The sequence below is a fragment of the Eretmochelys imbricata genome, chromosome 2, assembly GCF_965152235.1.
Source record: "Eretmochelys imbricata isolate rEreImb1 chromosome 2, rEreImb1.hap1, whole genome shotgun sequence".
Lineage (NCBI taxonomy): Eukaryota > Metazoa > Chordata > Testudines > Cheloniidae > Eretmochelys > Eretmochelys imbricata.
Genome location: NC_135573.1, coordinates 261,845,802 through 261,988,192, shown reverse-complemented (window position 1 = coordinate 261,988,192; position 142,391 = coordinate 261,845,802). Strand labels below are relative to the sequence as shown.

General features: G+C 47.5%; 3 protein-coding genes across 8 annotated transcripts; 1 reads left to right on the top strand and 2 right to left on the bottom strand.

Annotated features, from left to right (window-relative positions):
* Positions 1 to 29,700: 29,700 nt before the first annotated feature.
* Positions 29,701 to 44,236, bottom strand: C2H1orf35 (chromosome 2 C1orf35 homolog). Its single transcript, XM_077808466.1, has 9 exons — positions 43,972 to 44,236; positions 42,095 to 42,272; positions 40,583 to 40,733; positions 39,943 to 39,988; positions 37,818 to 37,900; positions 37,007 to 37,079; positions 35,634 to 35,713; positions 34,794 to 34,934; positions 29,701 to 30,968 (listed from the first exon to the last, which is right to left on the bottom strand). The coding sequence occupies exons 2-9, from the start codon at positions 42,186 to 42,188 to the stop codon at positions 30,659 to 30,661; spliced, it is 978 nt and encodes a 325-aa protein (XP_077664592.1). The 5' UTR covers positions 42,189 to 42,272; positions 43,972 to 44,236; the 3' UTR covers positions 29,701 to 30,658.
* Positions 44,237 to 58,811: 14,575 nt separating this feature from the next.
* Positions 58,812 to 67,233, bottom strand: MRPL55 (mitochondrial ribosomal protein L55). 3 transcript variants are annotated; one of them, XM_077808463.1, is made up of 5 exons: positions 67,139 to 67,233; positions 64,224 to 64,317; positions 63,822 to 64,018; positions 60,897 to 61,098; positions 58,812 to 59,089 (listed from the first exon to the last, which is right to left on the bottom strand). In XM_077808463.1, the coding sequence occupies exons 3-5, from the start codon at positions 63,845 to 63,847 to the stop codon at positions 58,940 to 58,942; spliced, it is 378 nt and encodes a 125-aa protein (XP_077664589.1). In that variant the 5' UTR covers positions 63,848 to 64,018; positions 64,224 to 64,317; positions 67,139 to 67,233; the 3' UTR covers positions 58,812 to 58,939. The 3 variants fall into 3 exon arrangements, with proteins under 3 accessions (XP_077664589.1, XP_077664590.1, XP_077664591.1); XM_077808464.1 differs by lacking the exon at positions 67,139 to 67,233 and adding an exon at positions 66,784 to 66,900; XM_077808465.1 differs by lacking the exon at positions 64,224 to 64,317 and having other exon boundaries at positions 67,063 to 67,146.
* Positions 67,234 to 67,349: 116 nt separating this feature from the next.
* On the top strand, positions 67,350 to 115,581 carry GUK1 (guanylate kinase 1). 4 transcript variants are annotated; one of them, XR_013344978.1, is made up of 9 exons: positions 67,350 to 67,471; positions 94,349 to 94,462; positions 98,884 to 98,925; positions 100,512 to 100,608; positions 109,430 to 109,568; positions 111,081 to 111,165; positions 112,042 to 112,174; positions 113,980 to 114,065; positions 115,407 to 115,455. XR_013344978.1 is itself a non-coding variant. In XM_077808459.1 (8 exons), exons 1-8 carry the CDS (start codon positions 67,435 to 67,437, stop codon positions 115,440 to 115,442), a joined length of 636 nt encoding a protein of 211 aa, XP_077664585.1. In that variant the 5' UTR covers positions 67,350 to 67,434; the 3' UTR covers positions 115,443 to 115,581. The 4 variants fall into 4 exon arrangements, 3 of the variants coding, with proteins under 3 accessions (XP_077664585.1, XP_077664587.1, XP_077664586.1); XM_077808459.1 differs by lacking the exon at positions 112,042 to 112,174 and having other exon boundaries at positions 115,407 to 115,581; XM_077808460.1 differs by lacking the exons at positions 67,350 to 67,471; positions 112,042 to 112,174 and adding an exon at positions 94,195 to 94,222 and having other exon boundaries at positions 115,407 to 115,581.
* Positions 115,582 to 142,391: the final 26,810 nt, after the last annotated feature.

Genomic DNA, 142,391 nt, shown 5'->3' with positions numbered 1-142,391 from the left:
TCAGGCTCTATCCGCAGTCCTTGTTATGATGGTGGAGAGCTGCACAGATTTTCAACGGGTGTAAATCCACATAACGCCACTAAAGTCTATGGAGCTACAGTGGATTTCCACCAGCTGAGGATCTGGCCCAGTGTTATCTTTCCCACCCTTCTAAAGTAGGGGTCTAGTCACAACTCACTCCCTCAGTTCCATCAGTAATAAAGAGGTGCACCCCCCCAGCCCCCATTAAATAATACTGAAGCCCCTGCGAGATGTTTCTAGCACACAGCGGTGGCTGTGGGCGCATGCTATGGGCATGCAGAAGGCAGGCCTTTTAAGTGTGATTTGGCGTTTTGGTTAGAGCAGTAGGGGCTGCCCTCAGCCCCGAGGAAATAGGCCTGACGGGTGGGTGCCACGTGTGCAGTGAGCGACCGCTGAACTCTAAACACCCTGCAACTGTGGGAGGGATGCGGCTGAGAAGCGGGGCAGGATGGGGTGCCGGGCTGTGCGTGGGTCATAGTGGTGGCTTCAGGCTGGCTCCTTTGTGCATTCAGGCTCCAGGCCTTGCACACTAGGAAGTGCCCCTCATGCCCAGTGAGCAGGAGCACAGGGCTCAAGGCTGGCCAGCCAGTTATTCCCACTCTCTCTGAATTCCTAAGTAACGTGGTCCCTTACTGGAGGAAGGAGGACGATCCCTCCTGCTGCATGATGGGGTGTGGACCTGAGGCCAATTACATCCTAAACCTTCCCTGGACAGTCATGCCCTCTGTTGAGGACAGGATGCGTGTGGGGTCTGGGGTCTGTACTGAGGGAGCTAATCCCATTCTGTTCCCTAGCCCTTATAGTACCATAAGCCAAATAGTGCTGCCCAGGGGCCCTACTGGGGTTTGAAAATCCAGAGGCTGCCTCGGTCCCTGGAAAGGAAGGAAATTTGTTCCCATTGCAGGCACTTCCCCTGCCAAACTTGTGCAGCAGCACCAGGCAATGCACGGCCCCATTTCTCCCTGGCACCTGGGATCCCACCCTGCGGCTGGGAGGAGATCACAGGGAGTAACTGCATCAATACAAGGGAACCTCAGTTGGGTTAAGGTGCTGCTGTATGGGCTCAGACTGGGTGAGATTCACCCCCCAGCATGAGGCCTCCCCCCCGCTCCAGCCCCGGCACGCTGCAGAGCTGGTCGTCACACCAGCTAGTGCAGGTGAGGAAGGGTACCTTAGGACAGTTCATGGGGAGGGACTGGGGATGCGCATTTGTGCAGAGCAAATCCCTTGTGCAGCCAGCGAGGAGGAGTTAGGGGGGTGTGGGGAAGAGGGCAGCCCCCCATCCTAGCCATGGGCTGGGGAGGGGGTGGATACCTCTCCATCCACATGCAACCCAAATTCATTCCGTCCATCCATCCTCCCTATCCAATGTAATCCATCCACCCATCTACATGGCCCTCCTCCCCACAGCCGCTACAAACTCCAGCATTACGCAAGCGGAGGGAATTTCACCCACACCACAGCAGAGCACCCGTCTGCTTCCCTGTGCTACGGTGACCCCGGCACGTTTACACGCAGCGGAGGCTGAAAACGGAGAACCTGCTGCCGTGCTGACTGATTGCTGTGCATTGGGATGCTCTGTCCCTTCCTTCCCCTTGTCGCACGGGAAGTCCCAAGCATCGATCAAACCACCAGTTTAATAGGACTTGCAAAACCAAGAGGCCAAAGCTGTAACGGGACACTGGACCTGAGGAGCCCACACAAGGTTCGGGATGCACTTGAAAGGGAAAAAGCAAATTATGGAGTCAGGAGATATTTCACAGCTGTTCAGTGTATTCATGAATGTTCTCCAGGGCGTAGTAGGTGTGGGGTGTGGGAAGAGAGCCAAATAATCTCGCCACGGCCTCAAAGCCAGAGCTGACGCACGACTGGCGTAGCAGACCGGCTGGATTTCACAAAGGCAGAGCTGTGCTCGGGGGAGGACTAAGGGAACGGCTCAGGGCACGGAAGCGGATTGTGGAAACTGCAATCAAGCAGGTGGGGTGTTCTCCCAGCATTGTGGTGGGGAGAGGCAACTTGGTAAACTGACAGAGTGAAAAGAGCAACCTGGAAACAGGGGAAGGTTGGGAACCAGGGGGCCTGGATTGCAAACGACCTCCGGGAACGTTCTGTCCCTGCTGGGGGTGCAGAAACTGAGGGCTGCAGAGGGTTTGGCTAGAGCGTAGCCTTTAAGAAACCATTTGACGTGTGGACAGTGCCTAGCCCAGCAGGGTCCAGAGCCCCAACTGGGCCTCTGGGCTTCCCTGCAGCACAAACAGGGATCATTCCGGGGAAGTCCCAGGGCCTGTGTGGTGCAGGAGGGCAGACAAGATGACCAGAGTGGTCCCTGCTGGCCTTAGACTCTACGAACCTATAAAACGAATAATGATACTAATATGTGATGACCTAGACAAGGGTGGAAAGTTTTGGGACACCCCTTCATCACCTGGGTCGTGATCGTTGGGACTCGCGTGGCGCCTCGCAGTCCGAGGACTCCTTGGTACTTGGAATTACAGCTGGACTTCAGAGGCTCCCGCCGAGATGACGATCAGCGTGCTAGGTGCTGCACACACACACAGCCCCTGCTCCAAAGAGCTGGCAATCTAAGTAGACAAGACAGACAAAAGAAGGATTATTTAGCTCCATTTTACAGAAGGGGAACTTAAGGAAAGAGAGAGACACTCAAGGTCACACAGGAATAGACCCCAGAGCCTTCACCACAAGACCATTCTTTCTTTGCTAAGGGCTTTACAGCTGCTCCTTTATAACATCTCAAGGTCAACCCCTCCCCTTCACATCCCCGCCCTCAGAATCCTGATTATCTGAAATTTGGGCATGTCCCCAGAGTGCCAAATTCATACAGGAATGAATGTCATTTACCTAAAACGCCAGTTATTTGGGTGCCCCACTGCACTTTCAAATAGCTAAGGTTTACCCAAGGAGCGATCGTATCATCCAGCAGTGAAAAGCAACCAGCTCTGGGGAGGAACACGGCCACCATTTTAACAGCACAGGCTAGCATTAGGCCATAGCTTAGTAAGGGAAGTGAAGAGGAGCCACCATGCCCAGTTTAACATGGCAGCAGTAGCACAGAGGGGAGTTCGGCGAAGACCTTTGGGTGAACGCCCCGATTCCTGTTAAAAAGCGCAATCGAGTCTCTGCCGACCGCAAGGCGACAGGATCTCTGTTTTGTCTGAGCCGATGACCAACATGGGAAGCAGCGCGGTCGTGCCGGTGAAAGAGCTGTGGCATTTTTTTCCAGCTGTGATTACAACAAAATGGGTGACACAATATGTCTCCTGGGAAGAGTTTGCTTCCCTTTTTGCTCTTGGGGGGCAGTATGGCTTCGTGGGTAGCGCACCTGACAGGGACTCAGGAGACCTGGGTTCTCTTCCTAGCTCTGCCACTGGCCTGCTGGATGACCGTGGGTAAGTCACTTCCCCCTGCTGTGTGCCTCAGTTTCCCCATATGTAAAATGGGGATGATGATCCGTCTTCCTTTTGCAAAGCACTTTGGCATGTAGGGATTAAAGTGGTGAGAGCTAGGTATTATTAACAAGAGCTATAGAAAGAGGGTTCAGCAGAGAGGCAAGAGGGGCTAGAGAAGAGGACAGAGCAGGACAGCTAGATTCTCCCATGGGAGTTGGGCGCCTAACTTCCTTCAACTCCTTTCAAAATTCCCAAGCCAGGATCCCGCTGTGCTGCTGTGGGACCATGGGGGAGTCACTCCATCTGTCTGGGTCGTGGTATATGCTCCCTCGGTGGAGCAGGGCGAATGAAACAGCATCAACCACAGCTGCGTTCGGTCCTGACAGCTTCGCTCTGAGCTGTGTGTTCATCGAGGCCTCGGAGAGCCTCGGACAACAGGCAACGGAGACGAGGAGCAGCACGAATTATTCCCAGTATCAGCAAAAAGGGCTCCGGGGGGCTGAGCCTCTGCTGGTGTAAATGATGACAGCTCTACTGAGTCCAATGGAGCTGGGAAGTTTTATACCAGTGGGGAATCTGCCCCGTTGACTGCAGAGGGGCTGGGACATGTTACACCAGTGGGGATCTGCCCCGTTGACTACAGTGGAGCTGGGACATGTTACACCAGTGGGGATCTGCCCCGTTGACTACAGTGGAGCTGGGACATGTTACACCAGCCGAGGGTCTTTCCCTTCGGATATAAGGGAAGCTCGCAGCAGACACACACACACTATCAGCTCGACTGGGAGGGTACAAGGCAAAGATTGTCGCAGCCGGTCTGTGGAAATGATGCCCACGGCCGAGGCCAGAGTTACACAAACCACGACCCTGTAATGGAAGGCGCGTCAGTGCAGCGGGAGGCCGTGCCAATAGCTCGGATTTTATAGCTGTTTACAAGGTGCAGCCAGGAGCTCTTCAAGGCTGAGACATAACACAAGCCAGCCCGCAGCCATATGCCCAAGGCATCCGCCTCCCCCGCAGTACAATCACTGGGACGGAGGACTTAGGCCCAGGTGCTCGTATACGTATTTCATAGAATCATAGAATATCAGGGTTAGAAGGGACCTCAGGAGGTCATCTAGTCCAACCCCCTGCTCGAAGCAGGACCGATCCCCAATTAAATCATCCCAGCCAGGGCTTTGTCAAGCCAGGCCTTAAAAACTTCTAAGGAAGGAGATTCTACCACCTCCCTAGGTAACGCATTCCAGTGCTTCACCACCCTCCTAGTGAAAAAGTTTTTCCTAATATCCAACCTAAACCTTCCCCACTGCAACTTGAGACCATTACTCCTTGTTCTGTCATCTGTTACCACTGAGAACAGTCTAGATCCATCCTCTTTGGAACCCCCTTTCAGGTAGTTGAAAGCAGCTATCAAATCCCCCCTCATTCTTCTCTTCTGCAGACTAAACATCCCCAGTTCCCTCAGCCTCTCCTCATAAGTCATGTGTTCCAGTCCCCTAATCATTTTTGTTGCCCTCTGCTGGACTCTTTCCAATTTTTCCACATCCTTCTTGTAGTGTGGGGCCCAAAACTGGACACAGTACCCCAGATGAGGCCTCACCAGTGTCGAATAGAGGGGAATGATCACGTCCCTCAATCTGCTGGCAATGCCCCTACTTATACCTCCCAAAATGCCATTGGCCTTCTTGGCTACAAGGGCCCACTGTTGACTCATATCCAGCTTCTCGTCCACTGTAACCCCTAGGTCCTTTTCTGCAGAACTGCTGCCGAGCCATTCGGTCCCTAGTCTGTAGCGGTGCATGGGATTCTTCCGTCCTAAGTGCAGGACTCTGCACTTGTCCTTGTTGAACCTCATCAGATTTCTTTTGGCCCAATCCTCCAATTTGTCTAGGTCCTTCTGTATCCTATCCCTGCCCTCCAGCGTTTCTACCTCTCCTCCCAGTTTAGTGTCATCTGCAAACTTGCTGAGGGTGCAATCCACACCATCCTCCAGATCATTTATGAAGATATTGAACAAAACCGGCCCCAGGACCAACCCTGGGGGCACTCCGCTTGATACCGGCTGCCAACTACACATGGAGCCATTGATCACTACCCGGTTTGGTTTCAGTGGAAGTTGGGAGCCTAAATCCTTGTGGGGATCTGGCTTTAGCACTTTGTTCCCAAGTCAGCCCGTGATCGCCAGGTGTCTGGGAGCCGCGGATTTGGCTTACAGAACTGGGTTCTCATTTCTTTTTCCGGGCCTTTTTCCCGTCTCGGATGGTGCAGAGCTGCAGGGACGCTTGGAAAGGAACAAACCACCATGCTCTGTTATTCTCTATCCAGGCACTTTCCTGGCACTCGGCATGGCAATTCTGCAGCACTTTAGGCACATGGCTGTGATGGCAGGGTCTCTGCCTGCTCCGTGTATGTCCCGCATTTGGAAAAACCAGTCGCTGAATCAATCTGTTCATAGCAGACAATTTGAACAGCCCTGACCACTTACAAGGCTGTGGCCAGATGACTCAGCAGGAACCACAGACAAGTGGAGCCGGCTTGGGTTTTTCCTTTGCACCAGAAATCAAACCACGTTAACACAAGCAAAACCCCTGGCCTGGGACTCAGCTCATTCCTGGGAGCCGGGCTGTGGGTCCCTGTCTTCTCAAAGGCAGCCTCAGCCCTCTGCCTCCCACAAGCAGCCCATTATAGCCCTTCCCCTGACCATCCGTGCAAGCAGAGGTTGAGCTGAGGTGAACCCCTTGTGCACCACAGTAGCACCGCCTGCATGCATAGCCCCATCCAGCCATAAATGCCCTGCGTGGACAAGGGAAAGCTTGTTCAACAGGACACGCCTGATACCGTACACTGCTTCCTAAAATCAGGCTCAGAAGGACCCACGAGGGAGAGCGAGTCCCATAGCCAGGGACTTGCTACGGAAAAAACTCCCAGGATAAGCCACTGGGGACCTAGCAGCAGCTCAGCTGATCTCTGCCCAGACGCCCGCTGGTGGGAATTCTACGCAGGTTCCCGCCTCTGCCTAAATGGCCACCCAACCACCGACTGCTGGCTGTAACCCCACATGGCTCTGCAGAGCACTGGGGGGCCTGGCCCTGCTTGCCTCTTCCTCCTGTTGACTCAGTGGGGCCAGGCTCAGGAGGCAAGCGAGCAGGTTTGGGGCCTGAGGGCTCAGCAGCATTTCTTCAGTAGCGTGCACCTCAGAAATGACCTCGGGTCCCATGGCTCTTGCTGACAAACACACTCAGAGAGGTCTCTCCACAGGCACCCAGTTTGCTGAAGGCCAATACCTGGAAATCAGGAGGGCAGAGGAACAAATAGTTGAACTCTGTCTCTCCGTGGCTGGCCCTGAGCCTTGGGATAATTCACTCAGGGGCCTCTCTAGCTCTTCCCTCCGCTGCCACAAACCAGTGGGTGAGCTCCAGGTGAACTCACTGGCTAAGAGCCAGCCCGGCATCCTCAAACGTCGGCTTTGGGTGTCTCAGGGATCGTTCCCAGCCAGGTGAAGTCTAGCCAGGCGCGCCTCAGAACAGCAGCCGCGGGGTCCACCCTAAAGGCTGGTTTAAGCCACCGAGTGGCTGCAGATCAAACATTTGCCATCACGTGCACCAGGAGGAATGGGCACGTTTCTCAAGACGTTATTCCGAGTGTGCTGCAATGGTGATAAATGAGAACGACTTGGGCAACCTCCTATTGCTCACAGGCTAGTTCTTTAGCTCATGCAGTAAAGCCCAGTGCTGACAAATTGTGGATTCAAATCCTGCTGACGATCCCTAGGGCAAGGGGGGTGTTTATACCTGCCTAAGTTCGTTTTGTCACTAGCAACAAAATTTTAGGGATCCTTAATTCCAAGGGACTTGCCCCAGACCTTCCAGAGGATCTGTACCACTTGATCAAGAAAGCTTTTGCTGTTCGTAAACATCTTGAGAGAAACAGAAAGGATAAAGATGCCAAATTTCGTCTATTCTGATTGAGAGCAGAATTCACAGGCTGGCTCGTTACTACAAGACCAAGAGAGTACTCCCACCCAGCTGGAAGTACGAGTGATTCATGGCTTCTGCTCTGGTCGCGTAAGAGTTCACTCTTCTTTTTACTGAAAGAATAAAGTCACATTAAAGACCAACCAAAAAAAGAAGAAGGATTATTACGAAGTGCCCTTCAGTTTGCAGTAACAGAGAGACGAGAGCGGTTATTTAACAGGATATTGTCTATTGATAAGTGTTTTTACATGCCCAGCAGTGTAGTATCTGGTCACCAGCAATGGTGTAGGAGCATTGGGCCAAATCTTGACGTCTTTATGCCATGATTTCAAATGGCATTTTGCCGGAGTCCTGGTGACTAAGTATTAAACTGAGTAGAGATTTCAGGACTCAGCCTCGTAGTTCAAGAGCATGGTGTCTTCCCCAGGGCTGTCAAAAGAAACACTCCATGCATATGAAAAATTCCACAGCTGGGTTACCGAGAGCACTTCTGATTGTTCCACAGTTGAATTCCTTTTCTGCTGTAGCTGCCGTTTGTTTGTCTATTGTCTCCACTTCACTCAGCCTGGCCAGCTTGGTTTCTTTTTGATTTCTATTAAGTGAGCTGTAGCTCACGAAAGCTTATGCTCAAATAAATTGATTAGTCTCTAAGGTGCTACAAGTCCTCCTTTTCTTTTTGTGAATACAGACTAACACGGCTGTTACTCTGAAACCTATGTATAGTCAGTTTCTCTTGCGCATTCTCACGCACTACTAAGCCAATGCTGTTGTGTTAGGATTTCCAAGACAGCAGGGGAAGGTTTAACTCTTCAGTCTGTGCCACTCACCAAAACAAAAACACAGACAGACCTGGTTTTGTTGAAAATCCTGACATTTCCATGCGGATTGTCAATTAGGTTTCATAAGACGGTATTTAAAATACTCCATTTTGGCATAGTCCCTTTAAACTGGAAGCGGATGGAGCTTGTTGTATTTGATATGGGCGATGGTATGAGGCCATGCAGAACCAGATTCTGAGCTGTGGCCAAGGAAAACTCTGTGCAGCTCAGTGGGAGAGGTAGTGGCTTTAAGCTACTTCTGTGCTCCTCTGGTCTGGACTGATCTGAGTTAGGTCTTTCCCAGGCACAAACTAGGGTATCCTCGGGGCTGCTCTAAATTGCACCGGTTGCCATTAACAGCTGGGGATCTTCGAGACATGGGGATAGCCCAGCCATGCCTCCTTTTTCCCCAGCCACTGTCCCTGTATGGCTGCAGTGGAGGGTATCAGAGCAGCTACACTGGCTCTGTGTCCCTAGAGGATCCCCTTACACGTGAGTGATCTGGATGTGGCTGGTTACACCAGCTCTAGGGCAGCTTTGTGCCAAGGGAGTAGTGCAGAGCTCCCTTAACGCAGCCCTGGCTCTAGCCCACAGGCCCTAGTCCAACAGTATTTGCCAAATACTATTCAACAAAACACTCAAGCACGTCCCTATTCAGCAAAGCCCGCTGGCTTACATGCTAAATTAGGCACATGCTTAAAGTGAAGGGTGTGCTTAAGTGCTTTCCTGAATCAGTGACAATGGGCTTTATTTTGGCTTTGTCACACATGCACAAACCACTCCCATGGGTTAGGAACCTGATTGTCATTTGAAAACGTTCAAGGAATAGCTCCAGCAAACAAACAGCAGCCCAAGGCATATAGACATTCAGGCTTCCAAGCTAGTTACACAAGTATCCTGGGCCCAAATCCTCCATGGGAGTGTGATGGGATCCACTCTCTGCTGGTGGCGCCTTCTCCAGGCCAACCTAGGGATTAGTTCTGCCAGGCATTGCACTCTCCTCTGGTGCTATCTTCACCCATCCTGTCTCACCCTGCGGCCCCTCTCGCTCCAGGAACTGCAGCCTCCTCTTCGTGACTCGGCCCTCCGGCTAGATCTCCATATGTATTCCCCTTCCAGAGGTAGCAAAGTCCGTCTTGACCACAGGGCTCAGGCAGTCTTCCTGCTCACTGCCTCACCAATGCCACTTCAGCAGCAGCGGGCAGGGGGACCTGGGCTTGCCCTCCACTCCGGTTCTAGCTCAGGGGCCCTCTAGTCAGCAGCCAAGGCCTGCACTGTCCTACCTTGCTGCTTTCCCCTGAGCCTTCTCCTACCTTTCAAGATTCACCAACTTCCCACTATGCTCCTCTAATGGAGCAACTGCAGCCTACTTCTGGGCAGCTTCCTTCGGTTACCTGTTCCTCCTTACCTGGGCACTGTCAGCAGTTAGGGCCCCGCCCTGCCTGGCTTTTCCTCCAGCTGCAGCCTGGGCAGTTAATAGGCCTACCTGGCCACCTTAACCCCTGCCTGTCCTGCGTGAGGTGGACACCCCAATCACAGGAGTGAAATGCCTAATTACCTTCAAGGCGCTGGGACCTAGTTGCCTTATCCATTGACTGTGTATTAGACCCAGTCAAGCAGGCCGGTTTTGAAGCTTTGTGACTGTGAAAACCCAGGAAATCCATCTGGTTGCCCAAGTAATTGCCAAACACTCATCATTGACCCCAGCCCAGTATTCATAGAATCATAGAATATCAGGGTTGGAAGGGACCTCAGGAGGTCATCTAGTCCAACCCCCTGCTCAAAAGCAGGACCCATCCACAATTAAATCATCCCAGCCAGGGCTTTGTCAAGCCTGACCTTAAAAACTTCTAAGGAAGGAGATTCCACCACCTCCCTAGGCAACGCATTCCAGTGTTTCACCACCCTCCTAGTGAAAAAGTTTTTCCTAATATCCAACCTAAACCTCCCCCACTGCAACTTGAGACCATTACTCCTTGTCCTGTCATCTTCTACCACCGAGAATAGTCTAGAACCATCCTCTCTGGAACCACCTCTCAGGTAGTTGAAAGCAGCTATCAAATCCCCCCTCATTCTTCTCTTCCGCAGACTAAGACTTCTTCATCCAGCAAGACACAAAACATACTCCCTGTTTTAAGAAAAGACAATATCATCATTATCTTGAAGCTTAAAAGAAACAGCGACTGCCGTATTAAGAAGGATTGTGCTTCTATTCCTTCAACACTGTGATCAGCTGGATTTTCAGTACCCAGCTCCGTTGCGTACAAGGGAGCTGACTTGCCAGATACCCTTCCCTTTAACACTGCCACTGCCCTGCTGACTTCCGGCTTTGTAGCAGGAGCAGTGCTATGTATTCAGAGGTAATTATAGCAGTGAGCAGGTACTTATGGCAGTGAGCAATGCATGGCACGAGCAGGCAGCAGGTGGGGTAGAAAAGTTCCTGTTTGTGCCAGGGAAAGTGAGAGCTGTTGAACGGGGCAGAATCCTCTGATGAATCTATTTTGGATGGCTCCAGGCAGCTCTGCAATGCTGTGTGTGGTGCTCAGACGCTCCAGTGACAGCAGCTACATTCAAAACAGGCTGAGCCTGAGAAAAGAGGGCAGTGAAACCCTGGGAAGTGGGCTAGCTGAGTTCTAGGCCCATCTCTGCCATTTGTTTTCTGTGTGGCCGTGGTCAAGCCACGTAATTGCTCCGTGCCTCAGTTTTCCCCACTGTTAAATGGGGTACGGGTGCTGCTGCAGGAAAGTCGCTTGGGACACTTTGCTTTTCAAAAGCATCTTTTTCAGCTATTGCACACCCAGCAGGGGCAAATTCAGCCCTGGAATGAAGTCAGCCCAAACCAGGGCTGGATCCGAGCAGCACAAGCGTCTTCACATAACAGAGCCAAAACCAAGTCACTCCCTAGCAACCAGACCTTTGGATCGAGCTCCACGAAGCTGCAGCAAATGCCATCCCGAGGCAGGTAGAAGGGTAGGAAGACCAAAAATCTCAGCTCAACCCCGCCACTGGCTGACCCCGTCTTTCCCTGACACAGCAAGAGAGCTCCCCCTCCTGGCCTCCCAAGTCACTTGCAATGGTTGCTGCCTCTCTCAAGGGGTTGTCAGTTGTAACAGCAGCGAGAAGATCATTGTCTTTAAGGCACTTGGCTGAGCAAAGATTTGAGTCTGAGTCCCGCTCGCCTGAGGGCTGTCCGGTCCAAGCACTGAGTCCCAGCTCTAGCGCCCCCGTTTCCCATGGCATTTCTACACATACTGCTTTTATTCTCTAAAGAGCAAAGGACACAACAGTCCCTGGGGAGTCGGGGAGGGGGAGGGGAATCATTGTTGCAGTAATTGGAATTGCCCGAAGAATAAATGAGCCGCATGTTAAAGTAGCCCAAAGAGATGGGCAGAAGATAGGGTGACCGGATGTCCAGGTATTATCCAGACCATCCCAATATTAGGGGCTTTGTCTTATAGATGCAACTCTATCCTCCCACCCCTGGAAAAAAAAAAAGTCCTGATTTTTCACACTTGCTAGCTGGTCCGCCTAGCAGAAAGGTTCTTATAAACATGGCCAGTGCCATGGAAATGTGACTCATCCGGCCTATCATGGAGAGGTATTTCAATTGTAGAAAATCTTTCTAGAGGCAGTGGGAGAAGGGATGACACTGTGGAGTGAAGTACAGGCTTTCTTAGAAGGCCAATGGATCAGCTGCAGGTCTGCAGGGCTCTCGCCCCGGCCCCCAATCAGTGGGGAATGGGAGGGGATCCAGACCTCACTGATTTAAATGGCATGTTCCAGTGCTCAGGATCAGGCCCCTAAATTGGCCTGATCCAGTTCCCATCTAAGTCAAGAGGTGTAATTCCCACTGATTCCAGTGGAGCTCGATCAAGCCCTAAGCCACCTGAGGTCCGATTCTGCTGCGTCTTGGGGCTTTGTGTGGGCTGGAGGATGCACGGCCTGCTCCCTTGGTTCATTGTAGGCATCCCCACCCCACCCCAGTTCTAGGTCCCAGCCTCCCTCTCTTTAAATCACCAACTGCACTTTGCATCAAGGCCCAGTGGCATTTTGGAGGCAGGCCTTTTCAGAGCTGAGGGCCATTTGTCAACATTGCCCTGGCTTCCCCTTCTCATGTCAGCCGGACAGTGAGTTCAGCGTTTCTCCTTTATTCCCGACAGCCAATAATTATCTCCATTTCCTTTTTCTCTTTATCAAAAGAGGCCATTCTTCAGCCAAAAGGGATTACCTGAAACTGTACATCATCTGCTGACATCATTCATGGCGGGGGAAATCTACCCCTCCGGGCAAACAGCCATCACAAGGCTTAGGCACCCGGCAAGTCCTCCTCCAGCCCAGAGTGGTGCATAGCCCCTGCCCAGGGGTGGTTCTCACCCGGTGTGCATGAAGGCTCCCACACAGCTGGCATCCAGGGCCTATGCCAGGGAGGGTTTTTTTCCAAACGAGCTTCTCGTGGGTGTGCTGCATGCATTCTGGCCACGCTGAAACTCTGTGATTCATTGAGCAACCGTGCCGCTTCCTGTTCCCTCGCCCCAAAATAGGGGCCTAAAAATAGATCCTCTTTATACATCTGGAGGAGAACTGAGTTGGAAAAGCCAGACATAAAGTGGCCTTTTATTGTTGCGCTGTTGGAACTGGTCAGCCCAGGGCCGATACTACTGTGCTGGAAATGAACAGCGTCTGCTAAACGTGTTTCTCCTGGTAAATTAATGAAACTACAGGCTACCTGCAAACCAAAAAATAATCCAGCCAAAGTACAATGTTATGGAATGGCTTGTCTGTATGGGCTCTACTGCCCTCTACTGGATAGACTCAGAACTGTTCAACTGTGTGGCACAATCTCTACATTACAAGCAGCGAATGGGGATTCTCCTTTAGCTCATGTGGTAAAAGCCTGTGATTTTGGAGTTGGGCTCTAAGGAGACTGGGTGTGCTGGGCATCAGTGTGAACAGCTCAACAAAAGCCTCTCGTCAATCTGCAGCCGCAGTGGAAATAAAGCGATCCAAGTGTAGGCTGCGTAAAGAATGAGACATAATAATACTGTACCAGCAGGTTATAAAGAAATGAGCCAGGCTTGCCTGCAGGGTGTTCTGTTCTGGCCACCGTGTCTCAGAAAGACTAGAGGAGAAATCCAGGAGTTTCAGAGCTGGAAAATGAAAATGGCTAGCAGTCTGGATAAACTTCCATAGGCATGAAGAGAGGCTGAAAGGATTGGGGCTGTTTAATTCTGAGAGGAGACAGATAGAGAGGCCTGATGATAAAGGTTTACAAAATAAGGAATGACACAGAGAAGGCAAAGCAGATGCTACTAATCACCCCTTGCTATCGGTTATGAACAAGGGAACATTCAGAACAATTGGAAGCCTGCTCATTTCAAATAATAAAGGAAAATCCATTTTTTGCTCAAGGCACAATGTGCCTGTGGAACTCATTGCCACTGGTTATCACTGAGTCCGAAAGCTCAGTAGGATTGAAGCATTTCTATGAATAATATGAACATTCAGAGGACTTTTTCAGAGGAAGTTTAGATGGGCTATAAACCCTCCTGCTTCAGGGCATAAGCCAAGCTCTAAATATCAGAGGTCAGGAAGTAACACTCCATTAGGGCAATTTATCCCTGGCCTGCCTCCTGAAGGCTTTCCTGCACCTTCCTTTGAAGCAGCGGGTGCTGGCTATTGTTGGAAACAGAATCCAGGGTGGGATAAAGCCCAGGTCTGATCTGCTATGGCAGTTCTTCTGTTCCTAGGGAGTTTTTTTCTAGCTCCAGGTGCAGAGATCTCTGTTGGAGCTGACGGCTCTGGGTTCTAGGCCTGGTGTAATTGGTTACTGTTCTGCAACACAGGGGTTTGTTTCACAATGCAGCCGGGGAAAGGCGGGGTGGGAGGCGTCTGGTGTATGCAAAGGTTAGGGCAACGTTGAATCACTGCTGGAAAGGCCTTTGTCTTAGGAGGATCCTGTCAGGGTTGTTTCCTGACCTTTGAGCCATGGAACATACCTGTGCCTGATTTATACCATTAACAGAGATTTCGAAGGCTAATGAAGTCATCTCCACTTCCTCTCGCCTCTTGATTGAGACCAACGCTCCTGCTTAGACCTGTCTCCACAGCAGTAATTAAAGGCTTTATTGAGCTGAGGGAGGGAGGGAACCATGGGGAAAAGGAAGGCAGTTCATCCTCAGGGTGTTTCCTGAGTGAAAGGGACAAGGGGGGAGGGGAACGGTCAGCTGGATTAGCAGGGACCCACTGGTAAATCGGAAGAATCAGGGGCTCTTTCAAAAAGGTTTCCCTTTTCCAGAGGCTTCTAGGTGCTGCTGCAGCACTAACTAACAGTAACAAATATTTTTATTAATTATATCTGTCTGAGGAACACCTTGAGCCCACCCCAGCCCCTCTTGGATTTCAGCTGTCCTTCCCCTGCTGCTAGGTCAGCAGAGACCACATGAGTAGGGCCCTTCGTTTTTCTTTTCTTTAATTTCCCCAGGAATGAATCAGTGTTTATTACCACAACAACAAAAACAGGTGAAAATCAGTGCAAAACATTATTTACACTTTTTCTGGGTAAATATCGGGTTTATTCTAGTGGACGGAAAGATGCCGGGGGGAGAAGAGTATTCCCTAGATTCATGCTTTGAATCCCGTTCGTCCATGTGGCTTGCTGCGGAACTAAAACAGAGCTCAAAACACAACGCCACCTCTGAGTTTAAGAAAACAAGATATCTCTAATGCCCAAATCAAACTTTTCATCTGAATGAACAGGTTACAATCTACTGTTGTAGACTTAGAACTATTAGCCTACAAATATTTACATTTAATAATTGGGGCCACGCCATTTGCAGTGCATACAACTAACTTCATCCTTTTCTCCTGGTTTTGTTTCGTTAAAACTTTCAAATACTTCCTTGTGTTCTGAACCATATTCGGACACAGATTTTCTTTTTCTTCCCATTTTAGCGTGTCAAATCTTTAAACCATTATCTGCTAACAGCTTGAAATGTGTCCGTGGTGGGCGTGAGAGTCATCAGCGCGTTCAGATGGGCGTGCACTTCAGCGCTGGCGTGCGCGTTTGTTTATTGTGTGTAGCTTCTAGACTAAAACATGTTATTGGTTGTACATTTGAATGATACAAAAGTAGGGTGAAAATCGGAAAAAACTGAATAACCCTTTTTGTAAAACCTGCACATTTTTCGGTAAAAATCAGTTTAATCTGGAAATGAAGGGGCTAGCATGGGAGGAAGGTGTCCCAACCAACCCGGGCCATCATTCCAGCTCACCGCATTGGCAAGGTCAGGCTTGACAAAGCCCTGGCTGGGATGATTTAGTTGGGGATTAGGTCCTGCTTTGAGCAGGGGGTTGGACTAGACGACCTCCCTCTTCCAACCCTAATATTCTCTGATTCTCTGATTCTAAGGTTCCCCATAGGAAAACTTGATCCTGGTAGGGAAGCCCCCAGCCATGGGGCTCCTGCTCTGGGGCTCCTCACATGGGCATGATACAGTCACAGGATTCCCCATACAGGACCTGGAAATGGGGTGCTTCTGGCATCTGAGGGCATCTTCTGGGTGCTGATGGGCCAGGACCACTGCTAACCAATACTGTCTCATTGTTTCCTCATCCTGCCCCATTGGTCTGGCTCCATCTGTTGTCTTTTGTCATAGACTTAGATTATAAACTCTTTGGAGCCCTTCTGTTTGTTTTGTGTTTGTACAGCACCTGGCACAATGGGGTTCCCAGATGCTATGATAATACAAATCATCATCATCTAAGGTGGGTGCTGGGACTACAGTCGCAGGGGATGAACAATCAAAGCTTCAGATAAATGTCTAGCAATTCAGGAGCCCGATTCACCCTGGGTTACTCTGGTTTTGTGCCAGCGTAACCCCATTGATTTAAATGGAGTTACACCAGTGTAAATCCAGAGCAACACAAGGAATACTTGATCTGGAATTGCTGCTGAGCAAGTCAGCCTGAAGACCTTCAGGCTCTGGTTTGGGTTCTAGCTGACTGGCAAACCCTAAATGCCTCATGATGTCATCTGTCAGGTGTCAGGCAAGGGACTTTGGTCCACAGGGGAAAGTCTGGCCCTTAGGGGCTGCCAGCATTGGCACTGATGTAGCTATGCTGGGGCAAACCTCTCCTGTGGTCATGCTGTACTGGTGTAAAGTGGGCCTTGCACCAATGTAATGTACTCCAGTCATTTACCAGAATGAGCTGAGCCACCATGAACCCCATCTCACATGCATGCAGCGCATCTGCTTTCCAGGGCCATGCAGCTGCGTCAGTGCAAACTTCCCCAAGGGAATCAGACCTTGCATGTCCAAACTGGCCACTGGCAGCCCCAGAGTCCTGAAGGTGCAAAGATGGTGGACTAACCACCTCTGCTCCAATGCTGTGGTCGGCTTGGCCACGCCCCAGAACTGGGGGCAGACCATGATAGAATTTGAGGCACCCCATTGGGAGAGTGCATCGGCAAATGTATGCTTGTGGGCCTGATTCTCCTTTGCCTGGGTCTCAGGCCTGATTCTCCTTTGCCCTGTACCTTGGGCCAGTGCCCAGTGGCTGTGAAACACGCCCAGATCTGAAGGGTAGCAGGCTGCACTAGATTTGCTGCACCGTAAATGACAACAGAAGTGGCAGGGCAGCTCTGGATCAGGCCCCCTGGCTTTCCTTTTGCCGTAGCTGGAAAGCAAAGATGCCAGATTGGCTGCAGCTGTCAGATTTCAAAGCCGCTTTTTTACGGTGCTGAAATTTCACAGTGGCTTTCCTACAACTCCTAGCCCAAGCTTTCTGGCCTGCGCTTATGGCCCAGGCCTAGAACCCAATGGATCATAAAGCTTCATTTCCCATAGTTAAGCACCAGTTAACACATATGTGACAGGTCCCTCACTGCTCTGCACTTTATTACGTGTGTGGGGTGGGGACAAGCAAATCCTCTTTTATTCAGTCGTTACTTTAGCTTCAAGGGGACATTATTTTCCTCCCTACTTCCTTTCTCACTTGCAGCATGAAATCAAGATTAAAAACATGACCCAGGGCCTACAGAGAAGGGGCGCTCGCCTAAAAAACACCCCCACACTTTTACAGCCCTTCAAGTGTCCATCATAAAGCAATTGTGGGCTTTAAAAACAGCTCCCCTTGTAAAAAAGCAGCATCCCCACCCAGACCTGTCATTTCACTCCAGCAGCAAAGAACCACCTGGCCTCAGCCCCTGGAAGTAGGTAGCAATCATTGGGATAAAAATGGGTTTATTCCTCCCTGTAAACCCATCTTGTCATTTTCAGCAGGGAGTGAAATTGACCAGTGATTTTCCTAATTAACCAGAGGTGCCAACTCTCCCTCAGCAGAGACACCTGTTCCTCCTCTTTTCTTATTGTCATGACACTTCCTCCTTCTTGCCCACCATTTGAAAAGAGCTCAAACTGAGCTGAAAGAGGAACCAGACTGGACCAAAGGGCTAGATCCATCCAGTCGCAAATTTACTTCTGACTTGAAGGGGAGCAGGATGGGGCCCTTGCTGAGCAGAATGAGGGAAGGTGACTGGGTGCTGAATCAACATGCAGGGGCCATCGGCCTGCTGCAGCTGCAGAGAAAATGATTAACACCTGGCAAAGGGGCAGGTGTCGCTGTACTGCCAGGCAGGGGCTCAGAGGGTGGATTCAGAGATTGCCACCCACAGCAGAGGCATATTTGAGACAGATAGGAGAACAGACAGGGTAGATGAGATGAGTATGGATGTAGACACAGCAGCATACTAGGAACTGAGAGAGATGTTAGCTGAGGGGGTCAAGGATGAAGCAATCTGTGCATAAATCCTTTAGGTGCCTACGTTTCTGACAGTAAAGTCACCTAACGAACAGAATGTTGGGAATCATTAAGAAAGGGATAGATAATAAGACAGAAAATATCATATTGCCTGTATATAAATCCATGGTACTCCCATATCTTGAATACTGCGTGCAGATGTGGTCGCCCCATCCCATAAAAGATATATTGGAATTGGAAAAGGTTCAGAAAAGGGCAACAAAAATGGTTAGGGGTATGGAACAGCTGCCATGTGAGGAGAGATTAATAAGACTGGGACTTTTCAGCTTGGAAAAGAGACGACTAAGGGGCAATATGATAGAGGTCTGTAAAATCATGACTGGTGTGGAGAAAGTGCATAAGGAAGTGTTATTTACTCCTTCTCCTAACACAAGAACTAGGGGTCACCAAATGAAATTAATAGGCAGCAGGTTTAAAACAAACAAAAGGAAGTATTTCTTCACACAACGCACAGTCAATCTGTGGAACTCTTTGCCAGAGGATGTTATGAAAGCCAGGATGGGCAGGGATGGTGTCCCGAGCCTCTGTTTGCTGGAAGCTGGGAATGGGTGACAGGGGATGGATCACTTGATGATCACCTGTTCTGTTCATTCCCTCTGGGGCACCTGGCATTGGCCACTGTCAGAAGACAGGGTACTAGGCTAGATGGACCTTTGGTCTGACCCAGTATGGCCGTTCTTATGTTATGTTCTAACATTTGGCCAATGGGCATGGGCAAAGCTGGCCACAGCCTGACAGCGCTGAGCAGTTCAATGTGAGCCTCAGACTAGGGAGTTTGGGAGGAAATAGAGTCTTTGGGTTAAATTCAGACCTAATATAAACAGATCCAACTCCATGTCAGTCAGGGAGTCCAGACACTTCCACCTGTCTGGATGAGATCCCTTGTTTTTAAAAGTCTATCTGCTCCTGGTGCGTATTTGCCACTTGAAGTTATTCATAGATTCATAGATTCATAGATTCATAGATATTTAGGTCAGAAGGGACCATTATGATCATCTAGTCTGACCTCCTGCACAACGCAGGCCACAGAATTTCACCCACCACTCCTACAAAAAAAAACCTCACACCTATATCTGTGCTATTGAAGTCCTCAAATTGTAGTTTAAAGACCTCAAGGAGCAGAGAATCCTCCAGCAAGTGACCCGTGCCCCATGCTACAGAGGAAGGCGAAAAACCTCCAGGGCCTCTTCCAATCTGCCCTGGAGGAAAATTCCTTCCCGACCCCAAATATGGCGATCAGCTAAACCCTGAGCATATGGGCAAGATTCATCAGCCAGATACTACAGAAAATTCTTTCCCAGGTAACTTGGATCTTACCCCATCTAAAACCCATCACAGGCCATTGGGCCTATTTACCATGAATATTTAATTACCAAAACCATGTTATCCCATCATACCATCTCCTCCATAAACTTATCGAGTTTAATCTTAAAGCAAGATAGATCTTTTGCCCCCACTACTTCCCTCGGAAGGCTATTCCAAAACTTCACTCCTCTGATGGTTAGAAACCTTCGTCTAATTTCTAATCTAAATTTCCTAGTGGCCAGTTTATATCCATTTGTTCTTGTGTCCACATTGGTACTGAGTTTAAATAATTCCTCTCCCTCTCTGGTATTTATCCCTCTGATATATTTATAGAGAGCAATCATATCTCCCCTCAGCCTTCTTTTAGTTAGGCTAAACAAGCCAAGCTCCCTGAGTCTCCTTTCATAAGACAAGTTTTCCATTCCTCGGATCATCCTAGTAGCCCTTCTCTGTACCTGTTCCAGTTTGAATTCATCCTTCTTAAACATGGGAGACCAGAACTGCACACAGTACTCCAGGTGAGGTCTCACCAGTGCCTTATATAACGGTACTAAAACCTCCTTATCCCTACTGGAAATACCTCTCCTGATGCATCCCAAGACGACATTAGCTTTTTTCACAGCCATATCACATTGGCAGCTCATAGTCATCCTATGATCAACCAATACTCCAAGGTCCTTTTCCTCCTCCGTTACTTCTAGTTGATGCGTCCCTAGCTTATAACTAAAATTCTTGTTATTAATCCCTAAATGCATGACCTTACACTTCTCACTATTAAATTTCATCCTATTCCTATTACTCCAGTTTACAAGGTCATCCAGATCCTCCTGTAGGGTATCCCTGTCCTTCTCTAAATTAGCAATACCTCCCAGCTTTGTATCATCTGCAAACTTTAGTAGCACACTCCCACTTTTTGTGCCCAGGTCAGTAATAAAAAGATTAAATAAGATTGGTCCCAAAACCGATCCCTGAGGAACTCCACTGGTAACCTCCCTCCAACTTGACAGTTCACCTTTCAGTAGGACCCGTTGTAGTCTCCCCTTTAACCAATTCCCTATCCACCTTTCAATATTCCTATTGATGCCCATCTTATCCAATTTAACTAATAATTCCCCATGTGGCACCGTATCAAACGCCTTACTAAAATCTAAGTAAATTAGATCCACTGCGTTTCCTTTATCTAAAAAATCTGTTACTTTCTCAAAGAAGGAGATCAGGTTGGTTTGGCACGATCTACCTTTTGTAAAACCATGTTGTATTTTGTCCCATTTACCATTGACTTCAATGTCCTTAACTACCTTCTCCTTCAAAATTTTTTCCAAGACCTTGCATACTACAGATGTCAAACTAACCGGCCTATAATTACTTGGATCACTTTTTTTCCCTTTCTTAAAAATAGGAACTATGTTAGCAATCCTCCAATCATACGGTACAACCCCTGAGTTTACAGATTCATTAAAAATTCTTGCTAATGGGCTTGCAATTTCTTGTGCCAATTCTTTTAATATTCTTGGATGAAGATTATCTGGGCCCCCCGATTTAGTCCCATTAAGCTGTTTGAGTTTCGCTTCTACCTCAGATATGGTGATGTCTACCTCCATATCCTCATTCCCATTTATCATGCTACCATTATCCCTAAGATCCTCTTTAGTCTTATTAAAGACTGAGGCAAAGTATTTGTTTAGATATTGGGCCATGCCTAGATTATCCTTGACCTCCACTCCATCCTCAGTTTTTAGCGGTCCCACTTCTTCTTTCTTTGTTTTCTTCCTATTTATATGACTATAGAACCTTTTACTATTGGTTTTAATTCCCTTTGCAAGGTCCAACTCTACTTGACTTTTAGCCTGTCTCACTTTATCCCTACATATTCTGACCTCAATAAGGTAGCTTGCCTTACTGATCCCTCCCTTCTTCCACTCCCTATATGCTTTCTGCTTTTTCTTAATTGCCTCTCTAAGATGCTTGCTCATCCAGCTTGGTCTACAACTCCTGCCTATGAATTTTTTCCCCTTTCTTGGGATGCAGGCTTCCGATAGCTTCTGCAGCTTTAATTTAAAATAATCCCAGGCCTCCTCTACCTTTAAACCCATAAATTCTTCAGTCCAATCCACTTCCCTAACTAATTTCCTTAAATTTTGAAAGTCAGCCCTTTTGAAATCAAAAACCTTAGTTGCAGATTTATTTTTGTTAATCCTTCCATTCAGTTTGAACTGAATTAGCTCATGATCACTTGAGCCAAGATTATCCCCTACAACCATTTCCTCTATGAGGTCCTCATTACTCACCAAGACCAAATCTAAAATAGCATCCCCTCTAGTCGGTTCGGCAACTACTTGCTGAAGGAATCCATCAGCTATCGCATCTAGGAAAATCTGAGCCCTATTATTATTACTAGCACTCGTCCTCCAGTCTATATCTGGGAAGTTAAAGTCTCCCATGATCACACAGTTTCCATTAGTATTTACTTTATTAAAAACATTAAAAAGGGCTCTATCCATATCCAAATTAGATCCCGGCGGTCTATAGCACACCCCAAGCACTATCCCAGGGGAGGCTCTAATAGTTTTCTTCCCCAATTTAATTTTTGCCCAGACAGACTCAGTCATATCCATTTCATCGCTTCTTATTTCTTTACATTCTATCTCATCATTGATATACAGTGCTACTCCACCACCTTTACCTTTATTTCGGTCTTTCCTAAACAGCACATACCCTTCAATACCTGTAGCCCAGTCATGACTACTATTCCACCAGGTCTCTGTTATACCTATAATATCTGGTTTCACTTCCTGCACCAGTAACTCTAGTTCCTCCATTATTATTCTCCTTAGTGACATCGTATTTGGTTACTGTAAAAATTATAGTGATGTCCCATTAATCAATTAAGAGGGTGCATAAACAGATAGATAGAGCAGAGTAGCTAACTAGGTATCAGGAGACCAGGATTTGAATCCTGGCTCTGCCAAAGACTTATTGCATGGCCTTGGGTAAATCACTTCACCTCACCACCTTATTTCCCTCATCTGTAAGTGGAAATGGCATGGCAGAAGTACTAGATGGTGCTATTACACATGGTCTTAAAGTCCTTAGTGCGCGAGCAAGCTTTCAGTCCATGGAAGAAAAATTGTATTGTTTTGTTATGAAGTAGTCCTTTGAGAGAAGCTCTCTGCGTTTGCTCTCTGCTTTATTCTCTATAACTGGTGGCAATTCTTTGGCCAGAGTAGCTTCCTGGGGCACTGGTGTGTGGGCTGAGATTTCTGCTGGAAGGGATTTCCTGCATGCTGTTTGTGACCGTCTCTGTGCCAGGACTGGCATATATGTGTACCTAAAACAAGTTCAACTTAGTGTATACTCGAACTCCATGCCACTGATTTTTCCTCCCCTAGGAAGCCAATCTGAAAACCCTCAAAATTCTGCTACTGCGCCACAGATGGGTGCTGCTGGTGTTAGTGATGGGATGCGGTGGTCGGACAAAGGGGCAAGCAGGACTAATGAGAGCTACTTCCCAAGGGCTTCGTGAGGCTTAACTCATTCATTTTTGGGAAGTCCTTGGAAAACCTCCCACGGAAGGCATTGAAACGAGGCCAAATATTGCTACTAATAGAGAAAACAGATGCTAGAACAATCATCTCTAAGTGTAGGGCCAGACCCTTAGCTAGTGTAAATCGGCTTCACTCCAACCCAGATCTTCAGCTGGTGTAAACCAGCACAGCTCCACTGAAGCCAGTGGGGCCAGATTCTCAGCTGATGTAAACCAGCACAGCTCCATTCTAGCCAATGGGCCTGGATCCTCAGCTGGTGTAAATCAGCATAGATCTACTCAGGGCAATGGGGCCAGATCCTCAGCTGGTGTAAATCAGCATTGCTCCATGTGCTTCAATGTAGCGCTACTGATTTCAATAGTTACAGCATTTTACGTCCGCTGAGGGTTTGCCCCCAGATCACCTGGGTTCCTGTTTGAAGCTCTCTGGCTAATGCCCCTCATTGCTGGACTCTCTGAGCACCTGGTGTGGGTCAGGCTGTTGTCCCGGGCGGGCAGTGAGGTTTTTTTCTTTTATGTGCCAATGAGTTTTTTATGCCTGGAGCCCTGGTTCCTGCCTCCCATTAACCACAGCCCCATTTTCACACACGTGTCACCGCGCAGATGGGAAGTACTCTCCTTTACACCAGCGTAGTTAGAGCTAAGCGGCGTTGCGGGGTGGCCAGGCGGGTTGCCCTGGGGCTGCACCTTAGCCAGAACATGGGTATAAGTGTTACAGGAGTGAAACTGGCACCCATTTGCCATTCAGTAGGCCCGAGTCCCTACCCTGGGCTAGCCCAGCATTGCACACCATGAGGGGAAGTTGGTTGATAAGTTCACGGAGCACAGGTCCATCAATGGCTATTAGCCAGGATGGGCAGGGATGGTGTCCCTAGCCTCTATTTTCTTGAAGCTGGGAATGAGCAACAGGGGATGGATCACTTGAGGATTCCCTGTTCTGTTCATTCCCTCTCGGGCACCTGGCACTGGCCACTGCTGGAAGATGGGATACTGGGCTAGATGGACCTTTGGTCCGACCCAGGAGGGCTGTTCTTATGTTCTTATGGCTTTAAGTCACCTTCATGGTCTTTAGATTCTGGGGCCAGCTGGGGATCAGTCTGAGGCCTGCTCTAATCACAGCTGTTTGCCTTTACTCCAAGGGGCAGTTTTGGAAGCTGGGGAAAGCTAGAGCACAGAGACAGCCTGCCCACGCACCTTTTCCCTTGGGAATGTCTCCTGTGCTCAGGGCCTGGAGGCCGTGGCTTAGAAGCTGCTGTATGGCTTTAGACCATCCCCGGATTCCCCTTCTGTCAAGGGAAGCTCCAGCCAGCCAGTGATGCTGGATTTCGGTTTCTCTGTGCCACCAGAGCGGGGCCCAGTAGCCGTGCCCAGGAGTGCTGCTTCCACCCCCAGGGGCAGAACAGAGGTGATATGAAACATTACACTCCAACGTGAGAGTGTAAAATAAAGGAATGGGGCCTGTCTCCATCTTACACTCCCTGTGCTGGCCACGCCACCTACTTGGTTTCCCTTGGCACCAGGGTTGCCATGAGACAAGGGAGGACGCCTGGCATGAGGACAGCAGTGTAGCTGAGTGCGGGATTGGCCCCCACTGACTTCGACTGCAATCCTTGCTTGCTATAAATTGAGTTAGGCTCATGGCAACAAATATGCCTGAATTTCTAGATGTTTGCTCCTTATTGTGTTTAAATCCCACATTAAAACTGATTTATCCCATGGGATAGAAACACCTGGGACTGGAACAGGGCTCCCCATTGCTGCTGTGCTTCTCTGACAGCCCCGTGGCTCAAGCACTGAACTTGGGGGTCAGGAGATGGGGCTCCAATCCCAGCTGTGCTGCTAGCCAGCTGTGCGCCTTTGGGCATGTCACTTCTGTGCCTCTGTCCCCCATTTTGGGGGTGATGATAATGACTGTCCCTTGCGAAGCATGGTGAGATCTATAGATGGGGAACGCTATAAAGGAGCGAAATGTTGGACTTTCAGCACCGTTATCAAGCCACGTCTGACAGTGCTGCTGCCAGGCAGGCTTGGGCACTTTGTGTAGGAACTGAGGAGACGGCCCCTTGCCAGCATCCAGACTAAAGAGCTTGGCAGGCCACAAAAGAGGTGACTAGAGACACTTTGTATAGAGCTAATTCCACACCACACTTGCTCCCAGACCAGTGCTTTAATGGGTAGGTCCCTCCTAGCCATAAGGAACGGCACACCTGATCACCTCGTTGCTTCCATCAAAGTCAGTCAGTTCTGCACAGCTGATTGCCCGCTACAGCTCCTAACCATTTTTTAAATTGCCCTTTGTCTTAAGTCTTCCCCTGAAAGAAAGCGCCACAGTGCTCCAGGAAAGATACTCTGGGCCAGAACCTCAGCTGGTGTAAATTGGCATCGTCCAATTTGATGGACTTTGGTGGAGTTCTGCTGATTGACACCATCTGAGAGACTCAGCCCATGTCTCGCCCTGACGGGTGCCCCCGGCGGATTCTGATGTACGCCGAAGGGAGAGAAGTTGACAGGCATGCCCTGCGCACAGAACAGGCCCTGCCTCCTGCCATCACAAAACAGTGGCGTGGGACTCCAACCGTGCACGAGAAGGCTGTTTCTAAGGTAAGCTGGTCCTACAGACAGGAGAAGACCCAACGGCCGGAAGCTGAAGCCAGACATATTCAAACTGGAAATAAGGCACCAACTTAACTAACCACGGGAACAAACTCCCAAGGGCAGTGGTGCATTCTCCAGCTCTTGCTGCCTTCAGATCAAGATGGGCTGCCTTCCCGGAAGGTGGGTGTGACTAAAGCACAAGTTAGCCTGCTCAGTATCGGGGTAACTGGATGAGACACTGCGGCCCGTTACACATATAAGACGAGATGCTCATCTAAAAGCTTTAAATACTAAGACCGTGACTAGTTCTCTCTGTACAACCGGCAGCCAGTGCAGTGAGCGGCCCTGAAACGCCCCCCTCCCCCTCTCCTGCCTTATAACCAACTTCTTCTCATTCCCTTACACCCCAACATACAGACACCGACCATCCTGCCTCTGTGGGAGAGCACAGACCTAGTCTGGTTGGGTTACACATGCAGGGGCTGCTAGCAGAGGGGAAACGAGGAGTGGCAGGGCCACCTACAGGCAATGTGTACACACAGCTAGCCTAGGTAAGAGTATTTTGCCCTGCTGAGGGGCCGGCTGATATGCAGCTGTGGCAGTAGCCAAAAGGAGGGCACCACTGAGGGTGGCAAACCAGTCTGCGCCTTTCCAAGCACTGGGCTGCGAATACCTAATCACTGGTGCCAGCGGTTCAAGTCCCAGCAAGGTCAAGGCAACTCTGTGGTGTGTTCAAGGTAGGTAAATTGAGCAGCATGCAGTTTTCAGTGTTCAAGCCCTTGGGAGGAGACCTGGAGCCAGTGTGGACCTTATTCATCCCAGGCACTTTTTGTAGCTTGATCCCAATGTCTCCTCCCTGTTCTGCTCTGCAGTGCCCTCTGTGCTCCACCCTAGAGGTGGGTGCATTTCAGGTGCCTTCTAGTTTGCTTAGGAGAGCAAACGCTCCGAAGTCGGGCACTGGCTGGGCCTCCGCTCAGGCACTGACAGGCAATACAACACAGTCTGTCTCAGCCACGCAACCGGCACGTCAGTTAAGGCCATTGGCTCCCCACTGCTATTTCACCACGTGTGTGAGCTGTTGTCCCGCATCACTGTGCATATCCCAGCAGGGCCTATGGGCCCCAGTCTGAGCATAGAGCCCTGCTCTGCTAGGTGCTGTACAGAAACGGGGTGAGAGAGAGGCCCTGCCGCACGAGAGAACAGTCCAAACAGACAAGGCAGGCAGAGGGCAAGAGGGGGATTGTGATGGGGAGCCACAGTTGCCAATGGGGTGCAGGGCTAATGAATCCTGGGCCCTGGGAATCCCTACACAGCCAGAGACAGACAGACACACACACCCCACTGCCATTCACAGGCTCCTTTCTTTGTGGTCTCAGCCGAGGCCAATGCCCGAATAAGCCACATGGCCCCTGCAGGGTTCAGCCCTACTTGTCGCCCAGCCCTTTCCCTAGGCCACTGATGAAGTGCGGAGCGGCCAGGTCCTGCAAGCCCCAGAGGGGCCAGCGGCTGGCATCGGGCTCCCCCTGCCCCGGCTTCCTGCCCTTGCCGGCTGGGCCAGGCTCCCACGCGAAGCCCCTTCCCTGCTGGGAGGAGGCCTATTAATCAGATGGAAAACACTGGAGCCAGACTGGTAGGGCCCAGCGTGGCCTTTCCTCCCCCTCCCCTTCCCACCCAACAATGGGATTCATTTGCAACACCGCCCTCAGCAGCCCCCACCCCACTGCCCTGAAAAGGGGTCGCCTTCTTTAATTGACCTCCTCCTATTGTTACAGCAACAGGCGCCTCCCCTGCCCACCCCCCTCCCCAGGCTCAAACTGCCTGGATTGCACAACAAGCCTGGAGGCCAAGGGGGAATCGGGGGGGAGACACTGGTGGGGGAAGCAGGGAGCCAGATTTATCCCACAAGTCAGCTGGCCCCGCCAAACTCAAACGCTCCCTGGTGTACTGAGAGTGAGCCAGCCCCACGTTTGGGCCGGTAATACCAACCGCTAGGAAAGGTTAAAAGCATAGAAGGGTGGCAGCGTTCCTCTCTCCCAGCGGGAAATGCATCCTCTTCCCTGGATTAGCGCCCTATTCTGCTGACATCGACCAGAGGGCTTGCTATGGTGCCAGCTGCCAGGACTGCTCATTGATGCAGCAGCTCCCCGGAGCACCTGGACTGGGGGGTTCGCTGCTGCCTTCAGTGGGAACAAGACTGAATCGGGGCGGGGTGGGAGGGGGAGAAAGAGCGCCCATGCTAAGATCCCTGCCTGGCCTCTCTAAAGCAGGGTTTCATATGTAACAGTGGCACCCAGCTCTTAGATAGCAGTCGGTCTCAATATGCTTTACAAAGGAGGTCAGTGCCATTATCCCATTTTACAGGTGGGGAAACCAAGGCACAGGGCTGTGACATGACTTGCCTGAGGTCACCCATGAGGGCAGTGGCCAAGCAGGGAATAGAACCCAGGTCTGCCAAGTCCCAGTCTCGTGAGCTACCCCCTAGACTTCCCTCCGGTTCCATTCAGGGCCAAAGGGAAAGTGCCGGCCCCACATTTAACTGATAAAATGTAGGAGTTAGAGAGACAGAGTTACTAGAGGCTCTAGTCCAGGGGTTCTCAAACTGGGGGTTGGGACCCCTCAGGTGATCACGAGGTTATTACATGATGGGTCATGAGCTGTCAGCCTCCACCCCAAACCCTGCTTTGCACTCAGCATTTATAATGGTGTTAAATATATAAAAAAGTGGTTTTAATTTCTAGGGCGGGGTCACACTCAGAGGCTTGCTTTGTGAAAGGGGGCACCAGTACAAAAGTTTGAAAACCATTGCTCTAGTCCATGCCCCAGGGGTCCGTACAGGATGGGGCCTGCCTGTATAAAGCAGGGCTTGGGCCTATGGCTAGCGCTAAAAAGCCCAGCCTGGGGCCTCCAGCCCCCGCGGGGGGGAGGCTATTGTGCAGCATCTTCTCCAGAGCTCTTCACCAATATCCAGCCCCAATTCCCGCTGTCTTTGGCAACCTGGCAAGACTAAACATCAGAGCTGGGTTCCCACCTCTGCCGCTGACTTGCTGTGTGACCTTGGCCAAGTCTCCTCTGGGCTACCAAGACAATCAAGGCAGCAGCTGCCCAGGCTGGTTACCAGGGCTGGGTCCCATTTACTGCAGCAGGGAACAGCCGTCGTCGAACCAGCTCCTCGGAGCTGCTCACAGCAACAGGACTAGAGCGAGGCACATTGCAGCAGTCCAGCGTGAAGCAGCTTTGTTGATTCCTCCCTTCCCAATTTCCCACTGATTTACCCCATTGACCCTTCTCTCCCATCCCATCTGTAGTCCTGCCAGCCGAGAGCTAGGATTCACTCCCCTCTTCTCAGCAAGCACACACGTACACAGGAGCCCATCGAGCAAGGGGAAGGAACAGCTAGGACACTGGCTCCTGGTGCTGGAGGAACCAGTTCCTCGGGGGGAGCAGCCATCCAGAGGCCAGGAGGTTTTGGAAGCTAGATTTGCACCTGGCAGCTCCCAGGCCGATGCTGCCACATCAGTTCCATTCAGAGGATTGCCTATCCTTTAGTGGCAGAGCATGCCACAGCGATGGCTCCGCAGCCGGACGTCCCTTATTTGCACCCATGGCAAGGGCAGCTGCCATGCAAGTTTTCCCCGCCCGTATGACGCAGCCAGCAGGGGCATTCACTGTTGGTCTCCCTGCCTAGACTGACACCCCAGAGGCCGCCTGCACTGATGGTTCCGTGACTCAGCCCATTTCCCACCCTGCCCTGGTTTCCTAGCAGATGATGGTGTCAGCAATACAGTGACCAACTTACACATTCGGGGCAGATGCTCCAACCACCTCTGGAGAATCCCAACCCCAGCCCACTAACAGGCACAAACAAAGTTATCGAGGGCCAGGGACATCTGTCTACCGCAGGCATGAGGGCCCCTGGGCTCAGCTCTGGAGAGCACGGGCAGAATTGCTGCAGGGGCAAACCGGCCTGGCTTTGGAAGTCAGTGGAGTTGTGCCAATATACAAACAGCAGAGACTTTAACCCCACAGGACTACATAGCAGCTATTCTGATCTCACTTCACAATCAGGGACGTTGGGGCACGGTTACCAGCTGTTTGTCCAAATACAAGTTTAAGTCTCCTAAACTTCAAGTTATTTCATTCCTGGGGGTGGGGGGAAGTTTACAAAACTTCCTGTGTAAGTACATTTAAAAAAACGGGGAAAATTTAAAAGAAAAGTGTCAGATTAAAAAAAATTTAAAAAACCAACAAAACCCTTCAGCACAGTAAAAACACACAAGGATAGCAACGTCTTTTAGGCTATTAAAGCAGAAACTGTTCATCTCCAGCTGCCTGGTTTTCAGGGACACTCTGTTTACTTGCTACGTCACCCTCTGCTTGAAACGGACTAGATCCATTGTCCGTTTTTGTTGGACATCATGTTCCAGGCTGCTTTAACCTTGCTGGTTCTCATGCACTAACACAGCGGGTTGAAGACATTCACCTCAGGCAATAGTCAAAACCCAAACAAGATCTCTCTTCTATTACATTCTCTCCCCAACCTTTTCAGTAAAATTCTGGTTCAACAGGAGGTTCTGTAGTTGACATTGGTTTTCTAAAATATCTAACTCTGGGCACACAAGTACTTGACAGCGACCTGACAAACATTTCCAAACAAAGGCCTCCATTCTGCAAGAGGTTCGCTTCCCCAGCATACAGTTATCCCCCTGCAGACATACAGGAGGGATCTGTGCACCTGGCTTTAAACCCTTTGTGGGCACAAGACACAGCGAGGCAGGGCAAGCTCAGCAGAATCAGAGAAATAGGCCAGTGGAGCAGCTCTGGCCAAGCTAAGGGCTAGACTCCTCTAAAAAGCTTTACCAGTGTAACTGCAATTATACTGGCATAAGAAAGTGCATATGCTGGTATAAATGTGTCTACACTAGGCATCTATGCTAGGGCATCAGTAGCATAGACAAGGGTATAAAAAAACCATCCCCACCAACCTCTGGGCCAGATCTTCAGCTGGTGTGAACTGGTACAGTTCAATGCACTCTCAATCCAGTGACTTCACAGCTGCACTGATTGGTACCAGCTGAGGATCTGATCCTGTAACTTCAGTTTGGACAGCATCCCTTTAAACCAAGGCCCTAGCAGTTCCAGACTCTCCTGCACTTCCCTGCAGCTCAATCATCTGAGTCAGTGTCGTGGCGGCCGCTTGGCGCGGCGGTCTGGGGGGGACTCTCTGCCGTTTCCCTTGCCCCTGGAGGTTGAGTGCCGGCTGTGGCGGTCCCTGCTGCCACTCCTGTCGTTCCTGTGGGCTGGGAGATGTCGGCGAGGGGGGCTCCCTCCCATGCCCTCGCTGCTGGAGGAGTCCATGTCGTGCCGCCGCCTGCCGGGCTGCTTCTGTGCCTCTGGGCCCGGTGATGAATGGCTGTCACGCCAGCCGTCTGCAAGCCGCCGGGAGGATGATGAATGGTCCTTGGAGGGTGGGGCTTCCCTCCTCCTCCTGCAACAGAGAAGATGGGTCAGAGCCTGCGGGTGCAAACCCCGCGGCCCCCGAGAGGGGAAGAGAACAGACCCTCGGAGCAGGAATGGAGAGACAAGTGATAAGGGACCAGTCCCTGTATGCTCTAGCCTGGCTGAAAGGATGATGCAGGCAATGCTGAGATACTGTTCTGCACAGGGGAATATAGCCCAGGGAAGAATCCTACCCTGTCTGCATCTTCCCCTTCCCTTGGGCACGATCCCGCCCCCAGTCTTGGGGCTGGGCTACGGGGGACCCAATTCCAGGACAACGAGAACAAAGTTCTTCCAAACTAGGGGCCAGGTTCTGCTTTCAGTTACACCCAGCTAACCCTGCTGCCATGCCCAGTGTCAATGCAGTTAACCCTGGATTTACGCCTCTGACAGAGATCAGAGTCTGGCCCTAGAAAAATTCATTCAGGGGGGAGTTATTCTCCTGCAAAACTGTTCACGCTCGCTGTTCTGTTAAAGCCAGTTCATTTCAGTCCATGGCCAGGCCTCCAGGCTGGAGTGACAGCAGTGCATTTGTAATCAACTGTAGGTCACAAGGGCTGCTGGATGCATAGGGAACACCCAGGGAAATCTCCCTGATCTGCACAATGCTCATCAGCATGCCCTATGGTTTGCATACAAAGCACAGAGCCCCTCAGCTGAGATTTAACAGCTGCTGCTATGGAGAGGCCGCCTATTCCTGGGACTTCATTTCTTTTGCCGCAATATACTCCAGGACGTTTACTGCTATTAACACGTGGGGTTAGCGTAAGCCATCACCACTAGCTACACTGGCAGATCCCCTGGGGAAGGGTGTGCTGCACTGCCTTGAAATACCCCGTGCTCCCTCACCCAGACATTGGCCAGGGCTCTCCATGCCACTGGTACAAGCCAGCAAGGTGCCCCTGGTGACCTGGTTTTGAAAAAGGCAGCATGGGGGCTCGAGTCAGACCACTGGTGAAGGGACAATCTCCACGTCACCACATTCACGGCATGGGTAAGGGGTGTTAAATGACCCCAATGAGCCAGCAGGAGAAGAGACAGACTGCTGGCGGTCCCCTCTGGACACGGCCAGTTACTCTGTAGTCTACACGGGAAGGAATATTAAAAAAAAAAAAAAAAAAAAAAAAAAAAAAGCAGCTGGGTTGGTAGGTTTGTTTCTGGGATTCCACGGACATGTCCCTTATACAGAGTGCGGCAGCTCTTGGCTCACAGCGCCCTCGTGTGTTAAGTATTTGCAAATGCGTCAAAAAAAAAAACGTGAATGCACTAAAATGTAACCTTCACACGCCAGGTAAGCATGGGCCAAATGAGAAAAGCCCTTGGGACCCCCTAGTTCTGATCTCACACAGGTGTTACACCTGGGTAATGCCATGATCCTCAACTGAGTTACTCCTGGATTACACTGGTACAAGCGAGAGGAGAATGTAGGCTTGTTTATGCTAAGAACTATCCGCACTGACTCCCGTATACTGTGTGTGTGGATTGTGGTGAAGGCTAAGGCAGTGGGTCTCAAACTTTTGTCCTGGTGACCCCTTTCACACAGCAAGCCTCTGAGTGTCACCCCCCCTTATAAATTAAAAACACTTCTTTAAAAAAAAATATATATTTAACACTATTATAAATGCTTGGAGGTGAAGCGGGTTTTGGGATGGAGGCAGACAGCTCGTGACCCTCTCCCCCACATGGACAAACCTCACGACCCCCAGTTTGAGAACCCCTGGGCTAGCGAGTCCTAGTCCTGAGCCAACACCCCATTGTGTGAGGAGCTGTACAAAAGCAGAACAAGACGACAATCCCTGCCACCAAAAGATCTTACAAACTATTCTGTAAGATATTAATATTGAAACAAAATGTTCTAACCGTGGCTTCTTTCCTGCCATATGGGGTAAAGGTTTCAAACAGTGCGTAGAGAAATACTTAAAAAAAAAATTAAGAGCAGGATCTTGTTTTTAAATGAGCAAATAGCTAAATACTACCTAGACCCCGCAATTATACTGTAAGTTACAGTCAGACCAAAGTCTCTGTCTATCCTTGATCCAACATCCTGTAGCCATGGTTCTCAGTTCAGCACTGGAGAGATGCAGGCTGGTTTGTAGCATAGTACTACAGCAAGAATCCATTCTAACACCACTGATTAAAATCAAAGAGGTGTTCTGCCCTGGACTCTGAGTCTGAGATGTGGCACGCTCGGTCGAATGGTCCAAGGAGCAGCGTGCTATAGACTGCATGGAGAGAGAAGTCATTTAGCGCTTAATGGATGGACGATTTGTACTGGTGCTTGGTTGGGGGCACAGCTAGTACGGAAGTTAATCTAAAGCTGCTACACGGAGGGCTGGGGAAGAGGATGACGCACTGAGATTGGCAAGAGGCCCAGAAAATACCTACCCGCCACAACAGAAGAGCGCTCAGCAGGTTACTCCATTGAATGTTTGCATTTCAATCCCCACTGGAGAGGGCCGGGGGGCTGGCTCGGTACGATGTGCCAATCCACAGCACCAATGCCCCCCCCGAGCCTTTTTACTACCCAGGGAGCTAGCAGAGAAACTCTCAGGTGGTGGGGTCCAGCCACACCTGGAGCAGCTGCCGCACGTGGGCTCACGGCATTGTACAGGTGTGGCACAAATCAAGGTGCTACCTGACCCAATGCTGCTAATGTCAGAGTCTTCACAACAAGTGTCCTACCCTGGGGAGCAAATCCAACGACCGTGCGTCGAGCCCCAGCTTTATGCAACACCCCCTAATGCAACACCCCCTTCCCCGCCTCCACCCACGACCAATCTGTGAAGCTAGGTTACAAGAAGAAAATGAAGTGAGCTGTAGCTCACAAAAGCTTATGCTCAAATAAATTGGTTAGTCTCTAAGGTGCCACAAGTCCTCCTTTTCTTTTTGCAGATACAGACTAACGCGGCTGCTACTCTGAAAGAAGAAAATGGTTTCCCTCCCGCCCCCCACTCCCATGACACACACACTGACCTCCCTTGTCTGGGGAAAGGAGAGAGCACAATGCAGCAGACACACTTGCCACACAAAGGCTGCGGCAGGGAGGCTTTCCAGGCTGCTTGTTTTCTACGCACTTTCTAGCAACACAGCTGTGTCGTTACATGCCAAGAGCTCTCCCTCTGACAAACAAAATCCACCCCCAATGGGAGGCAATAGCTTTGTCAGCAGGAGAGCACTCCGGCCGACAAAGAACTGTTCACACCGGTGCTTCTCGTCGGCAAAACTTTTGTTGTTCGGGGGCTGTGTGGGGGGGTGTGTTTCACACCTCTGAACTACAAAAGTTTTACCGATGAAAGTGCAGGGTAGTCAATGTCTGAGTTTGTGAGCTCCAGGGTCAGGAAGGGGCTCAACACAGGAGTAACTGAGTGAAATTCTCCAGCCACACAGAACGTCAGAAAGTTGGTCTTGGTGTTATAACACTGGACTCGGACGACATGATTTCAATTCCCAGGTCTAATATCAACTTCCTCTGTGATCTGGAGCTCTGTGCCTCAGTTTTGCCATCTACAAAATGGGGCTATAATACCTAACACACTTCATGGAGCTATAATATCTAACACACTCACAGGTTATACAGGAGATCAGACAAGAAGATCTAATGGTCCCTTCTGGCCTTGGAGCCTACGACTGCCCTTGTGTTTGTACAGTGCCTAGCAAAGTGGGGTCCTGATCCCTGACTGGGGTCTTTAGTTGGTGTTGGCCCTGCTTTGAGCAGGGGGTTGGACTGGATGACCTCCTGAGGTCTCTTCCACCCCTAATCTTCTATGATTTTAGACACTGCCATGAAAGAGAAAGATAGCAGCAGCTCTGGTACCTTTCCCCATGATCTGGAGAGGGGGAGGAGGTGGTGGTGGCTGCTTCTTTCTTGTGATGTTTCTCCTTTTCCTTCTCTTTCTTGTGTTTTTTCTTCTTTTTCTTCTTCTTCTCCTTTTTGGATTTCTTGCTGCTCTCGGGCCTGCACGGTTAAAGAAACAGGGAGACATGCTAACGGCACCAGCGCTTCTTTGAAAGCGCAGCTGCATTCGCTGTCCAGGGGCAAGTTGCCAGGTCTCAGCCCAGTGCCTGCCCTCAGTGGCTCACTGCTGTGGATCACTCCATGAAAGTTTTGCAAGAACGGATTAAGCCCTGAGCTGCTCACCAGCTGCTGCAGCTATCTAATAATCTAGCTGTGTGACTGGTTGATTCACTCACACGGTATTGTTTCTTCCACACGATTGGTTAGCCCAGTGATTCTCAACCTGCGGGCCGTTTGCGGCCCAATCAGTGCCCAGTTGCAGCCCGTGTGACATGCTCAGGGGCATACAGGTAGCATTTATAGTGTGCGGATGCGGCCCACATAACACAGAAGCTGCAGGTGTGGCCCACCATGGTAAATAGACTGAGAACCACTGGGTTAGCCTCATCTTTATGAAACCACTTCTGCGCGGAAGGAAGTTAGTTTGGGATTAAACGAATCCGAGCTGCTAGCTGCAACTTTGCAGATGTCCACATGCAAAAGGCTTCGCTGGCAGGGAGCTCTGTGAAATCAAAGCGGGTGCAGACGCAGTCAGAGGGGAATCTGATTGACAGAGACACCCGGCTGTGGGTGAACAGCGTCTCATGATAGCCCACCGCAGCTCCCGCTGTGCGTCAAGCATAAGTGGGTTGCTCTTACCATGCCTCTTCCGCCTTTTCTTCCTTGCCCACCTTTCTCTTCGCCCCTGAGGCCTCCGGACTGTTTGCCGCTCTCTGATGCTAGATTTTCACAAGACAAAATGATGCACGAGACTGTCAGGCTGAGCGTGCCCATGGTTAACAACACAGAGCAGGTCCCACTGTATTACTGAGCAATACCAAGATTAAACAAGGTGGCAACGTAGCCGGGGGGGGGGGGGGGGGCAGGGCTGGCAGCATGGAGCTCCTTCGTTCTCACTCCGACGCCAATTCCCTGCTATGTGGCGCTGTCCACTGCACATAAAGGTTACACCCTGCGAGTTAGGTCACAGCCATGACAGCGTTGGAGCGACAGCTGGTGCTGACCGGCAGTGCCTCCCTGCAGGAGGGCAAAGTGGCGCCATCTTAGACTCTTGCTCTAGGGATCTTCTCTCTCGCCCTCAAGCTCCTCCCAGCCACGACCTCAGCTTCTCCTTGCATTTCTACTCCCCCCCCCGCATCTATTACCCTCCAGCTCTCACGTCTATCTACCCATGGGGCGGTTAGGGTTACTACACCAACTCGGCCGCAAGAGCAAACCCCCAATGCTCACAAGAAGGGATTTGATATTGTAGCTCCCGCTTCTCAGCCACAGAACTGGGCTGACCCCAAGCCAAACTCTCCTGAAAGTTGGGGGATGTGTCCGTATCGAGGGATTTGCCCTGTTACAAAGACAGGTGCTGGCTGCGAACTTTAGAGTTAGTCTGAAATGCTCCCAGAGTTCAAGAAGGTCAGGGGCCCAGAAAGCCAATTCAGGCTTATTTCTGTTATCCAGGTAATAAAGCTATATCCCTCCTGCCCAAAATCCTGCTCCCATGACATCAGTGACAAAATTCCAGATCCATTTGAACAGATGGAGAAAGGACGGTCTCTAGTAAAAGCCCTGGCCAGGGGCTGAGGACAGTTGGGTTCAATTCCTGCTCTGCCACAAACTTCCTGTGAGAGCTTGGGCAACTCACTTACTCTCTGTGCCTCAGTTCTCCCATGTATAAAACAGGGCCAATACTTCTGTAGCACACAGGGGTGCTATCAGGATAAAATCCACTAGTGATCAGGAGGCACTCAGATACTAGCGAGGAGGGCCACGTCAGCACCTACACAGACATGCGAGTAGGATTAACCCCTTAAAAAAAAAACAAAAAAACACACACCCCAATGCAGCCCTCACAATTTGCACGAGCAATGGGGAATGTGAAACTAACCCCAGAAAGTTACACTCTGGGAGTTTCGCTTGGACGGTAAAAATTAGGGTAGACGCAGCAGGGATCAAGCCTCTCCTATGCTCTGCAAAGCACCTAGCATGCAGAATGACGAGCACAGGGTGGAAAGACTTACAGTAAAAACAGAAAGCCCCAGTTTGGCAGCCTCTTTGTCCTCTTTGGAGAGCATCATTCTGCCAGCACCACCACTGGGGGGAAAATAAAAAGTAAAGATACACACACATACACGAGCGTACTGCAGGATTTTCTCTAGTCACCATGAGGGATGAGCCAATGACACTTTTGGAGCAATGCCTACTGGTTAAAGCAGGGGACTGGCAGTCAAGAATTCCTGAGATCTGTTCCCGCTCGGCTACTGAGTGACTGCGTCATCTTGGGAGAGTCATTTAACTTCTGTGCTGCCTCAGTTTCCTCTTGGGGCATGAGGATTCATCAGTGTTTGGAAAGGCCTTTGAAAACTCTCTGATGAATGCACTAGACCGGGGCACAGTATTACTGTTATTACTGTTAGCTTTTTTGACTACTGCTGTGCACTGAGCAGATGCAGAGAACTATCCACGATGGTTCCAAGATCTCTTTCTTGAGTGATAACAGCTAATTTAGACCCCATCATGTTTACGTATAGTTGGAATTATTTTTTCCTCGTGTGTATTACTTTGCACTTATAAACACTGAATTTCATCTGCCATTTTGTTGCCCAGTCACCCAGTTGTGGGAGAGCCCTTTAACTCTTCACAGTCTGCTTTGGACTTAACCATCTTGAGTAATTTCGTATCATCTGAACATTTTGCCACCTCGCAGTTTATCCCCTTTTCCACATCGTTTGTGGTTTTGGGGTCACCAGATTTCCTGCTTTAGCCACCAGAGGTTCTAAAGAGCAGGGAAAAGCACTGGAATTCTTATGCTAGTGGAAAATAGCCCCATACCTGGAACTCCCCAGCCCCAAGACACGGTCTGTATCCTTCTCATCGCGCTCTGCTCCGTCACGCTTACAGACCTCAGCGAGATCCTAGGAAGGAACAGGTTAGAAGGAGCAGTAAGTCCATGGACTTGACCAGTTAACCACATCCATGTATTAGAAGAACTGGGGGTGCTGAATTCTTCAATACTGTATTTTCCATAGTCAGGAGCACCCCTTGTGGAGCACTCAGGTGACCTGTATGTCCCCAGACTGAATGGAAATAGGAACAAGCTTTCAGTTGACTAAACCATGAGGCCCCACCATCACCACCCCATTTCTATGGCCCTTTTCAAGCAGCAGATCTCAATGCACTTTGCAAAGACAGGCCCCGATCCTGTAATGGACAGCAACAGGGCTGACCAAAACGGTCTCGTTGAAGTTAATGCACAAGTGCAGCAAATCCACCCCATTCTGCCAGTGGGATGATTGGGACCATAGGCACAGATCCCAGTGGGGTTCAATCAGGTATGTTCAGAAAGGGCAACTCACACTGACTTATCTGTGCCACATGGAAATTCAGCCTCCCAGGGCATTTTCAGTAGGAGCCCCCCCTCTTTTCCCTTCCCTGTAGGGCACCAGCCGATCGTCACTCTCAGCCCAGGAAGTGGTTATGTTCCAGCACTACTGTTTGTACCTTGTACACAGCTTGTCAAGAGCTGGGGAAGCCTCTGAGATCCAAGGGGCTGCGTGTAACACTGGTACTCTGCTAAGCCTACAAAACTGCTGTGGGACAAGCAATCATCCGAGGGAGCAGCTGACTGAGCATGGTCTGGAGGAAACAGCACTAGAGTGGGAGTCAGGACACCTGGGTTCTATTCCTGGCTCTGCCTCTGACCTTCCAGGCAAGTCTGTGCCTCTCCTATCCTCTGCCTGTCTTGTCAGTTTAGACTATAAGCACTTCAAGGCCGGGTCTGCCTCTCCATGTGTTTGTACAGTGCCTACTGCAGAGGAGTCCTGGCCTCAGTAGGGGCCACTATACAATATTTTTCTATAAATAAATAAGGTCCTGATTGCACAGCCTCTGAGCACTATAGCAGTAGAGTGATTCATGGGCAGTTTACAGAGAGAGGTAAATTCTGCCTAATACATTTCCAGTGAATCCCTCACTTCCATCTTTTTACGTCTTATTCGTCATTAATGTTGCATAGAGGCAGAATTTGAAAGTTAGCAAGTCCCAGTGCAGCGTATATTCACAGCAGTGTATGCTCATTCCCACTTAAGTGCCAGTAATGACAGCCAGACTGTGGGGAGGAGGGAGGAGGAGAGAAAAAGAGTTTTAAGGTGTCATCTGGCCGGCAAAACCAATAGAGCTACAAATAATCGCTCCCCAGTGGCGTGTACACCGTTCAATTTTAGCTCTGCCAGATCCCAAGACCCAGAACTTTAAAAATCACCTCATTCTGGTTACCATCTTGCTAACAACTTCCTAGTTCTGACCTGAGTCCAGCAGCGGATGTCTCTAGAACCAGCTACCCCAACTGAAGCAGCTTTGTACAAAGCACAACTCAACTAAAGCTCAGGAGACACTGGCTATTTAAGTCATGTCAGACTAAGGGCTTGTCTATAGCAGGGAAATTAATTTGGATTACGGTAGGGTGTGAATTTAAAGCTGAATAGCTATACCTGATTAACGCCCTAGGTGGATGCTCTTATTCTGGAATAATCCTTGTCTGTTCAAAGTAACACACTCTTTTTCCAGAGTACGAGTGTCCATAGAGGGAGTTAATCAGGAATAGCTGTTCCAGACTATGTAGACAAGCCCTTAGATTGGGCAAGGAAGCACGATGGTAATCAGAGTGATGTGATTTTTTTTTTAAAAAATAAGAACTGATATTTCATGACCCAGCAGGGCTGGGAACATTTTGGAAGCAGCAGTAGAAATGCTTTATGGACCAAGTGAACTTTCTCAGAGCCCCAGTCATGAATCCAGGCTCCGAAATAAAGTATTAAATGTCAGTAGGCTCATGAGTCAAACCCAGATAACTTGGTATGGAGAGGGCCTGTGGCCCTGCTGGAGCGCCACTTCCCGCTCCCTCCCCTGAATCTCTCGCACAAAGACCCCACCTCTCACACTCAGATGCCTACCGTACCTCTTTGCTCAGGCCCGTGGGCTGTTTCTTCACATTCTTGTAGCCCCTGGAAGAAATAAAATCCAGATGAGTTACAAAAGCAAGCGATGGCTGAATCACCCGTTCCGGGAGAGGGGCTGGGAGAAAGGGAGCGAGACACCAAGACTGCTTCTCCATCAGCTGAATTGTTTGAAGATCACCAGGTCACTAGACACAGAGTTCCTATTGCCACAAGACTGCAGGGGGGCTCAGGAAGTTGGGACATTTATCTAGTCGAACCTGTTTGGTGCTCACAAATGCATTTTTATGTGGTTCTCAGACACCACGGCAATGGGCACCCTAGAAATATCAGACAGAGCTGGTTGCCTACAGTCCCACAACACTAGATGAATTATTTGCATTATGACAGTCCCCAGAGGCCCTAACCAAGATCACGGCCCCACTGCTGCACAAACACACACAGTAAGAGATCAAAGAACTTATTAGCTAGGTAGCCACAACAGAGAAATGGTGGAAGAGGAAGTAGAGGTGACTTGCCCAGCTGTACCTGCAGATTTCAGATCAGATGAACCAAACTTCAAGGTGTCTTTTAAACTGTGGTTCTCAATATGTCATAGGCCTTGGAGAGGTCACCCGTTAGACCCACTTGCCACAGACTTACAGAGCCGCCATCATGGCCTCCTGCTCGGCCAGCCGGACTGCAGCCAGCTCGGCTTCTCGGGAGATCTGCACGTCGCCTTGCTTCCCCTTTGCATACCAGGTGAGGTCTTTGCCCTTCTGCCACCTGCCCACTGGAGCCATCAGGGAGTTGCCTGCCATTTAGAACAAGAGAAGCCTTCAAGAGACCTAAAGTGTTAGGCCAGTATGAAACATCACTTCTAAAACAATGCAACCGGACTAACGATAGATCACGCAGGGCCCAACACATAGGGCACAGTACTGGGAGTCAGGACACCCAGGTCTTCCACTGACCTGGGGGGGGTGACTGCGGACAAGGCACTTCCCCGTCCATTCCTCAGTTTATCCATCTGTAAAATGGGACTACTGATCCTGAACTCCTCTGTAAAGTGCTTTGAGATCTACAGGTGAAAAGTTCTATGTAATATCTAAGCGTTATTCTTGACAAGGTCCATGGTGTGATTCAAGGGCTCCTGTATAAGTCTAGGGGCTGATTATTTATTCTGAGGTGAAAAGACAGCATTTGGGCCAATTTGTCCCAGCCATTCAGCTTCCACTAATAGCAAACAATAACGTCTTACATTTCTATAGCACTTTTCATCCTCAGGGATCCAAAAGGGCTTTGTAACTCTATATGCATCGCTGTACTGAAATGCGGCCACCTCTGGGGTGCATGGTGGCAGCCAAACAGCACACAGCACAATGTACAACTTGGGGAGGGAGGGTGGCCAGACCCCAGGGCAAACCACAAAGCCTACAAAAGTGCCATTTAATGAACATACAGGGTGAACAGGACCTCAGGTTTTTATATCACAACAAATCCCAAAGTGATTTAGCAGCAGTACTGACTGTATGAATAGGGTTCACTTTGCCCAGCAGTGAAATTCAGCTACCTCTAGGTTGCTTGCTAAGGGAAGTGGTAAATTCTCCATCAAGTAGTTTCTATAAATGGAGATTGGCCATCTTTTTAGAAACAAGCTGCTTTAATTCCAACCCAAATAATTGGGTTTCCCACAGGAATCACTTGGTGAGGTTACATAGGAGGCCAAATTAGATGGTCAGAATGGTCCCTTCTGGCCTTAAAAATCAATGAAACACAGTAGTGTTTAAGACCACCACCATGACAGCTCTTAGGACATAAAGCAAAGAGCAACACCATCTCCATGTTTATAATATTAACACCAATATTCCCGTGTGTCCAGTTCCTAGTTACCACATGGACATGACATAAAATAACTGTCATAGCTGGTCCCCCAGCGTCGGCAGCCTCAGCAGAGAGACCAAATCCTCCTGTTGGCTCCAGAAGTGGTGCTCTCAGGTTGGGATCGGTGCTCATGGGGGAATGGCAGCAGGGAAGGTGAAAGCATGGTGTCCATGCCGTGTGCGTCCTGTAGGTATACCAAGGACATCAGCCTCCAGCGCTGCCTGTCAGGCACCTTTCACAAGAGCTGAATTCACACAAGACACTTTATGCAATGACAAGATAAACTCTTACCGAGGTAATTTTCCCTCTGTTTATCCGTCTTCACATCCTCCCAGTTGAACTGGTCCTGCCCCCCCCTCACTCCTCCCCTGGAGGAGCCGAACATGGTGCGGGAAGAAACAGCCTGCGGAGCTGGAAGTGAAATCGATCACCACGAGGTGCACAGATCTCTGCCCTGAGTCGTCCAGATCTAATAAACAGAGCAGGACAATCCCGAGGGTTACAGACCACATCCGACAGCCAACCAGCTTCCGCCAGACCCACATCATGTCTTCCCCCTCTGGCGTGTGAGCCATGATGGGACGGTGGCAAAGGACTGATTTTCCTAGGGGGGCACTGACTGCTAGAATCTGCACTAATTCCTGCAGCTGGCACAGGGTGCTGTGAATGGCAGCTTCCCGTGTTAGCCTGCCCCCACAATACCTCTGTGGGGATTCACCACCCCCCCGAGACAGACAGTGGCATTTCAGCTGGAGGTGCCTGCTCTCGTCTGGCTGGGGTTCTACAGAGGATCAAATGAGAGTGCATCCTTTGGGCACCCCCACTTTTTGGCCCTGGGAGGGAGAGGCTAAGGCTGTTTTCTGCCAGCATGATCTTCCCACTGGCGAGCCTTCCTCCACCCCTGGGTTTACACTGGCAGACAGAGGTGGAAAGCTGAGCTAAATCCATTCCACTGTCCACGCAAAGTACTTGGTGGCACCTTCCTAGCCCTAGAGAAGAGCAAGAATAGGTGTCCTGGGGCAGATTCCTTCTGCCATCCATGCCCTTTGCAGGCTATCCCAAGGCATGTGGAGCAAAAGAGGACACAGGTCACATCTAGCAGAACACAGGAGTTGCACGCCAAGGGAGACTCTCAGTTCTTTAGGGCACCATCCTGACAGAGGCAGTGCAGTGCTTCAGAGGAAGGCAAAACACCCCCATAGTGCCCTGGCAGATTTTTCACTATTGTATATGAGGAGGAGAAGCTCTTCCTGACCCCCGTGGCAATCAGCTTGTGCCCTGAAGCTACCCCATATCTTAGCATGTAGAACTATTGGTATTTTTATACTGTGCCATGAACACGAACACACACACATACTATTTTGCAGACTCCCGGAAACACGAGTTCCTCCCAGAAGAGGCCTCCCAGGAGACAGAAGCAACACAACCTGCTTTCCCCACAGTAACAAGGAACAAGCCTCTGTGACACAGAGTTCCTCTAGGTTTTCCATCTCTTTCCATGCAATGACCAGCCCCAAAGTCTCCCTCCCAAGCAACATGCCCCCGGGGAGGGTGCGGAGAAACCTGGCTCTAAATTACCCCTTCCTTTACATTTCCCAGGATATCCAGGTCTTTCTTTCAGAGTAGCAGCCGTGTTAGTCTGTATTCACAAAAAAATAAACGGAGGACTCGTGGCACCTTGGAGACTAACAAATCTATCTGAGTGGAAGCTTTCGTGAGCCACAGCTCACTTCAGCGGATGCATACTTTCTTTGCATCTCTGCTTTAGGCCCAAACACGGCAAGCTCACGCACTCTCAGCCACACCGAGCTACAGGATGGGGGTCGAGGGGGGGGGGGCTGTTTTAGGGATGTTTATTTTTGCAGAGCATGTTGTCAGCACAGCCATCGACCATAGCAGGGATCGACAGATGTTATAACAGCTCCTGGACGTCGCCCGGCCCTTTTTTTTTTTACATCCAGCTACCGCGTGCAAACATTCCTTATGAGGCAGGAAACCAAATCCTCTCCCTTAGGCCTTTAGACAGGGCTCATAAGGCTGGTGCCTGCTTTCTGCAGGCAGCAGAGTTCCTTTCACCAGGATTTTAAACCCAACCACACACGGCTCTAATGCCGGATCCCAACCCCCGCTCCAAGCCACCCCCCCCCTCCAAGCCAATGCCTCATTACCGGAAGACGCGGCGTGCAGCATTCAAAGGCGAGCGGGCTCAGTGCCCACTTCATGCTCCGCCGGCCCGGCTGGGCCCCTGGCTCCACGCCTCCAGTGCCTCGGTCCCTGCAGCGGGGCCCTCCCTTGCAATACCCCACGGCACTGCAAGCAAAGGGAACCCCCCAGGTGCCTCCCCCTCGGGGCGGGGCTGAGCCGCTTCCAGCCCGCGGCAAGGCGGCAGAACGCGGGTCAGCCTCGCGCCGGACCCGCCCCCGGGGCAGCGACTGGCGAGGAGCAGGAGCGGGGCTACCAGCGTGCCTAGGGAGCTACCACTGCGATGGGCAGCCGCGCGCGGGGGGGGCGGGGGAGAGCGCAAGCTGTACCAAGTGGCTGCAGGGGCGGGGGTGCGCAGGCAGCAACTCGGCGCCTTCGGGTGGAGAAGGGAGCCCGCAGCGCTTGCCCCCGTCCGGGCGGGGAGGCCGCGCGAGCCTGCAGGGGCTGTGTGCGCGCGCGCAAGTGACTTCGTGCCTCTGGAGTCCAAGGGGGCTGCTCCGTGGGCAAAGGCAGCCGCGCGTGTGTGGGTGGGTGGGTGTGTAAGGAGCTGAGTGTAAATTTACACCCCCCGGGGAGTTTCAGCCCCTGCATTTGCAAGGTGTTGACCCAAAGCGGTGACAGCTCTGAGTCCCCCCTGGACAAGTCAGCGTTGTTATTAACCACCGCTCCCCTTTGCCGGGCTGTTGTGAGGATTACACGATGTTGGTAAAGCTCTGAGAAAATGCAAAACGCAACGGATTAATTGATTTACGATGGAAGACCCTCATAAAATAAACCAGATTAGTAGGAGGTAGCTGTGTAAGTGTGTATCCACAAAAACAACACGGAGTCCTGTGGCACCCAACTCCTTGGTTTTTGCAGATTAATTGGAAAGGCCCTATAAAATATGAATATATAAGACCCTATACAAATAAACCAGATGCATATAAAAGGCCCTATGAAACATATGTTAATATATAAGACTATAAAATAAACTGGATGTATACGAAAGGCCGTATGAAATATATAATGTATGAATATAAGATCCTATAAAATAAACTAGATGCATATGTATGGCCCTATGTGATATACAATATGAGACCCTATTAAATAAACTAGGTGCATATAAATGGCCCTATGAAATATACAGTATATGGGACCCTATGAAATAAACCAGAGAGTTACATATGCAAGATAATTCACTTTTGAAAATTTTAGATTTAGGATTTTTGTTTAAAGATTTATATATATACAAAATGTGTCAGAGTATGATGAGAACAACTCTGGGTGGGTTTCAAAAGGGGGAGAACCCCCCACCTGTTCTAAATCCCCAAAACGCCAGGCAGGTCAAAATAATTGAGTTTATATTGACGAAGTGAGGAAGCTTTCGGTAGGTCAGAAGGCCTTTCCCAAGATGGAGAAGTGTAATATGTTTGAACTAACCAGTCCTTCTCAAGCACACTTAGTTGAGATGACTGGTTTCTATAAGACTGGGGAGTAAGGCTATGACTACACGGTACTTTTGCTGGTAAAACTTTTGTCAGTCAAGGGTGTGAAAAAAACACTTGCTTGACTGACAAAAGTTTTACTGATGAAAAGCACCCAGTGTGGACAGTGCTTTGTTGGTGGGAGATGCTCTCCCGCAGACAAAGCTACTGCCGCTCGTTGGGGGTGGTTTTAATTTGCTGGCAGGAGAGCTCTCTCCTGCCGGAAAAGAGCAGCTACACAGGAGACCTTACAGCGGCACAGCTGTGCCGTTGTGCGGTATGCAGTGTAGACACAGCCTAAGAAAGAGCTTCCACATACTCTCTGATATTCTTCCAAGGGAAAGTTGCCTAATGCTTACAGAAGAGGCTGAGCATCAGGACTCTTCTATTCCTGGTTCAGTGTGGTCAAAGGCATGTCCCTTAGGCTGGGATTTTCAAAGGAGCCTAAGGGAATTAGGTGCTTAATCCCTACTGAGTCAGAGCCTTAAATGCCCTATACCTCACTTTTCCTAACAGCTAAAATAAGGAGAATAATATAGGTAGGAATAAGAACAGGAGTACTTGTGGCACCTTAGAAACTAACAAATTTATTAGAGCATAAGCTTTTGTGGGCTACGGCCCACTTCATCGGATGCATAGAATGGAACATATAGTAAGATAGATAGATAGATATACACATACATACATACATACAGATAAGTTGGAAGTTACCATACAAACTGTGAGAGGCTAATTAGTTAAGACGAGTTATTATCAGGAGGAGAAAAAACACGGCTGCTACTCTGAAACCTGTCATAGGCAGGAATGGTTATAAGATGTTATTCCTTAGTGTTTGTAAAACATTTTGATAGCCTCAGGGGAGAAGGGTTTCAGAGGGGTAGCCGTGTTAGTCTGTATCAGAAAAACCAACGAGGAGTCCTTATGGCACCTTAGAGACTAACAAATGTATTTGGGCATAAGCTTTCGTGGGCTATAGATGTGCTTGTTATTGGTTGCTAATAATAAAAACATTTTTTTAGAACACTTGTCATCCATAGATCTCAAAGCCCTTTACAAAGGAGGTCAGTGTCATGAGTTCTAGACCAGTGCACTATCCATTTGACCACACTGCCTCCCTACAGCCATTGGGCTGTGAAGGCACATTACTGAATGCTTGTTGGAACATCAGGGTCTTTACTAATTCCACACTTCTCATCTCATCCTCGTCCCTGGGAGTCTGATGTAGCTCCCTGATCAAATCAGTGAAAAGATTCCTATATTTATTTATTTCACCATCCGAACAAAAGCCATTTGTGACCAGGGTCCCAAGGGAGCCAACTGAGGTCACTCAATTAGGATGAACTGCAAAGAATGGGGCAGGCTAAGCCCCAGTTTATGAACGCCCAGCCAGCCAGTTAGCTGTAAAATCCCTCTTGGTGTCTGTTCTCTGCTTGCTTTACCTGTAAAGGGTTAACAAGCCCACAGGTAAAAGAAAAGTAGTGGGCACCTGACCAAGAGAGTCAATGGGAAGGCTAGAACTTTTAAATTTGGGAAAAAAACTTTCCCTTTGTCTGTTGTTCTCTGGAGAAGGAGATACAGAGGAGCAATGCTGTAAGGCTTGAACCAGGTATGAAAATTCATCTTCCATACCTAGAAGAAATTATTTGGATAGGGAATGTTTAGACAGTAACAATCAGGTTTATTTTTTATTTTGGCTTGTGGATCTCCTCTGTGCTTTTGTTTGCTTGTAACATGGAATGGCCCTAATTACCATTCACAAACTTTCTAACATTCTTTAAAGGTTGACTCTCGGTTATTTGACCTGCAAGCTGCTTAACCCTTTCTGGCCATGTGTCAAACTTGTAGAAGAGCCGTTGCAATTATATAACAGTGGTAGTAACAGTGGTTTGCATGGTCATATTTTAATCAGACAACATCACACCATTGCTTCAAGCTTCTGTCTGTAACTGATCATCATAATATCATTGATTTTGTTTTAATTCTTAGTTTTACAGTAATGGTAAAAGGGTCATGAAAATTGTTACATTTGAAAAAGGACTGACCAACCAGAAAAGACTGAGATATGTTAATCTGGGCCCTTAAATTCCTAGATTTGTTTCTTAAACATGTACCTCCAGTAGGTAATATGGCCCAGATCCTTAATGGTATTTAGGCACCTAATCCCCATTTATTAATTGGGAGTTACGTGCCTAAACACCTTTAAGGATCTGGGCCTATGTTCTTTAACCAGGAATTTTCATAAGAACAGCCATACTGGGTCAAACCAATGGTCCACCTAGCCCAGGTCCTGTCACTGACAGTGGCCAGGGCAATTTCAAGTAATCCATCCCCTGTCGCCCAGTTCCAGCTCTCTGGCAGTCAAAGGTTTAGAGACACCCAGAGCACGGGGTTGCAACCCCTGACTATCTTGGCTAATAGCCATTGATGGACCGATCCTCCATGAACTTATCTCACTCTTTTTTGAACCCAGTTATATTTTTGGCCCTCACAACCACCCCCAGAAATGAGTTTCCCAGGCTGACTATGCATTGTGTGAAGAAATACTTTAACCGCTGTCTATTAATTTCATCAGGTGGACCCTAGTTCTTGCATTATGAGAAGAGGTAAGTAACTCTTCCTGATTCACATTCTCCACCCCATTTATGACTGTACAGCCCTCTGTCATATCCCCCCTTAGTTGTCTCTTTTCTAAGATGCACTGTCCCAGTCTTCATAATCTCTCCCCTTTCAATCAGTTATAACTAAAGCAAAGATTATGTCACAGAATCCGTGAGTTACAAAGACCTCCATAACATTTTCCGCTTTAGCCCCGGTGGGGCCCCTGCAGCTCCCTGCTGCCATGGGTGGCAGGGGACCCCGCAACTCCCAGCCACTGTGGGTGGCGGGGGAGACCCTGCTGCTCCCAGCTGCCGGGGCCAGCAGGGGGACCTCGGAGCTCTCAGCTGCTGTGGGTGGCAGGGAGACCCCCGCAGCTTTGAGCTACCATGGGTGGTGGGGTGACCTCACAGCTTCAAGATGCTAAGAGGGCAGGCTGGTGGGTGCTGGACTCTCCTCACTCCCCATTTTGTCACAGTTATTTTTAGTAAAAGTCAGGGACAGGTCACAGGCCTCCATGAATTTTTGTTTATTGCCTGTGACCTGTCCCTGGTTTTTACTAAAAATAACTGTAACAAAATCAGGTTTCAGAGTAACAGCCGTGTTAGTCTGTATTCGCAAAAAGAAAAGGAGTACTTGTGGCACCTTAGAGACTAACCAATTTATTTGAGCATGAACTTTCGTGAGCTACAGCTCACTTCATCGGATGCATACTGTAGAAACTGCAGAAGACATTATATACACAGAGACCATGAAACAATACCTCCTCCCACCCCACTCTCCTGCTGGTAATAGCTTATCTAAAGTGATCATCAAGTTGGGCCAAGATTAGAGACCACTTCTGGGTTGGTGTGATGGGGTGCCCACCCCACACAGGACTTGAAGGGGTTAAAACGGCCAGGCCAATTAACTCCATAGGCTGCACCAGGAAGAGGAGGCAGGGAGCAGGGAACTAACTGGAAACAGGCTCAGATGGGGAGGAACAGGTGGGGGGGGGTCTGTATAAAGCCGGGTAGCTGGCAACAGAAGAAAGGTGCAGGGAAGTAGGCTGCAGTCACTCCCTAAGTGGAGGGAGTTGGGAGGCTAGCAAACCCAGAGAGGGGAGGAAGCCAGGAAGGTAGGAGAAGGCTCAGGGGAATAGCAGCAAGGAATAGGAGTGTGACCAGAGGGCCTGTCAAGGTTCCTTCCCCACTCTGAACTCTAGGGTACAGATGTGGGGACCTGCATGAAAACCTCCTACGCTTACTTTTACCAGCTTAGGTTAAAACTTCCCCAAGGTATAAACTATTTTACCCTTTGCCCTTGGACTTCCACTGCCACCACCAAACATTTATCTGGGTTTATTTTTATTAGGAAAGCATCATTTGGAAACGTCTTTCCCCCCCAAAATCCTCCCAACCCTTGCACCCCACTTCCTGGGGAAGGTTTGGTAAAAATCCTCACCAATTTGCATAGGTGACCACAGACCCAAAACCTTGGATCTTAAGAACAATGAAAAAGCATTCAGTTTTCTTACAAGAAGACTTTTAATAGAAGTAAAAAAGAATCACCTCTGTAAAATCAGGAGGGTAAATACCTTACAGGGTAATTAGATTCAAAACATAGAGAATCCCTCTAGACAAAACCTTAAGTTACAAAAAAGACACACAGACAGGAATATTCATTCTATTCAGCTCAGCTTAATTTTCTCAGCCATTTAAAGAAATCATAATCTAACGCATATCTAGCTAGATTACTTACTAAGTTCTAAGACTCCATTCCTGTTCTGTCCCTGGCAAAAGCGTCATACAGATAGACCCAGACCCTTTGTTTCTCTCCCTCCTCCCAGCTTTTGAAAGTATCTTGTCTCCTCATTGGTCATTTTGGTCAGGTGCCAGCGAGGTTACCTTTAGTTTCTTAACCCTTTACAGGTGAAAGGATTTTTCCTCTGGCCAGGAGGATTTTAAAGGTGATTACCCTTCCCTTTATATTTATGACAGGGCCCCTGAGCTGGCATTTGGAGTAGAGGGCTGGCCCAGGTTCCCCTACCAGTCACAGGGAACATGGTGCAGTTGACACAGTAAATGGAAGACTGCCATTTCCTATGGAGGGACTTTCATACCCTGCAAAGGGGGAATATGTATTGTGACCTGGCCAGAGGGATGAGTCATGAAGAGGAGCCTGCGGTTCCTGGAATAAGAGGGGTCTGCCGCGTGAGAGGATGGGAGAGATGCTGACATCGGAGAGCGCAACGCTCTTCCAGAGCTAATCCCCAGGACAAGGTGCCACCAACAGTGAGTGGACCCTGTGACAGGTGGTGTTGACTAGGTGTGGAAAGAACTTCATCCAGCATTGCTCAGCCTCATGTACCATGTCCAAAAGTGAGGGAGTGGGAGAGAAGTTAAAGGGAAGGGGAAAATAGGATACCTCCCCCCCACCACACACACACACACATTTAAAAAGCGCTTGTGAAAATTACAAGGAAGCCAAAGGGTTAAATGGCAAAGGCACCAAACTCGTTTCTGGGCTGATCTTAACATAGGCCATTAATCTCAGTTTAAAGTCTATTTGCATTAAATGCCATCCCAAAGGAATGCAAGGTCTGTGTTTTGTCAGAGATAATTAGATCTACAGTCTTAACCTTGTGCAGCGACAGCCCCCATGGCTCCACACCTGCACACACCGTGTGCATCATATTATTTATCCTTTATTCAGCACCGCAATCTTTACAGATATTAAAGCTCAAACCCTGCTCCAGGGACCTTACAGTTGAAGCCCCCAGTCCTACAAACACACACACCTTTCACTTTCCTCAGCCCCATTGAAATCAATGAGAGGACTACCATGTGAGTCAAGTTAAACATGTGTGTAAGCTTTTGCTTGATCCTCTCCTCACTTTAACACGAGGAGCAGCAACTGACTAAGGGAGGAAGGTAGGAGATGGCTGAGCAAGCGCTGCAGTATGAAAAATCATAAGATTGATTGTCATAGATGCAGCATATCTATCTCCATGTCAATTTTAGTTTTGCTGCTTATCTGCTGAACAGTTTACTATTGCTGTATGTTTTGTGGGATGGATAGGAGGAGAGGGCTTCTCTCTAAATACTCCTGCTGCTAATAGCTCATCTTAACTAATTAGCCTCTTACAGTTTGTATGGCAACTTCCACCTTCTCTGTATGTATATATATATATCTTCTTACTATATGTTCCATTCTATGCATCTGATGAAGTGGGCTGTAGCCCACGAAAGCTTACGCTCTAGAATCATAGAATCATAGAATATCAGGGTTGGAAGGGACCCCAGAAGGTCATCTAGTCCAACCCCCTGCTCGAAGCAGGACCAATTCCCAGTTAAATCATCCCAGCCAGGGCTTTGTCAAGCCTGACCTTAAAAACCTCTAAGGAAGGAGATTCTACCACCTCCCTAGGTAACGCATTCCAGTGTTTCACCACCCTCTTAGTGAAAAAGTTTTTCCTAATATCCAATCTAAACCTCCCCCACTGCAACTTGAGACCATTACTCCTCGTTCTGTCATCTGCTACCATTGAGAACAGTCTAGAGCCATCCTCTTTGGAACCCCCTTTCAGGTAGTTGAAAGCAGCTATCAAATCCCCCCTCATTCTTCTCTTCTGCAGGCTAAACAATCCCAGCTCCCTCAGCCTCTCCTCATAAGTCATGTGTTCTAGACCCCTAATCATTTTTGTTGCCCTTCGCTGGACTCTCTCCAATTTATGCACATCCTTCTTGTAGTGTGGGGCCCAAAACTGGACACAGTACTCCAGATGAGGCCTCACCAATGTCGAATAGAGGGGAACGATCACGTCCCTCGATCTGCTCGCTATGCCCCTACTTATACATCCCAAAATGCCATTGGCCTTCTTGGCAACAAGGGCACACTGCTGACTCATATCCAGCTTCTCGTCCACTGTCACCCCTAGGTCCTTTTCCGCAGAACTGCTGCCTAGCCATTCGGTCCGTAGTCTGTAGCGGTGCATTGGATTCTTCCATCCTAAGTACAGGACCCTGCACTTATCCTTATTGAACCTCATCAGATTTCTTTTGGCCCAATCCTCCAATTTGTCTAGGTCCTTCTATATCCTATCCCTCCCCTCCAGCGTATCTACCACTCCTCCCAGTTTAGTATCATCCGCAAATCTAATAAATTTGTTAGTCTCTAAGGTGCCACAAGTACTCCTGTTCTCTAAATACTGGTTTGGGAGACCTGGGTTCAAGTCCCAGCTCTTATTTTTGCAGAAGTGCTTATGTTATATTCTTGCCTATCACCACAGTTATCAGAGTAGCATCCTTAAAGTGTGTATTGAGAACTCTTTATTATTTAAATCAAAACTATTTTGTGAATCCATCTTCCAGCTATGAACCGTACCCCTCCCTGCCCACACACTCTCGGTATTTGATCTTTACTATGTTGTCCCCATTTGAGCTTCTGGCAAATGTTACCATTGTCCAGCCCTTGGTATACCACAAGTCCCGCGGGCTTGGAGTCCGTGAAATGCTGTGCTTTCTTAGCTGCCATTGAAGTCAATGGAAACTGTGGGTCCTTCTCACTTCTCAGAATCAGGCTCATTATTTCTCAGTGTAAGCAGGGTCTGAATGAATGCTTCCCTGACAGCTAGCTGGGAGGGGAAAGAGACTATGAGTGTTTTATGTAAATACAGTTTGCTCCTGCTCTGTTTACAGCTGGGCCCAAAGGTGGGAGGGGAGAGTCCCTAGGTCCCCACCAGCAGCTGGATACGGTACCAGTGCTCAGGTAGGCTAGAGCACTCCAGTGCCAGGTGGGGCTCAGCAGGACTCCAGGGCAGACCCCTTTTGAGGAGCTGCTCCCATGCAGCCAAGTGTGATGGGCTCAGTGGCACAGGATCGGGCTCTTTCCAACGAGGGTGGGAGAGAGGAAGCTATGGTAGCCTGTCTGTCCTATGCACTGTATTACAGACTGGGGCAATCAGCTCCTGATCTCCCTGGCTCCTGGCCCTGCTGGGGAACGATGGGTCTGTGCTGGCCTTTCACTTGCCCTGGGACCCCTTGGCCAGCTGGGAGCTGGTGGAGAGCAGAAGCAGCAGGAGGCTGTGGGCTTGGAGCTGGACCTGCCTGGCTGCTGGGTGAAGCCATCCCATTACACAGGTCGCCTGGCCCGAGCCCAGCTCACCCTGCTTTGGGGCCCACCAGCGACAGCTCCGAATTGCCAGCCAAGGAGGGCACCAGGCAGCTGGGCTCCAGAGGAAGTGCAGCAGGTCACTGGTGGGGGGACATACTCAACGAGCAAGGAGGTCAGCTCCCTGGGGAGAGCCAGAGCATGCATCCCAGCAGGAAGGGGGCCCTGGCCTGTCGCTGACTCACGGGCACAAACCGTCAACACCAGCTGAGGCCCCGGCCTGGACCTGCTGCAATGCCCCTCCCCCGACCTGAATCTAGTCCCAGCCCAGACCTGTGGGGGAGGGGTGTCTATCCTGCAGCCCCAGCCCCAGAGCTGCCGTGGTGGTGAGAGGTGATTCTCCCCACCAGCCCAGCTGCTGCTGCTGGAAGAGCGAGCTGTGGGGAGTCCTCTCTCTGCCGTAGCCCCAGAGAACCCTCCTGCACCCGAAACCCCTCATTCCCAGCCCCACCCCAGAGCCCGCACCACCTGCACCCAACCCTCTGCCCCAGCCCTGAGCCTCCTGCCACACTCTGAACCGCTCAGCCTCACCCCCATGAACTTTGGTATGTGCACCACTATGGAGGCGATAAGAAAAGGAGGACTTGTGGCACCTTAGAGACTAACCAATTTGAGCATAAGCTTTCGTGAGCTACAGCTCCCTTCATCAGATGCATTCAGTGGAAAATACAGTGGGGAGATTTATATACACAGAGAACTGAAACAATGGGTGTTACCATACACACTGTAACCAGAGTGATCAGGTAAGGTGAACTATTACCAACAGGAGAGCCGGGGGGCGGGGGGGGGGGAAACCTTTTGTAGTGATAATCAAGGTGGGCCATTTCCAGGAGTTAACAAGAATGTCTGAGGAACGGGGGGGGGGGGGGGGGGAGAGGAGAATAAACATAGGGAAATAGTTTTACTTTGTGTAATGACCCATCCACTCCCAGTCTCTATTCAAGCCTAAGTTAACTGTATCCAGTTTGCAAATTAATTCCAATTCAGCAGTCTCTCGTTGGAGTCTGTTTTTGAAGTTTTTTTGTTGAAGCATTGCCACTTTTAGGTCTGGATCAAGTAACCAGAGAGATTGAAGTGTTCTCCAGCTGATTTTTGAATGTTATAATTCTTGATGTCTGATTTGTGTCCATTTATTCTTTTACGTGGAGACTGTCCAGTTTGGCCAATGTACATGGCAGAGGGGCATTGCTGGCACATGATGGCATATATCACATTGGTAGATGTGCAGGTGAACGAGCCCCTGATAGTGTGGCTGATGTGATTAGGCCCTGTGATGGTGTCCCCTGAATAGGTATGTGGACACAGTTGGCAACGGGCTTTGTTGCAAGGATAGGTTCCTGGGTTAGTGGTTCTGTTGTGTGGTGTGTGATTGCTGGTGAGTATTTGCTTCAGGTTAGGGGGCTGTCTGTAAGCAAGGACTGGCCTGTCTCCCAAGATCTGAGAGAGTGATGCCTCCTCCTTCAGGATAGGTTGTAGATCCTTGATGATGCGTTGGAGAGGTTTTAGTTGGGGGCTGAAGGTGACGGCTAGTGGCATTCTGTTATTTTCTTTGTTGGGCCTGTCCTGTAGTAGGTGACTTCTGGGTACTCTTCTGGCTCTGTCAATCTGTTTCTTCACTTCAGCAGGTGGCTATTGTAGTTGTAAGAATGCTCGATAGAGATCTTGTAGGTGTTTGTCTCTGTCTGAGGGGTTGAAGCAAATGCGGTTGTATTGTAGAGCTTGGCTGTAGACAATGGGTCGTGTGGTGTGGTCTGGATGAAAGCTGGAGGCATGTAGGTAAGTATAGCGGTCAGTAGGTTTCTGGTATAGGGTGGTGTTTGTGACCATCGCTTACTAGCACTGTAGTGTCCAGGAAGTGGATCTCTTATGTGGACTGGTCAAGGCTGAGGTTGATGGTGGGATGGAAATTGTTGAAATCATGGTGGAATTCCTCAAGGGCTTCTTTTCCATGGGTCCAGATGATGATGATGTCATCAATGTAGCGCAAGTAGAGTAGGAGCATTAGGGGACGAGAGCTGTGGAAGCATTGTTCTAATTCAGCCATAAAAATGTTGGCATACTGTGGGGCCATGCGGGTACCCATAGCAGTGCCGCTGATTTGAAGGTATACATTGTCCCCAAATGTGCAATAGTTACGGGTGAGGACAAAGACAAAGTTCAGCCACCAGGTTTGCCGTGACATTATCGGAGATACTGTTCCCGACGGCTTGTAGTCCATCTTTGTGTGGAATGTTGGCGTAGAGGGCTTCTACATCCATAGTGGCCAGGATGATGTTTTCAGGAAGATCACCGATGGACTGTAGTTTCCTCAGGAAGTCAGTTGTGTCTCGGTGATAGCTGGGAATGCTGGTAGCGTAGGGCCTGAGGAGGGAGTCTACATAGCCAGACAATCCTGCTGTCAGGGTGCCACTGCCTGAGATGATAGGGCGTCCAGGATTTCCAGATTTATGGATCTTGGGTAGCAGATAGAATACCCTGGTCAGGGTTCCAGGGGTGTGTCTGTGTGGATTTGGTCTTGATGTGTCACACATCACCTCCAAAGTGGTCCTCATAACAAAATTCATTCCACACATGGGTGGGAAAATTTAGAGGGAACACTGCTGAGGATGTGAGGAAAATTCCCAAACCTGAGCCATTCTTTTTACGTGACAAATCTGAGGAACTGTTCCACACTGAGGTGTCCGAGGAGGTTTTGGAACAAATTGATAATCTAAACAGCAATAAGTCACCAGGATCAGATGGTATTCACCCAAGTGTTCTGAAGGAACTCAAATGTGAAACTGCAGAACTACTAACTGTAGTTTGTAACCTATCATTTAAACCAGTTTCTGTATCAAACGGCTGGAGGATAGTTAACATGATGCCAATTTTTAAAAAAGGCTCCAGAGGTGATCCCGGCAATTACAGGCTGGTAGGCCTGACTTCAGTCCTGGGCAAACTGGTTGAAATGATAGTAAAGAACAAAATTGTCAGACTCAGAGGAACATAATTTGTTGGGAAAAAGTCATCATAGTTTTTGTAAAGGGAAATCATGCCTCACCAATCTACTAGAATTCTTTGAGGGGGTCAACAAGTATGTGGACAAGGGGGATCCAGTGGATAGAGTGTACTTAAATTTTCAGAAACCCTTCACAAGGTCCCTCACCAAAAGCTCTTAAGCAAAGTAAGATGTCATGGGATAAGAGGAAAGGTCCTTTCATGGATTGGTAACTGGTTAAAAGATAGGAAACAAAGGGTAGGTATAAATGGTAAGTTTTCAGAATGGAGAGAAGTAAATAGTGGTTTCCCCCAGGGGCCTGTACTGGAATATTTAACTGGAAAAATGATCTGGAAAAAAGTGTAAACAGTGAGGTGGCAAAATTTGCAGATGATTCAAAACTAAAGATAGTTAAGTCCAAAGCAGACTGCGAAGAGTTACAAAAGGATCTCTCAAAACTTGGTGACTGAGCAATAAAATGGCAGATGAAATTCAATGTTGATAAATGCAAAGTAATGCACATTGGAAAACATAATCCCAACTATACATATAAAATGATGGGGTCTAAATTAGCTGTTACCACTCAAGGAAGAGATCTTGGAGTCATTGTGGATAGTTCAAAAAAGCTAACAGAATGTTGGGAATAATTAAGAAAGGGATAGATAAGAAAATATATTGCCTCTATATAAATCCATGGTACGCCCACGTCTTGAATACTGTGTGCAGATATGGTTGCCCCATCTCAAACAAGGTATATTGGAATTGGAAAAGGTTTAGAAAAAGGCAACAAAAATGATTAGGGGTATGGAACATCTTTCTTATGAGGAAAGATTAATAAGATTGGGACTTTTCAGCTTTGAAAAGAGACTACTAAGGGGGGGGAATATGATAGATGTCTATAAAATCATGACTGGTGTGGAAAGTGTGAATAGGGAAGTGTTATTTACTCCTTCTCATAACACAAGAGCTAGGGGTCACCAAATGAAAATAATAGGCAGCAGGTTTAAAACAAACAAAAGGAAGTATTTCTTCACACAATGCACAGTCAACCTGTGGAACTCTTTGCCAGAGGATGTTGTGAAGGCCAAGACTATAATGGGGTTCAAAAAAGAACTAGATAAATTCATGGGGGATAGACATGGACATCAATGGTTATTAGCCAGAATGGACAGGGATGGCGTCCCTAGCCTCTGTTTGCCAGGGGCTGGGAGTGGGTGACGGGGAATGGATCACTTGAGGACTGCTTGTTCTGTTCGTTCCCTCTGGGGCATCTGGCATTGGCCACTGTTGGAAGACAGGATACAGGACTAGATGGACCTTTGATCTGACCCAGTATGGCCATTCATATGTTCATACAAACATAAGACTGTAAGAGACCTCGAGAGGTCATCTAGTCCAGTCCCCTGCACTCATGGCAGGACTAAGTATTATCCAGACCATGAGATGATCATGGTTGAGGTATTTTGATGAGTCAGAATGGAGGATCTTGCACGGCCAGTGCCCACAATGTATCTGATTAGTGGATAAACAGAAACTTCAGTCTCCAGGACTGTCAATCCAGTAGCTTTCACCAACACTAAACAACGCATACATATGTGGTTGCTGGTGAGTATTTGCTTCACTCATACATATACTTATATATACTCACCAGGAACCACATACCACACAACAGAACCACTAACCCAGGAACCTATCCTTGCAACAAAGCCCGTTGCCAACTGGGCCCACATATCTATGCAGGGGACACCATCACAGGGCCTAACAACATCAGCCACACTATCAGAGGCTTGTTCTCCTGCACATCTACCAATGTGATATATGCCACCATGTGCCAGCAATGCCCCTCTGCCATGTACATTGGTCAAACTGGACAGTCTCTACGTAAAAGAATAAATGGACACAAAATCAGATGTCAAGAACTATAACATTCATAAACCAGTCGGAGAACACTTCAATCTCTCTGGTCACACGATTACAGACATGAAAGTTGCAATATTACAACAAAAAAACTTCAAAACCACACTCCAGCGAGAGACTGTTGAATTGGAATTCATTTGCAAATTGGATACAATTAACTTAGCCTTGAATAGAGACTGGGAGTGGCTAAGTCATTGTGCAAGGTAACCTATTTCCCCTTGTTTTTTCCTACCCCCCACCCCGACGTTCTTGTTAAACCCTGGATTTGTGCTGGAAATAACCCACCTTGATTATCATACACATTGTAAGGAGAGTGATCACTTTAGATAAGCTATTACCAACAGGAGAGTGGGTTTGTGGGGGGGGGGAGAAAACCTGGATTTGTGCTGGAATGGCCCAACTTGATTATCATACACATTGTAAGGAGAGCGATCACCTTAGATAAGCTATTACCAGCAGGAGAGTGGGGTGGGGGGAGAGAAAATGTTTTGTAGTGGTAAACACCCATTTTTTCATGCTGTGTGTATAAAAAGATCTTCTATACTTTCCACAATATGCATCCGATGAAGTGAGCTGTAGCTCATGAAAGCTTATGCTCAAATAAAGTGGTTAGTCTCTAAGGTGCCACAAGTACTCCTTTTCTTTTTGCGAATACAGACTAACATGGCTGTTACTCTGATACATATAAAAGAAACAGATGCACAGAAGAGAAAGAATCTTTACTCAGCTATGAACTTTCTCGTTATAACAGTAAGTTACAATCTCCTTCTCTGCAGGCCCAGGTTGCCAAATCTTCCCTTTACACTTCCACAGATCCTCAGAACAAACTCATTTCTTCTTCCAAAATTTTCTGTAATCGTCCAAATTAAACTCATCATCCAACACTTCCTCCTGTTTGCTCTTAAGCCTTCTGGGATCGCGTTTCCGTAACCTCGCTCTTCTTTCGGCCTCAGAAAGAGTGTTGATGTCTACAGGCATCTGGAGGGCAACAAAAATTAATAATCAGACAAAGGCATTTTATTCAAATGCCTCACTGTTCAAAAGGAGAGAGATGGGATATTGTTGTGCAGAGGAGTTTGCCACAAAATAAAAATCCCAATAGAGGTTAATCAAATAGGAATCATTTTATTGATCACGATTCTCTTACTGACTGCTGGGGTTTCACTGGTTTGGGGGCAGATGCAGAAGTTATTCTGCATTCATCTGTTATCCTGAGGATGTATGATGTAGTAGCGAAAGGTCAGCAGAACACAAACATCTAACCTTCCAAACAGGGGTTGACTGGGCAATGGCAAAAGTAATGTGGCATGTAGAGGTTGCAGTTATTAGTACTGTGCAAAATAAGCTGAAAAAAATAGTAAGTGGAGGAGGGATTGGGTTTCTTTTCAATTAGGAAGATTGCATTTTTAAGTGGATTTATTACTGGAGAAAAGTGTTGGGAAAACAGCTCTGTGGAATGTAGTCCCTGTGCTTATCCACACTAGAGATATAGCACTGGCTTCCTCTCACCCCACCAGCCATGGTGCATCAACCCCAACTTGAATGGACCATGTCTAGGCATGCAACCATCATTCAATTTGACTCATTCAGTACTAGGCCAATAAGAACCATTTGTGGTGGTGGGTTTTGTGCTGTGGACACCTACCCACTGGGAGCTGACCCAAGACCCACTAAACTCGTACGTAAGATCCATCAGATGGCAATGACTTTCAGTTACGGGACTGGTTTTATGCTGGTGATCTCAAGGTGAAAGGCATTTTATCCCATTATTAATCCCCATAGCCATCCAGACTCTGACCCACCTGCTCTTGTATTCAAGTGACTTTCCAAGGGGTAAAGGGGTTTGGTTCCTGGAATCACCACATTCCCCCCCAAAAGGCCTGTATCTCAAAGACCTGTCTTTGGCCAGAGGAGGCTGAGATCAGCAGGAAGGAGGGAGTCAGGGGTTGCCTGAGAAATGCCTGGAGCATGAGGTGGCTTCTGAACTATAACCACACACTGCACCCAGACAGGACATCCATTACATTTCTAGGGTAGGGGGGATTTCAGCCCCATATTCTTATAAAGGGGTGAGGGGAAATTAAAAAATTCTGAAGATTAGCCCCCTCCATCTTCTATAATCCATCTGAAGGGAAGGCGGGGAAGGGAGCCCACTTCATCATTCAGGCCAACACCTGGAGCAATGTTAATAGGCTCTAAAGGGAGATGCACTCTGCCCTCAATGAGCAGGGATTAATGAATGTAACTGGGCCATCTGAGGGTGGAAGCGTCTGGGGAAGCAAACTAGGAAGAAACTGGGATAGAGCTGAACACAACTTTCCAAAAATCCAATGCGATTACTAATTAGTACTACTTCTACAGCTTCACAAAGTGTCTATGATGTAGGAACACTGGAACAGCCACCCCAACAGTATCTAATGATCCATCTAGCCTTATGTCCTGTTAAATAGATGACCATTAAAAATACTGGTGGCTCTGCCTCCTTGGAGGAACTTAATTGAACCTCATGTTTCAGGATAAGGAGACAACTCTGCCCCCGGACAAATGCATTTGGAGGTTTATCACCTTTCTCTACAGCATCAAAGTGGTCCATCCAGCCTAATACCCTGACCACAATGGTCTGATCCAATATGGCAAATCCTATGTACTCATCAGTGACCGATACAGGATGCGTCAGAGGAAATTGTAACTCCACCCCTCTCGTTACGCACCTACTTGGGCAATACTCAATACAACCTCCATCCCAGCAGTTCTATTAAAAATTAGATTTTGCTCAATTTCTTACTGTAATGATCCGCCTTGGCTCCTTATAGCGGATGTGAATAGCAGATCCATCAGGCCTGACCAAGAGCACGGGGTAGGACCTGCCGTACGTCTGCCTCTGAATGCGGGCAATGGACGTCCTGTTGGAGTTATATTGGCTGAGGGATGTATGCAGATGGCAAGCAATGGGGAGTAACCTGTGCATGGCATCCTGACGCAACAAACTAAGAGGAATTAAAACAGGGCAGGGTTAGTTATTCTTCCCCTCCATTCCACAGGGATGCAGAGGAAAAGATAGTCAAGTTCAGTAGACCAACATACATGACTAGGGCCCAACCAAATTCAGAGTCCATTTTGGTCAATTGCACGGCCAGAAGGTTTAAAATTGGTCAATTTCACTATTTCAGCTGTTTAGATCTGAAATTTCAGGGCCTTGTAACTAGGGGGGTCCCTACCCAAAAGATGATCGGGGGGAGGGGAGGGTGTCAGGGGATTGCCACCCTCACTTCTGTGATGCCTTCACAGCTGGGCAGCAGCCCTGGAGCTTCCTACAGCAGGGGGAAGAGGCTCCCGGAGTTGGAGGTGAATCTGATCTCCCTGTGCTGCTGGGAGTGCCCTGCCGGGGGCTCCTAGCTGCTAGCCCCAGCCAGTGGCGGATAAACGCATGGGCACTCCGGGGGCAGAAGCCCCACAGCCAGGCACCCTGAGGGGCAGAAGCCTTAAGCTTGGCTCTGTACAACCCTCACTTCTGCGCTGCCACTGGAGGTAGGTCTGTTCTCCCCACCAAGAGCGGCCATGCAGGGGAAGGACGAGTCCTGTCCTTCCCCAGCTCAGCCCGGACTAGCAGCTAGGAGCTCCCAGCAGCATGGGAAGATCAGATTTCACAGGGAAGGGCTTATTTCTTGTTCCTTGACATGTTTTTCATAGCTGTGAAACTGGTAGGGCCTTATACATGACACCATGTCACAGAACATGGACTAGAGACGGAAGAGATTTATAGTCCTCCAGCCAGGCTACTTTTAAATGTCCCAAGCAAAGAAGCTTCCACCACAACCCTGGTAATATTAACGATGATGAGCATTTACATAACATTTACCTTCAAAGTGGTTTACAAATATTAAGTAATTATATTAACAACAACGATATTTTTGCTTATACAACAATTGTACACAGGACCTAAGGCATTTTTCAAAGGAAAGCAAATGCTTAATGGAGAAAACAACAATCAAGGAAATTGAACCACACAGTATTTAAGTGGCTTGGGAGGATTAGAACTCCAGGCCAGGATTAGAACTCAAGTTCTGTGCACAGATGAACAGGCCAAGCCCCTCTTTCATATCCCACAATCAGACAGATCTCATCTGCAAATCCTTGGTCCTGTAGTACAGCCTGGCATTTTAACGAACCGTTTTTCTTTCTTCAAATAAATAAGTCATTTGTTGATGATCGGCCTCCAGGACAGATTGCACTAGGCTAATTTATATCATGTGACTAGAATTCACAGGGCCTTGGATCACCAATCTTCACAGAAAAGCAAAGTGGAATAGTGTAAACAGCAAAAATAGGAGAGTACAGACAGGCAAGGAAAATGGTTAGAGCCATGGAAAATCTTCCTCATTAAAAGGAAGTGTAAAGATCAGGACTTTTTCGTTTAGAGAGAAGAGGAGCATGAGGGGCACAATAGATTTGGTTTCACTGGTCCTGGTCATGGAACTCTTAACTCAAGTGAACAATACCACTGTGACATTCTCCAGAGTGCAATCTGGACTGCTGTGTTCCCTTAGTTCTCCAGCCTGGCATGCCTTTTATACCGTTTTGCTGATGAACAGCAGCCCCTGTAGGCTCTCCTCACTCTCAGCCACCAGCATGCAAAGTCACCCCCAGCTGAATACATGAATGCTATACCCAGCCATCCATGAATTACATACAGGAGGACACCATGCATACCCTTCAGCCCCAACCTTGCTCCCCAAAAATGTGCATCTTATACTGTTCAGGACCCTCCTGGCCAGTATAAGCTCATAGATAGATATTCATTACCCATTGTTGGAGTGAAGACTAGGCACTAGGCTTGTTGACCTAAGATTCTCAAAAACAATGAGGAGTCCTTGTGGCACCTTGGCGACTAACAAATTTATTTGGGCATAAGCTTTCGTGGGCTAAAACCCACTTCATCAGATGCAGAGAGTGAAAATACAATACACCCAAACCCCCTCTCCCACCCGAGCCCAGCCATGAGGGTCCCCCCAGCCCACACCCCATCTCCCTCCTTCCCAGAGCCCAGCCATCTGTCCCCTTACCACCCAGGGTTCCAGAAAGAGAAACAGCCTGTTGCTGGTTCCCAGCCAGGCTTGTGTGGAGTTTTCTGAGCGCTACTGTCTCCTTCCCTCAAGGCATACAGGAAATTACAGTTGCTCGGAACCCTCTACTCTCTCTCCCTTCCCCGCCCCATGTCTTCTATGTGCAAACTGGGCTCTGCCAGGTCCAGTGGCCTCTAGTTGCGGCCAGCAGCACTGCAATCCATTTCTTTGGGGTAAGGAAATTATGTGCAAAACCCATTAATTTCTGCAAAATTCGGCATTGCACAATGGCGCAGAATTCCCCCAGGAGTAACATGTCAACCGGATAATAATATTCAGCAGATTATGAGTTTTCAAATGATACCTCACAAGGCATACTTTGTACAAAATATAACAAATGGTGAACATGGGGTACAGGGTGTCAACGCCTGATTTCACTGGGGCAATCTGGGCAATAAGGGCTGGAGGATCAGATCCTGTCTTAACGAGAATAACGACAAACTTTATTCTTGGTCATAAAGGGTCTGATCTTTTGAGGTACTGAGTACCTACTGAAGAGATAGCCCATTTATTCAATCAAAATTAACACCAGGACCAACATCAGCCAGCCCTTTAGCCAAGTCACAGTATTTGAATGTAAAGCTTACCCCAGAGTCCTGCTTACTGCTGACATCCTGCTCTTAGGTAAAACCACAGAAGTCCAAGGAACCAGTTCAACGAGGGCTGTGCCTGGAATACTGGATTTAATTGCTGCATGAAACTATTCCATAAAGTTCCTCAAGGTAAATGATCCAATCTTACACCACAGCTCTGCACCATACACGTTCTTCTCTTTGTAGGTAACCTAATGACCAAATGGACCAAAAAGAGATGGATCAAGCAAAGCAGCCTTTTCTTGTGACTTTAATCAAATCTCTTCTGAAATTGCCCATTTTTTTAAAAAAAAAAAAAAAAACCTTGAAATTCTGAGGTAGCTAATTAGCATTTTGGAAAGTGCTTTAAAATGACAAATTAGTGTAAAGGAGGATTCTGAGAACTGATGATTTCACCTTCTTTCTCTGCAAAATTATAGCATATGGCGGCTCAAATCAGGCCAATCTGTGCTTTGCGTTCTTTGATCGTTCCAGGTAGAAATGGTGCAACCTGCATTAAAGCAGAAACAGAAGGAAGATATCCAATGTATGACATTTAATTTTCTGCAGCAACATTTCTCATAGTCACTAGCAAGTTCACTTAATTCTTCATCAGATTTTATTATTAAGTCTTAGGAAAATAAGGTAATTCCCATACACATGTCATCTGGAAACTGGCTAATGTCTAGAAGCCACTGGAGTTGCTTTGCCAAAGGAGAAGGAACTGTTTTCTGACGGCTGACAGATGAGTCACACTGGGACTCTGCAATGGAGCAAACCCATCTGGCTCTGCCTCTCTGATCCCCCAAACCTCCCTCTCCTCTTCTGATCCTGCTCTCCTCCTCTGATGGTGGTTCCCAACAACTCCCATATGCCAAGGATGAGTACAGAGCTCAGAGCTCTGTGTGGCAACACAATACTGGCAGCTGAGAGGAGAGAATGAATGGCAGGAGGAAATTGCTTTGGCAGGGAGGGATCTTTGATGGTGGAGGGATATCATGTGTCTGGTGACGGGAAAAGGAGAGGTACCCAAAACATGTACTGTTCCCTTCAGTATCCCAAGGGTTAACACTCTGCTCCATATTTCAGTCTAACTGCACCTGCAGGGTTCCTGATGATCCTGTTATACACCAGGTCTGTCATGTGGGATTACGGGTATAATCACAGGAGGGGAGCAGTATAGCCAGCACACATTTCATACAGCTGGCTGCACCCCTGAATGCATAGGGTAGGCTGCAGTGTGGCCCGAACACCTCACACATTCATATCTACCCTTGAATAGGAAGAGGTTATTTCCCCCCTTTACTACAGTGGGCCAAATTCAAACCTGGTTGAACTCTTTAATGGGGCGACACCAGGAATGAATTTGGCCCAGTATTTTCCACATATAAAATCCTTTAGCCATTCTGTGCCATCTCTGGTTACAATATCGAGGGTGCTGTGTGAATTTTAGACACAAATTAACCAAAACCTGGCCACATTGCAAGCTGGGATCTCTGCGTAGGAGCCTCCTTCCTATAACCTTCCATGACTAGTCTGTGTAGCAGGGTCATGATTAGGCTCACATGCAACAACTTAAGACTGCAATCACTTTTCACTTGTCTGACTCTAAAAGCTCCCTAATGCTCCCATGTAACGGAGTTATAGCCTGCGTCTGCCTCCCCTGCCCCTGCTCTGCACGTAGGACTCACACATGCTAAACACATTACTATGTGTTATTTGTGTTGTGGCAACACCTGAATGTTTCAGACAGGATCAAGCCCCCATCTCAATAGGGTGCTGTACAAACACCTATCCGATTAAGATCTGATACATCCTGTGCTGGGGTCTCCCCTCTTGCACTTGCAAGGACAGATTAATTGATTGAGGTGTTATAGCTAGAACTCCTATGATCCTAAAGCATCCCAACAGTGGGAACCCAGGAAAATAAAACCTCAAGGTCTGAGAAAAAAAGAAGTAGGGAGAAGCAGGGACAGAGTGATGGGCAGGGTGACAGGCAGGGTGTTGGGCACATATGGTGTAGCAGGGCAATAGGCAGTGACAAGAGCAGGGTGACAGGCAGTTATAGGGGCAGCCAGAGCAGGGTAACAGGGATGTGGGGGAGGGCTATGAGGATAACAGGTGCCCCAGGGGGCATGGCAGGAGAGGGGATGTAGGAGGTGGGTCACCCAGGGAACATGGAGGCAATAGGGCCAGGGTCAGAGAAGTAGCAGGATTATGGGGCATAGAGAGAGCTAAGGCAGCAGGTGCAGGGGGCGGGCCATGGAGCACAGGGTGGGCTGAGATAGCTGCATGCAGAAGGGGGCTGAGGTAGCAGGTACAGGGGGCATAGGGCCCTGGGGGGCAGGGGGTGATGTGGCAGGGGAGGGGGGGAATGGCTGTGGAGCACAGAGGAGGCTGAGGTACTGGGTGCAAGAGGGGGACAAGCTGAGGTAGCAGGTGCAGGGGGCATAGGGCCCTGGGGGTGATGTAGCAGGGTAGTGGGGTGAGGAGACAGGCTGTGGAGCAGAGAGGGGGCTAAGGTAGCAGGTCAGAAGGCACAGGGCCCTGGGGCACAGGATGCAAGATAGCAGGGGAGAGTGGGGGAAAAACAAGTCAGAGGGCACAGAGAGGGCTGAGGTAGCAAGTTAGGGGGCACATGGCCCTGGGGTGCAGGGGGTGGGGGGAACAGGCCTGGGGGCACAGAGGGGGCTGAAGTAGCAGGTCAGGGGGCACCTCAGCCCCCCCGTGGCCCCCAACCTGCTCGCTCCCCCCCCCCCAGGGCCCCGTGCCCCCCGGCCTGCTCCCCCCCTCCCCCCAGGGCCACGTGACCCCAGCCTGCTCCCCACCTCCCCCGCGCCCCAGGGCCCCCCGCCACGGGGGGGGGTGGGGGCGCTGAGGTCCTGGGCGCAAGGGTGGTGGGGGGGGAGCTGAGGCAGCAGGTGCAGGGGCCGCAGCGGGGCGGCGGTATCCCGGCGCGGGGGGGCACAACCCTTACCCCATTGTGAGGCTGCCCGGGAACCCCAGGGACGAGGCCTGCGGTCTGGGGGGGCGAGGTCCCGCGCCCCAGCCAGGAGACGCCCGCGCCCCAGCCCCGCGCCGTCACGCCCCCGCCCTCACGGCTGCCCCCTGCCTAAGGGCTTGGCCCCGAGGCCCGCTTCCCGCCACCGTTCCCTGGCCGGCCTGGCAGCGCCCCCCGCGGGCACACGAGCGGCCCCTTCCCTCGGCCGGGCCCGCCCCCAGCCGCGCTCGCTGCCGCCGGCGCCCCGCTCCGCACCGCGGCCCGGCCCCTCGGGCGGCGCCCTCCCCGCACGCGGCCCTCGGCGAGGCTCGCGCCCCCTCACGTGACTCACGCCCGGGCTCGGAGAAGTCTCCTGCGCGAGGCCTCCCACCCCAACAACCGCCGCGCGCACGCGTGCCCTTCCCCGACCCGCCCGCCGCCGCCGTCAGCACGCGGCGCCGACCCGCCCATGAAGCAACGCGCCGTCTCCAGAGACGCGGAGCGCGCCGCCAGCCCGCCCACGTGGGGGGGGGGGAGAGAGAGAGAGAGAGAGAGAGGGGCGGGGTCGCGCGCGCGGTGACGCGTGCAGAGGGTTCGCGGGGGTTTCCCCCTAGCAGCAGACTCCCCTGCCCGGACCCGGCTTCTCCCATGAGTTGGCGCCGCCTGTGCGCCGTGGCAGCGGCGGGTGAGTTCAGGGGAGAGGGCCCCGGTTCCTCCTTCCCAGCGCCCCCCATGCAGCCCCCGCCTACCTCCCCCCCAACCCCCGCCTTCCTCCTCCTCTACAGCCCCAGCCCCCCCGCCCCCGCCTTCCTCCCCCAGCTCCCTTCCCCAACCCCCACCTTCCTCCTCCTCTACAGCCCCAGCCCCCGCCTTCCTCCCCCCAGCTCCCTTCCCCAACCCCCGCCTTCCTCCCTCCTCTACAGCCCCAGCCCCCCGCCCCCGCCTTCCTCCCCCCAGCTCCCTTCCCCCAGCCCCCGCCTTCCTCCCCCCTCTACAGCCCCAGCCCCCGCCTTCCTCCCCCCAGCTCCCTTCCCCAACCCCCGCCTTCCTCCTCCTCTACAGCCCCAGCCCCCCGCCCCCGCCTTCCTCCCCCCAGCTCCCTTCCCCCCGCCCCCGCCTTCCTCCTCCTCTACAGCCCCCGCCTTCCTCCCCCCAGCTCCCTTCCCCCAACCCCCGCCTTCCTCCCCCCTCTACAGCCCCAGCCCTCCCGCCCCGCCTTCCTCCCCCCAGCTCCCTTCCCCCAGCCCCCCCGCCCCCGCCTTCCTCCCCCCAGCTCCCTTCCCCAACCCCCACCTTCCTCCCCCCTCTACAGCTCCAGCCCTCGCCTTCCTCCCCCCTCTGCAGCCCCAGCCCCCGCCTTCCTCCCCCCTCTGCAGCCCCAGCGCCCGCCTTCCTCCCCCCAGCTCCCTTCCCCAGCCCCCGCCTTCCTCCCCCCTCTACAGCCCCAGCCCTCCCGCCCCGCCTTCCTCCCCCCAGCTCCCTTCCCCCAACCCCCGCCTTCCTCCCCCCTCTACAGCCCCAGCCCCCGCCTTCCTCCCCCCAGCTCCCTTCCCCCAGCCCCCGCCTTCCTCCCCCCTCTACAGCCCCAGCCCCCGCCTTCCTCCCCCCAGCTCCCTTCCCCAACCCCCACCTTCTTCCCCCCTCTACAGCTCCAGCCCCCGCCTTCCTCCCCCCAGCTCCCTTCCCCCAGCCCCTGCCTTTCTCCCCCCTCTACAGCCCCAGCCCCCGCCTTCCTCCCCCTAGCTCCCTTCCCCCAACCCCCACCTTCCTCCCCCCTCTACAACCCCAGCCCTCCTGCCCCGCCTTCCTCCCCCTCTACAGCCCCAGCCCCCCTGCCCCGCCTTCCTCCCCCCAGCTCCCTTCCCCCAGCCCCCGCCTTCCTCCCTGACAGCCCCAGCCCCCGACTTCCTCCCCCCAGCTCCCTTCCCCCAGCCCCCGCCTTCCTCCCTGACAGCCCCAGCCCCCGCCTTCCTCCCCCCAGCTCCCTTCCCCCAGCCCCCGCCTTCCTCCCTGACAGCCCCAGCCCCCGCCTTCCTCCCCCCAGCTCCCTTCCCCCAGCCCCCGCCTTCCTCCCTGACAGCCCCAGCCCCCGCCTTCCTCCCCCCAGCTCCCTTCCCCCAGCCCCCGCCTTCCTCCTCCTCTACAGCCCCAGCCCCCCGCCCCCGCCTTCCTCCCCCCAGCTCCCTTCCCCCAGCCCCCGCCTTCCTCCTCCTCTACAGCCCCAGCCCCCCCGCCCCCGCTGTCCTCTCCCCAGCTACCTTCCCCAACCCCCACCTTCCTCCCCCCTCTACAGCCCCAGCTCCCCCACAGCTCCCTTCCCCCGCCTTCCTCCTTCCCTACAGCCCCAGCTCCCTTCCCCCAGCCCCTGCAATACAGCCCCATCCCTCATGCTCCCCTCCCCAGTACAGCCCAGCCCCTATGTGCATCCCGCAAAACAGTCCCATCCCTAGTGCTTCCCCCCAGCTCCCCTTCCCACAGCCCCCATACCACCACCACCACTTCCTCCTCCTCATGTTCCTATTTAGCTCCAGAAGGTGTTCCTGGCTTTATTGATTTTGTTCTGGATGTCCTGGTTTGTTCTACTGACCTCTGGTGTCTGTGCCTTGTTGTGGTGTGACAGCTTGTGTGCTCTAATGATCCCCAGAGTCTGTGTCGGTGGGGGCTTTTTGCTCCTGGTAGGTTCAACCATGCCGAATTGGTCTGTGGGGGAGGGCTGGACCAAAAAAATAAAACAACACCCTGGTCCTCCAGGTTGGGGATTAGGCAAAGGGCTAACAACCCTGTCCCCATAAAAAACAAAATATGTTTCGGAAACAGCACCAGAGAAATCGACCATTACAGTGTGTGACGGCCTTCAGGAGTGAATGACCTGTATGACTGCCGGTGGTGAAAGCTGAAAGGAAGCCACTGGCATGAAGACTGAAGTGCTCAACACCAAGACAAAAAACAAACTTGTTTTTTGGAATGTGCAGACAATGTATGAAACAGGGAAGCTAGCTCAGGTCACAGCAGAGATGAGACGCTACAGCTTACACATCCTGGGTGTCAGTGAGAGCAGATGGTCGGGCTCAGAAAGATTAACAGCCTTGTGAGAAACTTTGCTGTTTTCTGGATGGGATGATGGACAACACCATGAGAGTGTTGCCATCCTTTTGAAGAAGGGAGTGAAGCATTCCCTGCTTGAATGGAAATCCATCAGCAGCAGACTTATGAGAGCCAGACTGAAAGGAAACATAATAATATCTCTCTGATTCAGTGCTATGCTCTGACAAATGACAGTGACGAAGAAGTAAAGGACAAATTCTACCTTACACTAGAGGTGGAGTTAGAGAGAGTACCACGCCATAACCTAATTATCATCATGGGAGACCTGAATGCCAATGTGGGTAAGGACAGCACAAACGATGACAGAGCAATGGGAAGACATGGGTGTGGCACCATGAATGCAAATGGAGAAAGGCTTATTGATTTCTGTAATATGAACAACCTAGTCATCGGTGGAGCCCTATTTGAACATGGTGAAAGTCACAAACTGATGTGGTGGTCTCCAAATGGCAGAGATAAGAATCAGATTGACCATATCGCAAAAAGAAAAGGAGTACTTGTGGCACCTTAGAGACTAACCAATTTATTTGAGCATAAGCTTTCGTGAACTACAGCTCACTTCATCGGATGCATACTGTGGGAAGCACAGAAGATATTTTTTATACACACAAACCATGAAAAAATGGGTGTTTACCACTACAAAAGGTTTTCTCTCCCCCTGCCCCACTCTCCTGCTGGTAATAGCTTATCTAAAGTGATCACTCTCCTTACAGTGTGTATGATAATCAAGTTGGGCCATTTCCAGCGCAAATCTAGGGTTTAACAAGAACATCTGAGGGGGGGGGGGGTAGGAAAAAACAAGGGGAAATAGGTTACCTTGCATAATGACTTAGCCACTCCCAGTCTCTATTCAAGCCTAAGTTAATTGTGTCCAATTTGCAAATGAATTCCAATTCAACAGTCTCTCGCTGGAGTCTGGTTTTGAAGTTTTTTTGTTGTAATATCGCAACTTTCATGTCTGTAATCACGTGACCAGAGAGATTGAAGTGTTCTCCGACTGGTTTATGAATGTTATAATTCTTGACATCTGATTTGTGTCCATTTATTCTTTTACATAGAGACTGTCCAGTTTGACCAATGTACATGGCAGAGGGGCATTGCTGGCACATGATGGCATATATCACGTTGGTAGATGTGCAGGTGAACGAGCCTCTGATAGTGTGGCTGATGTTATTAGGCCCTGTGATGGTGTCCCCTGAATAGATATGTGGGCGCAGTTGGCAACGGGCTTTGTTGCAAGGATAGGTTCCTGGGTTAGTGGTTCTGTTGTGTGATGTGCGATTGCTGGTGAGTATTTGCTTCAGGTTGGGGGGCTGTCTGTAGGCAAAGACTGGCCTGTCTCCCAAGATTTGTGAGAGTGTTGCGTCATCCTTCAGGATAGGTTGTAGATCCTTAATAATGCGTTGGAGGGGTTTTAGTTGGGGGCTGAAGGTGACGGCTAGTGGCGTTCTGTTATTTTCTTTGTTAGGCCTGTCCTGTAGTAGGTGACTTCTGGGAATTCTTCTAGCTCTATCAAACTGTTTCTTCACTTCCGCAGATGGGTACTGTAGTTGTAAGAATGCTTGATAGAGATCTTGTAGGTGTTTGTCTCTGTCTGAGGGGTTGGAGCAAATGCGGTTGTATCGCAGAGCTTGGCTGTAGACAATGGAACGTGTGGTGTGGTCAGGGTAAAAGCTGGAGGCATGTAGGTAGGAATAGCGGTCAGTAGGTTTCCAGTATAGGGTGGTGTTTGTGACCATCGTTTATTAGTACTGTAGTGTCCAGGAAGTGGATCTCTTATGTGGACTGGACCAGGCTGAGGTTGATGGTGGGAGGGAAATTGTTGAAATCATGGTGGAATTCCTCAAGGGCTTCTTTTCCATGGGTCCAGATGATGAAGATGTCATCAATGTAGCGCAAGTAGAGTAGGGGTGTTAGGGGACGAGAGCTGAGGAAGCGTTGTTCTAAGTCAGCCATAAAAATGTTGGCATACTGTGGAGCCATGCGGGTACCCATAGCAGTGCCGCTGATTTGAAGGTATACGTTGTCCCCAAATGTAAAATAGTTATGGGTAAGGACAAAGTCATAAAGTTCAGCCACCAGGTTGGCCGTTATATTATCGGGGATAGTGTTCTTGACGGCTTGTAGTCCATCTTTGTGTGGAATGTTGGTGTAGAGGGCTTCTACATCCATAGTGGCCAGGATGGTGTTATCAGGAAGATCACTGATGGATTGTAGTTTCCTCAGGAAGTCAGTGGTGTCTCGAAGATAGCTGGGAGTGCTGGTAGTGTAGGGCCTGAGGAGGGAGTCTACATAGCCAGACAATCCTGCTGTCAGGGTGCCAATGCCTGAGATGATGGGGCCCCCAGGATTTCCAGGTTTATGGATCTTGGGTAGTAGACAGAATATCCCTGGTCGGGGTTCTAGGGGTGTGTCTGTGCGGTTTTGATCTTGTGTTTACCAGCAGGAGAGTGGTGTGGGGGGAGAGAGAACCTTTTGTAGTGGTAAACACCCATTTTTTCATGGTTTGTGTGTATAAAAAGATCGTCTGTACTTTCCGCAGTATGCATCCGATGAAGTGAGCTGTAGCTCACGAAAGCTTATGCTCAAATAAATTGGTTAGTCTCTAAGGTGCCACAAGTACTCCTTTTCTTTTTGCGAATACAGACTAACACGGCTGTTACTCTGAAAATTGACCATATCATGATCAATGGCAAATGACAACGCTCACTGGCAGATGTGAAAGTGAGAAGGGGTGCAGCTGTTGGCAGCGACAACCACCTTGTGACAGCCTCCATGAAGCTAAAACTGAGAACTGTGAGTCCACCAAACAAGGGACATAGATGTTATGATATTGAGAAGCTAAAGTCCCTTGAAATACAGAAAGCCTTGGTTCTGCAGTTAAAGAACAGGTTCCAAGCACTTGCAGACCTTGACGAAGAGGAGGGGAGTGCAGATGAGATCAACAAGAAGTGGGACAAAGGAACAGCAATGTATGAACAGAGCTGTGAAGCCTGTCTAGGCTACAGGCAGAAGAAAAGGAAGAAGTGAATCACACCCAGCACATGGAACGCCATGGAAACCAGACGAGCCTTGAAGAAAAAAGTTTTTAGACACAAAATCCCAGAAGCTAAAGGACAAATACCATGAGCCATATAGCAAGGCACACTGGGAGGTCAAATGCCTTGCGAGAGTGGACAAACAGCATTATATTGATAATCTGGCAACACAAGCAGAGGATGCAGCTGCTCATGGTGAACAAGAAACCATCTATAAAATGATGCAGCTTATCAGTGGTAAACAGCAGACACCAACAAGCACTCTTATCAGGAACAAACAAGGACACCTACTAACAACCGAAAAAGAACAAGAAATGCGCTGGACATAGCATTTCAAAGAATTGCTGAAGCCATCTAAAGAGGAAGCAAACATCCAGGAGGCAGAATAAGATCTTGATATCAACACAGACACCCCACTAAGGAAGAGATCATTCAAGCCATCAAATCCTTATAAAACAGGAAAGCTCGTGGCAAGGATAACTTGAATGCAGAATTGTTCAAGGTAAATCCTAAAGTAGCAGCATCTATCCTGGCCCCTCTATTTACATCAATCTGGGAAAGGGGAAAAGTGCCAGAGAAGTGGACCAATGGGGTTATAGTGAAGATACCAAAGAAAGGAACTCTGTGATTGTAATAACTGGCATGGTATCACACTTTGCTTGGCACACATAAAAGTATTGTGTAAGATCATAGTTCAGCGTATATCAGAGGCAGTTGATAGTGTTCTCAAAAAAGAGCAAGCTGGTTTTCGGAAAGGGCATGGATGCACAGACCAGATCATAATAGAACAGTGCTTAGAATGGCAATGGCAACTCTACATAAATTTCATAGACTTTGAGAAGGCTTTTGATAGCATTCACAGAACCAGCCTATGGCGTATTCTGCAGGCATATAGAATTCCTTTCCGCATAATCAATGTCATCAGAAGCTTCTATTTCAACTTTATATGCAGTGTTGATCACAGTGAGCTCAGTTTTGAAGTCAAAACAGGAGTATGTCGGCGTGTGTCATGTCTGCAATCCTCTTCAACATTGCCATTGACTTGGTAATGAGGCGTACAACAGAAGACCTGCCAAGAGGCATTAAATGGACACTCTTCTCATCCCTTGAAGATCTGGACTTTGCAGATGATGCCGGTCTCCTATCACATACCCAGCGCCATATGCAAGAAAAAACAACTCAACTCAATGCACTCAGCCAGCAAATTGGACTGAAAATCATTTGTAATAAGACAGATCGCAGATCTTACCTCGCCATTACCAGTGTGGATAGAGGATTATGTTCTCACCAGTGTAGAAACATTCACATACTTGCACAGCACCATCAGCCAGGATGGTGGAACAAGCCAGGACACCCGGAACAAAATCAATAAAATCCCATAACTCTCCTCCCTCAATATAGGCCTCTCCCCAGGGCTCCCCTCAGCCCCAATACTTCCCCTCCCACAATACAGCCCCATTCCCAGATCCCTTCCCTGAGCCCCTGTTTGCCTCCCCAAATACAGCCCAATCCCAACGCTCCCCCCAGCCCTGTACCTCTCGTCTCCCAATAGCCCATTCCCAGTGCTCCCCCCCCCCCCCCCACAGCTCCCCTTCCCACAGCCTCCTTCTGGCCCTAGCTGTCCCTCCCATCCCCCAATACAGATCCATCTGTAATACTCCCTCTCCTGCACAGGTTCCCCTCCCACAGCCCCCCCCCCCCCGCCTCCCTCTCCCCAGCATTTGCCCCTAGCTTCCTGACCCCTGCACCCTCACTCCCACAGTCCCCCGTATTTTCCTCCAACAGTACAGCCCCATCCTCCGTGCTTCTCCCCGAGCTTCCTGCTTGAGCTCCCTTTCCACATGCACTCCAGCTCCTCTCAGCCCCCTGCCCCTTTTCCACAGGCTCCCCCTCTCCCTGCCTCTCCTTTCCTATCCCATCCTCTGGCTGCAGGGAGAACTATCTCTCACATTTGTCATAGTACAGGCTATGACATTTTAAATATCTCTGACAGTTTCTGCCCCAAAGCCCTTTGCATGCTGGGCGTGCGTGATGCCAAACTCAGTGTGGGGCTAGTCGCCACCACAGCCCTCTACTTGGTATGGCAATTTCCTACTGTGCTGATGCACTTTTGACACCTGAGCAATAGTGTTGAAGTGAAGGAGAATCCCCTATGCTCCAACCCTCAAAATGCAAAAAGAAAAGGAGTACTTGTGGCACCTTAGAGACTAACCAATTTATTTGAGCATGAGCTTTCATCTGATGAAGTGAGCTGTAGCTCACGAAAGCTCATGCTCAAATAAATTGGTTAGTCTCTAAGGTGCCACAAGTACTCCTTTTCTTTTTGCGAATACAGACTAACACGGCTGTTACTCTGAAACCTCAAAATGCAGTCTCCCCTAGAAGGGAAATTTGGTCTCTGTTTAGCTGTACGTAGAAAAAACACCCAATAATACAGCTCAGGGAGTGAAAAGCAGCAGCATGTCTAATTAAAACTGTAGGGAGAGGCAAAATGGAAATGCCCATCTGGAATCATGATGGTAGGATCACAGTCTTGCACTTACAAAAACTGCCCTGGATTCTTTTAATGACTCCAGGAGGTCAGGGACTTGGCTTTGCACCAAGTCCTGTATGTTGTTAGCAGGGTCATCGGTTGCAGCATAAGGAGCCCAAAATCCCTGGCCCGGCAAGCTCTGTGTCCCCTCTGAGTGAGAATTCCTTTTTACAGGGTTATACAGAACTAGCTTATAGTTTTTGTGTTGCATTCATGTTCAGAATAGAAATGAAACCACTTAAACGTCTTGGGCCACTGAAGAAACTTTCCTTCACATTCTTGCCATTCATGTGAGGAAATTTTCTTGGACCCAGCACATCCTTAACCAGTACAACCCATGAGACTGAACTGTAATGTGCACCTGGGGCCCCCACTGAGTTAATGATCTCTGCATTCAAGAACAGAGTTTGTGACTTGCGTAATAGTTTACCAGATAAGCAGGGCCGGCTCCAGGCGCCAGCTTTCCAAGCAGGTGCTTGGGGCGGCAATTAGAATGCGGCGGCAGCCCGTGTCCCACGGCGGCAATTCGGCGGCAGCTCCTTGGGGCGGTAAAATTGCTAGAGCTGCCCCTGCAGATAAGACATTTTAATATAACCCAATGTATCTGCCACCAACGCATGCTTTAAAGATGAGTCCCTTGGCACTGACTTGTGCTTTAGAGGAAACCAATGTATTTCCTAGTGGGGTTGTAAACCTTTTTATCCTTTTGCAGCAAACATTAAACCCTGTGTCATGTTAAACTCTTCATGTGTTTCTCTGTTTGAATAAATTGCAAAAAATGTCGGGGACTTAATATAGGGATGAAACAGATGTCCTGACTCTGTCTGTGACATTGAGGGGAGGAAGGTTGTATTGTTGTGGGACTGGGGGGTGAGTGGCTGAGTAATATTGTTCCAGTTTATTTCTATTGGAGAAAGTAGGCTGCTTATATTGAGGGTTTTTTTAGAGCTCACCCCTTTGGTTTTGACCCATTTAGGAACTGGCTTCGTTGGCAGGAGGTCTAGAGAGTAAATGATCTTCTAATTTTGAAGGGATTTTGAATTATTGCAGAGGAAGATGACTTTTTCCCCCTCCTCAACTGTGGTTTTGTGCAGGATTGATTGGTTTAGCGATGGGATGGTAGAGAGTATGTTAAACATTCAATCCCGTGAAGGGAGAGACTCATTAAATGGGTTGGGATTATCTCGGTGGAGTTTTGACTGTCCCTCCTTTCATTTTTGTGGGGCGAGGAGTGGGGAGCTGTATATTGGATTGCATTGTTGCCATGCCAACCTGCTCTGAAAGTCCTTCTGGGTATGTCTACACTGCAATAAGGCCTGAGCCCATGTAAGTGGATTCTGACTTGGGCTGCAAGGCTATAAAATTGCAAAGTAGATGTTCGGGCTCTGGCTGGAGCCTGCCGGAGCTTGAGCCCAAATGTCTACAATTTTATAGCCCCGCAGCCCGAGCCCTACGAGCCTGAGTCAGCTGATGTGGGCCAGCTGCGTGTGTCTTACTGCAGTGTAGACATACCCTCGGTGTCTAGTTGCTGCAACTCTTCTGCCCCTTGGGGCTCTTGTGTCATTACTTTATGGATGCCTGGAACAGGTTTCTAGTACTTTTCCGTTTTTTTTCAACACTCTGTGGAAGACTGGCCTTTTCTCCCTATCCGTACCTCTTTGTTTTTCTCTCCCTCTGCCATTACTTAACTCTGGGCTTGTCTGTGCTTAAAACACTGCAGCTGAAGACACTACCCTGATGGGAGGGATTCTCCCATGGGCATAGGTACTCCTCCTTTCTGAGAGGTGGTAGCAAGGTCAACAGGAGAATTCTCCCATCGACTTGAGTGCTATCTACGCCAGGGGTTAGGTTGCTTTAACTGCTTCACTCCAGGGTATTGATTTTTCGCACCCCCTCTCTTAGTGACCGTAGACAGACCTATTTTTCTAGCAGAGACAAAGCCTTGGTTATAAAAGGGTCCCAATATACAGTGTTTTGTAAATAGCACTGAGTTCCCTGCATATGCACAGGGGACTTATGGTATTTATATGGCACATCAAATCCTGGCCCTTCCCATCCTAGTCTCTCTCTCCCTCCCTCCTTGTTAATCCTCAGCATCCAGTGTAGATTTCTCTTGCACTTGTTAGTGCTCTTTGCCTCTAATGCCTTTTCTCGTAATGTATTCCACAAACCCATTTCCCTGCTGTCAGTGGAGATGATTTTCCATCTCCTTCTCCCCTGAACTGACAAAATTCAGGAGCGTGCCCTTATGAAACAGTGTTCCATAATGCTTAAATTGGTTTACTAGTGAATTATATTCAGTAAGTAAGAGAGAAACCATTTGTGAACCGGTTTAAATAACTGGTTTAAGGAAGTTAAACAGCAGCTACTAAACTAGATGCTTTAAAATCAGCAGGTTCAGGTAACTTAAATCCAGGAGTTTTAAAAGAACTGGCCATGGAGCTCTCTGCACTGTTAATGTTGATTCTCAATAAATCTCAGAACACTGGGTAATTCTAGAGCACTAGAAGAAAGTGAATGTGTCAGTATTTAAACAGTAAACAGGACGATCCAGGTAATTATAGACTTATCAGACTGACATCAATCGTCGGCAAGATAGTGGAATGGCTGATACAGGACTTGATTGATAAAGAATTAAAGGAGGGTAGTATAATTAATGCCAATCATCATGGGTTTATGGACAATAGATCCTGTCAGACTAACTTAATATCTTTTTTAAAAGAGATTACTAGTTTGTTGATTAAGTATATTACATAAATACTATTACCTTTGACTTCTGTAAGACATTTGACTTGGTACCATGCTGCAGTTTAGTTCAAGGAGAAGTATACAAAATCAACTTGGCATGCATTAAACAGATGAAAAACTGGCTGGCTGATGGGTCTCAAAATGTAATTGTAATTGGGGAATCCTCATTAACCAGGTGTGTTTCTAGTGCGGTCCTGCAGGTATAAATTATTGGCCCTATGCCAGAGGTTCTCCAACTGTGGTCCGCGAGCTCCATTCATGTGGTCCGCGGATAGTTCCTTCTAAGGTGAGCACCTGGGCGGCTGCACATGAGAGAATGAAGGGCTGCCCACCTAATTAGTGGAGCCGCGCAGGCGTGGCTCCACTAATTAGGTGCTTGGACCCTGGAGAAGATACACATGTAAAGTGAGGTGGTGACTTTGGGGAGGATAGGGGGTAGGTGGGAGGGGGCAGTGGGGTAGGTGGGGGTGCAGGGCTGTAGTGGCCAGAGAAAGAGGCGACTTTCTCCAGCTTCAGCGCTGCGGCTGCCAGGGAGAGAACCCCTTTCTTCCAAGCCCAGCTCGGAGGCTGCGATGGAGGGGAAGAGAGGAAGAGACACCCCCTTTGCCCTGCCCAGCCCAGCCCAGCCCAGCTCAGCTCAGCTCAGGGGAGAGACTAAAATATGAGTTGTGTGCTTTTATTTGTAGAACAAAAACACATTTATTATTTCGGGGTTTTTTTATATATAGCACTTTTATCCAAAGTGCTTTACAATAGTTAGCTAGCGATACAAACAACCTTTGGAAAGATCGTTAAGTGGTCCGCCACAACCCTCAGCAATTGTCAAGTGGTCCACGAAAAAAAGTTTGAGAACCTCTGCACTATGCTATTTAGCATTTTTATCAATGACCTGGAAGAAAACACAAGCATTACTGATGAAGTTTGTAGATGATACAAAAATCAGGGGAATGGTAAACAATGAAGAGGATAGATCACTGCTACAGGACAATCTGGACCTCTTTGTAAACTGGGTGCAAGCAAACAATATGCATTGTAATATGGCTAAATATATACATCTAGGAACAAAGAATGTTGACCATACAGGATGGGGGACTCTATTCTGCGAAGCAGTAACTATGAAGAGGACTTGGGGGGTCATGCTAATGGAGCAGACTGCGTAGGGAGCTTGTGGAAGCTCTTCACTGAAAGGTTTCAAAAGGAGTCTGGATTGCCATGTCCTGGGTGGTTAGATGCAACAAATCCTGCATCTTGGTGTGGGGCGGGGGTTAGAATAATGACCCTTGCAGTCCCTTCTAACCTTACGGTTCTATGATTCTGTGTTGGATAATCAGTAAAACATGAGTTCTTAGTGCGATGCTGTGGCCAACAGGGCTAATGAGATCCTTGGATGCATAAACAGAGGAGTATCAAGTAGGAGTAGAAAGGATATATTACCTTTGTATCTGGCACTGGTGTGACAACTGCTGGAATACTGTGTACTGTTCTGGTTTCCACACGTCAAGAAGGATGTTCACAAATTGGAGAGCATTCAAAGAAGAACCATAAGAATTAATAAAGTATTAGAAAACATGCCTTATAGGGGTAGGTTCCAGGAGTACAATCCCTTTAGTTTAACAAAGAGTAGATTAAGGGGGTGATTTATAACAGTTTATAAGTATCAAATTTGTTCCCCAAGTAGGTAATTGAGGGATCTTCAGTCTAGCCAAAGAGGTCTAACACAATCCAATGGCTGGAAGTTGAAGCTAGATAAATTCAGACTAGAAATAAGGTGTACATTTTTGACAAGATAATTAACCATTGGAACAATTTACTAATGGTTATGCTGGAGTCTCCATTGCTGGAAATTTTTAAATCAAGATTGGATGTTTTTCCAAGATAGGTGCTCTATTTCAAACAGGAAATAATTCAGGGCAAACATAATACCTGTCTTTAAAAAGGGGAACAAAAAAGACCTGGGGAATTATAGACTAGTCAGACTAACTTCAATATATGGAAAGATACTGGAGCAAATTATTAAACAATCAATTTGTAAGCACCTGGAGGATAATAGGGTTATAAGGAATAGACAGATCCATGCTGACAAGAACAAATCATGCCAAACCAATTTTAATTTCTTTCTTTGATAGGATTACTGACCTAATGGGGGGTGGAAGCTGATGATGTGATATACCTTGGTTTTAGTAAGGCTTTTCACAGTTCTTCATGACATTCTCATAAGCAAACTAGGAAAATGTGGTTTATATGAAATTACTATAAGGTGAGTGCACAACTAGTTGAAAGACTGTACTCAAAGAGTAGTTATCAGTGGTTTGGTAGGGTATCACTGTCATTTTGTATCAATGACATTAGGAGGGTATTTGGTATCAATGTCAAATTGGGAGGGTGTATTTAGTGGGGTCCCGCAGGGGTCAGTCATGGATGCAGTACTATTCAATATTTTCATTAAAAACTTGGATAATGGAGGGGAGAGTATGTTTATAAAATTTTCAGAAGACACTAAGCTGGGAGGGGTTGCAGACACTTAGGAGGACAGGTGTAACATTCAGAGTGACCTTGAGAAATTGGAGAATTGGTCTGAAATCAACAAGATGAAATTCAATAGACACATGCACAGTACCTTTGCTTAGGAAGGACAAATCAAATGCACAGCTACAAAATGGGGGATAAAAGTCTAGGTGGTAGTACAGCTGAAAAGGATCCGGGGATTATAGTGGACCACAACTTTGAATCTGTGTCGTCAGTGTAAAGCAGCTACAAAAGAGGCTTATATGATTCTGTGGCATATTAACAGGAGAGTGGTATGTAAGACACAGGAGGTAATTATCCTGCTCTTCTCAGTACTGGTGAGGCCCCAGCTGGAGTGCTGTGTCCAACTCTGGGCACCACAATTTAGCAAGGATGTGGACAAACTGGAGAGTATCCAGCATAGAGCAACAAAAATAAAACATTGAAAAAGCTTGATCTGTGAGGAAAGATTAAAAAACTGGGTGTACGTTCAGAGAGAAAACCGGATGTGTGTTCTTGAGAAAAGAAGACTGAGGGGGGACCTGATAACAGTCTTCCAACATGGTAAGGGTTGTTATAAAGAGAATGATAATCAGTTGTTCTCCATGCCCACTGAAGGTAGGAAAAGAAGCAATGGGCTTAATCTGCAGCAAGGGAGAAGAAGTAGGTTGGATATTAGCTACTGTTACAGTTAGAAAGTTTTTCCTGAGATCTGGAATAGGTTTCCAAGGGAGGTCATGGAGTCCCCATCACTGGAAGCTTTTAAAAAGAAGTTGGACAAATGCCTCTCAGGGATGGCCTAGGCTTACTTGGTCCTATCACAGCACAGGGGGCTGGACTTTGTGACCACTCGAGGTCCCTTCTGAACCCTACATTTCTATGGTTCTTTGATGTATGCCCTGTATTATACGGGAAGCCAGACTTGATCACAATGGTCCCATCTTGCTTTATAATCTATGAATTTATAAAATTGTGTCCACAGAATGGTTTTCACTGGTTGAAATAAATTGATTTCAGAACTGATTTTAGTTGAACCCCTGCAGGTTTTGTATGTAATGACTACAGACCTGAACTGTGAACTGGAATTATAATTCCTCGATGATTTCCTCTGTAACCTTGGGCAAGTCAGTCAACCTTTGTCACAGCTTTCCACATCTGTGAAAGGGAAATAATAATGCCTGCTGCACATAGGTGTTCTGAGGATTAATGAGCATTTGTTTATAAGTATCTTTGAAGATGAAATATCTAATATTAGTGCCAAGTAATATTACTGTGATGTGGAATTTTAAAGTTGCAATTGGACATTTAATCAAGCTTTTATCTTGTCTTTTGTGTTGAGAGGAAGGAATTTCCCCCCCTATTGATTTACTTAAGCCCAGCATAGAAACCATTGAAGCAGAAAATATCTAATTGCAGAGCCCAGCAGGGAGTACAGTTAGGAATGCAGGCCACCCTCCATTTGTAGCTATTTATGTGTCTGTATCCTTTGTGAATCACACCATATGGTAACATGGGGCAAATAGCCTCTCTTTATTTCCTAATTTAAATTTTGTGTGGCTGGATATGAGGTGATCCAATTAAAAAGTATGTGATGATAGGGATTCAGATAACTTCTTCTTCTGTTGAGCTTTGCAAAGCCTTTCTACTAAATTATTTCCATATAGATAGACAGCGGAAGCCTTTGTTTCCTTTCGGCTTGTTGCCAGCAGGCTATCCTGAGGCCTATTGATGTTAAAACCACTTGGATTAGAGGTACAGGAAAATAATTTATATTGAAAACAAAACACAAGCTTACTGTGCAGGGTTTCTCAACCAGCCTGCCCTTCCCACATTGCTATATGGGAAGGGTGTCCTGTTCTAGAATAATGACAGGTTTCAGAGTAACAGCCGTGTTAGTCTGTATTCGCAAAAAGAAAAGGAGTACTTGTGGCAACTTAGAGACTAACCAATTTATTTGAGCATAAGCTTTCGTGAGCTACAGCTCACTTCATCGGATGCTTACTGTGGAAAATACAGAAGATGTTTGTTTTTATACACACAAATCATGAAAAAATGGATGTTTATCACTACAAAGGGTTTTCTCTCCCCCCACCCCACTCTCCTGCTGGTAATAGCTTATGTAAAGTGATCACTTTACATAAGCTATTACCAGCAGGAGAATGGGGTGGGGGGAGAGAAAACCCTTTGTAGTGATAAACATCCATTTTTTCATGATTTGTGTGTATAAAAACAAACATCTTCTGTATTTTCCACAGTATGTATCCGATGAAGTGAGCTGTAGCTCACGAAAGCTTATGCTCAAATAAATTGGTTAGTCTCTAAGGTGCCCCAAGACCTCCTTTTCTTTTTACTTTAGGACTGAGTTCTTTGGCAAAGATTGAAAATTATACAGGTCCACGCGCTGCTACTGGACCGGGTCCGAGAAGGTACTGCCAGGCTGAGAGAACGCGTGATAGGCTGAAAGTTCATTATCTTGTGACCCATAAGGCTAGCAGTGAATACTGTACATCTATTGAAAGCTGGTGTTTTAAACTTTCATGTGATATGAAGTAGTGGTTTCTGCCTCCAGCTGATCATGGGGTAGCAGCCAATCACTAAACTCATGTCATGGTTGCAATGAGAGACTGTGGAGTGGAAAGCAAAAAGTTAATCAAATCACTGGTCTTACAGTCCAATAATCTCCCAGTATGGGATGGCTTAGAAACATTTATTTTTTGAGACTAGTCAAAAATAAATCTCTTTAGGATCAGCAGACACCTGCAGATATTGGTCGTGGAGCAGAGATCAGAAATAGATATTTTTTGGTATCTGACTGGGAAAGAAAAAGAGGAGTGCACAATTCTAGAGGAACAGCAGAATGAGGAGTTTGAGTCCAACAAGAACCTAAGCCAATAAGGTTCAGGCCGTAGAAGTATTTAGCTTGAACTTCTTTATACTTTTAAAGTATTAATTATATGGGTTAAACTACAAGGTTGCTGACTGGATAGATTGGTAAAAATGCTTCTAAAATTGAGCTAGGGATAAATTAAAGTAATTGATATTGTGATATTCACGCTCCCCAGTAAAAACCTCTGTGCTGCCCAGAGAGTTGGCGCTCCTTTTTATTCACTCCAGTCTGAGGACTTTGAGCAGGGCTTCCCGCTATCTTAACACAGGTTGATTCTTTAATGGTGCTCACAGCCATTCTATTATGGATATTTTTCCTTTGCTGTTTGGAGAATTCCAAGAATTGATTGTCTGTGTTTTATAACGTCTATACCATCCATACAGCTCATGAGAGCACTTTATAATACCAGAAAGAAAGAAGCAAGGAAGCGCTCTGTGAGTGTGCAGCTGTATGTGTATATAACTTTATATGTCAACGATTTTTCCTTTTAGTGAATACATTTTCCAGCAAACTTTCATTGCTACCACACCGAGGAATTTTCGACATAAATAATGCCAAAAATTATATCTGTAACTGATGATTTAAAAAAAACAAAACTTGTTTGATTTAGTTTTTGCTTTTCTGGAACATAAGAAACTAAAACCTCTGTAAGAAGTTTGTGGCATTGTGCTTTTAAGAAGTTGCTGGGACATAATACACCAAATTCCAACCCAGAATGAATTTTTAGTCATGTTTATAAAAATCCTGATGCTGGAGGTTTATTCTTGAGTAGCTGACTCAGTGGCATTGCACAGGTCCTTTAACTTTATCATCACAGGTTCCAAAAAATCATTGTATCTGGAGGGAGTGATTTAATCAATTAGCATTGTGCCTAGTGAGGTCTTGAAAATACTCTCTTGGCTTTCAAGTGGGCCGAGAAAAGTGGAGCTCTAGAATAGGTTGATTCCTTTGGGGGATAGAATTGAATGTATACCAGTTTAGATTACTTCCTTGTCTCTTATGCCTGTTCACCATGAAAATTTCACACAGGCCATTCTGCTGTCAGAATGCTAATTAAACACAAGTCTTGGCAGGTGAGCTGGCCGCAGCAATTCTGTTTCCCGAGCGCATGGTGTCAATTGCACATTGCTGTCTACAGTTGTTCTGCAGCATGCCCCACCCTAAACAGCCTTCCTCTGTACAACAGCAGGTTATGATGCTTTACTGTTCATTTAAGTGATTGCACTGGGCCGGAAGGACACCATGTTATGCTCTGATGTCTTTGAAGCCCAAAAATGCTGTGTGTGTATATTGCAAAGTATTATTAATTTTTACCATATTACTTAAAACTTCAACTAGATTAGCTTTCAGAGCTTTGAAGGCCCTACCAGTTGTCCCATGCTTTAGAAGGGTGGGGATGTAGTGCTTATAAAGAACGTGCTAAAAATAGGAAATGAGATTAAAGGTGTCTAATCCAACAAACCTCTCTTGAGGCTATAGAAAAACTGTCCTCTGATCTTCTTTTCTGCTCCTAAAATGGCTTCATTACCTTCTCTCTTCAAGCCTTTGCTAATCAGTACTAGTTTTGCTGAACTTTTTCTGTTCTCTGGCTTACCTGCTGTGGTGCACTTCCCCCATGAAAATCAATGGAATATTAGAGTACCCCAGTGGAAGTCTGCTTGGATGTATGTGAAATATTCATCAGTCATCTAGGAGACATTTATTTATGCTACTGGTTAACATACTTGCTAGCAGGGAAAGAACAGTCATGTGCCAGGCACATGTCTCCAAAATACCAACAGCAGTGAAGGACTCAGCTGTATACTCTGTCACGCTGTCTGAAGTGGCTCACAACTATGAGTGCCAATCTCAGATCAGACTGTCAGAAAATGGGGCAGACACTCCAAATTGGCTGTATATTCTATAATTGGATTTCACCAAGCCAGCAATAAATGTGCACTCCTGGATCACTACATTAGTCTTCCCACAGAGTCACAAACAGTCCCCTTAGGATCTCCAGTCTACTGTGCCACCCAGACAAACTGGACTTCGTATTGTTGATCGCTACAACATCACATTAGGTTACTCCCAACCCCAAAGGGTCAGTCACTTACCCCAGATCAATGGATTCTCTTGATCTCACACTGAAGACAATGCTGGCAACCAATTTCTCTAATAAACTAACTGAAGATTTATTAGCTAAGGAAAAGAAATAAATTATTGAGAGGTTAAAGCAGGTAAAATACATTAACAGGTGAGTCAAAGTTTGTAAGTTCAAAATGATAGTGGAGATGTAGTGATCTTCTAGTTTTCCATAAGTCTGTCAGGGTTACCCAAAATAACTTTGGGGATCTCTGTCTTGCATCTGGAGCGCTCCCCTGTGAGTGTTCAGAGATGCAGGGTCATTCCCTTTAAACCAGCATAGATCCTGCTCACAGAAGACCATCTGAACAGCATCTTCACCTACTTGGGTTTTGATGAATAGCACCTGCAGATTGTGTCTGAATTTCCATTGTCGAACATAATGACCCATGCTTTGAAGTTAGCAATTTTTAATATTTCAAAGGCTCCAATCTCTTGTGATGGGTAAACGTAAGGTAAACACAGTGTGAGGCCTGAAGAGCCACTATCAGACCTCACACAAAAGAACTAGAAAACTCCAGCAGCTGTGAGTGTCTTGGAGAACTTGGATTTGCCCTCTCTGAGGTAAAATCTACGCTCTGGTGTCAGACTGCCACCTTCATGCCGTTCAGTTTCTCAGCAGGGTTGGTGACCAAACAAAGCCTGTGGTTTCGCAGCAGTGCACTTCGTGGAGGCCATCTTCCACAAATGGTACAGTAAATGCTATTTTTGGCAAACACTGGCCCAGCAGTGACCATTGCCAAGTGGCAGTGACCTAACAAATGTTCAGTAGCAACCACCCACATTGACTGCCTCAGCTATCTAATCTTATGGAAGGAATTGCTTCATTATTTGCAATTCACATATCACTTCTTCCTCCACCACCCCAACCTCTCTTTTTAGTCTGCACAGGCCTGCTGTGATGGTTGCCAGCAAAGGTGGAGAAGTGGGAACAAATTGGGGCGGAAATCCCTGTTTCTGCTTCATTTATCTTTTCTCTTTTGAAACCAGACTCCAGTAGTGATGTTCAGCAGCATGGGTTGTGAATCAGACCTGCAATGACCTCCAGGGTAGTTGGCAGTCCTTCACAATGTATAAAATAGCATCCTTTAAAAATGTGTATATTAACATAGGCGTGACCCTTTTTACATTCTGATTCCCGAAGAGAAGGGTTAGTGTTAGAAAACGTTCAATGACTATCCAGATTCAGAATTAGTTGGGATGGGGTGTTTTGTGTGTAGTAGTTAGAGAACTCCTGGATTATATGTTCCTGTCTCTCCCACTGGCTAGTTGTGTGACCTTGGGCCATGCACTTAATCTTTTTGGCCCAGATCCACAAAGGTATTTAGGCTCCTAACTTCCATTGATTTCTTTTATCTATCTATAAATTCATCTAATATTTGCCTCCTATTGATGGCATGAGATTTAATATTTATAAAGCACTTTAGATACTTTCCTGAAAGACACTCTCCAGATGGACATACTGTTCTTATGCAATGATTTCCTAAAGGAAGCTATAGGTAACTGTTGCCCAAGTGCATCCTATCTGGTTGGTTCTCAGATTTACTCTTATTTCCTGCACCTCTCATAAATGTCAGATATCTTGAGTGTTGTTCATAACTCATGACTTTCATTAAAAAACACAGCCTGCAATTCAATCAGCAAAACAGTTCTGAGTCACTAAAACTGTCCTTTAATGTAATCTTACACATTTTATCACTCTCTTTATTAAAAAAAAATCCTACCCTGCTCCATAGGATTTTTCTTTTTTCATTCAAATGCAAACATCTTTTTAAATCTCAGATGGGATCCATTTAATTATCAGGGCACATTTCTGGCTCTTCTACATAGCCACTCGGTGAGAAACTGAGCGGCTTCTGCATTAAAGTTATAGCCCTTCCCTATCAAAAGGCAGTGATGGAGGCTGTAAACAAAATGATATGTCCAATAAAAAGCAATGGCTTCAATGTCTTGTTCTGCAACACCCAGTTGGAGATGCGAGTCTGATGTGTCCATACCAATAAAAAGCAGCTGTGTGTGTTGCTTTCAGAGTTGCTGGGGTGGGGAAACAAGAAATGTAAGTATCCTTCACTCCCTCTAACTTAGTCATCTTTGCTCAAAAGAAGGAGAGAGAAAGGAGGTGCATCTTCCCCCCAGTATTGAAAGGTTCAACTGCCTCGTAGGTACCATGAACCAGAAATGCCTGCCTGGCCTTCTTGACTATCAAAAGGCCCAGCTTTGCCCTACCCCACTGGCAAACCTTTCTGCTTCTCCTTGACATCTCTGCAAAGCAGCTACACCCTTTCCTATTAATGAAGCTGTGGCATGTTGAAAATTTGGGAACGATGTAAAATGGATTCATTTTCATATTAAAATAAATAACACCTTGGATAGTGTACTGATTGGACAGGTCATGGTAGAGGGCAGTGAGTGGGGGTGGCTTTGGGGAATCCCAGATATATAACTTGAGGGACCTGCTGCATAGTTTAATAAACTGTACAGTACAGATGACCCTGGGTATTGTCATCTGAATGCATTGTTGTTTGAAATAGCACCTCTGAGTTTGGGCAGGTAATGACACCTCCACCCCAAACCCAGATCTGCCTTCTAAATAGCTAAAATGCTCAAATACAACGGTGAATGGGCATAGCAAAAAGAAATGGTTACCCATCTTCTTGTTGTGTTCTCATACTGCTTCCGGCTACATCCGTGCACGTGTGATTGCCTGATCATTGCTGTCCACCAAGTCACTGGAAGACATTTGTGCTCAGGCAGCTGGCATTCCAGGACCTGCTTTCTATTTGGAAGCTCTCTGCTGCAGTCACAGAGGGGGCCAGTGATGTAGTTCCACTTGATCATTGCATCTCTAGACCAGCCAGCTCCAATGCAGAGTCGATTAAGGTGACATCATGTAGCCCTGGGCTGATCTGCACTGAGTGGTAGGGGCTCAACTGGTGGGAGCTGGAGCGCACATGCTACAGGGTTGTTCTCCACTCAGTTGCCATAAATGAACCCTTGTGTGTGTCAGTGACAATGTTAGGGGTTTAATGGTGGCAAGAAAACTTTGTCATGACTTCGGTCGACTCAGCATCAGTGTTGCATCATATAGCAGATGTTGTGGATCTGTGCATTGCCTTGTGTGCTTGCCTCTACTAGCAACATCCCGGCATATATCAGGAGGAGCAATGCCCGGGAGGGTACCTGTGTTCCTTCAGTACTTTGGTGCATTCTAAGTTCCTGTTGCGTTGGCGCCTTCTCAGATTTTATGCAAATACCCAACATGCATTGACCTCTAGTTGGATATCAAATTCCCCCGTCAACCCTAACATTAGTACCCAATAATGCCGGAAGCTCACGCTGATAGAGTTCCTCATAAGGCCAGTTTTGTTAGATTTTTTTTTTTAAACGTGGCGTTTTTTGGGTAGAATAGTTTGTTCTTTTACGTAAAGAACTGTTAGTCCACTTTGTAGCACCAGACTGTGCTAGCTACAGCCCTGTGTGAACGCATTTCTCCAGCCAGTGTAGACTGGGCTATAGGCATAGGCCCTGTTCAATATGATTGGTTTGCAAGCATATTTATGGTGACCTTTATAAAACTTGCAATGGAACACAGGCAGCAGAAACAGCAGCTAGAGGAGACTGGTATGATTACACAAAGGTGAAACTAGAAATGGTGAGTGACGTGAAACATTTAAAAATCAGTCGTGGCACAGTGAGAGTCCAGGTAATGACTCAAACTAGGTTACAAAAATAACCCCATCTATCTGCAGGACTGAGCTGGACATGGAATCTAGCATATGCCCATACAGCACTAAGCAGTGGATCTATACTGTATTCTTGTGTATTGGTAGATCCTGAGTCTGTGTTATACCAGTATAAAATTAAACTCAGCGGAGCTGCGGGTGTAAATCCAGAATGTGACTGAGATCAGGATCTGGCCAAGTTCAGCTGCAATCACTGCGCTATCTATGGACAAAGATATAGATAAAATGAAGATCTGATTACTAAATTTTCCTCCAACTGTCTTTTTACAGCTATGCCCAAGAGCTCAGCATATAGAATGCAGTCAAAGTTGACCCAAATTTCCTTCTTTTAACTTGAATTAAATAGCAAACCCTTTCCCTATTGTACTTGTTTCTAGAGATGATCATGTCTTTGCTGCTAAGATGTTTCTTTTTATGGATGTGTAATATTTCAGATCAGTTACATATAAACAGTCACTTAAGTTGGTCCTTTGTATTTCTTAAAAACCAGAGTATGCTTTGATGTGGAAGGCTTATGCTGGCATTTACCAGAGTGTTACCCGGGCTTGCCTGGAGATTTAGCAATAAGAATAGTAGGAGAGTGGGAGAAACCACAGGAGGAGATTAAAGATCAGCGGAGAGTTTTCATTGGCTCTTTTAAGATGGAGAATCTGTAATTAAGGATTTAGATGGTTCACAAATAGCTCAGCTTACTGCCTGCTCACTCACATTATCAGTTTGCTGCTGTTACAAAGAGCTGGATTTTATACTTCGATTGAAAGGGCATAAAAGTAAAAGGTAAGGCATGCAATTGGGGAATGCTGCGAATATGCCAGTGCTATTGAAGTAACCACGATTATCTCTGTCTCCTTTCCGGATCAGTTTTGAATAGAGTGCAGTTCCTGTAACAAATGTTGTTTGCTTTAAATTTCCCTTTCCTGTTAGTGGCTGTTAACGGATAGGAAAAGAAATGCGAGCAGAGAAAAGAAAATGTAAAAGAGGAGACAGCAAGAATAAAAAGTATCCAAGCACTCCCGACTGGCATATACAAGTAGGAGACTAAAGAGTTCTATGTTTCAGGCAGCCTAAGGAATTCTTGTTAGCAGGCAGATACTGTGGTGAACAGTGAATTATTAACGCCTAGATAAGCGGCAAAGAGCCACGTTGGCATTTGAGTGTCAGGGCGTGTTGGGGTTGATTTAATTATGCCCACGGGAGAGCTTTCTTCCTTCGGCGTAGAGCGGCTACTTGGGAGACCTTACTGCTCCGCAGCTGCAATGGTACAACTGTGCCATTGTAAGGTCTATAGTGTAGATGTGGCCTTAGTTGTTATTCAGCTTTTGGAGAGCTGGAGAAAAAGCTGCCTTATATATCTGGTGCTTTCCTAGAACAAAACAGTAATAATAATTTGCACTTGCAGAGCCTCTTTGCTGTTAAAAGCATTTTAATTAAGCCACGTCATGACCCTATCACTTAGCGGTTTTCCTTATTTTATGGATGGGAAAAGTGGACACTGAGGCAGAGAGAGACTGAGTGACTTGTGCACGTTCACACAGCGAGTTAGCAACAGAGCTGGGAATAAAATATGGGACTTCTTATTCCTCATCCTCTGCTCTAACCATTAAGATCCTGTTGCCCCTTCAGTAGCTAGTGGATGGGAATGCATTTCCTCCACTTTGGAATCTAGCATGACTTTTGACGGGTACTCCGCCAAAGACTGAGGGCTGGAAGGAAACACAATGTAGGTTGAAATTCTAACTGTGAGGTTTATTAAACCATGGATGTGTATCCCAAGGGAAGTGGTAAAAACTAGATAGGATAAAGCACTAATAAATATGGTGTAGGAACCAATTCCTGAGGAATAAATTAAATAATAATCTAATGTCTCTTCATTTTCCAGTTGCTATGTTTTTAATAAGAGTAAAATGGTACAGTCCCTATTTGAATAGTGCTTTTAGTTAACTTCTAATTTAACTTTAACTTTTTTAATTAAAATTAATTTTTAATTAAATCCACCTGCTCTGTTCTACCTGCCCTGAGTCTGAGTTGTCACGTGAGGTAAGCCTACAGTGCATATGTGACTGGAACTAATTCTGTAAGTGTCTAATTGTTTGTGTCTTTCCGAGTTTGAGATGAGACCTACTGAATCTTCTAGTCCAGCAATGGTTACTTGTGCAGGATTGTTCCTTTGGGGGTGCTCTGCATGCCAATACAGGATGCAATTCATCTGCACCTGTTTGAGCATTGGATAATTATTAACTCACCTCACACCTCAGGAAATTATGCAAGTGAACATTCCCTCTTTCCTTACCCCCCTCCCTACCAGGTAAGCAAACAGTCGCAGGTAGGTTGTGTCTGGCCCAAGGTCGTGCAGTGAGGCAGTTTCACAATGGGATTGAGTAGGGGAGCTGCCTACCTTCCAGTTTAGGGTCCGAGCTAGGCTCGCCCGTGGAGGGACGAAGGGCACGGAGACTGGGAATTCAGTATTGTGAAGGAATTCTCGCTCCCTGCCAATTGTGATAAAAGGCTGGTTTTGTGTGTGTGTGTCCTAACAGCCCATCTATCACTGGCCACCAACAGAAAGGCTTTATTTACTTTAAAATATATATTTCTCAGTTCTGTCATCTGTCAGAAACAGCCCTCTTCCCTCTACTCTGCATGAGAGTAAGATCCTTGCTGAGAGTCACCTGCAGATGCTGAGCCAAAAGAGGCCGGGTCTGCAGAGAGAGGGCATTCGGAGATCAGAATGTACATTGGGATGTTATTTAGGGGAAGGCTGGGGGGCGGGGAGGGAAAGAGTAGTGGGGGTGAGAGTCTTACCTTTTAGTTGAGGAAAGACTTCATTGAGGTTTGAACCTGTAACCTTCAGTACAGGAACTTCTACTGTTGTAGCTCAAGCTTGAGTAATTCTGCTACTTTGTAGCGGTAGTAGACCCTTATCCACTTGTGTGGCTCAACCACTAGAGGGAGACAAAGACCCACTCTCTCCAAGGTTGGGGTATGTTTGCACCCTCATAACAGGGTCCAAAATGTTGCAACATGATGATGTACTTTTCTTGTAAACTTTCATGTAAACTCAATACTGATGAAAGTGCAGTGGTTGATAGCCATGGGGATGGAAGTCCTCACCTAGCCATGGAACGGTGGCTTCCATCACCACAGTGCCTCTGGTATGACCTGGAGGGGCCAACTCTAGCAATGAGGTGGTGGTGGACACACTGACCCATTCCATCCTCTGCTGAGTTTGTCAACTATTTATGGTGGAGGGGGGTTAGGTGGACTCTTGTCCAAAGCAGACTGGACAGACCACCAAACAGCTGTCAGAGGGTAATGGTTTTCAGTCACTACCAGCCTGGCCAGGATTTGGTAAAGGTGAAGGGCTCTGCAATGTGTTACCAGTCTCCTAAGACAAGCCTGTCTCCCGGGGTTTTTCCTCTTTGAAATAAGCGGTTCAGCTTGTTCACGATGAAAGTTCTGTGGCAACATCCACAGTGCCTGGGTCAGTTGCTCTTCTTTTACATCTCCGGCCTGGTAATTCAAGCTTTTATGGCTGAGTTGGATTCTCTTCCCCCATCCCTCCCAAGCTGCATCATACTTAGGTTTCTTATCGGTGGGTCACTTAGAACAGGAAGGGTTATTCCACTGGCATCAGTGAAAATGAAAAAAAATGAGCAGATTTTACTTCCTTGAGACCTTGCAGTGCAGATGTTTTTGCTCACCTTTATTAAACGCATGTGGTAAACGAACATCCCATTGTGTATGTACAAGGTGTTATACTGGGATAACAGATGACATTTATATAGACCGCAAGTACACTGGGGGAAAATAACATGGTATTGAGTATAAAAGGGTCCCCTGACAACTTACAAACCAAATACCCATGTAAACATGTTTCTTTATAATGTCCCGCAAACTTGCTACTAGTCCCTTTTCTGTTTAGAGAAAAGTCCATCCCTTGGGACTAAATGGCTCAGGGGCCGAGTAATGGGAAAAAGGGAACCTTATGCTCTCAGGATGAAGCCTGCCTAGCTTAGTAGCCACTGGCATCCGTCTGACTGCTGCTCATTGGGACTATATAAAGTAACAGGTTTCAGAGTAACAGCCGTGTTAGTCTGTATTCGCAAAAAGAAAAGGAGTACTTGTGGCACCTTAGAGACTAACCAATTTATTTGAGCATAAGCTTTTGTGAGCTACAGCTCACTTCATCGGATGCATACTGTATTTTCCACAGTATACATCCGATGAAGTGAGCTGTAGCTCACAAAAGCTTATGCTCAAATAAATTGGTTAGTCTCTAAGGTGCCACAAGTACTCCTTTTCTTTATATAAAGTGAGTTTGATTTCGGTTCAGTTCCTTGAGTGCACTTGCCGACATCACAATGAACTCGCCCTATACTTGGCACTAGCTGTCCCTCTTGTTAGCAGGCTCAGTAGAGAGGCCATAACTGACTGGATCCTGGTGACTGAGCTCACTTTGTCCTAGGGATATTCCCTCCAGGTCAGGGTTGAGGCACAGTAGGAGGAAATCTTGTCTTGTTGCTGCTCGTCTAGTGTTTGCTCTCTGGATAGAGGATGTTGCTCTCTAGCACTGTCAGTCCAGCGCTTTTCACCACCAGCACTAAACTAGTTACTTCAGCCATACATTGTGGGTATGTATGCTTATCCGATTTCATATTTCATCTCAGTTCCACTGCTACTGTTTCTTCTGCTACCCCTCTTCCTCCCCTAGGCGGTGCCATTTGTTTGCTGATGATTGCTTAGTTGGCTGCAGTCGCTTGTAAGTGAAGGCAATGAACAGAAACCTTTCTCTCTGCATGAGGCATCTGTGGGAATCTAAAGCTGGCATTTCTTATGATTGTGTGTTTCTAACCAAGAGATGCGTTTGTTTTTTTCCCCTATGCAGCCATGACAGGACCAAGACCAGTAGTTCTCAGTGGCCCATCGGGTGCAGGAAAGAGCACTTTGTTAAAAATGCTGCTTAAAGACTACGGCAATGTCTTCGGCTTCAGTGTCTCTCGTGAGTATTTGTGCCGGGTGGGGCAGGGAAAGCGAAACCGAAGCTGCTTAACAGCTAAGGGCCTGACTGCGTAGCTGCTACAGGACTTCAGTGGCAGTTTGCACATAGTTAGCCCCCAAATCATAAAAATTGCATGTTAGGTCCATTAACCCAAGCCACAACAGCGATCTTAACTTATGTGCTAGTAAGTATGTTTACATAACTTGGGCCACGTTTTACTACTGGTGTAAATGGACATGACTCCAGTAACTTCATTAGAATTGCACCTTTTAAGGGATTGGTATCTTCATGCTGCCCCTAACACAGCATGCAATGGATGTTGTTCAGAGTCATCCCTTCCTGGGGTTTGTCTTTAGTCTTAAAGTCACAAAGCCCTAAAGCAGAACTGTACTTACAAACATACGACTTGTGTCCTCTAAACACCCCAAGAGAATTGATTAGGATTCCTCTGTGCAAGACCCCATCTGCTTTAACCTTCCTGTGGGTGGATTTAATGAGACTTGAGTGGTCTGGCTGCTAGGGTGAGTCAGCAGAATAGTTAGTTCTGCTCTTCTATTCAGATTCTTATATCCTGACACCGAGTTACCGACCCGCTTGTGCCAGTGATCGTTTTGGCTCATTGATTTATTTTCCTGCTTAGAATTGTAAGCTACACAACAGTCTTTGTTTTCTCTACATGAGAAGTGTGTGGTGGATGCCTTTAGTACGTAAATAGCCCTATTATATGGCTAATTTACTGTCCCTCCCATCTACCTCCAAAATGTGGAGAACTGTGAATGTTGACTTTATCATATATACTTTTCTAGTGCCCAGATACTAAGGTGACTGGCACTCACCTAAGATAAGGAGTTAGATAATAAATGAATACCCCGCGGCTGGATCATTGCTACTGGACTCTGAGTAGATGACCTGTGATATAATCTGTGCTTTGTTTTTATTGATGTAACAAGATGATGATGTTTATTTGCTTGTTTCCAGTAGCATTCTCCGAGTGGTAGGTTTTATACAGACATACGGGAAGGCAGTCTTTGCCCCAAAGTGATTACAGTCTCTAAAAGATATGTATTACTTGAAGTTGTGATATTCAATTTCAAATGAAAAATGTTTAAATGGAACAGGATAAATGTAACCCTCCCATTTACAGGCATTAAAATGTATTTGATTGATAAAGCCTCTATCACTGGATACGCTATCCAGGAAGTTGTGCAAGATTTAAAAGTTAACCCAAATCTCTGACCCTTTGGTCCAAAGAAAATGAATCCAAAAAAGAAAAGGGAGGAGTTGATTGGAAAGAGGGGAAAGCCAAATGCCTAACTATGTGCTGGTAGTTACAAGAAGGCCTTGTGCTGAGCCTTGAAAATGCCACGGAGGAGTTCCAGAGGACATCCTCAGAGGCAGAGGAGTTCCACAGACAAGGTCCTCATGAACACCCTGTCTTGGCCCAGTTTATATGGAACCTCAGCATCGAGACTAAGGATAATCCAGATGATCTTCCTTGCCTGAAAAGTCATGTTTTAGGTCTAGATTGAGGGCCTTCTATATTAGCAACCAGACATAGCCAATTTCCAGTCTAGAATGCACATTCGTATAGCCCAGTTCTCTTGGATCATTAACTGCTTTCTTTAAACCAATTTTTAAAAATCGTCTTTGGAAAATGTGGTTCTATTTTTTTGTGCTCTGTAATTTTTAAAAGAACGACTGTTGAATGTTAATGATGATGCAGATTCTCAGACTGTAACCTGGGTGAATTGCATTCTGAATTTCCAGAGGATGACTAGGCTTGAATTTCCAGTCTTCTTTTACACAACCTGTTCACCACAAAACATGCGGTTAGTACCCACTGCCTTAACTGACCACTTAGAAGTATCTTCAAGACTTTGAGAACAATGGCATTCATGTTGAAGTCCAGCTCTGCTGGGTAGCTTATTTTTGCTGGGACTTTGGGTGGTGTCTTTAGATCTACTTATCAAATGGATTTTTACTGCAGTAGGAATTTTCTGTACCAGTAGCTTGGAGGCTGTTGGCAAAATCCTGGCCCCAGACTTCCACAAATTCCTCTCTGAATGTTGTGACTTTCAGAAAAGGTTTAAAAGTGCTTGAGACTAAAAGACTTTAAAATGTCTCCTTTTGATACACGTATAATGCTTCTTTGTTTGTCTCTAGCAACCCAACAAAATCTCACATCGCAAAATTCAGCACAGAAATAGACTTTATTGTCTGTCCCCTAGGCTGCCTCTGAGTTTATAATCCGTGGACAGAAGCTCATAGATGAGACTACACCCTTCTTTTGATCAAGTCCATTCCAATCCGTGTGAAATAAGTCATTCATACTGTGTTCCATGCTGACTGCCACAGGGTGTATCACAGTTTCCAGAGCACATGATAGCATAGGTGCTGGAACTAGGGGTCCTGCTGCACCCCTGGCTTGAAGTAGTTTCCATTATATACAGAGTTTACAGTTTGGTTCAATGACTCTCAGTACCCCCAGTATACAAATTGTTCCAGCGTCCCTACATGGTAGTGCTTCAAAATAACAATTTATAGTGGTCTCCATATGGATTCTAACTTGGTCTCCTATCTCATTCAGAATTTGACCTTATTCATTAAATCTATCTATCTATATGAGCACCTCACAGTCTTTTGAAAAGAATTTATCCAATACTGTGGGGTAGGGAAGTAGAATTATCCCTGTTTTACAGAGGGGGAACTAGGGCACAGGAAGACTTAAGCCTGGTTTAAACCTAAAACGTAAGTCAACCTAGCTACATCGCTCAGGGCTGTGAAAAATTTCACAAGCTGTGCAATTTAGTTAGGTCAACCGAAGGTGTCTTCCGTCGACCTAGCTACTGCTTCTCAAGGGGGTGGATTTACTACAGTGATGGAAAAACCCCTTCCATTGTTGTCGTAAGTGTTGTAGTTACAGCAGTGCTTGTAGTATGTACATAACTGTAGAGGGGTTTGGCCAGGGCTCATCCCTCTCTGGAGTGGTGGGGAGCCACACTGCCTCGCTACTTCCTTCCAGCTGCTGACAGGGAATTAGCCTGGCTGCAGGAGTCTCTCACCGTGGCAGCAATAGAGGCAAATACAGACCGTCATTTGCGCCCAGCCTGTGGTTGGAGGCAATTACGAGTCAAGGGCTCAGGCCCTTAGACAGGAGCTGAGCAACAGTTTATGCAGTTAGCAGGCCCAGGCCTGGGTTAGGGCAGGCAGCAGAGAGACAACGGCTCAGGCCCTCAGGGGGCTGAGCAAACGCAGATAAACAACCAGCCCAGGCTCTTGGCTCAGAAGGGCCTGGGAGAGTTGGGTGGCAGGGGGGACGCAGGCCCACCCACTCCACGGTGTCCCAGCCCGGGGCCCTAACAGCGGCAGAAGACCAGCTGTTGAGTCAGTGGGGATCCTGGCCACAACACACTGATATAGGCTCTGGGTGTGCTGCCCCCGGGCTACTTCCAAACTCCCACTCTGGAGGTACCTGGATCCAGACGGTGTCCTCCAGGGGGTCCAGCACCATGGGCTCCTCTGGATAACTGGCGAAGGGCAGGCCAGGCAGCTCCTCCAGGGGGTCAAGCACCATGGGGTCCTCTGGGTAACTGGCGAGGGGCAGGCTGGGCAGCTCCTCCAGGCTCTGGTTGGCATCGGGAGTCGGCAGGTCAGGCCAGTCCTCGGGTCCGCTGTAAGTCGTCGGGGTCTCCCAACCGGGAGGTAGGCCGGAGGTGTCTGGCCTCTCCACCAGCTGCCTCCCAAATGAGCTCTGGGGTCGGGCTTTTATACTTCCTGTCCTGCGCCTTGACCTCTGGGGGACTTCCTGTCCTCCGCCCACTCTGGTGTCAAGAGGGGCTCGTCCCTCTCCGGGGCGGTGGGGAACCATACGGCCTCACTACAATACCCTAAGGGCTTGTCTACACAGGAGATTAATGCACAGTTAACTAGGATGTGAATTTAAAGCACAGTAGCTACTCCACACTGACTCTTTCAGGCAGTTTATCTTAATGCACTACTGAAGTTTATTAAGCTAATGAGCACAAGGCATTCTTAGTGCACAGTAAGAATGTTTACATGGGAAGACAGAGCAGAGTAGCTAATGCAGGCTTTTTCCCTGCACAGACAAGCCCTAAGTGATTGTGCTGGAACAAGGAATTGTATCTGAGTCTCACAAGTCCCAAGCTAGCACCCTAACCTCTGGACCATCCTTCCCCTCTACAAGTAATGATTGAATCATCTAATAATACCTGCTTAAAGCAACTAGAAACAAGTGATGCAAATTGGGTCCAGAAACTTTGATCAGATTAAACAGAGAATCAGATTACCAAGTGATCGAATTGAAGCCTGTGTATGCTGCTGAGTAAGTGGCTATGTATTGCTTTTACATTATTTTATTCTTGGGTGAACTACAAAATTACAAAGATTGTGTTTGCTTACAGATACCACAAGGCAGCCAAGAGTCGGAGAAGTGAATGGCAAAGGTCAGTGTATTGCACTTGTGTGTATTGTCAGATTAGGCAGGGCTACTGCTCTGAGAATTCTGGACAGCGTTTCCTGCTATATAAAAGCTTGCAGAACCTGAGAGGAGTAGCCAGTTTTGCTGGTAGACAATGAAGAGCAAACAAGGCTTGTAACCAATAGATAAGTACATGTTTGAGCAAGTTTTGTTGTTTATGGGCACGTTGTGTGAAAGTTCAGTTGTGGGGAAGTCAGACCTTATTTACTTAGCATTTATGGAGTGTATTTACTTAGTACGTGTCCAGTAACAGTGTTTTACACTTACATAGGACCTTTCATTCTGAATGATCCCAAAGGGTCTTATAAACTGAAGATACAAACTATACACAGGGATCACTTCACCTTCAAATGAAATGCAGCTGCCACTGTTGTAGGAGGTAGCAGCTGTGTAATAGCACACAGCAACCTTACACAACAGTTTAGGACAGGATGTGCCGAAGTGCTGAGTACTCAGCAGCTCTGATTAACTTCAGTGGGAGTTACTTTTGAAAATTAGGCCACTTAATTTAGGTACCTACCAGTGGATTTAAGAGTGAAACTCTAGACACCCAGTTTTGAAAATCTAGATCTTAAAGTATCAGAGGGGTAGCTGTGTTAGTCTGGATCTGTGAAAGCGGCAGAGAGTCCTGTGGCACCGTCTAGACTAACAGACGTATTGGAACATAAGCTTTTGTGCATGCATCTAAAGAAGTGGGTATTCACCCACAAAAGCTTATGCTCTAATACGTCTCTTAGTCTAGAGGTGCCGTAGATCTTAAAGGCCGCTACTAATAGTAAGGCTCTGGATTTCATCCCTGATCCAAGAGACCTTGCCTCCAGTAGCACAGAATAGAACCCGGAGCCCCTCCCAAAAAGCATTCTAGGGCCATTGTTTTACTACTGACTTGGGGGGAACCGTGTAATTTAATTCAAGTGCCAGAGCAACTGAGGCTTAAATGCAGCGACATTAGAGTCAACCCAGCACCAAAAAGCATCTGAAATGTCTTACTGGTGCCTTTATGCCTGGATAGCTCAAAAAGGTCCACATGAGATTTGTACCTACTTTCCCAAAGGAAAGCTTACCTTTCAACTGAGAATAAGAAATTTCAGCTGGGGCGGGGGGCTGGGGGACACAATAAACCTCTAAAAATAGGCACTTAGCCTGAAATGACTTCTCATCTGCTACTGTAGTGTGTTGTAAGCAGGGCACCGTAATGAGAGAGGACACTGGAGATCTGGAGAATAGAAGAGGAAGAGGCAACGTAAACAGCAGCGACAGTATATCTGGCCAATTATTAAAGATGTATTGGAAATAACTGCATACTATGATCCGGGTTCAGGGATCCATTGTGTTTCTGATTGTGGTAACCAAGAGCCAAATTTTTAAATTTGAGTGCCTGAAAACTAGGCACCTAAATAAGCACTTAGTTGCCTAACATAGGCATTTAGGTGCTTCAGTACATTTTAAGTCCCCAAATGTGCACACTTGGCCCTGAGCCTTTATCTTGTTCTAAGTCAGATGAAAGCTGCACATTGATATAGATTTGTTTTTCAATATTGCTGGATCTAGAGTACCACTTTGTGACCAGAGAACAAATGCAGAAAGAAATTGATGCTGGCGAATTCATTGAGCATGCGGAGTTCTCTGGAAACATGTATGGAACAAGGTATGTAACTGTTACACTGTATCCAATAGCTCATGTGGGCTGCAGATTGACCTTTACTGGCTACTTGTGTTCTGCCCTGAGATGATGGGGAAATATTTTAACATGCCATGACACTATTCTCTCCCTAGTCTAAGCTTTTCACTCTGGCAGCATGTCTGTTATTAATTTTATTCTGTCACTAGTAATTGGTGACATTCACCCTTGTGCAAAAGGTGAGTATCGGGAGTGTGCAACACTCACATTGTGCTTAAGCCCCAAGGTGTGAGTGCAAGATGGTTCATAGTGCTCATGCTGGCCCTTCACAGAGGTGAAATTTCACTCATACAGAATGTTTACAGTGCTCTCCATCTTTAGAGTGCTCTACAAAGATTAATTAAACGAAGTGGGACTTAGATTCTGCATTCACTCCCTGTGTTATCCCATGGCCTGAGTGTGATCAGATCAGTGGCGAAAGGAAGTGACACATGCCTCAGTCTGGTACGGTAACACTTACAAATTAATAAATTCTCTCTGGTGTTGGCACCCTGTGATTAGTATTAAAGTGTAAAGTGGATTTTAAAATAGCATTGCTACTGGCATAAAAGTGATCATCAGTGAAACACTAATTAAGCTGCAATATAAATTTAAAAGTCAGATATCTTACATAATACAAAATCTCTGACAATTATTACAGCACAGATTAGATCCGAATGGCAAAAGTAAAATACGTTCAATTGTTTACTAAGATACCAAATCAATAATAGAATGAGTTGATTTTAAAATTGCAAATACCTTTTAAGGGGGAACTGAAATGCTTTAAAAATAAATGCAAAAAAAGTCTAAATTTCCAAATGACTAGTGATTTGGAGGGCTGAACTTGACAGTTTAAGGAGACCTGCCTTCTAGAGATTGGGTATTCAGCATGTTCTGAAAATCAGGCCCCTTTAAGGTGTCTCAATAATTGGGGCAACCAAAATCACACATCCCTTTTAAAAATTAGTCTTAAGATTCTGAGTGATCAGACTGCATTATCAGAATATAAAATTACAGATCAATACATTTTAAAACAAAACAAATGAAAATGATTTTCTCTCACTTTACAGTATCTGCCTTCACTTCAGTTCTAGTTTCTGTGTCTCTTGAAAGATTAGACATTATTTCCCTAAAGCAACATAAGGAAGGCAGCTTCCTGCTTTACTCTAGCTTTTCTGATGTCATTGGCTTGCACAGGAGGAACACGTAATCTTGACCTTCGATCTCAGCCGTTAGAAACCTTCCAACTCACCTTGAAGGAGAAACCAATTTCAAGCCTCTTGAATCCATGGATTCAATCTGCTAAGGAGAGTTTGCTTTTGAACAGGATTTTCTCTTTAATCCAGGAAGCCCCTCTTCTGGGATATCTCTCAGGGAGCAAGTTGAGCTTACCAGCCCCAAATGGCAATGGCTGCTGTTTGGTCAGGAGAGTATAACGCTAACTCCTCTGCCTGGGGAGGCATTGGGCATGGGCCAGACAAAGATGTGGCACTCAGTTGGGTGTGATCGGTGTCAACTTTTAGGACCCTATCTGCTCAAACATGAGTTACCAACTAAAGATTAAAAGACAAATGTCATCACAGAGTGCAATGCAGAGTTTACTTTTTGCTCTTTTATGTCAGTTTAACTCTTTTCTGAGTAAAATAGGAAGGAGAAGGGGAACAGTGGAGAAAGAACTGGGGAAAAGATAGTGAGTTGAACTGGGATGGGCAAGAAGAGCGGGAGAAGCCAGTGAAACAGGAGTTCTGTTTCCTCCCCTCTGTGGAGGAGGTGGTTGTGAAGAGATCTGACTGTGCCACCGTGTTCTGCCATCCCGTTTCGATCTCCAGCACGAGCGCAGTTGCACATTCAGTGCGTTTCTGGAAGAATTCAGTGGCCAGGTGTTAGTTAGGGACTAGCTGTGGCTCTTCCCTCCTGAGTCCGAGCCCCAGCCCAATGATAGGGGTGCTGTGCTGAAACAAAATGGAGGGCCTTTCTGTTTGTGGTTCTTAATGATCTCTAGGCATTTTTTCTATGGTTAGAGGTGGGTCTCTGGCTGAATTCCCACTCTGGTAACACATCTTGGCTACTTTTGTGTCCCCTGCAGTTTCAGTTAGATCAGTGGTTCTCCATCTTTTTGGGCTCAGGACCCATTTGTAAATGTTTATGGCCTGTCACGACCCAGTAAATAGTCTGGGGGTGGAGGTCCAGGGGTGGTTTTGGTCGGATCCTGCCCCTGCGGGGAGGTCAAGGTGTGGTTGGGTCCTGTCGGTCACTCACCCCACAGTGGTGGCTCCTGTGCTATGAGGCTGGCAAGGCATGGCTGTCATCTTTGGGTGTTGCAACTTATGGGGTTGCAGCATCGCTCAGGTTTGGCCTCGCCCTTCTTGACTGGACCAAATATGTGGAAATGGAGCTGTGACCTGGCTCATGGGGTTGCGGTGCCACTCACTCAAAGTTAGCCCACCTGGACTCCCGTTGTCATGATGGCTGAGTGGTGCTGGGACACCAGAGGTTGCAATACCTGGATCAGGGAGGCAAGCCCAACCAGCCCCGTGGGACAGGAGCTGCCATGCGACCCTTTGAAACATTCTGATGATCCAATTTTGGGTCTGGACTGACAGGTTAAGAAACACTGAGATAAACTAAGTATTCTTCCCTTCCTGTCCTAATCTGTTTACATCACGTTAATATGCCCTACTATACAGCTGTCATGGTGCACCCCAGAGGCAACTGCATCTTAGCACTGCGGAAGTATGTCCTGTATGTGCGCTATATCGGTGTGTGTTTAGGCACACTTCAGAATTAAAGGTGCTTTGTAGTAGTAACACATTTCCCCTCAGGTTTTCCCAGCATAGAGACTAAGGTTTGTTTTCTCCATTTCCCCCCAAAATGCTCCAGACATGATCCGTCAGACTATTTAGAGCTGGGTCCTAAGCGGTACTGAGCACCCACAGTTGTCAGTGCAGTTACCGTTGCTCAGAACCCGGCATGTCCTAGAAGTGCTAAGCGATGTTACTGTTCATTGTTGTGCTGCAGGATCATCTAGGAACCCCAGTCGTGGAGCAGGACCCTGTTGTGTTAGGTGCTGTACAAATACAGAATATAACTTCGGCAAAGCCTGTGTGTGATATCTGAATGATGGCATACCAGGAACTGCTACTGCAGAATGGTGCTGTTCACAGCTGGGTTGAGCACAGGCCTTTTCATCCAACGACTTTGAATGTGACTCAGTCCTGGGATCATTAAACTTGACCAAGAGCAATGTAAGGGCCACCTCCTTCTCTAGAATACTTCCATTCCCTCCTGCTAGTTTTCTTGGAGATTTAAAATCATCTAGTGGCAACCTTTGTATAGACATAAACTTATTTCCAAACTATTCCCATCCCTTCAGAAACAGCTCAGGCTTCAGTGCAGACCTAGGGCCAAATTCAAGCCTGGTGGAAGCGAGTGCAACTTTGTTGATTTCGTCCACTGAGCTGCTTATGCAGAATCTGAATTTTCCCCTTCATCTTTTCTCCCTAGATATCGCCACCCTTTATGCACTCTGCTTTGCCCATCTGTATACATTAAGGAGAAGATATTTTAAGTCCGACAGCTGCTTTGCTTTACCAGATATTTGTAGGTTCATTTCTACTGCACACCTTTGGCCATCTTATGAATGCAAGGATTGCCCAGTACTGAAATAGGTGACTATACTTACCTCACCTAGTCTGGTGATTAGTCTATCTCCAACAACTGCTAATGCTGTGCTGTGGATACAAGTTTCTTCCTGCCCCATGTCCTACTGGCTTATGCCCTGAAACATGCTGATGCCATTCTTCATACAATATTGTACATTTCTAGAACACCTTTAATCCCAAAGCAATAAAATCAATACTGAAACGCAGCCTTCTTTGAGCTGCAGCCAGCTGGTGCATTCACCATGGTGGCAGGGAAAGGAAATGTTAACTGAGGAAATCAGGAAAAACCTCAAGGCTTACTAAAAAGTGTGGTAGAAGAAAACAGAGGATTTAAGGCCATATCCAAGAGATCTAATCCTTTCATGACTGAAAGCTTTTTCCAAGACATTTTGGTGATGGGAAAGATATAAGAACCTGAACCAAAGAGAAATTAACTTACTCCAGGAGGTGTCAGTCATTTTGAAAAACAAACTCATCCACAAACACCGCTTCTCTGACCAGAAGGGCTAAGATTTTTCAGACTAATGGTTCTGGATGCTTAATTGGAGACCACTTAAAGGAGCCTGTGTTCCAGAAAGTGCTGAGCACCCACTCTCTGAGAATCAGGCCCCTATTAGATGCCTCAAGGTAGGCACCCAAACTCAATAGTCCCTTTGGAGAACCTTGATCAAGATCTTTGAGTGTGTGCATGCCACTCTAGGGTCCAGTAATGTGAGGTGCTGAGAAATCACTAGGAGTGGAAGAGACAGTACCTTAGGCATCTCGTGTGCTTAAATCTGAGGATGAGGGGGGAAAGCAACTCTGCATGGTTAGCGTTAGAGCAATTTTTGTGGATTTGTGACAGAAAGCGGTCTAAGCCATAGCTCTAGTTGCTAACATCTTCCGCAGTTTGGGGAGGAAGAAAGGAGAGCTGCAATCCAGCACAGTCAGTGAGATCGACATGCAAGGCAAGCTCGTAGATCTCCGTGTTTGTATAGTGTGCAGCAATGATGATAAGGTGGGTTTAAAGGCTTTAGGACAGGATTAATGTGGAAATCCCAAGAATAACTTTGAAAGCTGGGACTTGCGTCACCTGCTGCAGCAGGATGGGTCTTGCTCGCGTCACCTGCTGCAGCAGGATGGGTCTTGTTAAATCCATTCCTAACTCCAGCTTTCTGCTCCAATTTGTTAAAACAATTCTGGGAAGAGAAAGTGTCCTCTTTTTCCATCTGTCCTAGGTATTTGTCTGGCCCCCATCACCGTAGCACCTCACCATCTTTAATGTATCCTCACTGCACCCCTGGCTATTATCCCTATTTTGCAGGTAGGGAACTGAGGCGCAGAGGGGCCAGATGGCTTGCCCAAGGTCACACAAGAAGTCTGTGTTGCAGCAGGGAGTTGAACCCAGGTCTTGCAAGTCCCAGGTTAGCACCCTCACCACTGGGCCATTCTTCCTCTCCATTTACCAAACAGGAGCTTGTTTTCCCTGTGTGTGTCTGTGATCGGTACGTGTGGCTTGAAGTTAGACTTCTGGATGTGAGGTCTGTCGTTCTGAAATCATGGCAGTAATCACTGCAAACCTGTTAAAAGGAAACAGTTAACTCACTCTCTCCTTTTTTCCACCATTCCCCAGCTGGTACAACACCTCACGGTTCCTTCGGCCTGAGATGGGGTTTGTCCTCCAGGCTTAAGCTTAGGTGGAGCTATACAATGCTGCTCCCTCCGTCTCTGTGACGTGGGGCAGGTATGACTGGAAAGTGCTGGGGGAAAGGGAACTGAAAGAAGAAGTGCGGGAGAGAACTGGGTGGGAGTTAGTGGGAGAAATGAGCAGGGTAAAGGAGAAATATAATACCCAAGTAAAATGAGACACAGGAAGAGGAGGTGGAAAGGGTTGGGGGGAGAGCAAGGGGAAAACAAAGAGGAAACAGATGCTGATTTAAAAAAAAGTGCTCTTGTATAGCACTCTTCCATCCATAGATCTCAAAGAGCAGTCCCAAGAAGATTGGAATCATTATCCTCATTTTGATGATGGGGAAACTGAGGTGTAGAGGGAAGAAATGTGTTCCTGACAGTCACCCCGCAGGCCCGTGTCAGAGCTCAGTGTAGAACCCAAGACTTCCGAGTCCCACTCCAGTGCTCTAGCCATAGCCAGCACGCTGACAGGTAGGGAACACCGTGGTGGAGAATCCCAGGTGCAGATTGGTTAGAGGTGGGGTCCTCCAATCAAAGCAAGTTTGGAACCACAGTGCTAATGGGTTTCACTGCTCCCGGTGGAATCAGAGCTCATCTAGGGAGACCTTGCTTCCACCACGATATCCTTGGCTTAGGGGGACACCCCAGCTCAGGAAACAGGATTCCCTAGGAATCATGCCCCACACCTGGCTGGAGTGAGCTCACCTCATCAATCCTGCTGTCGGGCAGCCATGGCTTCACTGTCCTAATTGGCTGCTATCCTTCAGGTGTTGTGGCAGAAGAGGGTCTTGGGAGAGGAGGAGGTGATAGGGACTGAGCAGATCCGTTCAGGGAGATGACCCATGTGTAGGAGGCACACACACATTGGTAGGAGGAGTGGACAGATGGGCTGGCAATCCATGGTAGCAGTAACCCAGGTAAGGAAGAGTATGATCATTCGCATCCAAACCGTACACCCAGGGAGAGGACGTGAGCAGTACATAGACAATGGGGGGACAAAACCAAACAGCCACACCCATCCCCTAGAGGTTGTTTAGTCTTATCTTGTCTCTGTAGTGCTATCCTGACAGTTTGGCCATGTAACTGAGAATCAAAATATGGACGGAACATTAGCCAGGTCACCCGTCTACTGAAAGGTCAGTTGTATTTTTTTCAGTCAGGTTCTGTTTAAGTCATGAAGTTCATACGCAGTAAGTGTGTTACTGGTTAGAACTGGGAGAATTATTCTTACTATAACAATTTAGGAGAATATATGCTGTATTCTAGCACACATCTTGTTCGGATTGGTCACTTTTACATAAAAAGGTCATGCTGTACGGGCAGATACTGACAAAAGGAATGCTTGGTCACTCTCTCTCTCTCTCTCATATTAGCAGAGTATATGACAGTCCACGTTCAGCTTGTAATCAGATAGCGGACTGGACTAGTGGACTTCTTGAGGTCCCTTCCAGCCCTACATTTCTCTGATTCTATGAGCACCTGTAGGGAGGGCCTGGGATCAGGGTTGGGTGGGGCGAAGGTTCACAAGAGGAGCTACAGCGTAACCTCTGCTGGAGAGTATGGAGGCTTTCTCTAAAGAGCTGCTCTTTCTCTTATCCTCTGTTGCCACCATGTGGCCATTCAATTTAACTAATTTAAACCCTCCGTAACCACCTCAAAACATTTTCTCAGGTTTTCTCCTCTTATTCTTTATCATTTGTAGTACATGAGTGCCTAAGAGCCCCAGCCATGGACCAGAACCCCATTGCGCTAGGTGCTGTACAAACACAGATGGTCCCTGCCCAAACAGCTAACACCCATTTACTATAGGATTCAGATTAGTTTTTCTTTATGCATTCAGATAATTGGAGTCACTGGTCTTTAGATGTTAGTTTGTTCTAAGAGGATCATAGAGAGAATTTGAAGGGAACGTCAAAGCATATCAGATGCAGCCCACAGTGTGGAAAGCATATGATTATCTTTGCCAGTCCAAAGGAAAAATATTTTAATACTCACCTTCTTAACTTGGTATCTTCCAAGACTGGCAAATCCTATGAAGGGTACTGCACTCTTCAAGAGAATTTATTAGTATGGAAACTTGTGACCTCTTATAGAGAAGTAACCTTGTTCAGTGGCTTTTCCTCCTTAGTCCAAGCATCTGTGATTCATAAGATTCCAGGGCCAGAAGAAGACCGCTGTGATCATCTAGTCTGATCTCCTGTATAACACAGGCCAGAGAACTCGTCTTCTTTCCCCCCCCCCCCCCCCCCCCCAAAAGAATTCCTAGAGCAAATTTTTTAGAAAAAGCATTGTCATTGTTTAAAAATGGTCAGTGGTGAACAATCCATAAAAACCCTTGGTAAATGGTCCCACCAGTTAATTACTTTCACTGGTAAAAATGTATGTCTTATTTACGTTCTGAATTTGTTTAGTTTCAACTTCCAGCCATTGGATCATGTTCTACCTTACTTTTGATGTTGTCACCCTTCTAGTCCTTCGGGATTTGTATGGGCTTTGGTGTTTGAGCCTCTCCAAAGGAATGATGTCATTGCTAGCCTGTAACTAAGATGCTCTGTGTTTACCTCAGTGGAATGCAATGCCATCTCGTTAGCCATTTCTACACACTTAATTTCTCTTGAAGTAGCAATATGCACTTGTAGGAAGCTCTAGGCACCTATATGATTTTGTAAGAATATGTCAAATTCTGTGGTCTCAGCCTACAAAATCTAATTCTCCAGTGCCCACCATAAAACTCCTCCCTCTTTGCCAGCCCCTTGTGAACAATTTCTTCCCTCAGCCCCGCTTTTAGGGCGAGCCTGGGAGAGAATAGTGATGCCTTCCAGCTTGCCCTGTAGGCCAACATATGTGGGCCCTCTTGGAAAAGGGGGTGGAGGAAATCTAGAGTTGTGGACCAGTCACTGAGACAGTCCTGCTATCCGCCCCCTCCTGTTGAATCCAAGGAGCTGTGATCAAGTCCCTTGGCATATTAGAACTGCTACAGTTTCCCATGAGGAGATAGAGGCAACGATTAACGAAATGTATACAAATAATAATGCCTGGTTGTTATATAGCACTTCTATCTGTAGATCTCAAAACGCTTTCCAAAGGCCGTCAGTATCATCATCCCAATTTTACAGCTGGGGAAGCTGAGGCAGAGAGGGAAAGTGACATGCCCAAGGTCTCCTAGCAGGGTAAGCTAGGAATTGAACGCAGGCCTCCTGAGTCCCCCGTATAGTGCCCTATCCACTAGGCTACACTGCCTCCATTTCTGAACTTTCCACTTCTAGTTCACTCACCTCCCTCTTGTGACCATGTGGCACCTCTAGGGACGGGGGCTGGGAAATATCAATGCAAAAGAGAACGTAAGTGGTGCAGCATAGCTTGTGAATGGTTCTTAATGCACGAAGAGTAGATAGCTAAGATTCCCTGGCTCTCCCTGCATGGCATCCCCACCCCAGTGTGTCCAGTAACCAACTTCTTCTCTCCCTTCCCCCCAGTAAAGCTGCGGTGCAGGCCGTGCAGGCACGGAACCAGATCTGCATCCTGGATATCGACTTGCAGGGCGTCAAGAACATTAAGAAAACTGACCTGAAACCAATCTACATCTCTGTCCAGACTCCGTCCATAGAAGTCTTGGTGAGTGAGCCTCCTTTCCCATGTCCTCACTGTGCTCTTACTAGGGGAAAGTTACCTTGGGGTCTTTCCAGCAATAGCAGAAGATGATCCAATTAATGGATGAATTCAGTGAGGCGATGAGAATTTCGTGCCTCTTCTCCATTGATCAATTTACTATATGACCCACAAAACAGGTAATGGCTTTTGATCAAACCTCTGCCTATCCTCTCTCCTCTCTGCTCCTTGTGTCTCATACTCCTCCTCTTGGCTTTGTGCATGCTCATCCTTCTCTTTAAAAGGCTCCATCTCCCATGCTCCTTCCCTTGCGTCTCTCGGATCCTCTTCCTCGTCTGATCTTCCCATCTGCCATGTGTCTCAGCACCTGTTGTGCTTGAAGCTGTGTTCATGTTAGTTTGCAAGATCCCTAGGGCATGGCCTTCGTCGGTCCATGTTTAGGAAAGCTTTGTGTTTATGATGCTCTCTGGGGTTATGAGGACTTCAGTATCCATCTATTACAGTAAATCCTAGTGAGGCTGGTATCATGGGGTAACACCATGGAACTCTTATCTGTGGTCTCACGTGTCCCCATATATTAATGAATGTATCCCCATAGCTTCCCTGTGAGGTTGAGAAGTGTTGTCACCCCAATTTTGTAGATGGGGAACTGGGACGGGGATAAAAGTGACTCGCCCAAGGTCACACGGGGAGTCTATGAGAGAGTCAGAGATTGAACCCAGATCTCCTGAGTCCCAGTCCAGTGACTCCGACAAATCATCCTTCCCAGACTTTTTCTTCTGTTTTTTTACCCTAAGTCCATTATGTGAGTGGTGTTCCTCCTTAAGAAGAAGAAAGGCCAGGCAATGAGCTGCTGTCGCAAAATCAGCTCCAAAGTGTCGCCTAACAGCTGCCATTTATACCTCCATGGCTGTTCCTTTGACAGTAGTATTGCAAGAAGCAGCATAGTCCAGTGGCCTGAGCACAGGGCTGGAAGCCGGGAGCTCCTGAGGTCAAATCCCAGTTTGGACAGATTTGCATCGTGGCCTGGGGCAAGTCACTTAATGGTTTGCTAAAGTGGGGATATACTTCCTTACATCCCATGGTATATGTGAGGCTTTATTGGTCAAGGCCAGTACCCACAGCCGGCCTCTTGATCTATTCCTTCTGGCCAATGGACAGCACGGTGTCACCTGGCTCCAGAAACAGCCATGTGCCAGGGGAGAGGGTGTTTGAAATGACTTCCTGTTCTCTGCCTGTGGCACATGACGGTCTAGTCTTCTGTGGGCTGTGACCCTTTGGTCTCATTCCAGTTGTTGGGTTTAGTGTATGGGTGCTGGGTGGCGTTGGTGGCCTGTGATCTACAGGAGGTCAGGCTAGACAGTTGGGTAGTCCTTTCTGGCCATAAATATGAGGTCTGTGACTTGGAGCCTTGTGAGGGTGGTTGTGATGGCAGTAATGGGACTTGGGGGCCGGAGCCGACTGTTCTCCAAACGGCGCTTGGAATGTGCATTTACACTTGTCATCTTTGGGCTGTAGGAAAAGAGACTGCGTGACAGACAGACAGAGTCCGAAGAGAGTCTCCAGAAGCGGCTGAACGCAGCTCGTGTAGACATGGAACTTAGTAAGTACAGGAAGCTCGCACAGACACAACCTCAGCGGGGACTGGGGGTAGGGGGCGGGGGAAGGCACGTCAGAGTTTTTGGCGCCTTGTCATACGCAGATGTCTGGCTCCCTGTCTCAGGGGTTTATGGAAGATCCGGCCAGATGAACTGACCATGACTATTTGGGAGCTGGGAGCTAATTGTAGGGGGAAGAGGGGATTCACTGTCCTGGACTGACGAGGAGGAGCGGGGCCATGTCACCACTTAAACTAGCATGGAAATCACAGCTGTAAAGACCTCACAGGCTCCGGGTGTGTTTGTGAGAGAGAACACCTCAGCCTTCCATTGTCTGCGTATAACCTTAGGCACGAGAAGCAAAAATCCTCCTCTCCGTTCCCTTCCCCCTTCCTCTGAAAGAACAGGAGCCCTGATTCCCTTCCCTCACCCCTTGGCACAGCACCATGGGAAAGATCCCCTCCCCCTTACAAACGGGTAGGACCACCTAGCCCCTTCCCACCTCCCCTCACTCCTCCAGACCAGTTCTTCCCATCCCTGGCTTCCACTCCTGTTACATCCTCCCTGCCCCCAGTCCCAGGCATGAGGGGGATGGGGCAGTTCAGTCTCAAAGATGCTACCAGGTACTAGGGCCACTGATGCACTGTTCAGCATTACACTGTTCTTAGTGCTTCAGGGTTTGTGTAGAGTGAGTTGGGCTTGATGGGGTCTTTTTTGTTGTTGTTTTTTTTTAATGGTACCAACCACACCATGAAAATACTTTGACAGCTGTTAATGCGCTCCAGGATGGCTGGGAGCACTAAGTTAAGTTTCAAGATTTTAATTTATTATGAAGTAAAGTGAATTTCACTTTTTAACAGCTTCCCTTATTTCTATCTTAGGTCCTTTTGTGGCCCCCCCATCAGGGTAGTATCCGAGTGCCTCATAATCTTTAATGTATTTATTCTCACAACACCCCTGTGAGGTAGGGAAGAGAAGCTATCCCCATGTGACAGATGGGAGAACAGAGACATGGTGAGGTGAATGACTTGCCCAAGTTGACAGTCTGGTTTTTTTGTTTGTTTTTTGTTCTGTTTGTACAGCACCTCGCACGATGCGGGTCCCAGTCCATAACTAGGGCTCCTAGGTTCTGCGGAAAAGGACCTAGGGGTGACAGTGGACGAGAAGCTGGATATGAGTCAGCAGTGTGCCCTTGTTGCCAAGAAGGCCAGTGGCATTTTGGGATGTATAAGTAGGGGCATAGCGAGCAGATTGAGGGACGTGATCATCCCCCTCTATTCGACATTGGTGAGCCTCATCTGGAGTATTGTGTCCAGTTTTGGGCCCCACACTACAAGAAGGATGTGGATAAATTGGAGAGAGTCCAGCGAAGGGCAACCAAAAATGATTAGGGGTCTGGAACACATGACTTATGAGGAGAGGCTGAGGGAACTGGGATTGTTTAGTCTGCAGAAGAGAAGAATGAGGGGGGATTTGATAGCTGCTTTCAACTACCTGAGAGGTGGTTCCAGAGAGGATGGTTCTAGACTATTCTCAGTGGTAGAAGAGGACAGGACAAGGAGTAATGGTCTCAAGTTGCAGTGGGGGAGGTTTAGGTTGGATATTGGGAAAAACTTTTTCACTAGGAGGGTGGTGAAGCACTGGAATGCGTTACCTAGGGAGGTGGTAGAATCTCCTTCCTTAGAAGTTTTTAAGGTCAGACTTGACAAAGCCCTGGCTGGGATGATTTAATTGGGAATTGGTCCTGCTTCGAGCAGGGGGTTGGACTAGATGACCTCCTGAGGTCCCTTCCAACCCTGATATTCTATGATTCTATAGGTAAATAAATTCACACAGGTAGTCTGTGGCGGAACTAGGACTTGAACCCAGGTCTCCCAAGTCATAGGCTAGTGTTCTACCCACTGGACCTCTTTCCCTTTAGTTGCATAGAGTTGTTTAAAAGGAAAATCCTAGAGTTGCCTCAACAAACTTTATTTCTGCCTTTAAATTGCTGATCCTTTCCTTGTTCTAGCCCATCTTCCACATCCACTCTTACCTGGGAGAATCCTGTGTAGTTTTTCAATAATTCTGGGGGCCATATAGCAGTCAGTAACAGAGTAATGGCCATTCTCCTGCTCTTCCAAAGTCTTGTGTTTTCATCCTCTCTATTTCCTACCTCTGGTGATTGTTTCACAATCTATTGGATTGAGCCCCTTCAGACTTCATTTATGTTGGTCTTAGTTTTGTAATGAGTTCAGCAGCAAAGCAATGTTCGTAGTCTCATCCGTAACATCTTATGTCTCATCGTCAACTTAATTTTCAGAATCCTTCTAGGTCATATAAGTGAGTCTCTCTCCATGCCATGTGTTTCCTTTTCTTTTTGGTTTCAACTAAGCTCCTGTTGTTTAGAATCCTCCAAGAAATTTTGCTTTCTCTGTAGGGAGTGTATGCAGAATGTGCTCTCTCTCAAAAGTATATGCTCTAGCTCAACCAGAAGATATGAGCTTGATGCAGAAATTACTGAGGGAGGTTCTATGGGCTATTATGCAGGAAGACAGACTGGATGATCATAATCGGCTCTTCTGGCCTTAAAATCTATGAATCTGTGCTACATTCAGCTCTTAGCCTGATGCAGTCTTAAGACTATACTTGAACTAAGTAGAACGCAGCATGCTCTCCTATAAAACTACTTCACAAGGATAGCTTGACAGAGGAGATGATTAGCAGTGGCTGAAATAAAATGAAAATGTTAAGAGTCCACAAGAATTAGAGTCCCAAAAAAGGAGGCAAAGGAGCCAGTGTTTCTTTCCTGTGTTCTAACTCCTGTTTTGATTCACTAGGTAATGAACCTGGCCTTTTTGACTTGATCATCATCAATAATGATCTACAAAAAGCCTATTTTGAACTGAAGGAGATTCTTGCAGAGGTAAGTCATTTAGGGCTCTTCTGCCTTGGGTACCGTGCAAGCTATTGTAAATGGAGAGTCAACTGTTAGAGAGCATCAGAAGGAAATGCTTGACAAACATTCCGTTTCTGAGAGAAGGCAAAGTTGTAGCTAGGCATATAGCCCTGACTCAGTAAGATGTCTAAGCACATACCTAACTTTTTAAGTATGAGTAGTCCCATTGGCTTCCATGGGATGCTACTCCCATGCTTGACATTAGGCATTTGCTGAAGTACCTTGCTGACTCAGGGCCTTAAAGAGGGAACTCTGGTATGCAGAGGTTTTTCTCCTGGTCCGGGACCATTATTTGCAAAAGTTTACCCAGGGCAGGGGCCTTGTCTTCTGTTGTGTTGGACTGGGCCAAGCACAGTGACACTAGTCAGAACATAATCAGTAAATGCAGTGACCTTCATGCACCCAAAGCCAGGACCCAGTTGTTGGCTTCGTGAGCCCTAAAGGTCACTGCTGAAGCAGTTACTTCTGAAGATTGGGCATGGGTGATGTAACGAAGAGCAGAACTTTAAGCTTTGCAGTTAGGCTGGGAGAATTGTATCTTGGAAAGCAGGGCCTCTGAAAAGGACAGGGGCCCTGGTGGATAACCAGTTCAACACAAGCTCACAGTGTGATGCAGTGGCTAAGGGGGCTAATGGGATCCTTGAATGTATAAGCAGAAGAGTTTCAAGTAGCAGCAGGGCAGTGGGGTTACCGCAATGTCTGGCATTAAGTGAGACTCTTGTGGAGTTCTCTGGTCCCCGTTTCAAAGAGGATGTTGAAGAATTCGAAAGGGTCCAGAATAGAGCTACAAGAATGATGCCAGGTCAGAAAAATCTGCTTTATAGTGAGAGATTTAAGACTGTTATCTATGTATTTTAACAAAGAGGATGTGAAGAGGTGATATGATCGCGGTCTAGAAGTACATGGGAGAAGATGTTGGATAGCTGAAGATGTTTTAACCTAGCAGACAAAGGTGGAACGAGATCTGATAGCTGGAAGCTGAAGCTAGACAAATTCAGATAGGGAGCAAAGCACACGTTTTTAACCCTGATGGTGAGAGAACCATTGGAACAATTTACCAAGAGATGTGTTGGATCATGTGAAGTCTCTTTAAATCCAGATTGGATGTATTGCTAAAAGGAATAGTCCATTTCAACCATAAAATATGGGCTTGATGCAAAGGTCACTTGATGAAATTCTATGGCCTATTCTATGCCAGAGGTCAGACTAGATGATCATAATGATCCTTTGTGGCCTTACAATCTATGAAGCTATGAATTATTTACAGAGAGCAATACACGATAAATCATTTTCTTCATCTGCTTGCAGGAAATTCAGAAGGTCCAAGAATCCAAGAAATCCTGAGTTCAGTCTGCTTGGCTGCCATTCCTCACGTGCTTCACAGCATTCTGGTCCAAGAGAGACATTCCCTTTAGCCTGATTCCCTTCCGAGTTACTATGACATTTATATTAAAAAACAAACACAAAACCAACCTTATATTTATATTAGCCGGGGCTTCTGCTACTTGTGTGCGTGTGCTAAGGCTTCCAATGCTCTTCTAGGTTTGCGTGGAGGTTCCAGGCAAACAGTCTGAAAGTCCCTGTACTGTGTTTACTGAACAGAATTATTCTGAATTCATTTGTATTGCCTGATCATAGATACAGCCCCATGCTGATACAATCCGTGCGTGTAGTGTGTGAAACTAAGCAGTAGTCTCCTCCATAGCATTTTTTGGTGGATACTCCCTTCCCACCCGTGGGCTGCCTGCACCAGATGCCGCCTGCAGAAGGGAATTGCTTAGTATGACCTGACCTGGCTTTCAAATGGGTTAAAGTGTGCAGTGGCATCAGCTGGCCTGAAGTGACCAGCTGAGAGAAGAGATGCAACTGAAAAGGAAAGAGAGGGGCTGAAGACCAACTCAGAACAAGGATGGAGCAGAAGAGAGGATGGTGCTAACGCTAGTGTCCCGCCCTCCCCTGTCCCCCGTAAATGTTCCACTAAGCAATGAGAGCTCCTATTCTTTCCCTTTTGTCCTCCCATTAGGCCAGTGGCTCCAGCCACCACTCCTTTAGGTGTTTAACATTGTCAGCGAGTCTCTCTGCTTGATCGTGATGCTGCTGCTGGCTAGGGCTCCTTTCAGCAGAGCTTGGGTAGCTCCAAACCTCAGTCCTCGTGCCCAGGACCTAGTCAGGTGAACTGCTGGGGTTGCTTGAAAAAACTGGAGACCTGCTTAATCTACCAAGAAATAAAATCATGTCCTGATTTCTCCTGGCTAAAAGGAGTTCCTAGGGGAGCAATCATTCAGCACCTGCCTGCCCTGCAAGACTGTGGGGTGTGGTCATATGTTATTCTGTATGAATGCAGCGGTGGAAAGGTTTGGATGTTCCCAAGTTCAACTCTCTGGGGAATTTCTTTCCAGGCTGTGCAGCGCTTTTATTCCTGGAAGAAATGACAATGCAAGGGGACATTTTACATAACAGTTTCTGAGATCTCTGTAGCCTGCTGCCATCCTGTTCTAGTTGAAGGCTTTGAAACTTCAGGGTTTCCCTTCAAATTGAACATCCTAGAACCAGTTTAATTCTGAAACATCCAAACCATTTTACACCTTTTCTCCTTGATGGTTTTCCAAAAGGAAGAGTCGTGGTTGCACCTACCATTTCCCAGATTATCACCCTTCCCCGCCACCACCTACACCCATACGGTGAATGGTAGAACAGTAACATTCATTTAATGTCCATTTCCTCACAAAAATTGCCTACAGATAATATCTGATAATTATCTACAGATAATCTGACAAATACCTTCAAAGCCGAAGCTTGGCGCAGCATGGTTTCTGGGAGGTTGTTCATTAATTCCAAAGTTTTTGCTTTCAGGCTCTTCCCAACATGGATTGGGGTGGAATTTTAAGTGGCACTTGGCACCAAAAGAATTAGCAATATCATCTGTGCTGGGCCCTAACAACTCCAAGTGTTAAGAGGCTTAAATGCGTACGTCATGGAAAAATGAGGACTGAAATTCTGCTTTCCCGTCGTTGCCCTGAATCTGCAGTCAGAAGAGCTCTACGTGTTAACTGAGTGACCTCTGTATTCCAGAACTGTATGTGTCTTAGGAGGGAAATTTCTCACTTATGAAATAATGAAGCATGGAGGGTTAGGGATAGCGGGGTCGTGGTAAGAACATGTGAGCCCTGACTACCCTAATGCTCCTACTAGTGGTGAATTAAAGGTTTTGTTTTTTTTACTTTAATTTTTTTGCTTGTGCAGATGCAGCCTGACTCTCTCATTGGCTGTGTGTATTATTCTGTCCTTGGGGTTCCTTCTTCCTTGAAAGTGCCGTGGGAGATGTGAGCATAAGAAGATTCTGGAAGCCAATGCTAAAAGGTCCTATGGGAGATATTACAGCCATGATATAAGGACCAACAGCTGCACCAGTGATATTTCCCATGAGGCCATCCTGTGTTTCAGGCCACGCTGTCCGTGCTGGGATCCTACAAACTTTTCCCCTGTTGCAATCAGATTGCCTGATGGGAGTTTACTCTGTGCCTGACCTATATCAACACAGCAGGAAGCCCCCATGACCTTAAGCAGTTCAGATAACCCTAAACCGTGCACTAACCCTACTAGACAAATCCCCCTCATTGATAAGCAGAAATTCCACTGCTTCCCCAAACGGGGCCCTTGAGATATGGTCAAGGGTTCTGATATGTTCCAGCCAAGAGAGAACTGCAGAAATAACAAGTGATGTACAAAGCTGGTTGCTTAAATGAAGAAAACTGAGTGAAAAGAGCAGGATGTAGGTGTTTCCCTGCAACCCAGCCCGAGCCATGGCACTGGCCTCAGGCAAGAGAGTGGGGAAAGGAAACTAGTTTGTGTGCCAGCTACCGTACCGAAGAGAGTCAACAAACAGCACTAAAGATGAAAAATTAATGTTCTTCTCTCTCTTCCCCATCAGCCCCTTTTAATAGTCAACAGCGGTAGTAAGACAGGTAAGAAATTCCCCCCTCCCACCCTTGCAATATCTGTTTTTCATCTGAGCATGTTCCTCATTCCAAGGCTGTATTCTATAGAGCATCATCCTGGATGTGGTGGTAGGGGATGGACTAATGATCTAATAGGTCTGTCCCAGCTCTGCTGAGTCTGATCTGATGCCATTCCTTTTCCCCCTCAAACGCCCTCTGAACTCTCATGGTGCCAGACCCTCTACCTAACTCCTTTCATTGCATTGGGAAATCAAGGAGTGGTAGCTGCCTAGGTGCCCAGACCTCAGCTCTCTGTAGGGACTTGGGCATTGCATGCTGAGCGTCCTAGCAGCTGACGGTTAAGTGCCTGGAAAATCACAGCAACATGCTGTGATCCAGGAAGCCGTGTTAGGCACCTAGGCTCCCTCTGCAATGACATGGGAGAGAGAGGCATCTTAGAATGCAATCTACAAAAGCCAGCATGATAAGCCAGGAGCCCTGTAAGCTAGCCACTGGCCGATGCGGACCAGAGAGGTGTGTGCTAAGTTCCGCTCCTGTCTGGGAGAAGGGTGTCTAACGCTATGCTCCCTGAACGGGAACCCATCCCCTGGAGTCAGGTGATTTAGGTGCCTAAGTAGTTTCTGATGTGAGTTTGGTGCCTTCCTCGCTCTGCACAAAAGGCAAAGGGAGGGGCTGCTGCTACCACCCATCTTATATTTTTTAGCCCCGTAGTTGGAGTACTGACCTGGGGTGTAGGAGAGTTGGGTTCAGTTCCATCTCTCTTCCAAAAGGGGTGAAAGGATTCAAACAGGGGTCTGCCATGTCTCAGCTGAGTGTTCTAACCACTGAGCTGTGGTATATGCTGATGGGGTAGGAAGCCCTCCCTCGATCTCTCCTGTTGAAACTGTTCCCCTGTGGGATAACTGATGATTAGAGCAGGGGACTGGCCCCTACGTCTCCCATCTCCCCAATGGGAGCACTAATCACTGCAGTTACAGTGTCATTCTCACATTTCTTGTCTCTCTGGCCCAATGACTATTTAACGGGAGAGCATGAGGAAGTCCCCATCAGAATGCCCCATGACTCAGTGGTTCGAGCCCTCATCTTCAAATTCTTTCTCCCCCTCTGCTTGAAGGGGGAAATTGAATCTGTCTCCCGCACCTCCCAGGTGAGTGCTCTAACCACTGGGCTAAAAGAAGGTGGTGGCAGCCCTTCTCCAGCAATCAGATTTTGAATGGGACCAATCCTCTCGGGGGCCTCTAAGCATGCCTACCACAGTGGGACCTGCAGGCAAGTTCAATGGAAGAACACCTAGCTTCTCTGGGTGATGCATCACTTTTGGGCTTAGCTGGGAGACTGGCATCCAAGTACCTAGCTTTGAGGCAGCAGTGCGCAAGCCCCAAGACAGAAACTTAGGCACTGAGCGACCTTTTCCTTTGAAAATGTAGGTGCCCGTGAGTTTAGTTGCCTACATGGGAGTTTTGGAGATCTCAGTGGAGCCCAAACTGGGACTTATGCACCTAACCGCACTAAACTTAAGCGCCAGATATTTCAAGGTATTTAGGCTCCCTCTGGGAGTTAGGTGCCTAAGTACCTTTACAAGTCAGGCCCCTAGTGCTCAGTTGCAATTTAATTTTAGAAAGGGTTAGTTGCAGTCCAGGTAGTGGAGCACTAGAGGGGGCCCATGGCCCTAAGAAAATTCATGGGGACCCTTCTGCCCCAACACAGAGAAACAGAGCTGTGTAGTACACTGGATGAACTGGTGTTTCTCGGGATCGTTCTTTGTACCAGTTAAGATTCTGTGCCCATTACCAGCTGAAAATGCACCAAGCTGCACCTGTGACTGTCCTTTAGCAAGCTCTATCCTCAGAAGTTCCTCTGGGCTCCCTTGACTTCTGGAAGGCACTCCAGCCAGTGTGACATACAAGCATTACTGAATCCTCAGAAAGTCCCCCTGGGCTAGATAAGTGGCAGATAGGGATTGCTTCACTCAGCATTGACATGCAACTGTCTCTGGGGTGGAAGGCAGCAGTTATTTAACACTTCATAGTGACACTATAGAACATCTTAGAAAAGGGAGCAGAGAAGACTAATGAAAGAACAAAGGGAATTAAAATAATCTCAGATTCTGCCCCAACAGCCCACCCTTAAATCCGTGCCATGGGCTCTTTAAATGACCCCAATGAAATAAATTGGTAAGCATGTTATTTATAGTTTCATCTCTTTGTGTGGTGGACTAAAGGAATGAACACTTCATTCTCTCATGCTAATGGAAAATGACATGCTCGGTGTCAGGATTATGATGCGTGAAGAAAAAGAAAACGAGCTTAGATTGCTCTTGCGTCTCTAGGCGGTGGACTGTATTTCATTACGAAAGAGACATGGATGCTGTAGACAGAAACCCTAATGTAAGAGCACAGGATTTTCGAATGCCTCTATATCGTGATTGTCAAATTAAAGCCCAGTGTCTCTTTCCAACCTCTTGAGCTGCTGGCAGCCACTGTATGGAGGTGACACAGCTGAACAGGAGAAATAAACCCAACAGACAGAGTACGTGTTTTGTGCCTTTAAAATGCTGAAGAAGTTCTGGAGAAACTGGCTATTCAGAGCAGGGATGTCAAACACCTGGTTTGTGGGTTGGATCTGGCCTGTTTTAATGTATTTATGGGGCCTGTGGAAAGTATTCAGATTCTTTAGCATCTCCGCTTTCATTAAAAGAAATTAACTTTCCGAGTGTAAACCACTGCAGCATCTTCCTGAGTCTGCAGACAGCCTTAAACAAGAGTTTGGATGTGCATCTCAATGGGGTGTTGACTCTGAAGCCTACAGATGACATTTCCAATGCTAACATAGATAACTATTTCACCCCGGATCATTTTAGCAGAAATATCCAAAATGTGTGTTCCAGGCTTAGGCCTCCCTGACCATCTTAGATTCTGCTGGGATGGAAATGGCTCAGTTATGAGCCTGGCAGCTATGTGCTACAGAAGTGAGGCTGGAGAGAGATGGAGGGGAAAGAAACTTGGCACTTGTGCAGCACTGTGAAAATGTAAAGAGGCATGTGCAACCATTAACTAACACAGTGATGTTACCAATGGCCATTTGCCATGGTACGGCCTAATTCCAACCTAGGAAGGGCCTTGGGAGTGGATGTTAAGGGCCTGATCCTGCACCGTTGATGTCTCTGAAGTGTGCATGTCCAGAGGCAGAAACTTAGGTATCTAGGGAACTTCTACCCTGACAAATTAGGCACCAAGTAAGTTTAGGCACTTACAAGATTAGGCGGCAGCCACAAGGGAGTATTGTGGATCACCTAAGTCTGGGGTTTAGGTGCCTGAATATCTTTGTGGATGTGGGCCTGAGTGTTTTGCCATCAGAGCCCTAATCTTGTAAACAGATACACGCAGGCAGACCCTGGCTCTAGTGTGGGGTCCTACCGAGGTCACTAGCGCTCCACATAGCTCCACTAGCTCCATAGCGCTCCACTAGCTCTCCACATGGGAGAGGCTCCATCCAGGCAGATCCAGTTGCAGGATTGGGTCTACAGTCAATTGAAGAGGCCTTCATTCTGTCAAGGTGGAGTCCTGCTCACCTTACTGATGTGAGCAATTCCATTATGGCCAACAGGGCTCTGCATGAGAGAGGTGAGCAGCAGGAATTGGCTCTCAGTGGAGTCCTAATTTCACATATGTGATGTCACAGTCACTTCCATAACCGTGCCGCATGGTGTCATAAACCCAGGCTATGGACTTCATTGCAGGCTCTCACAGGGTGAGCTGGCCCTTTCAGAGGGTTGATGGTGGCTCAGCTGCACCTGGGCCAGGTTTGGCCTGCCTCCCCAGCTGGAGGCAATGGGGGATGTCAGCTGAGAAGGAGTCAGGCAACCAGGAGGTGGGTCTGGGACAGTACAGGGCATAGCTGGGTGGGTGCACAGCTACTGGAGGAGGGCTGTGGGGGAGCACTGCTTTTGGGGTCAAAGGAGAGAGAAGAGACAGCAGCAAGATGGAGGGGCTGCTGTAGAAGGGGAGGAGTCCTAGGAGCAGGTGCTCTTCAAAGAGCATGAAACCAGTCAGGTCGTACAGGAGGATGTGCTGGGGAAGAGACTCAGCTCCCTCTTTTCCCCCAGGTTTGGCTCTGGTGGTACGGTGTCCAAATCTTTAGGGCTTACAGGGCCAGGAACCCTTAGAAGAAGGAGGCTGTAGGGTCCCCCTGTATTGCCACCTGGGAAGGGGAAGTAGTGACTCTTGATATGAAAGGGAGGAAGAAGGGATTGTTGTGTGCCTGGCATGGGGCTGGGGTGGAAGAAAGGCACCTCCTGCTGGACTTTGATTACCTCAGAAGGGGTGAACTTCTGGGGTTGGGCCAGAGGGCCCAGTTACCTCAGCAACCAAGGGGGGAAAAGGCAAGTCACCTTGGCCTGATTAGGCTGCAGACTGAGAAGGCACAGTTCATGTGTGTGCAGCTCATCCTAGACAGAAAGAAAAGGAGGACTTGTGGCACCTTAGAGACTAACCAATTTATTTGAGCATGAGCTTTCGTGAGCTACAGCTCACTTCATTGGATGCATACCGTGGAAACTGCAGCAGACTTTATATATACACAGAGAATATGAAACAATACCTCCTCCCACCCCACTGTCCTGCTGGTGATAGCTTATCTAAAGCAATCGTCAGGTTAGGCCATTTCCAGCACAAATCCAGGTTTTCTCACCCTCCACCCCCCCACACAAATTCACTCTCCTGCTGGTGATAGCCCATCCAAAGTGACAACTCTTTACACAATGTGCATGATAATGAAGTTAGGTCATTTCCTGCACAAATCCAGGTTCTCTCACTCCCTCACCCCCCTCCAAAAACCCACCCCCATACACACACAGAATCACTCTCCTGCTGGTAATAGCTCGTCCAAACTGACCACTCTCCAAGTTTAAATCCAAGTTAAACCAGAACATCGGGGGGGAGGAAAAAACAAGAGGAAATAGGCTACCTTGCATAATGACTTAGCCACTCCCAGTCTCTATTTAAGCCTAAATTAATAGTATCCAATTTGCAAATGAATTCCTCCCCCCGATGTTCTGGTTTAACTTGGATTTAAACTTGGAGAGTGGTCAGTTTGGACGAGCTATTACCAGCAGGAGAGTTTTCAGAGTAACAGCCGTGTTAGTCTGTATTCGCAAAAAGAAAAGGAGTACTTGTGGCACCTTAGAGACTAACCAATTTATTTGAGCATGAGCTTTCGTGAGCTACAGCTCACTTCATCAGATGTAGCAGGAGAGTGATTCTGTGTGTGTATGGGGGTGGGTTTTTGGAGGGGGGTGAGGGAGTGAGAGAACCTGGATTTGTGCAGGAAATGACCTAACTTCATTATCATGCACATTGTGTAAAGAGTTGTCACTTTGGATGGGCTATCACCAGCAGGAGAGTGAATTTGTGTGGGGGGGTGGAGGGTGAGAAAACCTGGATTTGTGCTGGAAATGGCCTAACCTGACGATTACTTTAGATAAGCTATCACCAGCAGGACAGTGGGGTGGGAGGAGGTATTGTTTCATATTCTCTGTGTATATATAAAGTCTGCTGCAGTTTCCACGGTATGTATCTGATGAAGTGAGCTGTAGCTCACGAAAGCTCATGCTCAAATAAATTGGTTAGTCTCTAAGGTGCCACAAGTACTCCTTTTCTTTTTGCGAATACAGACTAACACGGCTGTTACTCTGAATCCTAGACAGAAGAGATCAGCCTGCAGGGAGCAGCCAGGAAAGAGGGCTGAGAGCACTGAAGGGAACTGGTAGTTAAATAATAAAATGTAGCAGGGGCCTGAGATGTACTTGGGCATTTGCTTGAAGCTGCTGTGGGAAGAGAGCAGGGGTGTGGAAAGAGTCAAATATTCAAAAGGAAACATTTTCCAGGCTGGAAGAGGGAAGCTGGGTAGTTCCTGGAAAAGAACCTTTCTGTCAATACTATTGTTCCTTTTCTCATGTTTGCTGTGGCATAAAAGACCCACTTCAAGGCTCAGCTAAGCAGTGACCCCGCACTAAACCGGAAAGCTTGAGGCCCTGAGCTGGAGTGAAAATTAAACAGACTTTGGGGGGGAAATATGCTTAAAGCCACCAGTAAAAATCCTAAATAGACAACCCCTGCACCTGTGCACCTGTGGGTTTTTTTTTTTACATTAATACATCTACGCTTATGTGCATTACATTTCAAAATGGAAAAATTACATTTAAAAACAAAAGGCTGAGAGCTCTGCCGTTTTCACTCCATTCTTACTCCATCTTTACTCAGCCAAAACTCCCAGTGACCTTAATAGGAGCCATTAGGTGCTCAACACTCCCGCACTAGAAAGCCCAGGGCACTGAGTCTCTGAGCCCAGGTTAGCTGGCTCAGGCTGTGGGGCTGTAAAATTGCAGTACAGATGTTGGCACTTGGGCTAGAGCCTAGATTCTGAGCCCTCCCCCGTTGCGGGGTCTAAATGAGCATACAGAAAATAATAGCTCCCTCCATGAAATACAGCGTTTCTTGCAAGGGAAGCTTATCAACCTTCTATGAGAGCTACTGCATCATTGTGAATGTCTGTGGTCAGAAAGAGAGTCCAGAAAATAAGATGGAAGCAGGGTGTTAATTTTAGAAGTAGAGTGTAAGAGAAGGGTTGGAAGCCCCCAAACTAGACAGATGGATGTCAGGCAAAAGGATTTGATGAGCTGTGGTGTTTCGGAGGAATTGTTTCAAGATGGACTGGAGTGGAGGAGGAGGAGGAGGACTTGAAGATGGGACTCAGGTTGGAAGAAGAAGAATCTAAGTCTGTTGGGAGTTTGATTCTGTTGTGGCTGGCGGGGAGAGTGGTCATCGCTTACTCCTCATTTACAGGGTCTTTTTCTAAAGTACCACCTTCATTTTTTAGATTCAGGTTGTATATTAATACTATGATTGATGTCAATGGGGTGGCACAGGTGGGAGGCAGCCTAGTGGATAGTGTGCTACTCTGGCACTTGGGAGAGCATGGTTCTTTTTCCCTGCCCTGCTGGGTGACCTTGGGCAAGTCATGTTACTGCTCCGTGCCTCAGTTTTTCCATCTGTAAAATGGGGATAGTGATACTGACCTTCTTTGTAAAGCACTTTGAGATCGATTGACAAAAAGAGCTATGTAGGTATTAGTATTATATAGCTGCTCTATAGCTTCATTATTTCTCCATTTTCTTCAGCTAGGTACATTGCTCATCCCAGTACTCTTCTTACAATACCTTTCCCCCACTTCCTTCCTTTCCCTCTAATTTCAAACCAATTCCATTTGCTCTAGGTATCTTAACAAAAATTGGGGAGGCTTCCATTGTGGGTTTCTCACCGAGGCTTTGCAAGTCACAGGTTTAACGTCTCTCTTAAGTCTCAGAGTGGTGCCACAAGTACTCTTTTTCTCTTAAGTCTGCGTCTTCCCTGATGTCTGGGCAATGCAGGAGAGGGTGCAACTCGTGCTCCCTCTGCCTCCACAGCAGCAGCACCTGGGGAATAATTGTAGGGTCGCTTTCTAATCATGGCTACTGACTTTTTAACATGAGAATCTCAGCAATGTGTGGATAACAAAGCCAGAAAGATTTCAGAAGCTAAAGGCTAATAACATCACACTTTTTTAAGGCGGTTCATAGGTTGGTACCAACATACTTGATGTGGTTCTGTTAATCCAAACATTTCTCTCCATGTTTGGAGTGAAATCCTGCTCTACTGAAGTCCATGGTCCAACTCCAATTAATTTCAGTGGAGCCAGAATTTCACTCTTTGTATTTAGCAATATCCTTCTGTGGTAGCTTGAAGCTAGGATTCATAAACTGCTCGATCTTCCTAGCGGGCACAGTACACAATTGGTTTTGTCTCCTGTGTATGTGTGTTTCTAGGGCACTTATCGCTGTCCTGTTTGGGTGCCCGTAAGTGCTGGCCCCTGCTGTCTGGGACTCAGCCGTGTGATTGCTGACTATACTGTGCATTTTGTATGTTGACAGACACAAATATGCCAGGAGCGTAAGCGTCAGAAGTCAGAGCTGTCACGAAGCAGTACCCCTCCCCATTAAATGTCTGCTGGTTGTGCTTCCTGCTAGACTCATCACACTGTTTTCTTCTGCATTCAGAATATCTCCTGGTATTTATTGTGGTCCTCAAACCCTTAATTATTAAAGCAGATTAGATGAGAACAGTTGTTGCTGTGCCTCAATGAAAAATAGCGTTGGAGACTGACGTACCAGGCTACACCTCTTGATACGGCTTCCCACAAGCTCTGACCTACAGACTGTTGCAGCCCTTCTTTATCGTGAGCGACAGCTGAGTCAATGTGACTGTACAGCACCCTAACCACCACGTCAGGTGGATTGATCTGCCAATCCAACCGAGTAACCTGCCAGCTGTGGCTAGCTTAGCTCACTAGTTTAACAGAACGTGCCCCCAAAGAATGGACGTGCTGAATGGAAGACGTCCTGCCTGCTTTACAAATGACTCACTTTCAACGTTGCTGTCCCTATTTGCATTGCTTATTACTCAATATTGCAAATAACGCAAAGTTGTGAAAGAAGGTTAAACGTCAAATGTGCTAAAGAACAACGTTCCAGTTGTGACACTAGCTGTCAAATCAGGACACATCTGTGTCTATTTATGTCTTAGTGGTTAGTTTACTGGAGCATGTACAATTTAAGTCAAAGGTTTTTGGTTCTTAACTGGGAGAATCTAATTTTTAACAGTGGAAGCAAAACTAAATTAAGCTTGTTCACCCCTCTCAACATATCCCAGTTCTGTGGAGCTATTAACACTGCATAGCAGAAAGGGAAGATTTTTGTTCTAAAGGGCAATCAATCCTGTTTCCAAAAGAAAGCGCCTGCTTGTATAATAAATATTTTAGAAGTGAGTACATTTCTCCTTTAAATGGATGCAGAGTTCAATCTGAATGGGACAACACACTGAATTGTACTTTAGTGGACAAGAAATATACCAAAATATTGGTTAGCACCTTCAAGCATATAGACTTTAATGCAGTGGTTTCAACCTTTTTTCATTTGCAGACCCCTAAAAAAAAATGTGAATGGAGGTGTGGACCCCTTTGGAAATCTTAGACATAGACATAGTGTGTGGTCTTTGCAGGATTGGGGCCTGCATCCTGGATCTTGCACCCAGAACTGCACGGGCAGACCCCTGTCCCTGTGCAGAGCCCGACTGACGTCATTGGGTTTTGTTTGGGCATCAAGGTCTTGGTGCAGGATCAAGGCCTCAATGCAGACAGGATGCAACAAGCGAGGATAACAGACAAGAATAAGGGAGACAGGGAAGATGTAAGGAGGAAGGAAAAGAGTTACAATAACATCACACACCATCCCTTAGTAAGGCATGTACTCCCCTCCGTGGTGCTGTTAGATTTTTCTTTTTAATTCATTCCTTGGCAGCAACTCCGGATGTGAGTGTTTAGCAGGACACTGAATGGGGAGAGGGAGGTGGCTTGGAAATTGGACTCCATGCTTAGGGAGTAGCATGAACGAAGGCCCAAAAAGTGGGCATTGGAGAAAGAAACCAAGGCTGGGTCATGGCTGTGATTGGTGGAGCAGAAGCGGAATAGGAAAGACTGGGGCGGGAGAGTTATCCACTGGTAGTGGCTGTTAATGTGGTGAAGAAGAACCTCAGGGGGGATGCTATTTGAGATAGTTAATGGCATGTTAACGGAGCTAGAATATATATTAACAGTGCTCTGCAGCCCTGTCAGCAGCAATCACTCTGAGCCAGTCTGAATGCAGAGAATGGCTCACCACAGGATCTATTAGTCACTTGCCTATATGATCAAATTACTGCCATTCGCTGCCAGTTTAACCTTCCTAGGGAAACAGGCAGAGCTGACCTCTCCTCAACTGGAAATCCATCTCTGGAACATCCTTGGGAATACTGTCTATCCCCTTCCCTCTATCTCTATGGTCCAGCATTGTGGTCCAGTTTAAACCTCCTTCCATGCAGAGCTTGGAAGAAACTAGAGAAGACTTGGGGACACATGAGAAACTTTTTGCTGTTTGAGGAAATCCACGCTAAATACCAGACTATCCCGAGCTGATCTGGAGTCACTCTGATGGGGCACTGAGCTCCTGCTACACCCACTGAATTAATGCCCTGTTGAGGACCTTCCGGAGTCAGCCAATGGGAGTTCTCTACTGACTTCAATGGGTCTTAGGTCAGGCCTAATCTGAGGCATTGATCTCTCCATTTGGATGAGGTGTAAACCCAAGGAACTGAGTGCTTGTGTCCATTCAGGATCTCATGGCCTTCCCAGGAGCAGAGATGTTAGCTCTGGCCTACCTGACCACAAAAAAACTTTCCCTCCCTTTCACTGTTGTCCAGTGTGCTTGTACAAATGTTCCCTACCCCAGAAGCAGTTGCATTTTCAGTGATGGTGTCTGTACATTTTTCATGAGGCACTTCAGTCCTTTAGCTGCTCTATCAATGTAAAATAATGGGAAAAATAATATAACTGGGAAATGTCAATTGTGTAAACAATGCATTTTTTCCTCTTGGCAGTGCATGGCACCATTCTATGTAAACTACTAATTGTATGTAGGTAAGTATGTGTGAGACTCCCGTTACCATAGAGTCTGAACACCAATGATGTATCAGGAGTGTACAATAACAAAAGCAACAGCTTGGCCACTTTCCCAGCACTCTACAATCTAAATAAAACATTAATGGACCTAAAAGTCATCAGGTCTGACTATAGTTGGTCTATCATTAGTTCACTACACTGGAAGTAAAACAAAGTGGTATTGTCTGCAAAGGTTGCTCATTCAGTGTCTCACCTTGTCCAAGTCTAGGACCTTTTGTAAAATCTTTGGGACAAATTCTCTCTCCTCAGAGTTTCTCTAAGCCTGGTGACTTATGTGGATTTGCACAACAGTGTGAGTGAAGATGGAATTTACTCAATACATTTAAGACCAGAACAATGTATTCCCATGAATCCAGCAGATCCATTTCTAAGGAGGAAGCCACGTGATGCTGATTTGCATTTTTTTTTACAAAATGTGCACCTGTGGCTTTCCTTTAATATGAACATCGGATTTAGGCCTTAGTTCAGTGAGATAGTGAAGCATGCACTTAAGAAAGGTACTTAACCACGGCCTTGGCTTTAGCCAGAGCTTTAATGTGTAAAGTGATTATTATTATTTATTTATTAACCTAGTTATCCACTTTCTTATCTATTTTCTCCTCTTATCCTCTGCTTTTCTCCCAGGTCTCCATTTCTTTCTTCGGTTTACCCTTGACCTTCAGGAACCACTAAAGCAACTTACCCAGTAGCAATAATCATGTAGAGTCAGCAGTCAGGTACAGAAGTGCTTAATGTCAGTTCTGTCTTGCTTATGTACATGATGTGCTTTACCCTGCTAGTACAGAGAGAAGTGAATGAACCTGGTCCACTTGTATTCATTAGGTGCTTAGATACTACAGGGATGGAAGCTGGACAATACTGTGCTTGATAAACCTTTTAGAATACATTATATATACGTAAAAATAGTGGGCTGTATTTTTCTGCCCTGCTCCTTGGGCCGGAATGTGTTCAGATTTTGATCACAAAAATTCCATCAAGGTTTTTAAAAACTGCTCTGAGTGCAGCACTGTGGTTCCATCCAGGCCTGCGATAGGAATATTGAAGCAAATGGCCCATCTTCACAAAGCTTTCACAGTCCTTTCCAGTACAATGACTATTATTATTACTTTTTTTAGTACCAAGCTGCAAGAAAGCACCCAGCTGTGTGATAATCAGCACAGTAGACCGTGCTTGGCTATTGGCATTTAGCTGCAGGAACACAGTGGAATCATTCCCTAGGACAAAACTTGCTGGTTATGAAAAGAAAAGGAGTACTTGTGGCACCTTAGAGACTAACCAATTTATTTGAGCATAAGCTTTCGTGAGCTACAGCTCACTTCATCGGATGAAGTGAGCTGTAGCTCACGAAAGCTTATGCTCAAATAAATTGGTTAGTCTCTAAAGTGCCACAAGTACTCCTTTTCTTTTTGCGAATACAGACTAACACGGCTGCTACTCTGAAACTTGCTGGTTATGGTGACCCTGGGATTCTTTGGTAAGAGTCATTATTATTTAATCCTATGTCTGCATAGCTATGGACAACCATTTCTACAGCATCTCCTCCCACAGTATCTATATATGTCTTTGTTCTTATGGTCACAAACGTCAAACCAATGCTTCAGAACTAGATGCTCTATGTTAGAGATTCCCTGCCAGAGACTGTATTAAAGCACAGCTCAAATGAGAAGCATTATTTGGGTCTCAAAAGGGTGTTCTGCCTCTAGATGTTCCGTTAACTTTGCTGTGGGCATGTCGACACTGCAGTCACAGCTGTTGTACCATGTGTGTGTAGCCGTACCCCGGCTAGTTCTGATCTAGCTAGCTTGAATAACAATGGTGGTGAAGCTGCAGCGGCAGGGGCTGTACAAAGTATGGGTATGTACCTGTCTTTGCTACCCCACCTTGGCTGTTGTTGTTATTTGAGGTACTGTAGCTTGCTCAAGTAGGTCTACATGTGCTGCAGTCCCACCTCTGATTGCACTGTAGCCATTTTCTGTAATTCTATCACGTGAATTCAGTGGGGCGGGTCCATGACAGAGCCCGGTCCAGCAGAGCCCTTCAACATATAAGTATGTGTGTGTGTGGGGGCGGGGGGCCTGTTGTCTGCACCAGAATTGAACTGGGGACCTCCAGAGCTAAAAGCATGAGCTGTTAAAGCTTGAGCTAAAGAACTGTAGCAGGCTCAAATGCTCCACAGATCAGGTGCAGGACACCTCTAAAACAGTCTCTCTGGTGGGTACATAAGCATGTGGGTCATCCCATTGACTTCAGTGGGCTACTCCTCTGTTCAGAATGAAGCACGTGCTTCAGAGCTTTGCTGAACTGGGGCCAAATTCTGCTTTGGCTGGGTACCCGTCCTGCTTATTTGGGGCCAGATTCGGCTAACATTACTGACGCAGACTTGTACCTTCTCTGCATGTAGCTTCCCTGAACCCAATAGCACTACTTGTGCAGTGAAGAGCCGTGCAACCGGAGGAAGGTTGGCAGAATCTCGCCCTTTGGTGTTTGGTTGAGTGCTACAGCCAGAGATGCAGCATACGGCAGGTATCCAGCACTGATCAGAAGGAGGAGAGGCAGAGACCTGGGGGAACGCTAAGAGGGAGGCTGATCCAGGTACAAAGTCATGAGGAGGAAGAAGAGGCGGCAAATGGAGAGTAGCTTATTCAGAGCCTAGGGAGTGGGGTGGAACGCAGGAGGAAATGAACTCAGAAGTGGGATCCAAGCCAATATGTTGTAGTGGTTGTGTGGAATTCGCAGCTGCAGATGGCAATAGTTACTCTGGCTGGACACGTGCAATGGGCTGGAGACATATATGGTCCATAACAAGACCCATGTAACAAGATGCATGTTAAAATAAGGCCATTGGATCTTGTGCTGACCGGTGTGTCTACCAGGGCCAGGAAGGAATTTCTTCTCTATATCTAGCTTAATTTAAAAAAAAAAAAGGGGGGGGGGGGAGGGGCAAAAGGGATGTGGCATTTCACTGGTCCCTTACCCATCCTGTACAATTATTGCTGAAAGCTAAGGGCTGGGTTTGATGATCCAATCTGGCCCATCCTCTGTTCCTAAATGCATCACTTAACCCTAGAGATCGGTCCAGGCCAAAACCAATGCTCTGTAACACTGAACCGGAATCTGAATGTCACGGTTTCAGGGCGAGTTGCACCTCTGTCCCCTTTGCAGTGTCTCTGAGTGCGCCCACTCAGGACTCGTGCCTTTCTCTGTCCCAGGGTGGAATTCCACAATTCTCCTACTCTTAGCTAGACCTGGACTACAGCAGCCGGTGTGTTACCGTGCTTACCCAGCAGGTCGCTGAATATAGCGAGCAAGCATGGCCTTTCTTAAACTGAAGTGTTTGCTTTGTTCCTACGGTTAAAAGGTAAGAGAAAAAGGATTTTAAAACATCAAACAGTCTGTTCTACCTAACGGCTTACCATGCTCTGATGGTAACCTACACAGGCCTAGCAACTTCAGACACCCTCGCAAGTCCTGCATGTCAGTCTATTTTCCCTGAACAGCTCCCCCAGAAAGAGGGAGTTTCTTTATCCAGCCAGAGTTCCCCATTCTTGTCATTTCCTGGGCTTTTCCAAAGCAGAGCAGTGGGCTCCGCAGAGCCACCCCCATTCCCTGCAGCTTGCTGCTCCTAACAAGCTCGAACTCTTCATCCGTATTTCCAGCTGGTGAGACAGTTGGGCGGCTCTACCTGTGAGTGAAAACAACAGAGCACAGCCCCATCTGCTCCTTACACGACTCTGATGTCTAGACAGTCTGGCAGTTCTAAATGGGGTGGAAAATGAGCCCTGCTCAGGGTGGTCTCTTTCCACCGGAGCAGTTTCTCTCTTCTGATTCTGACCTACGTTGCTGTGTCTCCAGATAGCCCCTACAAGCAGGATTCTGCTCCTCGGGGAGAGCGGTATCTTACTTCGACACACCTAGCCCGAGTACAGACTAAGTAAACACTCAGTCCTTCAGGGTTTGGCCCCTTTAAAAGAGCCCCGCTGGAGTTTTCTGGAGCTCTTGTGATACGGGTGGGACACCAGCAGGTGAAAAGCAAGTTGTTTGGCCCGGGTAGTGAGGGTGGCAGCGCTTGGAGAGCATTTGGGGAATCAACTGAAAACAAGAATGTTAGTTTATGTCGGGGGCAGATGGAAGCCTTGGGGCTCATGTAACTTTCCCCCTGGCCTCTGCTGTAAAGACAGGCAGGGTTCTAATGAGTAACTTTCCTTGCAACTGTGCTTTTGATTTTTTTTTTTTAAACCAGAATTAAAAATAGCCACATTCTGCTTTGCTAATTAACGGCTTCCCTGGTGCCTGAAGTACTTTGTGCCTGGGCCAAAATGCACCTCTTGTGCTCCCCGAGTACTCATCCGGCAACACAGCCCACTAGCCCTGTCTCCAGTACAGTGCCAGATCCATTTGCTACAGACACAGTTACACCATGTAAATCACAGAGAGGGGCGTAGCTGAGGGAGCTGGGAGGAGAACCTTGGTCCTTTGGCTCCGAAACCTCAGGCTTCTGGTATCTGTGCTATAGGAGACCTGCTCTGACTGGCCGCAGAGAGATGCCCCTTATCTTCTCTCCACCAACCCCTAGAGGGCAACATCGAGCACACTGCATGTCCCCTTTGGAATGGTACATCCCAGTGGAATGGTGATACTTCCGAGAGCCCACACTGTGTTCTGTTGCCCTGGCCCAGAATCGGCAGCAGGGCCCAGTGGTGAAGCGATTAGTCGTACGTGAAAATAGTCATTCTGTCTTCAGCGTAGCTTCACTGAAGTGTTCCATGTGACTCTTATTAACATCAATGGTGACCAAGTCCTTGCACATTAATCTCCAAAGACTTAGATACATGACGTATGTGAAGAATACAAAATTATTATTTGAACATTTGTACAGAGGCAGGGAATGCAGGTTTTGAAGTTGTCCTCCAGAGCAGCTTCAGCCTCCTTGACTGCTGATGAAGAAGTCCCTTTAGAGGAAGGGTCTATTTCTCCCCCAAGGATGGTGCTGGACGGCATTGCTTGTCAGCTGCTTTTGCAAAGCTCTGCATGAGACAGAGTCTGTGAAGAGATCCCAGGAACTCTTAGACTGCATGTCGGGTACTTCGTCAATGTGGTGCGAATACCCAGGCAATGCCAGTGGTTCCGTAAAGCTCAGCTTGTGTCTTAATTTCACATGTCAGTGCACTGATGTAAACCTCTCCCACGAAGGACGGATACAATTAGCCCGGGAACAGGTCAGGGCAAGCTCTGGAGAAGGTCCATGAGATGGTGTAAGGCACCCTTCTCTCATCTCTTTCTTCCAACCCCCTCACGCTGTTGATTGCTGCATGATTTTGTTTCTTATTTAAGTGAGGTCGGAATGGCTTCTCCTTGGCTCTGTGTTGGAAGAGTGAGAATGTGGCTCATGTCATTGTCTGTATGATATTTTAGTTTGTGTTGACTTTGCTAGTGCTTTTTATGTAGCCTATTGTAAAACTAGGCAAATATTTAGATAAGTTGATGTACCCCCTGGAAGACCTCTGCGTACCTCCAGGGGCATGCATACCCCGGGTTAAGAACCACTGATTTAAGGTACTTATCGGGCCCTCATCACTGGTACTTGAGCACCTCACAATCTTCAGAGTCTTTTATCCTCAAGACTCCTACGAGGCAGGCAGGGATATTATACAGATGGGGAACTGAGGCACAGACAGACCATAGCTGAGTCCCTACTGCATTACTGGCTTCCGCTTCAGTGGCATTTGAGCGCCAACCAGCAGTCCCTGAGAGGCCACCTATGTTGAGTTTAAACCCCATTTGACTGGAGCTAGAGACTTGTGTGTGTGGACTGAGTTGGGTTATGGTTAACATTTGGCTTATACCTCAAGCTAACTGTGCTGTGAAGACACACCCTAAGGGCTAGTCTACCCTTGAAATGCTACTGCGGCAGAGCCGTGCTGCTGTCTACATGGAAGCACTAAACTGCCTATGCCAATGGAAGGGATTCTCCCACCGGGGTAGGTAATCTGCCTCCCTGAGAAGCGATAGCTAGGTCAACAGCAGAATTCTTCCATCGACATAGTGCTGTCTACGGAGAGACTTAGGTCGGCTTAACTACACCACTTAGGGGTGTAGATTTTTCACACCCTTGACTGATGTAGTTAAACTGACCTAATTTTTTAGTGTAGACCAGGCCCAAGTGATCTGCCCCAGGTCCAAGGAAGCCTATGACAGAGGAGGGAATCTTGGTTCTCTAACCGTAGTGCCTTAAACACTGGGCAATCCTTCCTGTCTGTGAGAGACTGAAAACAAAGAGTGGAAACGAACAGTCCATCCTCAGCATGGCAAAAGGCTAACAGCCACAAGGATCCATAAGAGTTCTGGTGTTAGGTTTATTAACGAGCTGGAAAGGAGGTGGTCAACAGCGAACTGGCAGATATTGCAGATGGACCCAATGTTATTTAGACCAGAGATGGCTGTGAGGGATTTAACAAAGCTAGGAGCGTGGATATCAATTGAGTCGACAAATGCCTTAGGAATACCTAGTGGAAAGAACAGCTTGAACTGCTCCGTGGAATTGTGTTCAGAATGAACTGCAACCAAATCAGGGAATAAAATCTTTGCCGTGGCATCACTGTGGAGGGCTCTATTAGTATTTATTAATTAATTTATTATTTGCATTGCGATAGTTTGCAGATTTGCCCAGGATCCCACTCTGCTTAACCTTTGCTCAAGGTGCAGCAGTGGTTAAGAAAGCAAACAAAATATGGGGTGTATAAAGAATAGGATAGAAAATAATACTGGTAATATAATAACACCATTATTGTAAGCTCTCTGGGGGCAGATCCCCTGCTTTTTGTTCTGTGTTTGTAGAGTGCCTAGCGCAGTGGGAGGAGTCGGGGGGGAGGGGTCTGGTCCTTGACTAAGGCTCCTAGGCACTAGGGTAATAAAAATAAGTAATAATAATTTGGAAGTCTCAGTAATGACTCTGTAGTTAAGATTGCATAAGGTTTGCAATTAAGGCAGGACTAAAAATCTCTGTTTCCCACTTGGGGCTGGACTTGATTGAATTTCATCTCCAACTCTATTGTAACAACCTGTCACCGTAGGCCCATTGAGTCTTCGGTATAATTGTTTTCAATATAATAGTTATTAACTTTTGCTGAGGAAACATGCTCATGACAATATTAGCTTGGCTTAGCTGAGCCACATTGCACTTAATACTCTATAGACAGGACCCTACCAAATTCATGGCCGTGAAAAATGCGTCACGGACTGTGAAATCCAGTCTCCCCTGTGAAATCTGGTCTTTTATGTACTTTTACCCTATACTATAGGGTTAGAAGTATACAAAAGTACACAGCGTTTCTCAAACTGGAGGTCCCGACCCAAAAGAACATCTCAAGGCTATTGTAGGGGGTCACAGTATTGCCACCCTTACTTCTGTGCTGCGGCTGGTGGCAGTGCTGCCTTTAGAGCTGGGCACCGGCCAGCAGCCACCTCTCTCCAGCCGCCCAGCTCTGACGGCAGCGCAGAAGTGAGGGTGGCAATACCGTGACCCCCTTACAATAGCCTTGCGACACCCTTTTGGGTTGAGACCTCCAGTCTGAGAAACGTTGAGTCTTAAGGGCTTTACATGTTTATATTTTGCCGTTTTCAAATACATATTCATGGTCTGTTACACCACCATGAAACTTAAACTTTAAATATCTGAAACGGTGAAATTCAAGATTTTTAAAATGCTATGGACGTGAAATTTACAAAAATGGACCATGCATTTGGTAGGGCCCTATCTATAGATCTAAAGCAACATAGCCAGTATTTACATAAACACTTATCTAGGAAAAGGTGTATGGTTTTGGTTTTGTTTTAATCAGTGAATATCACTTTTCCCCAATTATATTTAATGTCATGGTGAGAATACATAGACTTCATGGCTCACTTGGTAAATTTTAATAAAAATATTGCAATAATTTTATGTTAAGATGTATAATGCACCTTAACTAGTCCTCTGAAATACTACATATGTACAATGTGGGTGAACTAATGTTATGGAAACATTAGCTATTGCATTTCCTGACTTCTAAATTTGAAAACTAGTATTGGCTCAATGTTTTTTGTTTTTTTTTTGCATTTAAAATAATATATGTAGCTATGCAAATATACTTAAGAGAGTCTGTAAAACTTTTGAAGAGGTTATCAGCAAGGCAAATAAAAAGTGAAAATATGATGACGCATTTTATGCTAGTGATGCTATGTAAGCGTATGTCTACACTTAAGTTACAAGTCCGGTAACATAAAGCAGACCCTCGAGCCTGCCAGAGATTTGTGTTCTATGCGCTCACCCAATGTCTCTGCATTTTTGCTCAGCCAGAGAGAACAAGCAGAGCCCACCCCCTGCCCCTGACGTCTGGGATGTATTAGTGAGTGCATGGCTGGAGCCCAGTGCTGGGTAAGCCGAGGAACTCTGCATAGAGTGAATAGCCTGGACAAACCCTCCTCTTCTCTGAGCTCTTTACTGTTGCAGTCCTTATACAGTAGCCGAAGCTGTGTGCTTTGCTCCTGTCAGGCACCAGCTTTGACCCATGACTCTGTTCCTCTCCTGTGAAGAGCCAGACAAATACAGTTGTGTAGCTAGGTGGGATTCTTTTTGGTCCCTTCCACGGTTTTGTGCGTGTGAGGGGCCTTTTGTGATGCTGTCTGAGCAGAGGACGGTCCATCGCGGCTGGTAGCAAAAGGAACGGGCCATGAGGGGTGAGTAGCTGCTGACAGTTTTGCCTGATGTACAGTGGATCTGGCTTGGTGCGTGTGGGAAGCAGTGACTGACCCAGAACGGTCTCAGTGGTGTATGTGACTCTGAAGCGCAGTTTGTGAGTGTGCACTATGTGGTGTGTCTTGGTATTTTTTTCTGTGTGTATCTGTGTGTGAGCACACGCGTGTGAGGTGTAGGTATTTGTTGGGGTTTGTTTGCATGCATAATATCTGTGTGTAGCGTCCGTGCGGTGTATGTGGGTCACTTGTGTGTGTGTGTACGTACTGGGAGGGCAGTCTGAGACTTGTGCACCATGCGTGTGACAATATAATATCCGTGCATAGGACGTCTCCATGTGTGGGAGACGGAGAAGGGAGTGCATGTGTCTCTTAAGATTTCTGCTGGGTTTTGCATTATGTGTAGATAGTCTATGGACACTGTATGTTGTGCTGGAAATTAATGTGAACGACATGCAAAACCAGGGAGCAGTATTACTGCAAACACTGTTTCTCTTTGGCTTCTGTGGGACACAGAATGTAGGAAGTGAAGAGCAATACAGTCTAATCTAACAAGCATTTTTCAACAGAAAACTTTAAAACACTCTATGGACATAAATCAACTTGCATAGCATCCCTCTGAGGTGCGTTAGTATGACTGCCTGCAGGTAGGTAAACTGAGGCACAGAGAGGCTCAGTCTGGTGTTTAAAGTCACACAGCATGTCTCTGTGGCAGAGCTGGTCCCAGGCCATTATTCTAAAAATAGGCTCTCTGATTTGAGTGTGTCTTTAATTAGAGTTTTTAAAAATGGGTGGAATAATGCAGTAGCAATTTGAAGGTGATTTGGAGTGGGGTTGGGGGAGCAGGGGATGTTGTATGAAAGCTGGTAACCTCTAGGCAGAGGCTGATAATTTTTCTTTTGAGCTGGGGGAGGACAGAGGAGAAGGAAAGGAAGAAAATCTATTCCTAACCTGAGTGAACTGATGCTCACTTCATGTTGCATCTTCAATGTGGATTTCATCGTTGCTGTGTTTAGGATCAGCACTAATTGACCCAGAGGGCTGTTTGCACAGAGCAGGGAGCAGTGCCCTGGTAGGGTCACACACCAGAGGGGGACAGAGCCACACTGTGTTAATGTGGGTGACAGTAGCAGGCACAGCACAGAGGAATTTGCTTGAGCATAAGGCGTGGGTCCTCCAGCAAAGGCAGGTGGTACTGAAGTGGCACTGTGTCATTAGGATGATGGGGTGCTAGCTGGAGGCCTTTAATTTACAGGTTGGCTAACAGCCAGTGGCACGATGTGGGCAACGAAGACCCCAGGTTAAACTGATTGGCGCTCACATGGGGACATTTGGAGGGAAAGGAAGGGGTCCAGGTTTAACCCAAACTTTTAAATGTAGATTCATGGGGTAGAGAGGGTGAGGGAGGCCTACCCCTGCTAACAGTCTGTATATAAGCACTGTCTCTCCTTGCTCGGGGTTCTGTGTGCTCAGAGTGTGACAGTGTAGTGTACAGTCAAACTGAAGATGAGACACAACTGTTTAGCGTAACAAATAGAAAGCTAAGGGGTGACTCAATTACAGTTTGTAAGTATATACATGGGGAACAAATATTTAGTAATGGGCTTTTCCATCTAGCAGAGAAAGGTCTAATGTGATCCAATGGCTGGAGGTGGAAGGTAAACATATTCACACTGGAAATAAGGTGTAAATTTTTAACAGTGAGGGTAGTTAACCAGTGGAACAATTTACCAAGCATCATGGTGGATTCTGCATCACTGATCATTTTAAAATCAAGATTGGATGTTTTTCTAAAATATCTGCTTTGGCAATTACTTTGGGGGAAGTTCTCTGGCCTGTGTTAGACAGGAGGTCAGACTAGATCGGTCGTTTTCAAACTGGGGTACACGGACCCTAGTGGTACGCAAGCTGTCGTCACAGGGTACACAAGAAAAATCCTGTGATGGCGGACAATGCACTTTATTTACTAAGACTTGGTAATCTAATCATAGGTATATTTGACCCTATCTCAGATGTGGGTACACAACGGGCTACATTATTTGGAAAGAGGTAGGCAGCCTAAAAAGTTTGAAAAACACTGGACTAGATGATCACAATGGACCCTTCTGGCTTTGGAATCTATGCATCTAGGACAAATGGGTCGAACAAAAGGAGGGAGGGTGACCTGACAGAGTCCTCTTAACTACTGGAGTGATCTACGGATCATTTAAATCTGCTGCACAGACTTCTGGAGGGTGTAAGGAAGGGTATTTAAAATGTCCTCGATCTGAGCGTGGCAAGCTGCAGTGCCATGGAGATGGCTGATCTTCCTGCCCCTTCCTGTGAGGGAAATTAGTGAATTGAGGATCCCCTCAACCTGTGGCCCTTGGGGACTAATTGGGGCTGATAAACCCATTGTACAGACTGGGTAACCGAGACTGAGGACCCGATTCTCCCTTGTACTCTGTCTCTTTGCTCTGTCATTGTAATGAGGCCATAAAGGCGGGGAAGAGGCTCCCAGGTAATACCTATTGCTCTATCTGTTGGTGTAGGGCTCCCAGAACAGATCTATGCTAATCCGGTCTCTCTCTCAGTTCCCCTGGTGAAGGGACTGAGCTGGGGAAGAGAAGAGATGAGACGTGACAGGGAAAGATTTTGCTTCCGCTAGTGTAAAGTGGCAGACAATCCCTAGAAAACTATTGCAGCTGGAGCATAAGCTAGAGCAGCCCCATGGCTGCCTTTTGGGTCGGTCCCTGGCTGCCCCAAGCGTGATATCTTTTCCAAATGCAGGCACAGAGTAACGGAGAATCAGGTCCAGAGAGGTTAGGTCTCAGCCAAGGCCAGTAAGGGGTCATTTGACCCTGCTTCCTTGTCCCCCCCATGCGTACAATGGGGAGAATTGAATAGACCTACCTGAAATTTTTCTGACACAAAATGGGTTTTCAACCTACACCAAAATTGTCTTGGAATGTTTTTCGCTTTAGTTTATTTTTTAAAAAACTGGGAAAAATTTGACCAATGTATTTTATTGAAAACTAAACTGTATTCATTTAGAGTGGTAGCCACGTTAGGCTGCATCAGCCAAAAAAAAAAAACCAAACCCGAGGCGTACTCGTGGCACCTTAGAGACTAACAAATTTATTTGGGCGTTCAGGGCCCCAGTTCCGAAAACCAGCAAAATAGAACCGGAGTGCTATTTGGTTCTGTTTTGTTGGTTTTCGGAACTGGGGCCCTGAATGCCCAAATAAATTTGTTAGTCTCTAAGGTGCCATGTTTTTTTTTTTGTATTCATTTATTTTTTACCAAAATAGTTTTCAAAAAACAAAAAATGTTTAGCTTTCAGTTCCAGTTAAAACCTGGAAAACGTATCCTGGGGAAATCTGGCAAAACAATTCTTTCAAAAAATTTCCCTGACCTATAACAGGCATTTTTTTTCAACCAGCTCTAATGATCTCCACCTCTGCAAAGCACTTGGAGCCCTACAGATGAAAAGCATCGCTTAAGCGCTAAGTGTGAGCTCTTGAGACAGGAGCTCTCTCTTATTGTGTGTCTGGACAGCACTAGCCCCAGGGGGCTCTGATTTTAGCTGGGCCCCCTAGGTGCTAGTGTTACACAAATAGGAAATGTTGTTACGCGTTGTGAGTTAGCGTGCACTGTGTACTAGTGCTTTCCAGGCAGCGAAGCAGGGACAGTCCCACCTTGAAGAGCTCATGGTATAAGGCAGAGGGTATGGGAAGGAGAAGCGAGAAGAAAAGGAGTACTTGTGGCACCTTAGAGACTAACCAATTTATTGGAAAAAGAAAAGGAGTACTTGTGGCACCTTAGAGACTCTAAGGTGCCACAAGTCCTCCTTTTCTTTTTGCGAATACAGACTAACACGGCTGTTACTCTGAAACCAATTTATTGGAGCGTAAGCTTTCGTGAGCTACAGCTCACTTCATCGGATGGTTATTTTAGAAGTTAGGTTCACTGGGGCTGCACAGGACGAGTGGGTCTGTAGGGGGGCGTGGCGTGTGGGCAGGGTACAGGCTGTGTGGCTGAGCGCGGTGAGCCTGCACCATGCACACGAGACTGCAGAGGCAGTTGTGGGAGAAGATGACGAGCGAGACGACAAGGGTGAGAACGCAGGTGGTGCAGAGGGGGTGGAGCGCTAGGGGATATGGCTCGGCGGCGTTGTGGGCTGGTGGTTAAAGGATAAGGGAGGGACACGCCTGTAAGGGTGGAGGTGACCAGAAGCTTAAAATTGCTGGGCTAACAGATGCGGAGCCAGTGGAGGGACTGGGAGTGGTGAAGGACCTGGTCAATTGGTTGAGCTGGGGAGATGACCTGAGTGGCTGTATTTTGTATGGGTTGAAGGGAGGCAACGTCTGTGTGTGTGCACTGGGAGAATGGAGAGGAGGCTGTTGTGGCTGAGGGGGGATCTCGTGGGGGCCTGTTTGAGAGGTATGGCTGTGAGGCTGGAAAGGAACAGGACTGGTCTAAGAGCTGTGGAAAAGGCAGGAGTTCAGAGCACTGGGCTCTGCCTCTCGTCAGGAAGTTTCCCGGCTCAGCCAGGATGCCGACTGGTGTCCCTGCGCCAGGGTGAGAAGGCAGCTCTCGCTAACCACAAGGGCTGCGTCCCTGCCTTGCTTTTCAAAGGCTAGCTGGGCACAGGAATGTGGCAGAGAGTCGCTCCTGTGACCAGCGACGGGAGCGCAGGAGCCCAGCTTAGATCACTCCCCTCTCGCAGACTCGGCTTTGACCTGATGCACAGTACGGCGAATGATTTCCTCCTCCCACCTCACCGACTCACAGTAAATGGTCTGTAACCCTTCTGCCAGGTGGAGCCAGCAGCAACCAGGGCCGGGTTCAATATCTAGGGGTTCCTCTCCATCGTTCCAACACAGAACCGGCTCGAGCCCCCACCCAGTAATCTGGGAAATTTATACATCACCCCTGGGTGCCTCTAAGAGGCAAAAATTCCCCACTCACATGCACAGAGTCTGAGTGTAGAAAAGAAACTTTTATTAAAAGGAGGGAAGTAACTTGGCATTAATTT

What these genes read in the sequence shown, in the direction of transcription:
- MRPL55 (XM_077808463.1), bottom strand. Translation starts at nt 63,847, where the DNA reads ATGTCAGCAGTAAGCAGGACTCTGGG. An exon ending in GCAGTAAGCAGGACTCTGGG is followed by an intron (nt 61,099 to 63,821) that starts GTAAGCTTTACA and finishes AATTCCTCTTAG; the next exon opens with TTTGTTGCGTCAGGATGCCA. An exon ending in AGCCAAGGCGGATCATTACA is followed by an intron (nt 59,090 to 60,896) that starts GTAAGAAATTGA and finishes GTTGCCCTCCAG; the next exon opens with ATGCCTGTAGACATCAACAC.
- GUK1 (XM_077808459.1), top strand. Translation starts at nt 67,435, where the DNA reads ATGAGTTGGCGCCGCCTGTGCGCCGTGGCAGCGGCGG. An exon ending in GGAAACATGTATGGAACAAG is followed by an intron (nt 100,609 to 109,429) that starts GTATGTAACTGT and finishes CCTTCCCCCCAG; the next exon opens with TAAAGCTGCGGTGCAGGCCG. An exon ending in TCGTGTAGACATGGAACTTA is followed by an intron (nt 111,166 to 113,979) that starts GTAAGTACAGGA and finishes TTGATTCACTAG; the next exon opens with GTAATGAACCTGGCCTTTTT.
- C2H1orf35 (XM_077808466.1), bottom strand. Translation starts at nt 42,188, where the DNA reads ATGTTCGGCTCCTCCAGGGGAGGAGTGAGGGGGGGGCAGGACCAGTTC. An exon ending in ACAGAGGGAAAATTACCTCG is followed by an intron (nt 40,734 to 42,094) that starts GTAAGAGTTTAT and finishes TCTAAATGGCAG; the next exon opens with GCAACTCCCTGATGGCTCCA. An exon ending in GAAAAGGCGGAAGAGGCATG is followed by an intron (nt 34,935 to 35,633) that starts GTAAGAGCAACC and finishes TTAACCGTGCAG; the next exon opens with GCCCGAGAGCAGCAAGAAAT.